General features: G+C 42.4%; 7 protein-coding genes across 9 annotated transcripts; 5 read left to right on the forward strand and 2 right to left on the reverse strand.

Annotated features, from left to right (window-relative positions):
* Nucleotides 1-749: 749 nt before the first annotated feature.
* Nucleotides 750-22207, forward strand: LOC112232403 (GON-4-like protein). The gene is made up of 28 exons (XM_024399414.2): nucleotides 750-861; nucleotides 1525-1808; nucleotides 1952-2053; nucleotides 2290-2495; nucleotides 2699-2773; nucleotides 5849-5899; nucleotides 5999-6049; nucleotides 6412-6507; nucleotides 6809-6925; nucleotides 7082-7279; nucleotides 7815-8013; nucleotides 9727-9828; nucleotides 9954-9994; nucleotides 10161-10279; nucleotides 10745-10955; nucleotides 13148-13234; nucleotides 13403-13580; nucleotides 13771-13921; nucleotides 14159-14309; nucleotides 16012-16128; nucleotides 16396-17634; nucleotides 17755-17839; nucleotides 18204-18385; nucleotides 19543-19740; nucleotides 19932-20075; nucleotides 20274-20602; nucleotides 20750-20852; nucleotides 21106-22207. Exons 2-28 carry the CDS (start codon nucleotides 1538-1540, stop codon nucleotides 21226-21228), a joined length of 4926 nt encoding a protein of 1641 aa, XP_024255182.1. The 5' UTR covers nucleotides 750-861; nucleotides 1525-1537; the 3' UTR covers nucleotides 21229-22207.
* A 231-nt stretch (nucleotides 22208-22438) lies between these two features.
* On the forward strand, nucleotides 22439-30609 carry LOC112232402 (protein disulfide-isomerase A3-like). The gene is made up of 13 exons (XM_024399411.1): nucleotides 22439-22722; nucleotides 23140-23218; nucleotides 24046-24163; nucleotides 24244-24351; nucleotides 24567-24696; nucleotides 24957-25070; nucleotides 25244-25369; nucleotides 25726-25908; nucleotides 27509-27617; nucleotides 27788-27916; nucleotides 28135-28214; nucleotides 28350-28407; nucleotides 28906-30609. The coding sequence occupies exons 1-13, from the start codon at nucleotides 22562-22564 to the stop codon at nucleotides 28993-28995; spliced, it is 1485 nt and encodes a 494-aa protein (XP_024255179.1). The 5' UTR covers nucleotides 22439-22561; the 3' UTR covers nucleotides 28996-30609.
* A 1325-nt stretch (nucleotides 30610-31934) lies between these two features.
* Nucleotides 31935-41275, forward strand: LOC112264730 (T-complex protein 1 subunit gamma). Its single transcript, XM_024441509.2, has 13 exons — nucleotides 31935-32064; nucleotides 32985-33046; nucleotides 33520-33570; nucleotides 33679-33741; nucleotides 33857-33953; nucleotides 35133-35250; nucleotides 36252-36438; nucleotides 36527-36809; nucleotides 36911-36992; nucleotides 37229-37409; nucleotides 37654-37899; nucleotides 38066-38197; nucleotides 40409-41275. Exons 1-13 carry the CDS (start codon nucleotides 32037-32039, stop codon nucleotides 40499-40501), a joined length of 1623 nt encoding a protein of 540 aa, XP_024297277.1. The 5' UTR covers nucleotides 31935-32036; the 3' UTR covers nucleotides 40502-41275.
* Nucleotides 41276-42660: 1385 nt separating this feature from the next.
* LOC112264732 (glycosylated lysosomal membrane protein) lies at nucleotides 42661-49544 on the forward strand. The gene is made up of 6 exons (XM_024441513.2): nucleotides 42661-42801; nucleotides 45739-46014; nucleotides 46352-46546; nucleotides 46820-47038; nucleotides 47239-47504; nucleotides 47725-49544. Exons 1-6 carry the CDS (start codon nucleotides 42694-42696, stop codon nucleotides 47921-47923), a joined length of 1263 nt encoding a protein of 420 aa, XP_024297281.1. The 5' UTR covers nucleotides 42661-42693; the 3' UTR covers nucleotides 47924-49544.
* On the reverse strand, nucleotides 49311-62017 carry LOC112232396 (CREB-regulated transcription coactivator 2). 2 transcript variants are annotated; one of them, XM_024399403.2, is made up of 14 exons: nucleotides 61747-62017; nucleotides 59189-59290; nucleotides 57355-57468; nucleotides 54757-54818; nucleotides 54608-54670; nucleotides 54421-54524; nucleotides 54198-54271; nucleotides 53987-54036; nucleotides 53678-53889; nucleotides 53129-53580; nucleotides 52015-52983; nucleotides 50867-50953; nucleotides 50553-50709; nucleotides 49311-50094 (listed from the first exon to the last, which is right to left on the reverse strand). In XM_024399403.2, the coding sequence occupies exons 1-14, from the start codon at nucleotides 61918-61920 to the stop codon at nucleotides 49913-49915; spliced, it is 2802 nt and encodes a 933-aa protein (XP_024255171.1). In that variant the 5' UTR covers nucleotides 61921-62017; the 3' UTR covers nucleotides 49311-49912. The 2 variants fall into 2 exon arrangements, with proteins under 2 accessions (XP_024255171.1, XP_024255170.1); XM_024399402.2 differs by having other exon boundaries at nucleotides 52015-53016.
* A 1138-nt stretch (nucleotides 62018-63155) lies between these two features.
* LOC112232399 (protein JTB-like) lies at nucleotides 63156-67430 on the forward strand. 2 transcript variants are annotated; one of them, XM_024399408.2, is made up of 6 exons: nucleotides 63156-63296; nucleotides 64376-64563; nucleotides 64652-64692; nucleotides 65050-65135; nucleotides 65630-65709; nucleotides 66033-67430. In XM_024399408.2, the coding sequence occupies exons 2-6, from the start codon at nucleotides 64466-64468 to the stop codon at nucleotides 66187-66189; spliced, it is 462 nt and encodes a 153-aa protein (XP_024255176.1). In that variant the 5' UTR covers nucleotides 63156-63296; nucleotides 64376-64465; the 3' UTR covers nucleotides 66190-67430. The 2 variants fall into 2 exon arrangements, with proteins under 2 accessions (XP_024255176.1, XP_024255175.1); XM_024399407.2 differs by having other exon boundaries at nucleotides 65633-65709.
* Nucleotides 67431-72616: 5186 nt separating this feature from the next.
* Nucleotides 72617-74443, reverse strand: LOC112232400 (cocaine- and amphetamine-regulated transcript protein-like). The gene is made up of 3 exons (XM_024399409.2): nucleotides 74080-74443; nucleotides 73136-73225; nucleotides 72617-72910 (listed from the first exon to the last, which is right to left on the reverse strand). The coding sequence occupies exons 1-3, from the start codon at nucleotides 74224-74226 to the stop codon at nucleotides 72803-72805; spliced, it is 345 nt and encodes a 114-aa protein (XP_024255177.1). The 5' UTR covers nucleotides 74227-74443; the 3' UTR covers nucleotides 72617-72802.
* Nucleotides 74444-104147: the final 29704 nt, after the last annotated feature.

Raw genomic sequence — 104147 nt, forward strand, 5'->3', positions numbered from 1 at the left:
TAGAGGCAAAAGTAAGAATCTCTGGATTAACCATCTAATATTAACTAAATGTAGTAATAAAAAAATTGGCAACATTTCTTTAAATGGACAATTCTGTGAACTGTCTTGTGCAAGTTTTAAATTGTCACAATACCTGTTAGCAAAGGTGTCAGCTAGAGATGACGTGCAGGAGCTTGCAGGGATTATGTCTACTTTGATGCTAATTAGCATTTTCGAATCTGAGAGTAAATAGAACCGAATAAATTTATAAAAGTCATCTTGTCCTGGAGAGATTTACATGGTTATCAAAACGTCACGCCAGGGTAAGCCTACACAAAACACTACCCTTATTTTGAGTGTTTATTAAATTTAGGGACCATTTCCCTTTTTGGGGGGTATAATGACACCACTGTGGGACTCTATTCCTTCTCAGTGTATGAGTCAAGAAAGTGCCTATATTCCTATATACGATATTACATATAGCAAGTCAATTATCTCACATCTCTGAAAATATTTGTAATGTTGTACTTCTTGTTGACGAAATTCATGCTAATGTTGGGTTTTCGAGCTAGCGCTCAATAGACTCCCATTCCCTCTTTGAAGGAGAGCTCTCCTTGTCACATAATCACCCAGAATAATAAACTCCCATTCCCTCTTTGAAGGAGAGCTCTCCTTGTCACATAATCACCCAGAATGCACCGCGCGGCCCATTGACGTCGCATGGGCAACGGACACAATGGGAGTTAATACGATTCGAAATTGAGTTTCCCATCTCCTCAAAAGTGTATCTGACAGGAATGAACTCAGTGTTGCACCCGGAAACATAATGTTAGTTGTAGTTTTCTGCGTTTACTGCTGATGGAGCTAGCGGTTTTGTGGCGGGTAAGATGAAGTGTTGTTTTGAAAACTCCTATTCATCAATTAATTTGAACATAGTAACGTTATTCGCCTTTTGGGAAATTTGTTTGTTTAAATGTTGTTCTGTTGAGAACAATTTCCAAGCTAGTATCAAAGGCAGTTTGTTAGCTACTTAGTTAGCTAGCTTAGGTTGCTAGCCGTCATACCATCACAACTGGCACTATGAGGATGCCATTGCCACTGATTGATGCCATGGCCAACACCACTCACTCAATGAGAGCTAACAGTTGTCAACTAAAGCTAACTGTATGCAAACGTGTTCATATACATACCACCTCTAGCTAGCTAACGTAAGTACTTTACAGAAGGAGCTGGGCAGATAAGTATTTACATTTAGCTTTGAGTGTTAGCTAATACTAGTAGGAGTAACGTTAGCTAACACTAGTGCCCATATGTGTACAAAACATAGTGTGCGTCTCATTTAAACCAATCTGAGCTGACAGGTAAAATCGAATTATCTGTACTTACAAGCTAGGATATTCTATTCTGCCATATGGCTTCCCCCCATCTTGTCAGACCAGTGCAGATCAAAGGGTCCAGAGGACACAAGGATGGGGAGATACTTGAGACTAGTTGTACATGCACACCATAAACTCTTTCCATGGTTGTTCTCAATCAATCTCACAGATGGTACTACACAATGAGTCTGGTCCGCAAACGCAAGTCCAGCTCTCTCAAAGGCGGCCCTGCCAAGTCTATTAGGACAGGGAAACTACAGTCTACTAGAACACCAGCATCCTACAATGCATCATCACCACTCAGAACAGAGGCCAGTGCCATCGGTACCATTTCCACAGAGGAGAGAGTCCCGGAGATCCATGGGACATCATCGCCATGGAGACGGTCTCCCAGGTTCAAGAGTCATGGCCTGATTGGCCAGGTTCCCAGCTCAGACCTTCTAGTTGCTGAGGGTAAGTAGAGGAAAGGGAGATGGGCAAAGGAGAGTAGTTCTCACTTCACATTTAGCTTTTAATGATACGTTTTATCTATGTTTTGTGCCTCCTACCTAAGCAATTGATATATAGGTAAATATGTGAGGCTCTTGGCTTTGCAGGATCTCCAGGTCAGGTAGAGAATGAAGAGGAGGCAGGCCAATGCAGCCCTGCACAGTGCCCCCCTCAGACAGAAGAGGAAACAGACCTGGTCATCACAATGGGTGAGGAGAACCTATATCTATTAACTGCCCGCCCTTAGCAACTAATACTGAAACAGTACTCACATCTTGTATACAACATGAACAAGATAAGGAACGGTGCACAAAATGACCTTGGAGCAGGACCTTATCCACAATCGATCCTGAAGTTATCTCAGCTAACCATTTTCCTTTTATAGTATGAGTAAAGCATACTGTAGGAGGGCAAGACTGATTGACTCTCTCTCCTTCTCTGTCAGATGACAGGCAGGGCGGGGGACACAAGGGCAGCAGGAAGAAGGGAGGGGTAAATAGGAAGAAGAGAGCTGCGGACGGAGAGGTGGGGGGCGGAGAGCAGGAAGGGGCCGGTCCAGAGCTGGAGATTGACAGGGAGCTGGACCGTGAACTAGAGAACAAGTCCAGACAACACAACTTGACCACGGCCAACGTCCGCAACATCATTCATGTGAGTGCAGAGAGGGACCACTCACTACGACCCTACCACTAACTCACTCATAGCTGCAACCTTGCCAATGTTACTTATGCAGCTAGTGTGGCCTGTGGAAATGTTGATTTCCTACAAAAACAATTTGCCTACAACCTCACATACTGACAGACAAATACAGACAGACTGATTGTAAGCCTTGTTTTTTGACCTTTGACCCACAGGAAGTGATCACCAATGAGCATGTGGTGGCTATGATGAAAGCCGCAATCAATGAGACGGAGGCCGTGCCTGTCTTTGTGAGTGTCAACCATTGCATTTCCATGTCCAAATGAAGACTTCTTCAGTTGGTTTCAGTTGAGAATTCAGTCTCTGTGTGCACTTAAATTTAACATCTCTTTTTTTTTTTTTTTTAATCAAATCAAATTTTATTTGTCACATACACATGGTTAGCAGATGTTAATGCGAGTGTAGCGAAATGCTTGTGCTTCTAGTTCCGACAATGCAGTAATAACCAACAAGTAATCTAACTAACAATTCCAAAACTACTGTCTTATACACAGTGTAAGGGGATAAAGAATATGTACATAAGGATATATAAATGAGTGATGGTACAGAGCAGCATAGGCAAGATACAGTAGATCGTATCGAGTACAGTATATACATATGAGATGAGTATGTAAACCAAGTGGCATAGTTAAAGTGGCTAGTGATACATGTATTACATAAGGATGCAGTCGATGAAATAGAGTACAGTATATACGTATGCATATGAGATGAATAATGTAGGGTAAGTAACATTATATAAGGTAGCATTGTTTAAAGTGGCTAGTGATATATTTACATCATTTCCCATCAATTCCCATTATTAAAGTGGCTGGAGTTGAGTCAGTGTCAGTGTGTTGGCAGCAGCCACTCAATGTTAGTGGTGGCTGTTTAACAGTCTGATGGCCTTGAGATAGAAGCTGTTTTTCAGTCTCTCGGTCCTTGCTTTGATGCACCTGTACTGACCTCGCCTTCTGGATGATAGCGGGGTGAACAGGCAGTGGCTCGGGTGGTTGATGTTCTTGATGATCTTTATGGCCTTCCTGTAACATCGGGTGGTGTAGGTGTCCTGGAGGGCAGGTAGTTTGCCCCCAGTGATGCGTTGTGCAGACCTCACTACCCTCTGGAGAGCCTTACGGTTGTGGGCGGAGCAGTTGCCGTACCAGGCGGTGATACATCCCGCCAGGATGCTCTCGATTGTGCATCTGTAGAAGTTTGTGAGTGCTTTTGGTGACAAGCCGAATTTCTTCAGCCTCCTGAGGTTGAAGAGGCGCTGCTGCGCCTTCTTCACGATGCTGTCTGTGTGAGTGGACCAATTCAGTTTGTCTATGATGTGTATGCCGAGGAACTTAAAACTTGCTACCCTCTCCACTACTGTTCCATCGATGTGGATAGGGGGGTGTTCCCTCTGCTGTTTCCTGAAGTCCACAATCATCTCCTTAGTTTTGTTGACGTTGAGTGTGAGGTTATTTTCCTAACACCACACTCCAACGGCCCTCACCTCCTCCCTGTAGGCCGTCTCGTCGTTGTTGGTAATCAAGCCTACCACTGTTGTGTCGTCCGCAAACTTGATGATTGAGTTGGAGGCGTGCGTGGCCACGCAGTCGTGGGTGAACAGGGAGTACAGGAGAGGGCTCAGAACGCACCCTTGTGGGGCCCCAGTGTTGAGGATCAGCGGGGTGGAGATGTTGCCTACCCTCACCACCTGGGGGCGGCCCGTCAGGAAGTCCAGTACCCTGTTGCACAGGGCGGGGTCGAGACCCAGGGTCTCGAGCTTGATGACGAGCTTGGAGGGTACTATGGTGTTGAATGCCGAGCTGTAGTTGATGAACAGCATTCTCACATAGGTATTCCTCTTGTCCAGATGGGCTAGGGCAGTGTGCAGTGTGGTTGAGATTGCATCGTCTGTGGACCTATTTGGGCGGTAAGCAAATTAGAGTGGGTCTAGGGTGTCAGGTAGGGTGGAGGTGATATGGTCCTTGACTAGTCTCTCAAAGCACTTCATGATGACGGAAGTGAGTGCTACGGGGCGGTAGTCGTTTAGCTCAGTTACCTTAGCTTTCTTGGGAACAGGAACAATGGTGGCCCTCTTGAAGCATGTGGGAACAGCAGACTGGTATAGGGATTGATTGAATATGTCCGTAAACACACCGGCCAGCTGGTCTGCGCATGCTCTGAGGGCGCGGCTGGGGATGCCGTCTGGGCCTGCAGCCTTGCGAGGGTTAACACGTTTAAATGTCTTACTCACCTCGGCTGCAGTAAAGGAGAGTCCGCATGTTTTCATTGCAGGCCGTGTCAGTGGCACTGTATTGTCCTCAAAGCGGGCAAAAAGTTATTTAGTCTGCCTGGGAGCAAGACATCCTGGTCCGTGACTGGGCTGGATTTCTTCTTGTAGTCCGTGATTGACTGTAGACCCTGCCACATGCCTCTTGTGTCTGAGCCGTTGAATTGAGATTCTACTTTGTCTCTGTACTGACGCTTAGCTTGTTTGATAGCCTTGCGGAGGGAATAGCTGCACTGTTTGTGTTCGGTCATGTTACCAGTCACCTTGCCCTGATTAAAAGCAGTGGTTCGCGCTTTCAGTTTCACGCGAATGCTGCCATCAATCCACGGTTTCTGGTTAGGGAATGTTTTAATCATTGCTATGGGAATGACATCTTCAACACACGTTCTAATGAACTCGCACACCAAATCAGCGTATTCGTCAATATTGTTATTTGACGCAATACGAAACATATCCCAGTCCACGTGATGGAAGCAGTCTTGGAGTGTGGAGTCAGCTTGGTCGGACCAGCGTTGGACAGACCTCAGCGTGGGAGCCTCTTGTTTTAGTTTCTGTCTGTAGGCAGGGATCAACAAAATGGAGTCGTGGTCAGCTTTTCCGAAAGGAGGGCGGGGCAGGGCCTTATATAGTCGCGGAAGTTAGAGTAACAATGATCCAAGGTTTTTCCACCCCTGGTTGCGCAATCGATATGCTGATAAAATTTAGGGAGTCTTGTTTTCAGATTAGCCTTGTTAAAATCCCCAGCTACAATGAATGCAGCCTCCGGATAAATGGATTCCAGTTTGCAAAGAGTCAAATAAAGTTCGTTCAGAGCCATCGATGTGTCTGCTTGGGGGGGGGGATATATACGGCTGTGATTATAATCGAAGAGAATTCTCTTGGTAGATAATGCGGTCTACATTTGATTGTGAGGAATTCCAAATCAGGTGAACAGAAGGATTTGAGTTCCTGTATGTTTCTTTCATCACACCATGTCTTGTTAGCCATAAGGCATACGCCCCCGCCCCTCTTCTTACCAGAAAGATGTTTCTCATCTACCTCTTAGGAACCCAAGATGACACGTTCCAAATTCAAGGAAGTGGTAGAAAAAGGAGTGGTGAGTTCACTGCCTCTAGTGTGTGCGTTTTAGCATATATTTAGATTTGCCATGTTATGCTATTGAGCCTCTTGAAATTCAATCTTTGTGTAATTTCAGGTAATTTCCACTTGGAACATCTCACCCATTAAAAAGGTCAATAAAGAGAAGGTAAGGGGATACCTAGTCAGTTGCACAACTGAATCCATTTAACCCAACACAATCAGAGAGGTGCGGGGTGCTGCCTTATTCGACATCCAGGTCATCGGCGCCTGGGGAGCAGTTGTTGTTGGTTAACTGCCTTGCTCAAGGGCGGAACGGCAGATCTTTCCACCTTGCCTTCTCAGGGATTCGAACCAGCAACCTTTCGTTTACTGGCCCAATGCTCTTAACCTCTAGGCGACCTGCCACCACCAATGAAAATCCATCAATCGTCCTGCTAATGCTGTTAAAGTTTAGTATCAAACACTTAATACCTGACTGGAAAGTATGGCACCGTACTAGAAAAGGCTGAAGTGCTTGTCCATTTTCAGGCCCCACAGTTTGTTGACATTCAACTAGCGGAGGAAGACTCCTCTGATGAAGAGTACTGCCCCGACGAAGAGGAGGAGGACGAGACAGCAGAAGATGTAAGAGATTCATAGGATTTGTCTGTGTCTTGTTGTGAGCTTGTTGCCTGAATTATTATTATTTTTTAAATCTTTAATGCATTGTAAGGCATTCATCATGCTTACGGAGTCATTGTTGTAGTTAAATAACCTATACAAAGTGGTTCCACTGTATCACCTTTAGAATGCCATAGATACATTATGATTGTATATTTCAGTTCTTTAAATAGAAAATGTGTTATTTCTTTCTATCTCTCTCTCTCATATATATATATATATATATATATATGTGTGACTGTATTGAACTTTGTGTGTGTTGTAGACATTTCAGGAGAGTGACATAGAGAGCATGGCCTCGTCTCCTAGAGGAATCAGAGGAGGCTTCCACAGGGGAATACACACACAGTGGGACGACGACAGGAGCGTCAGCCCCATGCAGGTGACACACTCTAAAATACAATTTTAAAGATTTCTTTATTTGTAAAAAGATTTTTCTTAGAAAAATCCAGAATATTGCCTTTTGTAAATAGCATAATATGCTCTTGTTATTCTATTCTTGTGAGATATGTTTATGGAACTCCTCCTTTCCTCTTAGGTCCAACGCAGCAGGTCCAGACACCTGACGGTGGAGGTAGTCCCCATGGGCCCTCCCCCTCCCCCCCAACCTTCCTCCTCCCATGGCCTCCAGGGTCCTTCTACCACCAGGACCCCTCCAGACTTCAGCTTCCTGGAGAAGCTCCATGCCGTCGAGGAGGAACTAGCCATCGGTCCAGTCTGCCTGGAGCCCTACCAGGTACCAGGGCGATTCCACGCCATGATAGGACGAAAATATTTGCGCTGTCTCAGATTGTTCGGGCAATTCTCACATAGAAACCTAATTGGGAGGAATGATATTTCACATGCTTTTTTTTGTTGGGAAAATCTTAATTTTAGGTTACTTTTTAGACCTATACTGTACATGCCTCCTGTAAAACCCTATGATTTGTGAACCGAACATGATACATACAAACTCTTGGTGTCATTATCCTCCTTATATTGTGCTCTAAAATGTCTAAAAAATGTCACATTCATTTATTCAGCATTTATAATTATTAATATCTCAAATACCCTAATTGATTTTGTTCATTGTAAGACATATTGCTGAGGACAATATACTCTATCACATTTACAGTGGGGGCTCTCTGCTAATACTGACGGTATGATTTGATCTGGTAACCTCCTGCTTTTGCTCTCCCAACCCTGTCCACCTCTCCATATTGTCTTTCCTATGTCTGTTCCTCCCTATTCCTCTCCCTCCACCACCCTCTGTCTCCCTCCCCCTATCACAGCCACCCATGGCGGACGGTCTGATGGCGTGTCGTACTCGTTCCAAGAGGCCCCTCCGGGACGTCCCCATGGGCCAGCTGGAGGCAGAGCTCTGTGCCCCCGACATCACGCCTGACATGTACGGGTGTGGCTCCGCCCCCGAGGACCTTGAGTGGACCCACTGGCTTCAGGGCATCATGACCTCTGACATGTACAACGATGGTGAGGGGGTGGAGCGTGTGTGCGCTGCTCAATTCCAAATCCACTCCAAGCAACTATTCTCGGCAGCTAGTGTAGATGGGACATTCTCACGAAGCTGTCAAAAAACAAAACCAATTCTCAAGTGTCATTTTTCACAAAATGTCCTCTTGAATCACTGCGATTAGGATCTGTACTTATCTATTTCATAATTTATTATAGTTTTTTTTATCATATGTGTTTTACCAACATTTTCACAAAATTCTCATTATCCTATAAGTTCAAAAATAACAAATCAATATTCCTAAGAATTTTTACATTGCTCCCCTAATGAGTTAAACATAACACTGAAAATAAAATTAGTATTTTTCCCAATTTGAGCTCTTCAGCCAGTTCTGTAATGAGAAGGACAAGTGGGGTAAAAGGGGTGTTTTGAAAATATAAACCTAATTCTGAAGACCCATAAGCAAATAAGTTAACTTATGGGGGCGGCAGGTAGCCTAGTGGTTAGAGCATTGGGCCAGTAACTGAAAGGTTGCTGGATCGAATCCCCAAGCGGACAAGGTTAAAACCCTGTCATTGTAAATAAGAATTTGTTCTTAGCTGACTTGCCTAATTAAATAAAGGTGAAATAAACTTTGGGAAACAATTACCCAGATGTGAAAGGACTGGATATAAGCACTATGACAATTCTATTCTATCTATAATCAAATCCAACTTTATTTATACAGCACATTTCAGACAGGAAAAAAACAAATGAAAATAAAAGCTGAAATATTTACAAACATAAAATATTGAACAAAAATATAAATGCAACTTGATTTTTACTGAGTTATAGTTCATAGAAGGAAATCAGTCAATTGGAATAAATAAATTAGGTCCTAATCTATGAATTTCACATGGCAGGGGTGGGTGGAGCCAGGTCCAGCCAATCAGAATGAGTTTCTTTTCCACAAAAAGGCTTTATTACAGACATACTCCTCAGCACCCGGATGTCGTCCTGGTCTGGCATGGTTACACGTGGCCTGCAGTTGTGAGGCCGGTTGGATGTACTGCCAAATTCTCTAAAATTATGTTGAAGCCGGTTTATGGTAGAGAAATTAACATTCAAATCTCTGGCAGCAGCTCTGTTTGACATACCCGCAGTCTCCCTCAACTTGTGTTGTATGACAAAACTGCACATTTTAATGGCCTTTTATTGTCCCTGGCACTTTAATCAGCTTCTTGATGTGCCACGCCTGTCAGGTGGATGGATTATCTTGGCAAAGGAAAAATGCTCACTAACAGGAATGTAAACAAATTTGTGCATTTGAGAGAAATATGTTTTTTGTGTGTATGGAACATTTCTGGGAGTTTTTTTTATTTCAGCTCATGAAACATTTGACCAATATATTTTTTTGTTCAGTAGTTGAATAGCCCTGTCATAGCTCAGTATATATCAGCGATGGGCAACAGTCCTCAGGGGCCTGATTGGTGACATACTTTTGCCCCTGCTAACACTCCTGATGCCAAGAATTAACTAATGCAATTAGTTTAATCAGTTGTGTTAGTTTAAAGGGCTGAGGGAAAATTGACACCAATCAGACGAACGAGGACTGGGCCCATCTCTGATCAACGAGGCCCATCTCTGATCTATATAATATATAGTGTTACTACTCTCTGACTTACTGACTCTTGCACACAAACTGTTGCACTCTGTTCCTCTTTCTCAAATGTCCATTCTCTTACTCTTTTCAGAGGAAGGCGACGATGATGACGACCCGGAGTATAACTTCCTGGCAGAGATCGACGAACCCGACGTTGAGGATTACCGTAACGACCGAGCCGTCCGCATCCCCAGTGAGTTACCATGGGGACCCTAGGGACGGAGCTGCCTAGCAGCCAAGAGATGGAGTCAACTCATCTAGGCTGTGACCATGTTGGGCGCTGACCCTCATCTCCCATTCTTCGTAATTATTTTTCAGAAAAGGAAGTGAACCAGTTGATGGAGGAGTTGTTTGAGACCGTAAGAGATTCTGTGTTGTGTTGTTTCGTTAGCCTCTTTCTTTACCCCTGTGTTTCTGTTGTGTGGTTGTCTATGTGTTTATGTTGTCTGTGTGGTTGTCTGTGTGTTTATGTTGTCTGTGTGGTTGTCTATGTGTGGTGTATTTATCTCTCTCTGTGTGTTCCAGTTCCAGGATGAGCTCACTGCTCAGGAGCAAGATGAGGAAGGACACGAGGAAGAGGAGGAGAGGGAGGAAGAGGCGCCTGCCCTGGGGAAGCCCGCCTTCAGTACCCCACCAGATATCCCGTTAGTATACCCGCACACTTGTGCACGTCATATACACACTGTTCTGCTGTTGTTTTTGTTACGGTGTCATCTTCACAAGTGTGCGACTCTGCTGCAGGAAGTTTTGGGGTCAATTGAATTCCATTTCTCAAATCAAATTTGTAATTGTGTAGACTAACAGTAAAATGCTTAGTTACGGGTCATTTTCTAACAATGCAGTGTTAAAGAAGCAACAAAAATGAAATAGTGACACAAGGAATAAATACACAGTGAATAACGAATTCATTCAAAATGTAATTCTGAATATTAATGTCAACCTCTAATCTCAACCTTCAACTCACCCACCAACCTTTATACCTTCAACTCACCCACCCAGTGACATTTTTTCAATCTCCAATCACAACCTTCATACCTCTGAGTGACAACGTTCAACCTTGTCTGATTTGACCGCTGTATAGCTGACCCAGTTTGACCTTTGATCTCTAGGTTGGGGGACCCCATGGCGGTGGTGACAGCAGGGCGCTACCGTACGGTGAAGGAGCAGCTGGCCGCCATCCGGCATCACCGGGCCCTGCTGGAGAGCCAGGGCCTTTTGGCCCCCAGGGCCCTTGTCACCAAGCCCCGTGAGCCCCCACCTCCATTCACCCCCACCCTCTCCCACTGCCAGAGACTCCAACTGCAGCAGCAAGTCCAGCAGGTCTGTGGTCTTTGTTTTGTGGTTAATTCCACAAATTCAATTCTATTTAAATTCCCTGTCCCTGTAAATTAATTTAATTAGATTCAAATTCCAGGTCAGTCTTTGAATTCAGAGATGATTCAATTCCTCTCAATTCCAATGTTGGGTAAATTCCAAGAATTCTATTTCCAATTAAATATTATCCCAAACAATTACACAAGTATGAATTAAATAGCCTCAGGCTTTCGGGCTGATTATGTCACTGTTTAGACAGCCTAGCTATACTATAAATATAGGAATACATGTTGAAATAATTGCAGTCAATTGTTTTATACTAAGTGCATAAATTCCATTAACTGGGAAATTTACAAATATTTAATTTCAATTCTAAATTCCAATTGAATTCAAATTCTCCACTTCATGAGTGAATTGAATTTCAAATTAAATTGGAATTGACCTGAACCCTTCTTTGTTACAGTTGAAGTCGGAAGTTTACATACACTTAGGTTGGAGTCATTAAAACTCGCTTTTTAACCACTCCACAAATTTCTTGTTCACAAACTATAGTTTTGGCAAGTCGGTTAGGACATCTACTTTGTGCATGACACGTGTAATTTTTCCAACAATTGTTTACAGACAGATTATTTCACTTATAATTCACTGTGTCACAATTCCAGTGGGTCAGAAGTTTACATACACTAAGTTGACTGTGCCTTTAAACAGCTTGGAAAATTCCAGAAAATTATGTCTTGGCTTTAGAAGCTTCTGATAGGCTAATTTACATAATTTGAGTCAATTGGAGGTGTACCTGTGCATGTATTTCAAGGCCTACCTTCAAACTCAGTGCCTCTCTGCTTGACATCATGAGAAAATCAAAAGAAATCAGCCAAGACTTCAGAAAAAAACATGTAGACCTCCACAAGTCTGGTTCATCCTTGGAAGCAATTTCCAAACACCTGAAGGTACCACGTTCATCTGTACAAACAACAGTATGCAAGTATAAACTTCATGGGACCACGCAGCCGTCATACCGCTCAGGAAGGAGACCCGTTCTGTCTCCTAGAGATGAGCGTACTTTGGTGAGAAAAGTGCAAATCAATCCCAGAATAACAGCAAAGGACCTTGTGAAGATGCTGGAGGAAACAGGTACAAAAGTATCTATATCCACAGTAAAACGAGTTCTATATCGACAATAACCTGAAAGGCCGCACAGCAAGGAAGAAGGCACTGCTCCAAAACCGCCATAAAAAAGCCAGACTACAGTTTGCAACTGTACATGGGGACAAAGATCATACTTTTTGGAGAAATGTCCTCTGGTCTGATGAAACAAAAATAGAACTGTTTGGCCATAATGACCATTTGTTATGTTTAGAGGAAAGGGGAGGCTTGCAAGCTGAAGAACACCATCCCAACTGTGAAGCACGGGGGTAGCAGCATCATGTTGTGGGGGTGCTTTGCTGCAGGAGGGACTGGTGCACTTCACAAAATAGATGGCTTCATGAGGATGGAAAATAATGTGGATATATTGAAGCAACATCTCAAGACTTCAGTCAGGAAGTTAAAGCTTGGTTGAAAATGGGTCTTCCAAATGGACAATGACCCCAAGCATACTTTCAAAGTTGTGGTAAAATGGCTTAAGGACAACAAAGTCAAGGTATTGGAGTGGCCATCACAAAGCCTTGATCTCAATCCTATAGAAAATTTGTGGGCAGAACAGAAAAGTGTGTGCGAGCAAGGAGGCCTAGAAACCTGACTCAGTTACACCAGCTCTGTCAGGAGGAATGGGCCAAAATTCACCAAACTTATTGTGGGAAGCTTGTGGAAGGCTACCCAAAACATTTGACCCAAGTTAAACAATTTTAAAGGCAATACACTCAATTAGTATTTGGTAGCATGTAAACTTCTGACCCACTGGGAATGTGATGAAAGAAATTAAAGCTGAAATAAATCATTCTCTCTACTATTATTCTGACATTTCACATTCTTAAAATAAAGTTGTGATCCTAACTGACCTAAAACGGGGAATTTTTACTAGGATTAAATGTCAGGAATTGGGAAAACTGAGTTTAAATGTATTTGGCTAAGGTGTAAACAACAACAAAAATATCTAAATCAACCTACGTAGTAAAATCCTGGTCAATCCTGGAATCACAATGAAGATAACCTTTGTTTGTTTCTTGATCAGTAATGACTGTATTTTCCTCTGTCTGCAGCACGTCCAGCTCTTAACCCAGGTCCAAATGTTGACCAGCCCGGTGGCTGCACTGCAGAGCGAAGCTGCCACCACCAAGCAGTTCCTGGTGAGAGAGAAACATACTGACAAACACACTTTCACTGGTGCCTTCAGCTGCACCAACTTATAAACATACTCTCATTCTCTCTCTGATACTCCCACCATATCTCCCTCCTTTTCATCTCTCTCAAAATATATATATAGTTAATGTACTCCTTCCCTACCTCTTTCTCAGATGGAGTTAAAGATGTTTGCCCAGCGTGGGGAGTTGACCCGGGGCCCAGTGGAGCCAGGGTTCACCAGTGTGTTCAACGCCTGTAACCTACAGGGGGCACTGTCACTGCTAGAGGAGCTCTCACTGTCCCCAATCCCTTACCAAGAAGCCCCTAACGAGCCACGAACACGCAGGAGAGGTAAGTGATCGCGAGAGCAATGGCGATAGTCAAATTGATGAGGTAAAGGTGACTTCTGACACACATATACTCTGTTTCATTACAACATACCCGTCTCAATTGAAAATATTTGGACTCACTTAGGATGTTGGGCCTAATTCATGTTTGTTTTAATCTTTCTCACACTAACTGGTTCGTTGTGTGTTACCAGTCCGGAAGCATCCGTCGATGCCCCCCCAGCTGGCATGGCTGTTTGCCACGCGGCCCGTGTTCCTGTACCCTGAGCTGCTGCCCCACGTCAGCCTGGACCCAGCCCTGCATTCTGCTCGCTCCGTCAGCATGTTCACCGCAGGAGAGGACTGGTAAGAATCACCTATTAAATATAATGACTAAACGTTATACCCGCCTAGAATGCCCATTTTACACTGTATATGCTCTGTTATATGCACACCGTCCTAAACCAATTTGTTTCCGTAGTCCGTAAACTTGGAATCTGAATGAAATTGATTTCTGTATGCTTTTTTGTGTTAACAACTCTCTGAGAAATAAACTAAGTCCGTAGGCTGAGTCTTTTGCTCTTTGCCATTTTGTTTTTCCAGCCTGATCGTCCTGGGCCTGAGGAACCTGGGGGAGACCCTCCAGCCCAAGGAGCTGCTGTGTCACTACCTGCTCCGTGCCAAGAAGGTCTCTCAGCTCCGTGACCACATTTTGGAGAAGTGTAAACCCACCCATGCCAACAACGTCATCAAGGTAGAACCTGGATCTACAAATTCTATACAGTATTACTAAAGTAAGTGTTAGTGGGACTATTTATTGTTTGGGGTAGTGCACACATTTTTCTAAATGACTTGTTTTTAGTTAGTTAGTTTGCTAGTTTCTTTAACTTGGACCTGTTCTATAGGCCAGGAGAGATTACAATCTACACTCTAGATTTCTTCACAAAGACATACAGTGGCAAGAAAAAGTATGTGAACCCTTTGGAATTACTTGGATTTCTGCATAAATTGGTCATAAAATTTGCAACAATAGACAAACACAGTCTGCTTAATCTAATAACACACAAACAATTATACTTTTTCATGTCTTTGTTGAACATACCATGTAAAAATTCACAGTGCAAGGTGGAAGAAGTATGTTGAACCCTTGGATTTAATAGTTAAATAAAAAATAACTGGTTGACCCTCCTTTGACAGTAATAACCCACTCCAGAAGGCATATTTTCTTCTGTTGAAGCCATTCTGTTGTTGATTTACTTCTGTGTTTTGTATCGTTGTCCTGTTGCATCACCCAACTTTGTTGAGCTTCAATTGGTGGACAGATAGCCTTACATTCTCCTGCAAAATGTCTTGATAAACTTGGGAATTCATTTTTCCGTCGATGATAGCAAGCTGTCCAGGCCCTGAGGCAGCAAATCAGCCCCCAACCATCTTTCTCCACCATATTTTACAGTTGGTTTTTATGTTGGTGTGCTGTGCCTTTTTTTCTCCACACATAGTGTTGTGTGTTCCTTCCAAACAACTCAACTTCAGTTTCATCTGTCCACAGAATATTTTGCCAGTAGCGCTGTGGAACATCCAGGTGCTCTTTTGCGAACTTCAGACGTGCAGCAATGTATTTTTTGGACAGCAGTGGCTTCTTCTGGGGTGTCCTCCAATGAACACCATTCTGGTTTAGTGTTTTACGTATCGTAGACTCGTCAACAGAGATGTTAGCATGTTCCAGAGATTTCTGTAAGTCGTTAGCTAACACTCTAGGATTCTTCTTAACCTCCTTGAGCATTCTGCGCTGTGCTCTTGCAGTCATCTTTTCAGGACAGCCACTCCTAGGGAGAGTAGCAACAGTGCTATCTCCATTTATAGACAATTTTTCTTACTGTGGACTGATGAACATCAAGGCTTTTAGAGATACTTTAGTAACCCTTTCCAGCTTAATGCAAGTCAACAATTCTTAGTCTTCTGAGATCTATTTTGTTCGAGGCATGGTTCACATCAGGCAATGCTTCTTGTGAATAGCAAACTCAAATGTTTAGTGTTTTTACAGGGCAGGACAGCTCTAACCAACATCTCCAATCTCGTCTCATTGATTGGACCACAGGTTAGTTGACTCCTGACTCCAATTTGCTTTTGGAGAAGTCATTAGCCTAGGGGTTCACATACTTTTCCCAACCTACACTGTGAATGTTTAAATGATGTATTCAATAGAGACAAAAAAATACAATCATTTGTGGGTTGGTAGCTTAAGCACACTGTGTTTGTCTATTGTTGTGATGAAGATCAGATCAAATTTGACGACCAATTTATGCAGAAATCCAGGTAATTCCAAAGGGTTGACATACTTTCTCTTGCCACTGCATCCACTAACATGAACTAATACTCAACTAAATGTTAGCGTTGACCATCAACAATGCGAACGAATGGGCCTCAAAAAGTGCCTCTCCCTACGTCTTTTTCAGGCCTACCGGCTCCAGAAGTTGGTTCAGCCCATGCCAGTGGCCTGTGAACGAGTGAACCCGGGTGACCTGCGCCCCTCAATGGAGAGAGAGGAGAGAGCCATGCCCGGATGGCTGGGGGTACCAACCAACACTTAGAATACTACTGCTTGATCCCAATCACAAATCCACACCTAGGATAGTTAGAAACTATATTGTTGGCTATCTAGCATTCCAATTTTCTTAGGGGAGCTTCTACCATATTGCAAACACTTATTGTCTGCTAACAATAAAGGTTGTTTCGGACTGAAAGTTTGTTTGTATCAGTTAAGATAAAGTCAACTTTGTTTGGATATTTGGATAACTAAATAGTTCATATTGATTTAAATACATGTTCTATTCCTACAGAGAAGTTTGCCTTATATCTACGAAGCAATCGAAGATCTCAACAGCTCGCCAGATACAGAAACCATGTCGGCCTGTCAATCAAAGAAAGCCCCACTCAACACGCTTCTCTTCAGTTCTTCCAGGACCTTGGACTACAGCTTCCCACCTGCGACTCGCTACCCGCCCCAACTCCCCGACAGCCTTTCATTCCAGCGCTGCGGCTTCAGGCGCTGTCACCCTCCACCAGACTGTGACCTCTCGCTGTCCCTTGCTGTATCGCACAGCGCCCCCCACAGTCTGAAAAGTGGAACTAGACGCTCAGAAAATAATTTGCAGACGGGTGCTGTGATTCAGCACGAACTGCAACCCATCCACCCTGCAACATCCAAACCTCCTCCTCTTCAGCATCCCACCAAGCCTCATCTGAAACATCCCCTCAGGCCTCAACCCAAACCTTCCCAGAAGCCCCTGCAAGTCATTCTCAATTTGCCTGCCCCAGTGGCTGCAGCTGTCCTTTGTCCCGCTCATTCCGCCAGGGTATTGGCCTCCCGATTGTCCCATTCCGCTCCATTGGCTGAAGACCAGGTTGCTGGGAAGTTCAGCACGTTCGCCAACCTCCGCAGGCTGCCCAGGCTGCTGCCAGCTCCTCCACCCAACAACAAGAACCCTCCACAAACAAACCTGAATACTGTGACCCCTAACAGTGGCGCAAACCTCTTTTGGTTTTCACATATGAATAGTAGAACCGCCTCCACTAGTACCGAAACCCAAACCTCTGTCTCTCCTACGAGTCCTATCGAACAATTCAAGGACAAATCCTCCAGGACCAGCCGTCGGGTGACGAAGGAACTCAAAAGCAGCCTGAAGAGTGAGGGTCAGCCCCAGCCTTCAGCCTCCCCGGAACCCCCTGCCCTGGACCAGGCTCTGATCCCTGACGACTATGTCACAGCTGTAATGGAGGAAGAGGGGAGAGATGAAGAGAAAGAGGACTGTGGCAGGGAAGAGGAGGATGGGGATGATTTTGGAATGACCCTCCTGGCCCTGTCTGAGTCCTCGGCCAGTCCCCCGGGGAGCGTTGACTGCATTGACCCCATGGAGGAGTCAGAGGAGGTGCAGGAGATAACGCTGACCCTATCACCTAGACCGTCGGGCATGGGGGACGGAGGGAGAGAGGGTGACGAGGGGATGGGAGATCAGGAGGTAGAGGAAGCGGTATCACCGGCCTCTGAGGTGTCCACGTTGTCCGTGCCAGAGCTGCAAGTGAGTGAGATCATGTGACACGTTGATATTACAACATATTAATAAATTGTATTTACCAAGTTCTTTACACGTATATCACACGCCTCATAGTTTTGGTTTGTGTGTTATCTTGCCTTTTAGGAGACAATGGAGAAACTGTCATGGCTGGCGTCGGGGGGGAGGTCAGAGGACTCGGAAGAAGGCGAACGATCAGGCACACCCTCAGGTTAGCGTCCCGCCAATCTTTAAAAACCACAACATGTAGGGGGACACACACAGTTTTTCCACTAGGGTCTTTTTCAGCAGCAGTGTCAAAGTTAGCAAGGGCGGCGGATGCACTCTTCCTGGGGCATATCTATAGGTCTCCATTATAAATATTATACATTTTTTGCAGTATAGGCCACACTTTGCAGAAGCAGCCGCTGCTAAATGTGTATAGGGGGGAACACTTCACATAGAATTGAATAGGTTTATGAAATATATCAATGCTATCAGATTTCTACAAAGTCCTAGGGGTCTGTTTGGAATTAGGGGGGAGTCTTTCTCTTCTCCCATCTAACCACACCAGCTGGATTTGATGTCCTTCCCAGGCTGCTGTAGTAACACCCCCAACCCTCCCAGCTCAATTCACGAGCAGCATCACACGGGAGAAGTTGGCAGCGAGGGCATGTCCAAAATCCCACCATTCCTCTGTGACTATGACGACGTACTCGACAGCGACCCCCTGAGGGAGAAGAAGGAAATGGCTTTCGCTCAGAATTATCTCAACAGGGTAAATAATAATTTATTTTATTTATAAAGCTCATTTCTCGCACCCAAAGTGCTTAAAAGGCTTTGGGCTACATTTTCTGTCTGATTAACACCCCTTAGCATTGAGCGAAGTTGGCCAAAATAACCATTTGAAATGGACTGGGGTAGCATTCAATCCGATATTACATCGGAATAAGGCAGCTTGCGATTGCATGCAGTGTATCACTTGCAATACGTTGTTGCACTATTTACAGTTATAGCCACCCTCTCATCAACATCATTTAGATTTCTGCCTAAATAGACATACCCAACTGTGATTATTTTTCCTGAGATGGCTGTTAACAACTGTTGCGTAGTTTCAGAAAGGTCTGGAACTCACCTTTCTGGTAAAAAAAAATAGAGTTATAAATTGCTGAGGTGTACTCACTTTGAGGACACAAGTTCAAGTACGTTGCACTAATATCAGATTTTTCATAATGATTTCTAAATATAGAAACAATCCAATTTTAAGCGACTTACTATAAGATTTCACCTTAGAACAGTGAATGATCCTACTTAGTGACAGTACTTATTGGCACAAGTTCATATAACTGACGAGAGACCTTTCTCCTAAACGTCCACTGAGCGGCGCAGAGACGCCATTCAAATGTGTGCAGATTTGTTACAACTGCAGCTTCGAGCAGGAATTAATTTCGGCCATCTGTGACCCAAGAGAAAGTGGTCTTGCTTAAATTCTATGAAATGTAGTCTTTTCCTGTTGAGAGCTGTCAATCTGACTGAGAATATCACAGTGAAATGAAACCTCAACTGTTGTATTCGCTAGACTGTCCCCTTTCATATACCATCTCCCAGGCTGGGCTCAGTCACTCAGAGGAAGAACAAATCGATTATTTGTCTGGATAGGCCAGAAAATCACTCCTTATGCAAATGTGGGGTCTAAAACCTGACACTTCAAGTCAGCGCCTCTGAAAGAGTGGTAGCACAGAGCAGACAGATGGGGGTTTCTGGCACTAGAAGGAACAGGACCTTACGACATTCACAGAGCACTTTGTACACCAGAATGTCAGTCGGAACCAGTCCAGAACTGCCCAAAATCTCCTATATAGGGACTTAACAGCTAAGACGTTAAGAAATCCTTAATCCTACTGCAAATATAACTCTCTTGCTCTTTATGACCAGGTGTGCCATGCCCTGCAGGAGGTGCCGGGGCGTGTGAAGGAGTTTCTGGAGGTACTCTATGAGTTTGAGCAGGACGGAGATGAGCACACCTCTGTGGAACTCTTCACCAGGCTAAAGCCTGTTCTGAATGAGTGGCCGGAGCTGCTCCGAGACTTTGCTGCCTTCCTCCATCTCGAACAAGCCCAGGAGTGTGGACTGGTATGTGCTGGCTTGGTCTTCTATTCACTTTGTAAATACACACTTAGAAACTTGTCGTGTGTGTGTGTGTGTGTGTGTGTGTGTGTGTGTGTGTGTGTGTAATTTCATCAAAACTAAAGCCCATTGGTCTGTTATCTGTGTGTGACAGACAGTGGTCAGTGTTAATATTCCTTCTCCTCCACCTGCCGTAGCTCGCAGAACAGCAGGCATTTGAGCGGAGCCGGCGCTTCCTGCGACAACTGGAGCTGAGTTTTGGGGAAACCTCCTCGCACTACTGCAAGATAGTGAGCGTCCTTCAAGGAGGCCCTACTCTCAGCCCTGCTGGCATCAAGGAGGTGTGCTGGGGGGTGCTACATTGATTTCACATGAGCAGCATGTTCTACTTTTTGTCTTGGAAAACGGCAATATAACATAATATCAAAGCTAGCGAAGCAGATGGGAGTGAAATATCATAGTGGAGGAGGGTCCATTTATTCATCAGATTCGAAAGGTAGTTTATTAGGACATTAGATGTCTCTTTCTCTATCTTTCAGATGAAAGCGCAGGTGGCCACCCTTCTCCAAGGTCACACCCACCTGCAGGGTGAGTTCTGGGGGTTTTTCAACACGCTCCACATACGGCCCTCGCTACAGTGTCAGACTGAGAACAGAGGCTGTGGTGATGTGACCAACACAAACTCCACTTCCCAGAGGTCATCAGCAGCAAATGCCAAGAGATGCCAAGGTCCTAAAACCCCAAAAGCCAAACGAGTAAGGGAGGATGAAGCGGACGAGGAGAAAGAAGGGGATCGCTCTAACCGCCCAGTCTGTGCCAAAAACATCTCGCTTACACCCAGTGGAGAGAAAGTCATCCTCTGGACCAGGTTAGAGCCATTTTTCTCCTGTTGTATGCTCGTTTAAGGTGTGTGGTGCAAAGTGTATTCTACCATTCTGGTGGATTGTCAAATAGATGCTTCGCAATAGAAATAATTGTATTAAATCTGGTTTCATTTATTGTTATGTTTTAACAGGGAGGCGGACCGTGCCATCTTGACTGCCTGTCAACAGAAGGGAGCTAATAAAAACACCTTTCAGGCTGTCTCCACCCAACTTGACAACAAGACAGCCAATGAGGTGAGCGAGAACCACACCCACTTCTATTTCTACCCCTTACCACTTCCCATAGCCCCACTATGGGGCTGAAAGAACAGGATAGAACCATAACCATGTTACTTCCTATTTAGATCTGTGAAGGGCCAGCAGCTAGACCAATGGGTACTAAAATGGAATTGGGTCTGTGTGTGATTTTAAGATGTTTCCTTTGAGGAGGTGGCCATTTGACCCTTTTATCCCTTTACTGTAACTTCCCTAAACATGTCTCCTCTAGGTTGGTGCCCGTTTCCAGGACCTCATGCACCTGTTCCGTTTCTCCACGCAACGGGTCTGCTCCGATGAGGACGTTAGTGACACAGAGCAGCCAACCAGCAGCAGAGAGCCAGAACTGGACTGAACCGGACCCAACACCAAGGCTGCGATCAGCAGGGGAAAATGTGGAACGTTCAAATGGACATATACTGAGCGTGGCCCAGGGGAGGAGTACTGTTATAACAGTCAGCTGGACTGACCTGGGAGCAGTCCAAGCTACAGAAAAGGAGGAGCACTTGATTTAACAATCTCTGAATACTTGGCTGGGACTGTATAAGAATCTCTGACTCAACACTGTAGGGGACTGCGAAGACATGTCTCCCTTTGATGGCACTATATGGGTCCACTAATGAGAGGATTTTTTACTATTATGTGCATGAGTGCCATGTGCAGGCCACATGAGGTTCCTGGTGCTATGAACCATGTAGGTGGGAGGAGGTGCAGCAAATGTGAAGTACAATTGTCTTGATTGTATAAAAAAGACAGATTGCAGAATGTGTTAGTTTGGTCGTGGCTCCACATAATATTTAGTTTGCTGTTGAGGGGATTTCAATGAAAACGGACACATATACAGTAGCACAATCATGTTGAAATGATCAGCTGAAATATATATGTAATATTTTGTTTAAGGGGAAAACAGGTAATTGATTTCCAACAACCAGGTCAGGCCCCATGCATAAGCGACATAGTCGGTCGCCTTGGGATCTCAACTTACTGTTACTTAAACTTACTGTTGAGTTAGAATAGTAGAATACACAAGGTGCAATTTCGAAATTTGGCTGTGCATCAGCAGTTTTTCTCATATCAGTTACTGACAGTCACTAAATTAGCTATGTCAGCTAACCATTTTTAGATTGGTAAATTAGTCTTGCCAGCCCATTCTTGCCTAGGGCAGCCCTTTTTCCAATTGTACAGTTTGCCATTGTGTTTTGTAATGAATCTACTGGTATTGAGTGGGTGGGCAATTGTGTATATTTGAATAAAATGTGCACATTTGTTTTACAGTGGTGCCTTCCAGTTTATTGTTGTGTTGAAATAAAACATGAATGTGATTCTTACTTATACTATTTGATGTCTGTAAATTGATGGCGTATATTTGGGACAGGTGCTCTTGTACTTGAACTGTATGAAGCCTGTCATTTGGTCATGTGTGATGATATGGACCTTGGTTGCACTATGATTGACATCAAAGTGGACCGATGTACTACTTACATCGCATCAATGTATGTACTCATCGACCAATGACAAGGTCAGTTTCCTTCATATTCCGTTTATGTCCCGCCTTTCAAGAGTCCATTCGTCTTTTTCCGGAAAGAGGAGCCGCAGGGTGACAGCGAGGGTCCTCTTTTTCCACAACATATGTGCTTTTGTTTCTGTATTTTATTTGATAATCCTGTTCACTTGAAGGATTTAGAAATATGGCTTCCTTTTTGTCGCTCATCTCTGCTTTCATGTTATCGGTTGTAATATTTTCTGGCGCGGTAGTCGCACGGGGTGATGTGCTAGAGCTAGGGGACGCGGATTTCGATTACCTGGCAGCGGAGCACGAGACGATGTTAGTGAAATTCTACGCTCCGTGGTGAGAAATGGAAACATTCCCTTATGTCTATATCCATAGTCATTTATAGACGTGCAATGTAATTTAAGGCAAATATGTAAGTACATTATCTACTCTAGGCAACTGTCCAAGACGTGTTCCGTTAGCCAGCTAACTATATTCTCTGTTTCAGCTGTCAAACTCAAGGCAAGTAGCTACTGTATCAACGCAAGCTAGCTAGTAGCATGTTGGCCGCTCTGAAAATATTATCAGCTATTGATATGTTTTCAAAATTGGCAATATTATGTCTTTATAACCCCAATTTGCTTATGAGTTTTACAGGTATAACACATTTATACCCATGCATAACTATGGTAACATTTGTATTGCCTGTCAGTTCATATTCAGTTCCTTGGATTATATCTCCAGTAATCTATTTTATCATTATTTGCTTCGCAGGTGTGGACATTGTAAGAAACTAGCCCCAGATTTTGAGACCGCAGCTAGTCGACTGAAAGGGACAGTACCACTTGCTAAGGTATGATAAAGCTACCACACCACTTTGTCAGAATAGTTACCAATTTATTTTATTTGCCAATTTGTGGTACAGTTGCTATTTATATAACCCAGGGACATTATATGAAAGGGGTTAATGTACTTTATATAGACCCCTTTCCAGTGCACGACACAGTGACGTCGACGTTCACGCACAGTGGCACCCTACTCTTGGCTGAAGTAAGAAAGGCATCGACGTATGCGCCCATGAAACATCCTGTATTTACGTTTTTATTACTTCTAAACAAAATCACTTTTCGGGGTTCTCATACGCTTACAATCATGTTTCGATTCTTGCTTGTAAAGTTGCTAAGTTTCTGTTTGGTTTTGATCTTTGCGAAATAACTTGGATGCAGCAGTTGTTTTGCTACATAGGCTGTAGCTAAAGCTAGCCAAAGAGCAATCTTTCTGGTTGAAGTGTTTAAAAAAAAAGTATAATGCAGTTTATTTGCGATGATGACACTATGATATTAAGCAGGACATTCACGCGAGCCTTAACATATAAATGTAATCCAAAAGTAGTGTGAAATGCACTCCAAAATAGAGCCTTTCCCCCAAAAAAGAACTCCAATGTGTTTTGCCACCAACTTGTGCATATCGCCCTCTGCACATCGCCCTCCTGCAGCAATGTTTGAAAACACAGATGGGTATATTGCCATTGGCATCTCCCTATCGTTTTCTTTCTCCCACTTTTTCTCACTCCTCCTTTGCTTTCTATAATTGTTTTACTCTGACTATCTATCCCTTTCTCTCTCTCTACCTCCCCATCCTCTGTATCTCTTCTGTCCATCTCACTCTCTCACCCCTCAGGTGGATTGCACAGCGAGCCCAGACACATGCGGGCGTTTCGGAGTAACAGGGTACCCCACGCTCAAGATATTCAGAAACGGAGAAGACTCCTCGTCCTATGACGGACCACGCTCAGCAGGTGTGTGTGTGATTTTTAAGCGTTATTTAAAGTACACTAATCACGTAGGCCTACTAATGCATTTGTCTGCATACAAACAGATGGGATTGTCCACTACATGAAGAAGCAAGCTGGGCCCAACTCGGTTACCCTGCGTAGCGAGGCAGATGTCGAGGCCTTTGTCAACCACTTTGATGCCAGTGTAGTGGGTACGTCATACTCTAGAAGAGTATAGTTACCTGTTTGTTCTTAACTGAATCTTTGGTTCCCTGAATCTGCACTTTTCACATTGGCCATCATTTAATTGATGTCCACTGCTCTGAAAAGCCTTGTGAGAGGTGAATGCAACATGGTGGAAGCTAACACTGGCAGTGTTGGAAAGGGCTAATGTACTTTCTCTCCATACTTATCTCTCTCCTCCCAGGTTTCTTCTCTGGGCCTGACAGTGCTCAGCTGGCAGAGTTTCTGAAGGCGGCCGGCGTCATGAGGGACCACTTCCGCTTCGCCCACACCATCAACATGACCCTGGGCCTCAAACACGGGGTGGACACTGAGTGAGTGAGTGAGTGAGTGAGTGGGAGGAAGGTGTAGAGAGATGGGGAGGGATAGGAAGAGAATGGGAAGAAGTGAGTGTGATAGAGAGTGAGATCAAGATAACCCTGTTGAGGTAAATCAGGTGTCTTTGTGCTGGGCTATAGCAAAATTGTGTACACCCAGGAATGGACTGAGAAACACTGCTCTAGTGTGACTGTACAAGGTGTGACCAACAGACTGATCAACTACCGTTTTATCGCTCTCCCCTGTGTCTCTCCAGGAGTGTTCTGCTGTTCAGGCCTCCAAGGCTGAGCGGTAAGTTTGAGGAGAGCGTGCTGCGCTTTACAGAGACCATCACCACCCACACACTGCGACGCTTCATCAGAGACAACATGTAAGACTACTGCTCCTGTCTGTCTACTCTAAATCCATCACCTGAATGTCTGTTACATTAGTATCTCTCTCTCTATCATATCACTCTCTCTTTTTCATATCCCCATCTCTCTTTCCCTCTCTACCTCTACTTGAGTGTCTAACATTATTGGTCTTCCTGTTTCCTTTTGTCAGTTTCGGAATGTGTCCCCATCTGACCAATGAGAACAGAGATAAGCTGAAGGGGCAGGACTTGTTGACTGCGTACTATGATTTGGACTACCTTCGGAACCCCAAAGGCTCCAACTATTGGAGGAACAGGTTGGTACACCTCCAATACCACAACACTTTAACACTTTAAACCACACTAATATTAGATGACCCACACTTAATAGCAACTTTCTCTTTTAGTTCAGTTCTGTTTTTAATTTGATACTGAATTCATAGTAGGTATGTTATTCTTGTATTGGTTACAATATGGGATGATATTGAGATACTATTATTACCTTACACGGTCATTGGGCAACGTAAAGTGTGACCAAGTAGTAATGTAGATATGTATTTTGATTTTATCCTACATACAGTACATATAATACCTGAATTCCAAATATTGTATACAAGGTGGTATATAAGTCTCTTATCATTATTATTAAATGTTGTTCATTTTCTCTTCTCAGAGTGATGAAGGTGGGTTATCAGTTTGCGTCCCAGGGCCTGAGTTTTGCCGTGGCCAATCGCAGGGACTTTGTGGATGAGCTAGAGGAGGAGTTTGGTCTGGGTGCGTCGAACGGAGGAGATCTGCCCTTCGTAACCATCAGAACACAACAGGGCTTCAAGTACACCATGAGGGAGGAGTTCACGTGAGTTACAGACATATACTCAGCAAAAAAAAGAAATGTCCCTTTTTCGGGACCCTGTCTTTCAAAGATAATTTGTAAAAATCCAAATAACTTCACAGATCTTCATTGTAAAGGGTTTAAACACTGTTTTCCATGCTTGTTCAATGAACCATAAACAGTTAATGAACATGCACCTGTGGAACGATCGTTAAGACAATAACAGCTTACAGACGGTAGGCAATTAAGGTCACAGTTATGAAAACTTAGGACACTAAAAAGGCCTTTCTACTGACTCTGAAAAACACCAAAAGAAAGATGCCCAGGGTCCCTGCTCACATGTGTGAACGTGCCTTGGGCATGCTGCAAGGAGGCAATAGGACTGCAGATGTGGCCAGGGCAATAAATTGCAATGTCCATACTGTGAGACGCCTAAGACAGCGCTACAGGGAGACAGGACGGACAGCAGATCATCCTCGCAGTGGCAGACCACGTGTACCAACACCTGCACAGGATCGGTACATCTGAATATCACACCTGCGGGACAGGTACAGGATGGCAACAACAACCGCTCGAGTTACACCAGGAACGCACTATCCCTCCATTAGTGCTCAGACTGTCCGCAATAGGCTGAGAGAGGCTGGACTGAGGGCTTGTAGACTTGTTGTAAGGCAGGTCCTTGCCAGACATCACCGGCAACAGCGTCACTTATGGGCACAAACCCACAGTTGCTGGACTAGACAGGACTGGCAAAAAGTGCTTTTCACTGACAAGTTGTGGTTTTGTCTCATCAGGAGTGATGGTCGGATTTGCGTTTATCGTAGAAGAAATTAGCGTTACACCGAGGCCTGTACTCTGGAACGGGATTGATTTGGAGGTGGAGGGTCCGTCATGGTCTGGGGCGGTGTGTCACAGCATCATCAGACTGAGCTTGTTGTCATTGCAGGCAATCTCAGTGCTGTGCGTTACAGGGAAGACATCCTCCTCCCTCATGTGGTACCCTTCCTGCAGGCTCATCCTGACATGACCATCCAGCATGACAATGCCACCAGCCATACTACTCGTTCTGTGCGTGATTTCCTGCAAGACAGGAATGTCAGTGTTCTGCCATGGCCAGCGAAGAGCCCGGATCTCAATCCCATTGAGCACGTCTGGGACCTGTTGGATCGGAGGGTGAGGGCTAGGGCCATTCCCCCCCAGAAATGTCCGGGAACTTGCAGGTGCCTTGGTGGAAGAGTGGGGTAACATCTCACAGCAAGAACTTGAAAATCTGGTGCAGTCCATGAGGAGGAGATGCACTGCAGTACTTAATGCAGCTGGTGGCCACACCAGATACTGACTGTTACTTTTGATTTTGACCCCCTCCCCCCATTGTTCAGGGACACATTATTCCATTTCTGTTAGTCACATATCTGTGGAACTTGTTCAGTTTATGTCTCAGTTGTTGAATCTTGTTATGTTTCTACAAATATTTACACATGTTAAGTTTGCTGAAAATAAACGCAGTTGACAGTGAGAGGACGTTTCTTTTTTTGCTGAGTTTAGTTGAGGTTCTAAGTCTAACCTTTAAGTTCCACCACGTACAACCCTACTAATTATGTTTGTTGTTGAACCTATATAACAGGAGAGATGGGAAGTCCCTGGAAAGATTCCTGGAGGATTACTTTGCTGGACGACTAAAACGTTACATCAAGTCGGAGCCCATCCCTGAGAAAAACAAGGGTCCCGTCAAGGTATGTTTGTTTGTCTATGTGAACGAGTGTCTGTATTTCTGTGTTATTATTCAATACTCAATCACAGTACATTTGTGTTTCTGATTTTGTTGTCGTGACAATTCACATTTTGTGTGTGTGTGTGTGTGTGTGTGTGTGTGTGTGTGTGTGTGTGCGCGCCCCACTCCCAGGTAGTGGTAGCAGAGTCATTTGAGGAGATTGTGAATGATCCTGAGAAGGACGTGCTGATTGAATTCTATGCCCCCTGGTGTGGTCACTGTAAGAGCCTGGAGCCCAAGTACAAGGAGTTGGCAGAACAGGTGAGAAAGACTACATACACAGACTCACCAATGCCACATTTTCAGTAATTTAAATCTAGAACAGAATATTTTATTTACTGCCACTGTTTACTATTATGGCTTTCCTCAAAACAATTGTATGCATTGAAAATTGTGATTTGTCACTAAACTAAGGAAAAGAGCTAAAGCCAAGTAAACCCTTTTGTTCTCATTGGTTATTTATCCTGTTTTCTTCTCAGCTCTACTCTGACCCTAATATTGTCATTGCCAAGATGGATGCTACAGCCAATGATGTTCCACAAGGCTTTGATGTGCAAGGGTGAGACATTACACTTTATCACCTGGTTATCCTTTCCCTTCTATCAGCTCTCACTTATCTTTCCATTCATTTTCACCCTGTCTCTGGTCATTCATTCATTGTGTTTCTCTCGCTCTCTCATGTGTTGTTCTGTAGGTTTCCCACCATCTACTTTGCTCGGGCAGACAAGAAGGACCAACCCAAACGATATGAGGTGAAATCTCCCTAAACTGTTATTTCCATTTTACATAAGCAGACACAAACTAGTCATATACCAGTGTTTCCCCTATATTCATTTAGCAGAGGTGTCCCACCACTCCCCAAAAATATTTTTAAAAGATTGATATATATATATATCATATTTGTTTTTATTTATTTATATATATAGAGAGATTTTTTTGCATCTATAGATATTTCTGCCGAAACATGCTTTTAAAGGGACAGTGCACGATTTTTTTTTTGTACTTTTTGTACTTACCGAGTCAAATAACTAATGGATACCATTTTTATGTCTGTGTGCAGTTTGAAGGAAGTTGCTAACTGGCGTTAGCGCAATGACTGAAAGCAATGGCTCACAAAACTACTTCACCCACTAGATTTGCCACCGCTGCTGAAAAAAATCCTAGGAGAAACACTGCATATACTGATGTATCAAAGATTGTATATGTCGGGTTACAAAGGGAGCTTAAAATGTTTTCCTCTGTAATTCCAGGGAGCCCGTGAAGTGAAGGACTTCATCAAGTACTTGAAGAGAGAAGCCTCGCACATCCCCGTTGTCAGCGGCGTGAGAGAAGACTTGTGAACAGAAGTTAGGTGATGGCAGGGTGTATGATGGGAAATGTAGCTTGAGACCCCTGGAATTGCGATTGTGGATACGCTGTTCCTGAAGAGTCACAACTTCTGCTGAGATTCTTTATTTCTGATGAAATAACACTCCAGAAACTCTAACCATACAGTTTTTTCCCCTTGAAACAACAGATTTGAATGAAATCCAAGTTACATGTTTGACTCTCCAGGAACAGAGCTTCTTGTAATTGATCAGGAGGAGGAATAGCATTTCTACAGAAGAAGAGAAACAATGAGTGAGGACTGAAGGCTTCTAATGTCAAGTGACCTGGAAGAGAGATGAGGCTGATTTTCTTGTCATAACACTGAACCAAACCTTCCCAATCTCCATTCGTATAAAGGCTAAATCAAAATGTACATCAACGGCATGAACTCACCAAGGATCAGTGTGTTGTAGGTTTGTCATGCATCAAATACTGTGAGATTAATATATGCTGTATAATGATACTGTAATAACATCTATTTCTATATAGATCTTGACTTATCGTCTCTCCTCTATCTCAGAACCATCCGTCTTCCTTACCATTATAAGCCGTACCATCCATTCCACCAATGATGCTTGCTTGTGTAAAATACTCTGAAATGGCTCCATATTTCCTAGTTCTAAAAAAAAAAGTTCAGACGGGTAAAAATACCCGCTGGTCTTTTTATATGTGCGCTTGAGCTACTGAGTTGGTGTCATTCCAGACAGCACCAACAACCAACCAACCACTTCACTCCTGATCTATCTGCCTCCTGACTGCATACAAAACCCAAAACATCCCAACCCATTCTCCTTTCTTTTTTTTTGTCCATGCCAATATCAAATGAACCATATTGGAAATACTGTAAAGGCAATATTCAGATTGGCAAAAATTACAAGTAGCCACCATGGTGTTCTTGAAAACAAATGTTTGCACCCTATGTTTTTGAATATTCAGGTTTATATTTATGTTTCTATCATTATATACCATTTTGCCAGGGATTTTTAGAGCAACTAACTTCTGAAAGGCCTATACGATGTTTGGATGTGGCTATGAAGGACAGGTGTGTGTGTGTGTGTGTGTGTGTGTGTGTGTAGTCATATTTATTGAATAGAGTATACAGGAAGCAACATACTTTGTACATAATGTGTGAAAACAAAGGATATTTGCTATCTTAATTGTCTCTTTTTGGACAGAGCCTTATAATTTATTGATGTACATGTTGCTAGAGTTTTGCACTCAGAGGACCCATTATCCTTACAGTATATTTATTTTTGATCTGCTAAGAAATTGAGATATGTCTTTGGCGTTTTCTCACTTAAACGATTCTGGTACCATTTTTTAAAAATCGGTCTTTGTTGTTTCTTTGACTTTCTTCTGGAAAACAGTCAGACAATAGTCTACTGTCGTACAACGTAGTAACACGTTACCATACTTACATCAGTGAATACATATTTTGTTTTCTGGACACAGTGCAGCGTTCCCCAACTGGCGAGCCCCCCCAAAAAAATATATATATATATATATTTAAACAAACATGTTTTTTTGTGTTGGACATACTCATTGTCGGACATACTCTGAACAAAAATATAAACTCGACATGTAAAGTGTTGGTCCCATGTTTCATGAGTTGAAATAAAAGATCCCCAAAATGTTCCATACGCACAAAAGCTTATTTTACTCAAATTTTGTATTTCTCATTTGCCAAGATAATCCATCCACATGACAGGTGTCATATTAAGAAGCTGATTAAACAGCATGATCATTACACAGGTACACCTTGTACTTTGGACAATAAAGGCAACTCTAAAATGTGCAGTTTTGTCACACAACGCAATGCCACTGATGTTGCAAGTTGAAGGAGCGTGCAATTGGAATGCTGACTGAAGGAATGTCCACCAGAGCTGTTGCCAGATAATGTTATGTTCATTTCTCTACAATAAGCCACCTCCAAAGTCGTTTTAGAACATTTGGCTTTCTGTCTAACTGGCCTCACAACCGCAGACCACGTGTATGGCGTTGTGTGGGCAAGTGGTTTGCTGATGTCAACATTGTGAACAAAGTGTCCCATGCTGGTGGTGTGATTATGGTATGGGCATGCATAATCTACAGACAACGAACACAATTGAATACAATTTCATTTTATCGATGGCAATTTGAATGCACAAAATACCATGACGAGATCCTGAGGCCCATTTTTTAAGGTATCTTTGACCAAAAGATGCATATCTGTATTCCAATTCATGTGAAATCCATAGATTAGTGCCTAGTGAATTTATTTCAGTTGACTGATTTCCTCATATGAACTATAACTCAGTAAAATCAATGAAATTGTTGCATGTTGCGTTTATATTTTTGTTCAGTATAAAAACTAATAACACTAGGAAATCAGCTCAAAGTGATTTTAATTTTAAGAAATCTGTTCCGAAGTGTTCCCACACATAATAGAGATACGTGATGGTATAGAAATGTAAGGAAGGTCTGAAATGATTGTTTTAGACAAATATATGTTTGGGCTTCTTGCGGTCAATTTGCAGTCTACAAATTATTTGTAATTATGTTCCGCTCCAGAAAAAATGACTTGCTTCAATTGGCCCAGCGTCGTCCGGTTTAGGCAGTCATTGTAAATAAGAATTTGTTCTTAACTGACTTGCCTAGTTAAATAAAGGTAAAATAAATACAACATAGTGGTTTGGTATTGTCATTATATCATTTTTTCCCCTTCAATAAAATAAGAAGGGAAACATCCTGTAATACAGGTATCCTTGAATTTCAGAAAAGGTCTAGCCAATATTGGATTACTGTATATGGAGTTGCTTGGTTTTGTACAGGGCAATGAATATATGGTACAGGGTGTGTCTCACAATCCTGTTGCGTTTACCCCGGTTCACCAACTGGTGGAAGTCACAGTACATTATGATTTGCTCGAAGGTTATTGGTTAACACACTGGAAGAAATCCGCCCCGCATCTGGATCTTCTTCCTCTTGTGCTTCCCAGAAGGTTCCAGGCCGTTGTCCCACACACACTGTCACGATGATGGGCCAACAGGTTCTCGTGCTGAGTAAGTTGATAGAAAAACCATAAGCAACGAGAAATGTAACATCTTAACTTTGATTTCGGTGGAAATGTGACGCATTTGGATGTTTTTGTCGTTTGTAATATCCTGACAAGCGGCCAGTACCGGCTACACAGGTAGCCAGCAACAAAGCATGTGCTTCTGCTTCCTTGCCGACCACTGACAGTGCTAGCTAGCGTTAGCAAGGTATTTAGCTAGTAGGCTAACCTGTTCTTTGTATGACTTTCTTGGCCGTAACGTTACAAAAACTTATCTGGCTGGTTACAGTACATTTTACACAACCGCTAACGTTAAGTGCTCAACTAAAATGTCTATTCTCAAGAATACAATTTGCAATGACGTTACACATTGACAATTTATTGCTAGCAAATTTTAGCTAGTTTGGTTGCTGTTGACATTGGGGCTAAAAACATGGGAGTCCTGCCCATCTTTTCGGCAACATTAGTGAAACTCAAAGTTTGACTCAAATCACTGCAATTTGAACCTGGTCGTCGGAGCTTCCAGGCATGTCAACATCAGACAGCTCCTGCATGTCAGTAACTAGCATGTCAGATGATTTAAGCCAACTTTGGTGCTGTATTTGTGTGTCGTTTAGTAACTATGTATCTGTTAGCTGCAAGGCATATTATTACAGTGTAAAATGTCAGCCTTCCAAAATACGAGATATCCATAATCCACACACGATACGCCTAGCTAGCTATTGTATGATGTAGGTAGGTAGCTAGTGAGCTACAGATGTGGGATCTTAATTTGTACATGGAAATCAAAAGGTGTAGAACAAACGTAGACTGGTTGGATCATAGAGGTAACTAGACTAATTGCTGTAATGATGTTTTGGTCTGCTGTGTTTTTGCAGCAATATTTTACACAATATAGTATTAACTCCGTTCTCATGTTCCCTACAGGCCAGAATATGAAGAGGGAGTCTGGACGGAAGGTTCAGACCGGAAATATCAGTGCAGCCAAGGTGAGGTCCCATTAGTTAGTGTCTTCCACTGTACTTGGTTGAATTAACATGGTTTCTAGCTATGTTATTTCAACATAATTGTATGTTTAATTGCTGACTATGGGGCCCAGTACTAGGGCTGGGATGATACCAGTATTGTGATAATTGCTAGCATGGGGGGGGGGGGCATGAAGCGGTCTAAACTTCTTTTGGAAAGCAGCCCTAATGTTGGAAACGAACATGTTGTCATCTAGAGTCACATTTATTTTCCAAGCTATAGCACACATTAATTTACATACAGTGGGTGTTTAAGGACCAAAGACAGTCTGCTTTTTCATTTTTGCCATGGAAAAAAATATTGCGATACTGGTATCTTCACATCCCTACCCATTACATTGCTTCTGTAGCTCAATTGATGAGGAATGTAGGATAGCTATGATTCATTGCTTGTTGACACTATATAGATAAACCTTTTTTGTGTTTGTGTGTTGTAGACGATCGCAGACGTCATCAGAACATGCCTGGGACCAAGGGCCATGATGAAAGTGAGCTATAGGTTTATTTTTATCCTCAGGTTTTTGTCACAGTTTTGCTTGAAACATACTTTATGGTAGCACTTGAATTGGGGAAACCATAACATGCTTTGTGTGTAGATGCTTTTGGACCCCATGGGTGGGATTGTGATGACCAACGATGGCAACGCTATCCTGAGAGAGGTGAGAAGAGCACACTTGCTATGATTCCCAATACGTCTACTTCCATACAGAAAATATCAATGTTCAGTGCCCCAGTGCAATACCCACCTCCTTCCCCCTGTCTCTGCTTCCACAGATCCAGGTCCAGCACCCGGCTGCCAAGTCCATGATTGAGATCAGCCGCACTCAGGACGAGGAGGTGGGAGACGGCACCACCTCTGTCATCATCCTGGGTGAGTCACCACATACCCAATACTGTGAATAAATACACTGCACCATCAGGTCTATTCTCATAGTAGTAGTACACTAGTAATCCAATCCAGCCTATTCTTCATGTATTACTCCTGTGTCTCAACCAGGCCAATAATTTAGTGGTTTTAGGGGCAAGGCCATTTTTAAAAAATGTTTTAAACATTTATTTAACTAGGCAAATCTGTTCAGAAAAAAAATTGTGTTTTAATATGCCGGTCTACACCGGCCAAACCCAGGTGATGTTGGGCCAATTGCAGACCTGCCAACATGCACGCATTTTGCGTACCAACTACGCAATTATCTGTCCACGTACGAGATCCGAGTTAAAAGTATGCAGAAATAAATAGGGCCTGATTGATATTATTTTTTTAAACATTTTAAAAATGTACATTTTAACTCTGCGTCCCATTAGTTGTGTTTTCCACGCAACCTGATAGACCGTTCCTGCTAATAGTATGTTGGAACATAAATAGCCTGCTGCCGTGTGCACATTGCTGCGCTTATAATGTGAAGAAATAATAGGTTATCAACATTTTAATATAGACATTCTGATCTGTTGCATCAGCCTCATTGCTTTTAAAATGTTGTTTTGATGTATGGGAGTAGTATTCATTTGGGGTCTTATCATCCCAGAGCATCTGTTTGGAATGTTTCTTTCTTCTACAGAACGACAAGCTGACCCATAGAATAGGTCAATTTATGTAATATGTGGGATAGTAGATTGACATAGGTTAGTGCTTTTGCTGTTTGTTACTCATCTTGTTAGCTGACAAAGTAAACATGGACAGATCTAACGTCTTCAATATGTGCCTCGGAATTCCGTAAGGATGCACGTGCCGTTGCATCCCCAATGTTTCTTACATCACTAGTAGTCTACTTCGGAGCTGCGATGCCTGTGAAAAGGACCTGATCACGTGACTGGCATTGACTAATAAGAATATAAATATCTGAGAGAGCCATGTGAGTGAGGGGTGCTTCGGAGCAGGGCGATTGGCATCTGGGAGAAGGGAATTTGTATTATTGTATTCAGCCCAAGGGCACAACAGCCACTGGCCGCAAGGCAGGGATTTTTTTTTTTTTTAGGGGGCGTTTCGGCCTCAGAAGGGGGCATCGACAGCCATGGCCGGGGAGACATCCATACATTTTGTGCATCTCTCTAGCGGGTGAGATGCTGTCCGTGTCAGAGCAGTTCTTGGAGCAGCAGATGCACCCGACGGTTGTCATCAGCGCCTACAGACATGCCCTGGATGATATGCTCAACCTGCTCAAAGATATCAGGTACTGTTCCAGCCTCTACTGCCCACCCCCACACACACACAACCTTTTAATCGTTAAGGGCTGAATTCTAACTTGACATCTGTTTAACTTCACTTCTTATGCAAATCTGTGATTGCCATTAATCTGTGATTTTATATGAAGTCTAGAGCTTTGGCCCAAATACTTTTTCTGGTCACTGCATGTTTCATGTCAAACGGTGATCCACTTTCAAAATGCAAGATATGTTTTAGACCTGCATTTTAAGGTGAAAGTCATTCATCTTAGCAGCCATTGTCATCTTACTTCTCTGGAGTCCAGAGCAAGCAGGTTACGGCCGAGTTGTATGTTGCAGGATCGGCTGGAAAGCATGGTCTGTCTGTAGCCTTTTTCTTCCTCAAAAATATTGTAACATATTCTGGTAAATGTATTACATCTTCATCCCATAAGTATTGAAGGCAGTGTGACGTTACAGCTATGTTATCTTTAGACAGATAGCCAGTTGCCACCCAAACTTGGCCTAGATCTGTCTGAAGTATGAAAATGATCAACGAATCGCCAGAAAGCCTATTCTGGCAAAGATGCGTCTGTAGCACATTGCTAAACTTTTTATTTATATAAACGTACGTTTTGCCAGCAAAAACGGGAGAAAATGAAACCAGTGTTTTCTGGTCATTAACCTGGATATGCATGCCCGCCTTTGCCTACCAAATGCTGATGCCTGGTCAAGAGTGAAGACACTTTTTGGTTCTGAGGCACAGATGAGATGTTTTTGAGACAGGCCTACAGTATTGTACCAAATTATTTTATTAGTAACCAGATCGAATAGGCAAATGTATAAATATACAATACAAATGGTATCTGTAGACTATTAAATTGTAGGGAAAATATGTATTTTTCCCATTCAGTTTTAACCCCCCCACAAAAACCTTCTCGTGACCCCCAGTTTGAGAACCACTGTTTTAGGTGGCAACCGCTTTCACACTCATAACATTTGTTTAACAACTCTCTTCTCCTCCTCCCAGCACCCCAGTGGATGTGAGTGACAGGGAGATGATGCTGAAGATCATCAACTCTGCCATCAACACCAAGGCTCTGAGCCGCTGGTCTGACATGGCCTGCAGCATTGCCCTGGACGCAGTCAAAACTGTGGAGATGGAGGAGAACGGACGCAAGGAGATCGACATAAAGAAGTACGCCAAAGTAGAAAAGGTAATGGTCAAAGTGTGTCTTTTTTAATGTTTGTTTTCCTGTGCAGTCCAAGTTCTGCTTCATCCTTTGTGTTAATGTGTTTGTCCAGGTTCCCGGTGGGATCATCGAGGACTCGTGCGTGCTCAGAGGTGTGATGGTAAACAAGGACGTGACCCACCCGCGCATGCGCAGAATGATCAAGGATCCCCGTATTGTGCTGTTGGACTGCTCCCTGGAGTACAAGAAGGGAGAGAGCCAGACTGATATTGAGATCACTCGTGAGGAGGACTTTGCCCGCATCCTGCAGATGGAGGAGGAGTACATCCAGCAGATCTGTGAAGACATCATCCGCCTCAAGCCAGACCTCATCTTCACAGAGAAGGGTGTCTCGGGTATCCCACGCTGCTTCAAAATGCATTGTTCTTGTTAAGGCCTATGTCTGATGCAACTGACTTTTTTTTTAACCTGAACTATATTTTTCCTCTCTCTTCAGACTTGGCTCAGCACTACCTAATGAAGGCTAACATCACGGCTATTCGCCGTGTAAGAAAGACTGACAACAACCGGATTGCCAGGTAAGCCAATTGAAAGCAATTTTTTACATTTGTTGGCGTTACATCAATTATCGGAGACAATTATCGCAAACAAAAAACATGTTTAAATTTCACCGTTTTGCTCTGTGTCATGTTACTATGTACATAGCAGCGACTGACCGAGCACTTTCATTGCGTATTGGTTTATTTCAGCTTCTTTAACGGGGTGTATGGTCTTCACAACTACTGCTCTAACCTATTTCCTTGTTACCCCTCAGGGCGTGTGGCGCACGCATTGCCAGCCGTACGGACGAGCTGCGCGAAGGGGATGTGGGCCTGGGGGCGGGCTTGTTTGAGATCAAGAAGATTGGAGACGAGTACTTTGCCTTCGTCACAGAGTGCAAAGACCCTAAAGCCTGCACCATCCTGCTGAGAGGAGCCAGCAAGGAAATCCTGGCGGTGAGAAACTGAGAATAAAGCTTTCAAAATAATATGCTCATTTTATTGTGCAACAATCACTAAGTGCTAAAAGAGAGGGATGATAATGTAAAGAATGACCTTAATGTCTCTGCTTCCCCCACTCCCCTCCTAGAACCTGTTTTTGTTCTTTGTAAGTCAGAAGTTATCAGCGCAAAGATGACTAAATTAGGTTTTTACTTGTATTCTGAAATCTCTCTTTCCCCCATTTGCGTCTCTCTCCCAGGAGGTGGAGCGTAACCTGCAGGATGCCATGCAGGTGACCCGCAATGTGCTGCTGGAGCCCAGCCTGCTGCCTGGCGGTGGCGCTGCCGAGATGGCTGTGTCCCAGCGGCTGATGGAGCTCTCCAAGGCCCTCACTGGTGTGGAGCAGTGGCCCTACCGTGCCCTGGCCCAGGCCCTGGAGGTCATCCCCCGCACCCTCATCCAGAACTGTGGCGCCTCCACCATCCGTGTGCTCACCTCCCTCAGGGTAAGAGAGCGACAGACTGAGAGAGTCAAAGGTAGAACCTCATACCATCTCGGAGGAAGACCGATGGGAGCGTGTGTGCGCAAGCGTGAGAGAGGGTGTGAAAGGGAGATGGAGGTTTTACTGTACATTATAGTGGCCTTTTCACTGAGATCCATCCCCATTCCAGGCCAAGCACACCCAGAAGGGCAGTGTGTCGTGGGGGGTGAATGGAGAGACTGGCACCCTGGCTGACATGACCTCCCTGGGCATCTGGGAGCCACTGGCCGTCAAGGCCCAGACCTATAAGACTGCAGTAGAGGTGAGACTTCCAACCACCTGCTCAATACAATGTTGAGGGCATTGATGCGCTACACAAGTGTTCATTAGTTACAGTGCCTTCAGAAAGTATTCACACCCCTTTACTTTTCCCACATTTTTTTACAGCCTAAATTTAAAATGGATTAAATTGAGATTTTGTCTCTGGCCTACACAAAATACCCTGTAATGTTAAAGTGGAATGCTTTTAGACATTTTTACAAATTAATTTAAAAAATGAAAAGCTGGAATGTCTTGAGGCAATAAGTATTCAACCCCTTTGTTATGGCAAGCCTAAATAAGTTCAGGAGTAAAACATTTTCTTAACAAGCGCCATAATAAGTTGCATGGCAATACTAGCATTTAACATGATTTTTGAATAACTACTTCATCTCTGTACCCCACACATAGAATTATCTGTAAGGTCCCTCAACTGAGTAATGAATTTCAAACAGATTCAACTACCAAGATGGGAGGTTTCCCAATGCCTCACAAAGGGCACCTGAAATCAAATGTTGGTTGCGTAAACATATTTTGCAGGTGCAGTGAAATGCTTGTTTCTAGCGCCAACAGTGCAGTAATAACTAACAAAACTATATATATGAAATATCAGAACGAGCAATGTCAGTCCGAAATAAATATATATTTATATGATGGTGTGTGTATAGACATTATGGACAGTATATGAATAGAAAAAGTGTGTACAGCAGTAGTTTTATAGGATGAGCCTTGACTAGAATACACCTATTGGTTGATGGGTATAAAATAAAAAGCAGACATTGAATATCCCTTTTGAGCATGGCGAAATTATTAATTACACTTTGGATGGTATATCAACACACCCAGTCACTACAAAGATACAGGTGTCCTTCCTACCTCAGTTGCCGTAGAGGAAGGAAACCGTTCAAGGATTTCAGAGGCCAATAGTGACTTTAAAACAGTTTGTGTTTAAAGGCTGTAATAGGAGAACTGAAGATGTATCAACATGCATTAAAAGTAAAACTGCAAAGAAATTAGTTTTATGTCCTAATACAAAGTGTTATGTTTGGGGCAAATCCAACACAACATGAGTACCACTCTTCATATTTTCAAGCATGGTGGTGGCTGCATCATGTTATGGGTATGCTTGTCATTGGTGAGGACTACAGTTTATTTTTATCCTAAAAAAAATAAGTAATAGAGCTAAGCACAGGCAGAATCCTGGTTGTCTGCTTTCCAACAAACACTGGGAGACAAATTCACCTTTCAGCAGGACAATAACTTAAACACAAGGCCAAATATAAACTGAGTGAACAAACAAAACACCTGCTCTTTCCGTGACATCGCTTTCACCTGGTCAGTCTATGATCCCTTATTGATGTATCTTGTTAAATTCACTTCAATTAGTGTAGGGGGAGGACACGTGTTAAAGATATTTTTAAGCCTTCAGAAAGATTGTATGTGTGCCGTTGAGGGGCAATGGGAAAGACAAAATATTTAAGTGCCTTTTCAACGGGGTATGGTAGTAGGTGCGAGGCGCATCGGTTTGTGTCAAACTGCAACACTGCTGGGTTTTTCACACTCAACAGTTTCCCATGTGTATCAAGAATGGTCCACCACCCAAAGGACATCCAGCCAACTTAACTCAACTGGGAAGCATCGTAGTCAACACAGGCCCACATCCCTGTGGAACGCTTTTGACACCTTGTAGAGTCCATTCCTCGATGAATTGAGGCTGTTTTGAGGGCAAAGGGGGGGGTGCCACTCGTGGTTATGAAGGTGTTCCTAATGTTTTTTTTACGCTGGAGTTGCTTACCAAGATGACATTGAATGTTTCTGAGGGGCCTAGTAACAGTTTTGACTTAAATTGGTGTAAAAATATATGGCTAGACTTGAAAATGGCTGTCTAGCAATGATCCAAAACCAACTTGAGGGAGCGTGAAGAATACAAAATAATGTTAAAAAGTGCAAATATTGTACAATCCAGGTGTGCAAAGCTCTTAGACTTACCCAGAAAGACTCACAGCTGTAATTGCTGCCAAATGTGATTCTAACATGTGTAAATGTGCTAAAATATCTAAACATGTTGTCATTATGGGGTGAGATTTTTAATCCATTTTGAATTTAGGTTGTAACAATGTGTAAGTCAGGGGGGTATGAATACTTTCTGAAGGCACTGTACATATTGTTTGGCTATGCAGTTCTACTCCCTTGGACTCCTTCTTTCTCTCTCCAGACAGCCATCTTGTTGCTGCGCATCGACGACATCGTCTCTGGACATAAGAAGAAGGGAGATGAGCAGACAGGAGGAGGACAGGGTGCCGAGTAGAGGGGTAGAAGGATTGGGAACAAAGAGGAGGAAGAGGGTAATGGAGGAATAGGCAGTCTGAGCTATTTCTTGTTGTTGCATTGTTGAAGGAACCTGCAAGTAAGCATTTTGTTGGATGGTGTATACCATGTGTATCCTGTACATATGATTAATAACTTAACAGCACTGTTTTATAAACCTCTCACTCAGATATGACATTTGTTATGGTCACTAAGCAGACTGGGATAGGGTTGTTGCATGCATTACATACTGTATGAATGTACTGGATTTGGTACCAAGGAACTCAAGTTTAGTTTGGTTTGTTTGTGTGTGGTGTGTTTGTGCAGTATTTATGTCAGTAAGTGTAAGATGTGACTGAATATGTTCTCCTGGGATCAAGGTTTACCTCTTAGTCTCACGAGGCATTTCTTTGTTTGGAAGAGCTCCTTTGTGACTTGAGTTGAATAACGGTTGCCAATGGATGGTGACCAAATCATGTGACGAAGTCATTTGAATGAACTACTAAAGCACTGTGATCCTATAGAAAAATAGACCTTGCAAATTATTTATAGCCTGCAATGTCTACCTCTGAAGGTCCTTTTTAAATGCTGCATTATATGGATTGGATCGTCTTGCATTTCAATGAGTGAGTGCTGTTTTTCTGCAAGAAATAGTTGGAGTTACGGTGTCTGGTTCTGAATCCTGTTACTCCACCAGACCATTTCCCTCCATTACCCTTTGCCTGGGGCTGTTACCTGTGATAGAATCAACCTCAATAAAAGTGGATACAAATGACACAGGCCTATGTTTGTTTCATTCACTTTGACGCCCATGATGTGTGTTTGATTATGATTCTCTCACCACTTTTGTTAACAATGTAGCTTAGCCTATGGTGAAATGTTTCATTAATTGCTAAGGTGGCATTACATTTGCTGCATCGTGAAATCCAGAGTACTTAAGTAAAAATACTTTAAAGTCCTACTTAAGTAGATTTGTTTGGGCTATATGTACTTTACTATTATTTTTTTTTGACAACATCGACTTCACTACATTCCTAAAGAATGTACTTTTTACTCCATACATATTCCCTGACACGCAAAAGCAAACTTGATTGAGTTGGAGGTGTGCGTGGCCACGCAGTCATGGGTAAACGGAGTACAGAAGGGGGCTGAGCATGCACCCTTTTGTGGGGTCCCTGTGTTGAGGATCAGCAAAGTGGAGGTATTGTTTCCTACCTTCAACACCTGGGGGCGGCCTGTCAGGAAGTCCAGGACCTAGTTGCACAGGGCGGAGTTCAGGCCCAGGGCCCCGAGCTAAATGATGAGCTTGGATTTCACTATGGTGTTGAATGCTGCGCAATAGTCAATGAACAGCATTCTTACATAGGTATCCCTCTTGTCCAGATGGGATAGGGCAGTGCGATGGCGATTGCATTGTCTGTGGATCTATTGGGGCGTTAAGCAAATTTAAGTAGGTCTAGGATGTCAGGTAAGGTAGAGGTGATATGATCCTTAACTAGCCTCCCAAAGCACTTCATGATGACGGATGTGAGTGCTACAGGGCGATAGTAATTTAGCTCAGTTGCCTTTGCTTTCTTGGGTACAGTAACAATGGTAGACATCTTGAAGCAAGTGGGGACAGCAGACTGGGATAGGGAGAGTCAGTAAACACTCCAGCCAGCTGGTCTGCGCATGCTCTGAGGATGCAGCTAGGGTTGTACGTCGGACACGGAGAAGGAGAGCCCGCAGTCCTTTGTAGCGGGCCTTGTCGGTGGCACTGTTTTATCCTCAAAGCGGCGAAGTTTAGCTTGTCGGGAAGCTAGACATCAGTGTCCACTTAACACAAATGCTTAATTTGTAAATTATGTCTTGAGTGTTGGAGTGTGCCCCTGGCTATCTGTAAAATAAATTAAAAAACGAGAATTGTGCCTATTGGTTTTCCTAATATAAGGAATTTGAAATTAAGTATATATACTTAAGTATATTTTAGCAATTACATTTACTTTTGATACTTAAGTATATTTAAAACCAAATACTTGTAGACTTTTGCTCAAGTATTTTACTGTGTGACTTTAACTTTTACCAGAGTATGACAATTGGGTACTTTTTCCACCACTGCTGAACTCGATACTGACGAGTCAGCTGAATACAAATCAGCTGATCAAATAAAGTACTAGGCACGTGATTCCTCCATGTGTATGCCGAAAAAGAAAGATGGCGGCGGAGATTTTGTACACAATCCACGTTTATGTCTTATTTTTGCTTTTCACGGTTCGGTTTTCTTCTAGTTTTATCCGCAATGGTGATAACTACCGTCGGAATGTAAGTTGGGTAGTACATTGTTGTTTACATTTCTGTTGTACAGTGATAAAGTGCTATAAAAGGTTGCTAACGTTAGCTAATCTTTTGCTGACCAGATAAAGTAGTAAAAACTTACTGTAACGCGTTAACGTTAGTTAGCTGACGCTTTGAGAATTTAGTTAGCAAGCTAACCAACGTTACTGCTAAATAGCTAGTTATACATTTTAGCTAGTTGGTGATTACTAACATTTTGGATATACGTGTTTGGGTTTGTATTTATAGCTCTAGCCATATTGTAATGATGACCAACAATCTATAAAACTGTAATTTACCAGTGGTGTGAAGTACTTAAGTAAAAATACTTTAATGTACTTAAGATGTTTTTGGGGGTATCTGTACTTTACTATTTAAATTGGACTACTTTTACTTCACTACATTCCTAAATAAAATGCTGTATTTTTTTACTCCTTACATTTTCCCTGACAACCCAAAAGTACTTGCTACATTTTGAATGCTTAGCAGGACAGAAATAGTCCAATTCATGCAATTATCAAGAGAACATGCCTGGTCATCCTTACTGCCTCTGATCTGGCGGACTCACTAAAGACAAATGCTTAGTTTGTCAATTGTGTGAGTGTTCCCCAGACTATCCGTAAATAAAATAAAAACAAGAAAATCGTGCCATCTGGTTTGTTTAATATAAGGAATTTGAAATTATTAATACTTTTACTTTTGATACTTTAAGTAGATTTAAAACCAAATACTTTTAGACTTTCACTGAAGTATTTTACTGGATGACTTTTACTTAAGTAATTTTTTATGAAGGTATCTTTACTTTTACTCAAGTATGACAATTGGGTACTTTTTCCACCACTATCATTTTACCCATTGTTGGACCCCAACCAACAATGCATACTGTAGCGACATGAGGCTACACAATCCCTTCTGGTTGAGGTGGGTGTGATTTTGAACTAGGGACATACGGAAAGTTGTCAGACCCCTTGACTTTTTTCACATTTTGTTACGTTACAGCCGTATTCTAAAATGTATTAGATTTTAATCCATCTACACACAGTATCCCATAATGACAAAGCAAAATGTATTTTGTTGTGTGTGCAAATTTATAAAAAAATAAGTATTCATGCATCCTGTTCGGTGCATCCTGTTTCCATTGATCATCTTTGAGATGTTTTGACAACTTGTGGTCAATTCAATTGATTGGACATGATTTGGAAAGGCGCACACCTGTCTATATAAGTTCCCACAGTTGACGGTGCATGTCGGAGCAAAAACCAAGCCATGAAGTCGAAGGAATTGTCCATAGAGCTCCGAGACAGGATTGTGTCAAGGCACAGATTTGTGGAAGGGTACCAAAACATTTCTGCAGCTTTGAAGGTCCCCAAGAACACAGTGGACTCCATCATTCTTAAATGGAGGAAGTGTGGAACCACCAAGACTTACTTGACCTGGCTGCCCAGGTGAACTGAGCGATCAGGGGACAAGGGCCTTAGTCAGGGAGGTGACCAAGAATCCGATGGTCACTCTGACAGCTCCAGAGTTCCTCTGTGGAGATGGGAGAACCTTCCAGAAGGACAACCATCTCTGCAGCTGTCCACCAATCAGGCCTTTATGGTAGAGTGGCCAGGTGGAAGTCACTCCTCAGTAAAAGGCACATAACAGTTTGGAGTTTGCCAAAAGGCACCTAAAGACTCTCAGACCATGAGAAACAAGATTCTCTAGTCTGATGAAACCTAGATTGAAGTCTTTGGCCTGAATGCCAAGAGTCACGTCTGGAGGAAACTTGGCACCATCCCTACAGTGAAACATCGTGGTGGCAGCATCATGCTGTGGGGATTTTTTTCAGTGACAGGGCAGGGACTGGGAGACTAGTCAGGATCCAGGGAAAGATGAACGGAGCAAAGTACAGAGATCCTTGAGGAAAACCTGCTCCAGAGCGCTCAGGACCTGACTGGGGTGAATGTTCACCTTTTCAACAGAACAATGACCCTAAGCACACAGATCAAGTCAACATAGGAGTGGCTTCGGGACAAGTCTCTGAATGTCCTTGAGTGGCCCAGCCAGAGCAGGAGCTTGAACCCGATCAAACATATCTGGAGACACCTGAAAATGGCTGTGCAGCGATGCTCCCCATCCAACCTGACAGAGCTTGAGAGGATCTGCAGAGATGAATGGGAGAAACTCCCCAAATGCCAAGCTTGTAGCGTCATACCCAAGAAGACTCGAGACTGTAATCGCTGCCAGAGGTGCTTCAACAAAGTAGTAAAGAGTCTGAATGCTTATGTAAATGTGATATGTGCAAAAATGTCTAAACCTGCTTTTGCTTTTTCATTATCAGGTATTGTGTGTAGATTGAGAGAAATTTGGAAAAAGTCAAGGAGTCTGAATACTTGCCGACAGTTTGGGTTTTGCATTTTTCGTAATTTTTTTAATTTAATTGAACCTTTATTTAATTAGGCAAGTCAGTTAAGAACAAATTCTTATTTACAAGGATGGCCTAGGAAGAGTGGGTTAACTGCCTTGTTCAGGGGAGAACGACAGATTTTTACCTTGTCAGCTCAGGGATACTTTAGCAACCTTTCGGTTACTGGCCCAACGCTCTAAAAACGAGGGTACCTGCCGTCCCAGTTGCTGAGATAGCTAAATCAAATGGTGCTGAAACAAATATAAACCAAACACTACTCTGTGCTGGCAATCCAGCCATGTCAAATATGAATAAATATCGATTGTTCCTAATCTCATTTGAGACCTGTTTTCTTACCAAGTCAGGAGCAATCAATATGTTTTTAGTGTTGTTGGCCTGAGCAGGACTCTGTGCAAATCTGTTATTGATTCATGAATCACCTCGGTTTACAATTTCAGTTTGCTTGTATGATTCTCACCTGTGTCGCTATAGAAAAATGAGAAAACATACTCTCTGTTTTACTTACCTCTTCCCAGGTATCCCTGGAGCTGAACCCTGGTCTGAACTCCTTGCTGACACCGCTGCCCCCTGGTGTTGGCTTGCTCCATGTGCGGGCGGTCGGCAAAAACAACACACTGCATTACCTCCTCTGCAGCCAGGGGGCGCCCGCGTTACTACTGGTGCACACAAGCTCCATTTCATCCAAGGTGGAGGTAGACTGGCCTGCCTTCCTCATGCAAAATACCACAGGCAGCCTGAAAGTGACTCCAGAGAGCAGTGTTCTGTACAGCAACGCACTTGTCTTTACCAGGGTGAGTCACAAGTAGTTCTAAATGGATGGTCATCGTTTTCATAAGTGTCAGTTGAGGTGATATTCTGGTGGCTGATATAGGTCACATGACTGTATTTCATCCAAATACATAAAGATGAGGTGCTAGGTTTTGAACCATAATCCAGGTTACCTAAAGTAATAATTTGCATGGTCAAATTCTAGCTCTAGACATTTCTTGTAGATCATAAATGTTTGGATGGTTGTTAGCAATATGGCAATAGCTCTAACAAACACCTGGGTTTTAAAAACAGGTTGATTTCAGACTGGGCAGCCATACGTAACTCCTTCACTAAACCAACTAATTTGTCTGTCATCAGCTGTGGGAGTATGACGATGTCAACGACACAGCTGACCCTGAGCACCTACCCCCCTCCAGCTTTTTCCAGCCCTACGAGCTGCAGAATTTCACCTGGGGCGACCTGAACAAGACATTGGACCCCACAGGCCACACCGCCCTGCTTTGTGGAAGAGACGCCAGCGAGAGCTTCAGCAATGGCTCGCTCTGTCTGAAGGTAGGTGGAACTGGATCATCTAAAGCCTGCATGATGAAATTAGACATTTCATCATGAGAGATTCAGACTGTTGTCTGGATCCACTCAACAGATAGCATGGGACATGGTCTCATCTCTACATTACACCACTTTTAAAGTTCTGAAAATGTCTGACAAACTTTGATTTTATGATTTTAAACTTACTGAAGTGAAGTGAGTACTACTGATCAGGCAGATTGTACATTTTATTGCATGTTAGCTAGCCTGTATTCAACCATTATTTTCCTAACATAGTTCTCAGCCTTTGATGTTGAGGGGCGTGACCAAGGCTGGCCCAGTCTCCTCCACAATGCTAACTCCTCCCAGCTGAGGGTGGGGCTGGACGGCGTGGCCCCGAGGTCCAATCGCTCCCGCTTTTCCATAGAGCTACAGGCCGTGGGAGACACCCAGCCCATGAGCAGAGTGGACATGCTCCAGTCAATAGATGACGAATACACACCCTCCATATTCAAGGTAATGTTTGTGTGTGTGTTTATAGACATGCAGTTATACTGTAGTAAATGTTACTGAGTAACAGAGTGTTTAGATGTTTATATTTCAACATTTTGTGTGGTTGATCATTTATGGTTGATTCACTGTTCTAAACCTTCTCTCTGTAGACTGTCACTAAAGCTGTCAGATTCTACAGTGATCTTGTCTTTCCTCTCCCTTAGGTATCTCAGTGGGTGTCCTCTCCAGTCAACTCCACCTCCCCTGTTCTTGGCTACGCCCAATGGAAGCCCGTGGCCTACCGCAGGCCGTCGCCTGTCTTTGAGGATGCCACTCCCTGCCGGCACTCAGCGCCTGTCCCTGTAGCCCAGCTTCCCCCCTCCGGCTTGGTGCGGGCTTATTTTGGAGGGGAGCACCAGACCACCGGGCTCAACATGACCTTCAGTATCACTGGAGACCCATTCTACAACACCACCAACTACCTTAGCTGGTAGGTAACTGTTTATATCCTATTGGTTCATATGTTGCATTTTAGCAAATTGAAATGAATTATACAGTAAATTGCAGTTTATAGCCCCACTGTTAACCAATCATCTCACACCACCACCAACTACCTGAAATTATAATGAAATTGTCATCACTGATGATATTCTTCCTTCTCTTGCTTTTTCTCTGTCTTATTGCCTAACCTTTTCTTCTTCTTAATTCAGGACTGTGTTGGTGGGACTGGGCTCTCCTCCTGTGGACTTGTTTTCTCCCCTGGTTCTGGTCATCATGGTGGTGGGGCTGGGCACTCCAATGCTGATCATCCTGCTGGGTGGGGTGTGTGTGTGTGTCCGCAAGAACAGGCCCCAAACGCAGGGTTACGAGCCAATCCATGCCAAGCCAGGATATGTGTCCCACCTTTAACCATTTTCTAGCCAATGAATAGAGACACCTCTGGGCACAGTTTTTCAAAAGTTATCTATCTGAATTTACCCTATCGGATACGATTAAATGCATAGAGAAAGTGTCCGGCGGGTGTCAATCTTTTTTTAAATGAGGTGCACTGATACATGTGGAATACACCACTTGCACGGAGCTCTGTCTAATACGGCCATCCATTGTTGGCACAATCAACCAATAAGTCTTTGACAGAAACTCATTTCTAACCACTGGCATAATTTGGGAATGGGCTGAATCATCCTGTGGACGAGAGCCAATTAATGAGTGCGTTTATTTGTGCTTGTGAATGCCAAAGGCTCCCATCTCAACCCTAACATTCCATGTGAGCATTTTTATAGTGCGAATTGTGAAAAGGCTTCTTACTGTAGTTGTACTTTATTATAATAATTTTTTTAAACTCATGATTAAATACACACTTTCAGTTCTGTGTAAAACAGTATATTATCTTATCATTGTTGCTCAACAAACAGTACACGATGACATGTTACACTGAAGCTGTCTGTTTGGCACTGCCAAGATAGGATATACTGACCTGACATGGGTCCTACACTGTCTAATGATCGACTCACGCACATATAAATATCTGACGACATTAGAAGAGTCAGAAGGGAGCAGGGTTTTTTTTTTTTCTCAAACACTGATCTGAGGTCAGTTTTTATTGTAATGGTTTAATAATTGGTGAAGATAAGCTAATCCTGGATCTGCACCTGAAGGAGACTCACACCTGGAGCAGTGAGAGGAAAATAAATCTCAGGGAAGAACCTTATAGAAGGTTTGTTGCTTTCTTTCCCAACCCCCTGGATGTTAGTTATTCTTTGGGGAAATGGGAAGCATAGTTTGGGTCCATGTCCTCTTCAAAGTAAACTGAAATGTGATCATTCTAAAATATGTTTTAGGCTTGTTTTAAATTCTTGATTAATGTTTATTTGAGCCTCAATGTGTCAGCTAAATTAAGTTAGAAATCGGTATGGGATTAGAAAATGTTTTGTATGATCTTGTAATTAATGTTACTTTGACACCCAGTGTTGATTGTTGCCACACAAAAGAAAATGGTCAAACTTCTCCTTTGGAATGAATTTAAAACATGCTTCATAATCAGGTTGTAATCACAGAGTAAATTACCTTGTGGAGTTTTTACCTGTGTTTTTCAATTAGGCAACAATATGTTACCTTAATTTCAGAGCTAAACGCAAAATGTAATGCAAAAACGCCAGTACCTGAAATATTATGCAATCTAATACACGGGTCATGTTCATTTTTATTTTGAGGAGACTTTTAAATTAACAATGGTAATGTATTGTCTCAATCCATACAATTGTCTTTTTTTTTTAAGAAGAAATGGATAGGCAAGTTATTTACTGCTCATTTATTTTCTTTGTTAAACAATGTCTGGTACAGAAATGTCAACATGTTTTAAAGAAGCAACAAGGACCTCTAAATATAACTGGTTTCTTGGCCACATTTTATATACACAATATTGTTTTAGATTATATATATTTTTTCCATCTCTACAAGAGATGGGAAAAGGCAGGCTGTTAGAATGTACATAATTGTATTACAAAATATATTTTTTCTTTACAAACTACACATCTGTTTTCATTATTCAACTACATTAACACTAAGACGCAGATGATGCCAGCTCTTGGCTGCATTTTTCCATTGCAGGCAAGCATTAAATTACAACTAAGAAAAAGTGCAGGCAGCTAACCAGTCATGTGAGGCAGTCAATGTCCAGTGACATGCTTTTCAAATCCCATGACAATGGGACCTGTCCAATCACATGAGGATGCTGTAAGAAATACCATGTCCAATCAAATTATGTCCAGCAGTGAGAGATCCTGAAACGCATAGTTGGCTGTAGTTTATCTACAACTGACATTGCTGCCATCAGAGGATACCAAGAACGCCATCTTAGTTGAAAATAGTGTTCCTGGATGCATCCAATTCCCCAGGTCACCTAAGTAGGTTAGAGCAGTGTCCTTTCACAGAGTCCTCGACCATGTCTCCATCTGCCAGCTTGTTAAGCTCCTCCAGGTCTAGGGGATCGATCTGAAGGGGGTTATCCAGGGCAAAGGGGTCTGCATCAAATCCCAGCATGGGCAGAACTCCAGAGAAATCCTCAAAAGCTGGTTTGTCTATTAAGTGGGAAACAAAGATAAAGTGGATAAGAGAGAAAGATTATGACTGGGATTAAATCCCGAATGCGGGTTACAGGCATTGTGGCTTTTAAAGGTAATGCTCCCGTACGCGGAGTTCCCATTCACGGTAAATACTGCACATGTCGGCTCAATCGGAAATTGCCTTTAAAAGCCGCAATGCCTGTAACCCGCAATCTGATTTAATCCCGCCCAAAGTTTTAAAATAGACAAGATAAGCTTTATAAAAGTTTAAAATCACGGTGGCAATTAAAAAAAAAAAAAAAGTTTATGATTCAATTGCCAGGTCCAACATTTCAGGAAATGGACTTGTAACTGTCTGGATGAAACAATACCCTGTGTAAATTGAAAATAAGGTAACACTTCCCCCAAATGTTAACTATTTAACTGCAGCAAGCGATTAAAAAGTATAAGAGGGGGGAAGGAGTGGGTCCTACCTGTCATAAGGATGTTATGACAGTCCACACTGCTTTGGTTCTGGCAGTGGACGGACATCTGAGGTACTTGGATCCCACAGTAAACCCCTCCATCTTTCCCAACCACAGATTGAGGCCCAGAATCTCCCCAGAGAGGCTCCTTACTGAGTTGTCCCAGCTGGGCAGAGTTGTGGACAACCAACAAAGATTAGAGACCGTTAGATTAAAAGTATGGACACTGAATGAATCGACAGGTAAAATAGAGTTGTCCTTTCAATAGATTAAAGATTAAATTAAGATTAAAAGATTATTTACAGTTTTAGGTCTTAGGTTACCTGCTGGGAAAGCGCCTGAGTCTGGCTGGGTGTGAGGTGTAGGCCCATGTAGGACTCATTCTGGAAATGATCCAGTATGGAAGAGTCCTAAGAAAGCAGAAAGGGGGCGAGTGAATCATTAATAAGGCTGCACATTGAAATTGCAATATTGACATGTGCAATACCTATATCGCAAGAGATCGATATCGCATGCAATACATCCGTTTTGATAGTTGACTTGTTTTTTCTATCTTGCGGCTGCTTCCCTCACACAACAAGCCCGCACCCTGTCACTCTAGCAGCACAGTTCCCCAGTTAGATTCGCTATACAGATTTGAGCCAGTTTGCTAGAGTAGGAGAATAATCCTGCAGCAACAGGACATTTGAATTATTATGTGGATTATAATTAATGGACATGTTTGTAGGGGTTGATACATTTATGGTAAGGGAAAATCAAGTCTGAAATTTCAAAGTGGAAATTACAAACTTCAAATGCCTTTTTAAACCTAAAATACAATACAAGTTTTACAGGTACGTTCTCCTGCAACAGGGTTATCAAATTAAGATCCTACATCTAAGTTTGCCTGCAGTTATGTTAGGTCAAATGCATTCAACTGATTGTTCCAAACAAGAACGATGCTGTTTTCCACTTTTCTTCTACATTCTATTCCAACAGTTCACCAAAGTGTTTTGATCTATATCGCACATCAAACCGCAAAATTTGATACATTTTTTTTGCCCATATTGTGTGGCCCTACATTACCATCCCTTACTGATAGACCAAACATCAAATAGCCTCTTACTGATCCTAAACATAGCCTAAACTGACCATAAACAATGCCTAAACTGACCCTAAACATAGCCTAAACTGACCCTAAACATAGCCTAAACTGACCCTAAACATAGCCTAAACTGACCCTAAACATAGCCTAAACTGACCCTAAACATAGCCTAAACTGACCCTAAACATAGCCTAAACTGACCCTAAACATAACCTAAACTGACCCTAAACATAGCCTAAACTGACCCTAAACATAGCCTAAACTGACCCTAAACATAGCCTACATCACAGACAAAACAAAGAGGCTGATAAAAGTGCAAAATGTACACGGACACAAAGTCAAAATAAACAAACTCAAACTAGTGAAAACAGATGGGGTTATTCTCACATTGTAGAGGTCCGGACTGTTGTCCATGAAGGAGTTCATCTGTGAGGAGAGTTTGGTCGACTGAATCTGGTCCTTCTGACCTTGCACCTTTTGATGTGCCCAGCTCCTTCCCTGGACTTGGGTCTGATGCTTACGAGTCATCTGCATCGTTGGTACTTTTTGTGGGTTTGACATGTTCTGCCCACTCAAGTTGAGGCTCTGAGATGGCGGGTATGCACACTGGAGATGCCACTGATGTTGCTGCTGTTGCTGCTGCTGGTTGCCATTTTGCCACTGCTGCTGTTGGTATGGTTGAAACTGCTGGAGCTGCTGTTGCTGCTGTAGCACCTCATCTTGTCGAAGTGCTCGGTGTTGCTGAGGTTGTCTTTGGCATGCTTGTTGTTGATACTGTTGCTGATGTGGGTTCTGCTGGTGTGGGTGTTGCGGGTGCAGCTGGTATTGTTGCCTTTGCTTCTCTTGCTGTTGCTGTGGGAGGTTTTGGTACACTTGTTTCTGTTGTTGCTGGTGCTCTTGTTGTCGTTGATGCTGTTCCTTTTGTAATTGATGTAAGTGTTGTTGCTGTAAGTTCTCACACTGGTTTGACCCACTTTGACGTTGCTGTTTTGTGTCCAGGTCCTGACCTTCTGTCTGGACATGCTGGATCTGGCATTGATATACTTGATTTGGGTGTTGGTACTGTTGTTGATGGTGATATTCCACTCGTTGGAGATTGTGTGTCTGTGGGAGCTGTTGCTGTGGGTGTTGTTGAGGATGTTGTTGTTGCTGCTGCTGCTGATGTACACCTCGTTGTTGTAGATCCCTGGATTTCTCGTGGGGTGGTGGCGTTTTATGCGGTTCCTGCCTGGGTTGCTGCTGCCCCTCTGTCAGAGAATGCTGCCGCTGTGGCAGGCCTCTATGCATGAGCTGCTGAGCTGCTGGAGTACCCTCGTGTTGAGGTTGGCAGTGACGATACCCTGGTGGTCTTGATTCCTGTGGTAATTGGTTGGTGTTCAGGAGAACTCCCTTGGAATTTAAATAAGAGCAATACATCAAACTGTCTTAATATGGAATTATATGAAATAATCGTATTAACGAAAACAATGATGTCACTTAAATTCCAGTTTTCTGGAGATACCTGAGTTATAGAAGATAACTTTGGAGACCCAACCGGTGAAAACTGTTTAGATTGGAGCCAGCGAGACTCTCCACCAGTGGGAACGACCAGTGGGCTGAGGGGAGTCCGCCTCCTTGACGGCGGCACCTGCGTCTGGCTCGCTGGATGTGGGGAGCAGGATAGCGAAGAGGAGGAGCAAGAGCGGGATCCACCAATCCCACTGCTGTAGCTACAGTGGCTAGTTGTGGATTGCAGGGATAGGCCGCTTAGGGAAGAACTGCTGAGGAAGGACTGGAGGGATTGGTTGCTAGGGGATGACTGCAGGGAAGTGTTGCTGAGTGAGAAGTTCAAGGAGGTGGAGCTCAGAGAGCTGGAAAGGGAGTGGCTGCTGAGAGAGGATTGGATATTGGGGATGCTGTGGGAGGACTGGAGCAATGGGTTACTGTATGAGCCTTGGAGAGACAACGACAAACCTGAGAATACAGAATAAATGGACACCATCATCACCATGTGAACATACCTCAACTGGCACAGACATACAGTAAGAACTTAGCACACAGACAAACACACCTGGCAAGGGAAATTCATGGTCCCTGGCTCCAAGGTGAGAGGGAGTTCCAGGTAGGTGGCCAGTGCTGCAGGCTGTGGGTTTGTCTGGGTCTACACCTACTGGCTGTGGGGAGGGGAGGTGCAGGCTGGAGAGGTCGGGCAAGGAGCCACTCACATTGAGAGCGGACGGGACGTTGAGAGCACTGAACTGCTGATCTGGCGAGGACAGGATGCTGGGGAAAACCACAAGAGGGAAAGATGGGAGGTTCAGCTAGGGCCCAGGGGTTGACTTTCCTTTTGACCATATTCATTTGGTAAAACGGAACTTACTTTACACCAGGGAATTTACGTGATTTGATTCCAGTGGGAAGTGCAGGACACTAGGATGAGAAACAATTAGCAAGGAAACATCAGCTACATCAATGGGGAAAATAGTCACGCATCTGCTAGACTCAATAGAGAAATATCGCACCCGTTCGTTCGCATAGGAAATATGAAGCATTGTGGATGGTTACATTGGCAGGAAAAAGGAGAATAATACCTTCTTGGTATTTCTTAATGGTTTTCCCTCTTCTAGGACATTCTCCTCAATCGGAGGCACTGGATATGGAAAGACTGAGTTGACAAAGAGGAAACCATCAAATTGGATTAACGCATGGCATAGAAAATAAAGGCATTCGCTATAATTAACTAAGGACTAACGCAAGAACACCGAACACAATGCTATGACTATTTCAATATGACCGGAAGCATTGTGGACTTACCACCACGTCTGTTCCGTGAGGTTAAAGCCTGCTGGTTGGGGCTCAAATGGTCCCCTGTGTGGGTGTTCCTCACACTGGTGTGCAGGGCCGAGTCTGAGTTAGTTCTGGGGAGGAGAGCACACATCTTAGAGGGGAAAGCAAAGAGCGTAGAAGAACAGCAGAGAGACACCATGGATACATTGCTCACCTATTAAGTGCTGTGATGGGAAGGTGCATCTGTTGGCTTTTGTCCACTGTGCTTGACCAGTTCCTTTTCGTGTGACAGAATCAGAGTCAAAATATGTATTAAGATATTTATTACGATGTGAACTAAATATATCAGTTTGGATCCGTTACCTTCTCCAGCTGGGCTCGGGTGGTGGAGACAGATGAACTGAGCGGTAGGGAGAGTTGTCAGTCTGTGACGGAGTGTTAAGGCTACACACAGTGTCCTTAGAAAAACCTAGGCATAGACCTACTGTTGGCAAACAATGGTACGAAAAGTTGACAGGGCATTGTCTGCACTGTGCACTGTGCGGTATGCATGATTAATCCCCTCCATCGGTTTCTTAAGTGGGTCAACTTTTAACCTCTTAGAAAAAAAGGTGCTATCTAGAACCGAAAAGGGTTCTTTCAGCTGTCCCCATAGGAGAACCCTTTGAATAACCCTTTTTGGTTCCAGGTGGAACCCTTTTGGTTCCAGGTGGAACCATTTCCACAGAGAGTTCTACATGGAACCCAAAAAGGGTTCTACCTACAACCCAAAAGGGTTCTACCTGGAACCAAAATGGGGAGAGCCGAAGAACAGTAGTGTGGCATTTGACCCCAGCCCGCTTTTACACACAATAGATCTTGCAATAGGCAGGAAGTAGTCTACCGTGGATTTAAGGCAATAGTTCACCCCTTTATTGCAATATATTTATTGCTTTACATCCACTTTTATGGTCGTCCTCCAGTGCTTGACTTGGGCAGGAGCTCACCGGAGCTGAGTACTGGCACCACCATTTTACTACAGTTTTTTTTTTTTTACCTTTATTTAACTAGGCAAGTCAGTTAAGAACAAATTCTTATTTTCAATGACGGCCTAGGAACAGTGGGTTAACTGCCTGTTCAGGGGCAGAATGACAGATTTGTACCTTGTCAGCTTGGGGGTTTGAACTTGCATCCTTCCGGTTACTAGTCCAACGCTCTAACCACTAGGATACGCTGCCGCCCCTGTTTGAGCTCCTGTTCCTCTTCTAGAATATTATCTCAAAAGTATTGTGGAGCTCCTGCATCTAAATGTAAACAGTGCTGGCACCCAAAATGAGCACAGGCCCCTATTTTAGTCCATGTCAAGCAAGCACTGTCGTCCTCCATGCACTTCAGATATCTGGAGTGCATGGAGGACGAGCATCATTTCTGTGTGCTTACTTTACTAGAGTAGCAAATGGCTAACGTTAGCATTGGCCATTAGAAAACCTTGCCCTAATAGCTTCTGTTTGTGCTTTAGCCAACTATGAATCACAGCCAGTCCTATGTTAGTGTTCATCAATCTTTTATTAGTCAAGATCACTTTCTAAGTCAAAATGCAAGCCGAGATCTACCGCTCAGATTTAAAAAATAAATAAAAAATGAAAAAATAAATAAAAACATGACTTAAAAAACATAAGCCTATACAACATTAACCCATTGAAAACAGTTATGTAGCAATGAGGTTTGTGCAGTAGGCTATAGGCCCAATACCTTATCACTGCATATTGGTGACGCTTGAATTGCCCTGCCAATGTTGTCCTTCTCGGACCCTTTTGAAGTTATATTTAAAATAAATGGTAGATAAGGTATATGATCACACTGGTAATATATCACTTAATGTATTACTTGTGAAAAACATTTTTTTTACTGGACTGAAGGCCTGCATCTGATGCTCAGTCTGAGGGGAGGTATTGGTATTTGGTATTTAATTAGGATCCCCATTAGCTGTTGCAAAAGCAGCAGCTACTCTTCCTGGGATCCACACAAAACATGAAACATAATACAGAATGACACAATACAGAACATCATTAGACAAGAACAGCTCAAGGACAGAACTACATACATTTGTATAAAGGCACACGTAGCCTACATATCGATGCATACACACAAACTATCTAGGTCAAATAGGGGACTCACCGTCCCTTCTCTCTCCCTCCGCTGAGAAAAGGGACACAGTCCTCCAGCTGATGGCGAAACTTAAGTCGAACTGCATTACTTCTGCCTCGTGCACCAATTCATGTTGTTAGTCCTATGACCAGAGAAAGTGAAATATTCTTCGATATTAAAAAAGACACAAGCCGCAAATAATAACGCAGTTTTATCGAAACAAACATTTTATGGCTTATTAAACTTTTGAACAAAGTGTTTACAGTGCTGAATAACAACTTAAACATGAACTTACTCATGAAAACAGCAGCTCTTTGCTATATTCATTGAGTCTCTCTCTAGTCATGGTATTAAAAGCTTTGAAATTTCACATGATCAACTTCGCTGTGCGTTTGAGGCTTCTTTTTACAGTCTATGGCACGAGGAAACTTTTGGGACACAGTGATCTGAGCTATCTGATTGGCCTATAGGTGCACTTGATTTGCTATCTACTATGCAGGCTGGGCCTGCCGGGTAGGTGGAGTTCTACCTTCCATAGATATGAAATGGTTCAAAATGGGAACACCTTGCCTTCCTGGCGCTAGGGCTGCTGAATCAAGTGCACCTACCGTCAACAGCACGAAACAAATATGAAAATAGGAACGCAAGGCTTTATCGTTGTTTTTTTAATGAAATGTTTGGTGATTGACTAGGACTGGCTGGACCGGTTGGTGACCACTGTCCTATGGGATCAACTAAGCAATACAGACATTGTTACACTAGCAGTGAGCTCACTTCACTTTGTCACTTTAAGTGACCCGTCACTGCCTGCCCTTGACTGAGCATAAAGGATACATGTCTCCTGTTTGGCCTGACTGGGAAACTGAGCCGCCCCTCTCCTTGTGTCCGCTCTGCCATTGGGTGAAGTCTTATGGGGCAGCCATTGTCTGGACTACAGGGGAGCTGAACCTAACAGTCAGACAGATCAAGGGTTCATTTGACTTTCAGTAGCCTACAGTTGAAGTCGGAAGTTTACATACACTTAGGTTAGAGTCATTAAAACTCATTTTTCAACCACTCCACAAATTTCGTGTTAACAAACTATAGTTTTGGCAAGTCGGTTAGGACATCTACTTTGTGCATGACACAAGTAATTTGTCCATCAATTGTTTATGCAGACAGATTATTTCACTTATAATTCACTGTATCACAATTCCAGTGGGTCAGAAGTTTATATACATTAAGTTGACTGTGCCTTTAAACAGCTAGGAAAATTCCAGAAAATTATGTCATGAATTTAAAAGCTTCTGATAGGCTAATTGACATAATTTGAGTCAATTGGAGGTGTACCTGTGGATCTATTTCAAGGCCTACCTTCAAACTCAATGCCTCTCGGCTTGACAACATGGGGAAATCAAAAGAAATCAGCCAAGACCTCAGAAAAACAATTGTAGACCTCCACAAGTCTGGTTCATCCTTGGGAGCAATTCCCAAACACCTGAAGGTACCACGTTCATCTGTACAAACAATAGTACACAAGTATAAACACAATGTCTCCTAGAGATGAACGTACTTTGGTGCGGAAAGTGCAAATCAATCCCAGAACAACAGCAAAGGACCTTGTGAAGATGCTGGAGGAAACAAGTGCAAAAGTATCTATATCCACAGTAAAAACGAGTCCTATATCGACATAACCTGAAAGGCCACTCAACAAGTAAGAAGGCACTGCTCCAAAACCGCCATAAAAAAGCCAGGCTACGGTTTGCAACTGCACATGGCGACAAAGATGGTACTTTTTTGAGAAATGTCCTCTGGTCTGATGAAACAAAAAAAGAACTGTTTGGCCATAATGACCATTGCTATGTTTGGAGGAAAAAGGGGGAGGCTTGCAAGCAGAAGAACACCATCCCAACCGTGAAGTACGGGGGTGGCAGCATCATGTTGTGGGGGTGCTTTGCTGCAGGAGGGACTGGTGCACTTCACAAAATAGATGGCATCATGAGAAAGGAAAATTATGTCGATATATTGAAGCAACATCTCAAGACATCAGTTAAAGCTTGATCCCAAATGGGTCTTCCAAATGGACAATGACCCCAAGCATGCTTCCAAAGTTGTGGCAAAATGGCTTAAGGACAACAAAGTCAAGGTAATGGAGTGGCCATCACAAAGCCCTGACCTCCATCCTATAGAAAATTTGTGGGCAGAACTGAAAAAGCGTGTGCGAGGTTTGAGGCCTACAAACCTGACTCAGTTACACCCAACTTATTGCGGGAAGCTTGTGGAAGGCGACCCAAAAAGTTTGACCCAAGTTATACAATTTAAAGGCAATGCTGCTAAATACTAATTGGGTGTATGTAAACTTCTGACCCACTGGGAATGTGATGAAATAAATAAAAGCTGAAATAAATCATTCTCTCTACTATTATTCTGACATTTCACAGTCTTAAAATAAAGTGGTGATCCTAACTGACCTAAGACAGATCATTTTTACTAGGATTAAATGTCAGGAATTGTGAAAAACTGAGTTTAAATGTATTTGGCTAAGGTGTATGTAAACTTCCCGACTTCAACTGTACATCATATAACCATTGCTATAGCCTACATGTACGTAAATAGGCTAATAAATAGACAAATGGTTGTAAATAGTAAGTCATGTAGTTAAAAGTCATATGTTAGTAATAACTCTCACCTGTCCATCTGAGGTGCTTCTCCCAATCTGGTTGACATTGGGAAGGGAGCCTCCGTAATAGGTGCCAAAGCTTCTGGCCTGCCGCGCTCTCTGGACCTGAATCTGAGACCCGGAAAGAGTTGGGCGATTAAAGGAGGAGTGAATAAAGACAACAACTAGTTTCATTTGGTTAATTACCAGAAAAAGCTAATGGCATTTACAGTCAATGTTATAATAGTCTCACTTGTATAATGGAATTACTGGTAATTGTAAAACTGAGACAAAGTATATTCCGTATATAGTGACACTATAAGAGTGAGTCAAGGTTACTGTTGGCTCAGTCTTGGAAAGAATACCCCCTAACTGCCAACCCTTGGCATGAACTTGGAAATCAGATACTGCAGGAGAAATACCCTGGCATACTTCAAAAGCCAATGTGTAATAAACCATAAGTGTAGCTGACTACCGTCTCCTATTTCTATTTTAAGGATAGTGTTGCATGGTGGTTAGGTAACATGTTGAATTAGGGTATTAATGATATGTAAAGTGTAGGCTATGCAAGAGGTCAAAGATCTACATTAAAACAAGTGCCATGAAGTCTAGGCTCCTCCATTTCAAGCCAGAGCAGTGGGCTGCAACTCATTGCACCTGACACCCAGCCTGGTCTCATTGACTAAACGTAACATAGTAAATGTAAATCCAGGACACTCAAATTTGTATGATATGTTTTTCCATTTGGTATGGTTACATAAGACAGATGGTTACTTAAGGAAAAAACAAAACTTGGGTGGAACCCGAATATCTAGCAACCCAAAGCTTACGTGTTTTAATCTCATCACGGACAACTTTAGCATTTGAGCTAATTAGCAACTTTTCAGCTACTTACTTACTTTTATCCAAAAACTTTCCTTATCCCAGGATACTTCAACTGGTGACTATCCAAAAAGAATAAAGAAAAAGGAGCATTCAGTTGCTGTGTAAATCTGATACATTTTTTGATGGGACAAACAAACAATAGGCTTACATTTTTGCATGAATTGCTTACGCTTTCGGCATGGTTCACCTTCATCGGCCACTCTGATGAAGGCAATTCATGCCAAAACGTAGGCCTATTGTTTGTTTGTCCCGTCAATAAATTGATCCGGTTTATGCAGCAACAGAGTGCTCTTTATTCTCCCATAGGGTAAGGGATGTTTTTTGCATTTTCAAGTCCTTCAGTCAAGCACCTGATCCCCCCTTTTTCGTTTAAGCTGTGCTGAAGCGCATTTGGGTATACCTTTTTACCATTGTTATTTTTAGCTACTTTGCAACTACTTAGCATGTTAGCTAACCCTTCCCCTGGCGTTAACCTTAACCCTTTTAGCTAACACTAATCTTAACCCTTTTATCTAACCCTAACTCCCTTTTATCTAACCCTAACCCCTAGCCTAGCTAATGTTAGCCAGCTAGCTAACGTTTGCCACCTAGCCTGAATTCGTAACATATCATACGTTTCCCAAATTCGTAACATATTGTAGGTTTTGCAAATTCATAACATATTGTACGTTTTGCAAATTCGTAACATATCATACCAACTGTAATTTGTATCATGTCATACGAAATAGGTGATGGACATCCACAAATTAATACATTCTCATACGAAACGTAACATATCATACTAAATGGAGTGTCCCGGATTTACATACAGAATAATACAAAATAGGATTCTGCATTGTGTTCACAACATTGAAGATTTTTTGTGCAATGTAGCCCAGCTATAACATGGACAGTGCGCTCTATAACGCAGAATAGGGGAACGCAAACTTGCGCACTTTACACATACGTCTACCATGTTTCAAACATATATTTATTACACCCCCGGCAAAAAGCTGGAGTCAAATTCACAGAAGGCAATTAGATTCCAAAACGATAACATAAAGTATCATATTATCCACTACTTAACACACTCACTGAACTCTAAGGTTGTAGCACTCCAACTGTGTACTTGGACAATGACACACACTCCCATAGAAATAGAATAGTATTTATATTTAATATTGACACAACAACAAATCAGCACACTCCTAGCCTAATAGACACCCCCATGAATAGCAACGTGAGGACATAGCCCATAACTCTTAACATATTTACATTGTTCAAATCTACTATGCAGGCTACCCCAAGATTGCAATTTGTAATTCTTGCCTTGGAGGTTGTGGGAAGCCTGCACTCCATGCAGCTCTATGGCAAATCAACAGGTGTTATAAGCATGCAATAAATGTGGTATAAGTATATATAAAGCATATATTATGTTTAAAGATTACAGTTAGAGTGTTTTGAAGTTAAATTATATCGACACTTTGGATTAAACTGAGATTTGTCAACCAGGGTATAGAATATTTGCGGTGATAGTCTCTATATTGCAAAATCGAGCGCGCTGCTTAATATGGCCTGGAATTTATTGCGTCTCTGAAAAGTAAAAACAAAGTCCTCTGACTGTCTGGTGGTCAACATCACTGACGTTTGATTTTTTTTTCACGGCTTTGTGGTTACTCAAGTTTTATCAACACAAAGCGCGTAGGCCTGTACTCTTGACTCACCCTGGTGGAAGTGATGTCCATCATAACCTCCTGGAAGGCTGCGGTGTCCTCAGCTTGCCGCTGGGTGAGGAGTGCTATCTTCTCGCTAAACTTTCGCGGATTGCAGGACCCAGAACTAGAGCCTGGCCCCTGGCCTACCCCGCAGCCGCCGTTGCCTGTACCTGCCATAAACATAATGGATCACAATTAGTGTACAATTAACTTGACACAAGCCCCCAGAGAACAAGTTGCAAGCCGAGAAGGACGACTTTATTCACGTCATTTCGAAGCGCTTTGTGGGATATGTTGTTCTTTAATAGAAGCGCGAGGGGTGTAAACCACAAAATTAAACTACAAAACCCATGCTTAGTTTTTTCATCACAGACAAAAACAACTTTGTGGATATGGGATATGTGGTTTTGAGTGTTGTGTCCCATGACATTGTGACGACGTTGTAATTACATTGTTGTTACGTAGTGCCTGTTTATAGTTTCTTACAGGTTAACTATGGCTAATTTATTATATATTTATATATCAACCACACCATAGAACAATTGTCCTTTTTTATCACTTAGTCCTCTCTTTTGTGAGTTTATTTCCAAATCATTGGCCACAACCAACCTGGTATAATTGTATTATAGAATCTAGTATATACCATTGTTTCTACCATTATAGTTATATATTATATCTACCATTATAGTATCTACCATTGTTTATGAATAGACACCGCCATGGTCTACCAGTATATAACATTATTGGAGACACAGTGGACCTGTATCTCCAATAATCTGCTGTACCTGCTTATGTATCACCCTTACAAAAAAAGATGGCAGTTTTGAAACTTCAGTTAAAAGTGCAGTAACTGCTGTCAACTGTGGTATGTTGGACGCAGTAATTTCAGAATAACTGCAGTTGAACAGCAGTTATGCTGCACTGTAACTGCAGACACACTGCAAAATTAATGCAGTAAAAAAAACGGTTATTTTGGAAGCAGTATTTGAAGCATACTGCAGTTACACTGCACTCTCAATACAGTTATACTACAGTGTACTGCAGTTATACTGCACCCCGACAGCAATCTTTTTTTTTCATAAGGGCAGGTATTGGGGACGTGCATTGGCTACGGTCAACTGGAAATGAAGTAGGCCTACATTTGATCTGACATGATCAAATATCAAGTTAGATACTACAGAGCAATATTATACATAAGGCCAATGTATGCCCAAAAGATACATTTGAATGAAAGTGTAATAGAGTAGAGTTGGTCATCATCTGGGCAGACCGGGCCCCTAGACATTTCAGTTATCCAACATCATTTGTCATATAAATTGTTTTCCAGTTCTTTCACTAGCAGCAGACCTAGACACAGGTTATTAAAGGCCTGCTTTCAAGACGAGTGCTAGGGGGCGCTGTCGGTACTGGGAACGGGTGCAACGCATTTGATGACGTGTGTATTCATCAGCGTTTACAACATGACTCAAAATGGCTGTGCTCTTCTCCACTGGACGGCTACTCCGGAACTGAAAGAAAAAGCAACCTAATCACACCAACAATTTGTTCGACATCTTAAGGTTTGTTTTTCAACGAATAATATCGTAATCTTAGGGTACATTTTTATGTTAAATTCTTTCCGCATGTGTATGAGAAGGGCTTTTGGTGAGTTATGCTGGCTAGCTATCTTCTCACTATATAACGTTGTTACTAGCTAACGTAGAGTTAGTTGTTAACCTAGCAAGACTATTTGGAACAAAATAGCCTGCTACTAATCATCTTGTTTGGTATGTCATGTAGCTAACTTGTTGGTTAGTTAGTGCCTAAACGAAGTTATGATAGTGCTACTAGCTAGCTATTATATAATTATTACTTTCACGTTGTCAAAAAAAAAGTTAACCCAGTTTACTATTGACGTTACCTAGCTAACAGTTAGCTAGCTTCGTGATGCATACATTGGCCAGGCGTGGTTTTTACGTTCAATTCTTTCAGCATTTGTATAAGGGCTTTTGGTGAGTGTGCTAGTATGCCATCTTCTCACTATATAACTGATAATAGTTAATTAACTTAGCTAGCGTTGTAACTGTTTCCAGCTGTTAGCCAGCTAACGTTAGTTGGCCACAACTGCACTCCCTAAAAGCGACCCGCGTTATTTGCTTTGCTCACAACGTTAAGGAGCTGCCTAATATCGCTATTGGAAAGATGAGATCAAGGTTGAAGTCCAGTTGACTGTTTAAATGTTTACTGCATTGTCTCATTCACTGGTGAGTTCAGAGATAAATTGCTGGATAAACCACACCTGGCTAATGTATTCATCATGAAGTCGGTTACAGCTGTTTAGCAGCAGACCTTCCCCACAGAAGTAACGTTAGGTGTCCACAGTCGACCTACGCTGTTTCTGTTGGGGGGGGGCTCGTTTTAAATGACTGGAAGACAGGGGTCTGAGGTCCAGCTCTAGACACAGTTGAACTTGAACCAGCATGCTTCAATTGGACATGTAATGAGATTAAAAGTGGCAACTAGATAAGCTTCTTTGACCTTTAAACAGTGTCTTAGTGGTTGCTAATTATAAGAGGGATAAAGAGGTGTTTAGTTGTTGAACATGAGTATCGCCCTTGCCCATTGTTTGTCTCTTAGTGGTCATTTGATTGTGTGACAGGTATCAGCCATTTTGGACCATAGAGGATAATTCCACTATGACAAGCTTCCAGCCTTGGTTGTAATTGTGGCACACATCTCACACACCTGCATGGGGAGGATGGAGAGCGATTGCAGAATCCCCATGTTGTGCTTGAGGCCCAGAGTCCTGGCTTTGCATGCACTCTTTTGGGGTTTGGTGTCTCTCAGGTGAGTATACTGGTGTTGTACTTCTTGCTGATAATGCTTTATGCTCTGCATTGCTTCAGAACTTAACTGTCATTACTGTCTCTTTCAGAGTGTTTGGTGCAGCTCTGCTGAGTGAGGAGAAGACCACAGGTACTATACTTTTATCTGTATTTAAGAATGAGTTGGAGAACTTGAGTACAGGATTGATGTGGTGCTGCAAACACAAATGAGAGTGCTCATACATTTTTAGTATAGCAAGTTAGCAACATGTTTCAAGGAGAAGCACATGTTTGTGCGTGGGGCTGATATGTGCATCTACTATTTGCAACATATATCAATGTTCCAGTAGAAGCTCCAGTTTGCTTGACTCCTGTCAGGATAGGAAAATGTGTGCCTCTGTTCGTGTCATTAAGCATAATTTCTGTCATTAAGCACAATTTCTGTCAAAACTATTCTCAGCCCTTTTCAGATACTGATTCAAGGCTTTTTGTTTTGCTTGTCTTCTAGTGGCCAGGCCGGTAACCACCCCCTGTTGGCAGATGGAGGAGTTTGTGGTTGCGGTGGAATGCTCCCAGTGCAACGCTTTCCAGTCGGTGAGATCTCTCTCTTTGTCCATCTCCCTCCCCACATTTCTGCTGACTTTTCCTTTCATCCTCCAATAGTTCTCTGCTTAATAGTTTATTGTTGGGTGATGTGAATGTATGCCGTTAATGTAGTCATGGTTTATGCCACCTCACAGTCCAAATGGTTGCTTATGACAGTGGATTTCAAGCTGCAACAAGGCCTTTTAACTGTTAGCTATAGAGAAACTTCGATACTCGTATCTGATTTTAAAGTGGACAGGTTTTGAGATAGCTCAGTGAAAGAGAACACTGGTATTGTTTTCTGGTTTAGGATGCTTCCCAGCCAAAATAGAACCCTCTCCCCAACTTTTCTGTTGGACTTGTAAATTCGGTGTAAACCCATTAAATTGCCTTGCACCTTCCACCAACACATTACTGTAATTAAAACATTGTTTTGTGTTTGTTGATGCATCATTTGGCAGTTGGTAGACTAGGCACCCTTAACCATCCTGTCCTCACTCTAGAAGTCATGGGCAGCATGTACTCAGACGGGATACGTGGAGAGGATCAACTGCACCAAGTCTAATAAAGACGAGTACAAGAGGTGAGTCCCTACAGCTGCTATTGACATTTCTTTGTGATCGTTGCTGTGATGCCGAGCGATCTCTTGATTTTGACAGGTTGGATCCAGATCTTGTGTGAATTGGATGTAATTAATCTGCGTAAACAGTTGACTAATAATAAAAAGTACGCTATGAAGCACTTTTTCATCATAGATTACAGGAGACAAACTCAAATGTTTAGACTACTACACAGACTGATTTAAGTTTGAATGAAGATTTATTTATGATTTTTACATATCAGAAATACTATTCAGTCAAGCTAATATTTCCATAATGAAGACGCTTGTTTCCCTCCTACACATAGCTGCCGCTCTACCCTGATGGAGGAACACCTTTTCTGGAAGTTTGAGGGAGCCATGTTGGGCCTTACCATACTGTTCGCCCTCGTAGTGGTCGCTAGGCAACGTTCGCTGGACCGGCTTGCCTCCGAGAAAGTCCGCAGGCAGATCGAGTCCATCTAGCACAGTACACCAGAGTGAAGAGACTAATAGACCTCAACATAGTCGCTCAGCTAATTTCAAACTCTTAAGAATGAACAGAGCCACCGAATTTCAACAGCATGGAGGTCTGGAGAACGGTATATCTGACAATGGGCCAGGCTTACTGGAAAACGGTTTCTAAATTTTGTTATTGAAGAAATGAAAATGAAATCAAGATTGAGAATGAAACTCCAGCCCTAATTATAACCCGCCAAAGGACAAATGATGAACAGTGTCTGGCGTTTTGTCAATGGAATTATTATCCCTAAAGGGAATGGCTCTTCTGAGCAGTGAACTTGCGGTACTTTGATCTAGACAAAGTCTGTGAAATTGATGAACGTTGGGAACTGGCTGCATTCTAAGTAGAAGACAATTGATGGATTCGTTCAAGCCACATACATAGTTCTTTAATTACGTTTGAATTTATTTATTTTTTGCCTGTATACAGAATTGTCTGACAAATGCCAAACAAGTTTCTGGCACATGTTTCTGTTCTCTGAGAGAACCAAGAATATAATATAGTGTCAAATGCCCTGTCTCACTTGGAAACATGGACTAATAACTAGGTCTGTGACTCGAATGGATCAAAAATCAGTCTTATGGGGGCATAAATAAGAGTTTGTTCTTAACTAACTTGCCTAGTTAAATAAAGGTTACATTAAAAAAAATAGGGGATGGGTTTGCATAGTGTTACCGTGTACTGGAGTATGAGTGTCATGCTGGTTTCATATTTCCAAGTTTCAGTATTGGTGTTCTACTGAAAGTCTACAATCACTATGTTGTGAAATCTTGTGTGTTTGGAGATTCCATTGCAGACATGGTTCTAAATGCAAACACTAACATTTGACTACTAGTGTTTTTGATAGGCTATAGAGTTTCCAATATACACGACACACATTCATTTTAAGAACTGTTGGATTTCCACTGATTGACTCTTTTTTTAATGTTGGTTGGTCTCTGAGCTTAGTGATTGCCAAGATTTTCCAGATTTGTTCAAAGTAATGATTATCATATTTTTACATTTCAACTGTAAATAATGTATTTTTAGGAAAGGTGTAAGATGTTTTCAAACCTCAGCAGCTGACAGATTACAACATAAATGGGGGGGGAAATCTGGGAAAATCTGGGTTTTTGTTGTAATTAAGTCCACTTTTCAGGGATATAATCGACAACACAACTTGGCCTACAGTATTCGTATCAATACACTTTGATGTACCAGGAAAGCATTCATTGTATTTTTCACTTGAAAATGTGCAGTTTTGTTATCATTACAGTTGGAGGGAGACAAAACAGCACAACTGACATGGGCAATCTAGATTGAGCTCCACAGACTCTTTTGATGCTCTTGGACAGCAGAAAATGTGGCCATGTTGAGCTCCATCTTTGACAGAACAGTACTTGCCCATGTTGGAATTGCACTAAAAGAGAAAAGTAAATGACAAAGTTGATTTTGTTTGTGAGCGATTGCAATAACCAAACAAGGGCACTGAAGTTGGTGTAGGTTTCCGAGTAACCACTAGATGTTGCTCTAGTACCACGGAATCAAACTGAAGGCAACTAGAGAAACTTGGAGCCCTACTCAAAGCTGGTAGGCCTAACTGGGATATCCCAGGAACCTGGTTAAAGGTTTTGATTGGGCCCTTGGTTTATAAAATACAAAAATGAGGAAAGGAGACAGGGTTAGGCTACTGAAAACAAGTTGTCCAACTGCATATTTAAAAAAAAATACAAAACAGCTCAACAAAAAAACAGCTCTGTGAAGCATATAAGATAGGCCTAAGCCTGTGGTTAGTTACAGACCATAATGTACAATAATTGTGATTCGCTTTCTGCGTAACGTTGACATACTCCAGGAATTTCTCAAAACTAAGGAAGACCATTCCCTCTGAAGCTGTCCCCTATCTTGGATCTAGAATAGAAGAGTGAAAATGACAGCTATATTGGGGCCGAGACCATAATAAAAATCATCATATTCTTACCATTAAACAATTATACTAGACAATTGATTCGTAGCATTAAGTTATTCTCTTAGCCTTATCAAATGACTATGCTGTTTGAATCATAGCCAGGATACCTAACCTAATTTACCAGTTTATGCTCGTGTGAGTCATGCGTTTCCAACGACAGGACGTCTGGTAATCTTGCCTCTACTCCAACAGACAAAGTGCACAACACAGCAGAAACGATACACTGATGAATTTCACGTTAATTTCCACAGTGGTCAGACAGTTGCGCTGCTGATCTGTACATGCCACATCTGTACATTATTTTTTTAATGTAAATAATCAATCAAATTTAACACGGGATAAACTGTGTTCCAAAACTGGAGGAAAGCAAATTTTTAATTGTACCTTTATTTAACTAGGCAAGTCAGTTAAGAACAAATTCTTATTTTCAATGACGGCCTAGGAACAGTGGGTTAACTGCCTGTTCAGGGGCAGAACGACAGATTTGTACCTTGTCAGCTCGGGGATTTGAACTTGCAACCTTTCGGTTACTAGTCCAACACTCTAACCACTAGGCTACCCTGCCGCCCCAGAGTGGAGCGTGCTTTCAGGTCACGCGCTTCCACCACAACAGTACACTTCACTCGACCCTCGTTCTGAACGGGGCTACTTCTTCATTACACAAAGGAAAAACATCAACCAATTTCTAAAGACTGTTGACATCCGTTGCATGCGATATGAACTGCAAGCAACTGCCTTAGAATTCTAGATTCCCATTGAAAAGAGAGTGACCTCAAAAAAAAAATACTGGATGGTTTGTCCTCTGGGTTTTGCCTGCCAAATAAGTTCTGTTATACTCACATCATTCAAACAGTTTTAGAAACTTAGAATGTTTTCTATCCAAATCTACTAATAATATGCATATCCTAGCTTCTGGGCCTGAGTAGCAGGCAGTTTACTTTGGGCACGCTTTTCATCTGGACGTGAAAATACTGCCCCCTAGCCTAGAGAAGTTAACGGATTTAATGATCACATCAGGTGCAATGACACTTTGACAGGTTGACACAGGCTGTAGGCCTTGGCGTTTAGCTCAAATGAACCAAACATGGTTTATATCCACAAGACAGGACAAACATTGCCTATTAGCTAATCACACAATGTCATTTTTGTTAATCTACAGTGAATTAAAGTGTTCCCACCCCTTGACATTTTCCACATGTTACATTTAGATTGTCACTGGCCTACACACAATACCCCATAATGTGAAAGTGGAATTGTTTTTTGAAATGTTTACAAATGAATGAAATATGAAATGGCTTGAGTCAATAAGTAATCAACCCTTTTATTATGGCAAGCCTAAATAAATTCAGGAGTAAAAATTACTTAACAAGTCACAATTTGCATGGAATCACTGTGTGCAATAAATAGTGTATCATTTTTATCACTATCCACTCATTTCTGGGTAACAACCTTACTAGCTAGGTTTCCATCCAGTTGGTGACATTTTCATGCCAATAGTCAAAATAATCTGCATAAAAACAATATGCTCATTTTCCCACCGTGTTTTTCCATCTAATTTACTTGTTGCGGATAAAAGCATGATGAGGTAGTGGACATAAAAATAACTTTTGCGTTAAATTCCCACATTTTAAATGGCTTTCCATCACATTTTAAACTCTACTGTTGGTTTTGGCACAAACATTTTGCGTTATATAGTATATGTGCCCTCCATGGTCTTGGCACGTGCGCTCAATCCAACAGCTTGCAGATATAGCCTACTACATGATGAGATTATTATGGACAAAAGCACTAGAATATTTTTATTTGTCAAATGGCAGTCAAGCATCTATCCTCCATTTAGATTGGGAGTGGCAGTGAACAACAATCTTCAAGTCTTTCTGCAGATGTTCAACTGTGAAGCAAGTTCTCATCAAGGATTTCCTTTTATTTGACTCCATTCATTGTTCCCTCTATACTTACCAGTCTGCCAGACCTTTCCGCTGAAGAGCATCCACCTAGCATGATGCTGCCACCACCATGCTTCACATAGGGATGGTGTTAGACGGGTAATGAGCTGTGCCTGGTTTCTCCAGACATATAAATTTGCATTCAGGCCAAAGAGTTACATTTTTGTATCATTAGACCCCAGAATCTTTTGGCCTCATGCTCTGAGCCTTTCACATCTTTTTGTAAACTCCAGAAGTGCTGTCATGTGCCTTTTTCTCAAGTGTGGCTTCTATCTGGCTACTCTCCCATGAAGCCCTGATTGGTGAAGTGCTGTAGAAACTGAAGTCCTTCTGGCAGGTTCTGCAGTCTCAGCCAAGGAACTCAGTTCTTTGGGTTCTTTGTCACCTCCCTGACCAAGGTCCTTCTTTCCCGGTTGCTCAGTTTGGTCAGACGGCCAGTTCTAAGCAGAGTCTGGGTACTTTAATATTTTTTCAATTTCCCAATGTGGAGACCACTGTGCGCTTGGAAACTTTCAACAATCTACAAATTGTTTTTATACCGTTCCCCAGATACTGTATATGCCTCATCACAATTATATCTTGGAGCTCTACAGATAGTAAATTAGACTTCATGGTATAGTCTCTGCTCTGACATGCAATGTTAGCTTTCGGACCATATATATATATATATATATACACAGGTGTGTTCATTTCTAAATGTCCAAACAATTTAATTGGTCACAGATGGACTCCAATCAAGTTGTAGTGGCATCTCAAGGATGATAAATGGAAACAGGATGCACCTGGGCTCAATTTGGAGTGTCATACTAGTGTAAATGAGATATATCTGTATTTAATTTTCAATACATTTGCAAAAATGTCAAACATGTTTTCTTTTTGTCATTATGGGGCATTGTGTGTAGATAGGTGAGATGAAAAACTGTCACACCCTGATCTGTTTCACCTGTCTTGTGCTTGTCTCCACCCCCCACCAGGTGTCTCCCATTTTCCACACTATCCCCTGTGTATTTACAACTGCGTTTTCTGTTTGTCTGTTGCCAGTTCGCCTTGTTAGGTCTTACCAGCGTTTTTCCTGTTCTCAAGTATTTGTTATCTAGTCTTCCCGGTTCTGTCATTTCTGCCTGTCCTAACCCTGAGCCTGCCTTCCGTCCTGTACCTGTCTGACTCTGATCTGGTTTACAAACCTCTGCCTGCCCTGGACCTGCCTTTTGCCTGCCCCTTTGTTATAATAAATGTTCTGAGAATCGAACTATCCGCCTCTCGTGTCTGCATCTGGATCATATACTGAGTCATGATAAAAACATCTATTTAATCAATTTTGAATTCAGGCTGTAACACACAAAATGGGATTAAGGCAAGGGCTATGAATACTTTCTGAAGGCACTATTTTATTTTCATAAAAAGATTTGAAGGATACATGGTTTCTGTGATTGTTTTGAATTAAAATGGTCAAAAATAACTTCTTAGAAATAAGCTATTTCTCTAGAAAGAATTTGGCCAGAGTGGTCTGAGAGTGGAGGGGAAACTGAAAACTAGCTGTTATTGGTAGAGAGGTTTGGAACTCTCTTTCTTATTGGTCTATCCACTAATTTACCACCTGGTGATGTCACCAGGTAGGCCAAAACGCCATCCCACCAAAACAGGCTGATATTTCAGTTGGTCTTTTCCAACAGCTCTTACACTTAAAGGGCATTATCATAATTTTAACAATTTCACAGTATTATTCCAACCTTATAGTGTGGAAGTAGATATATATAATACATGAGAATCAAATTTTTGAAGACACCTGGCTTTTAATATCTGAAATCTGCTGGTTGAAAAGGCCATAGGTCATCTTCATATCTCACGCATTATTACATTATTTTCATATTATCTCAGCCAAAAGGTCAGACAGGTTGATATAAACTATTGGTGATAGAAATGTGCATCATATAAATGTTTGTATATACACTGGCCCATTAACCAATGACTGAGACAGACTCCAAATCCATCTGGTATTAAAGATCAACACTTGTCCATCCAGGTCAACTCAATTCTTGAGAGGTTGATTCATATTTGATTGTAATGTCTTATGATGGTAGCACAATTAGTCATAGGCCTAGTCATTATGGAGTGAAGACATCTGCAGCAAGACAGCCGTGAATGCATCTCTCGGGCAAGATTAAGGCCTAGGATCTATTGCAACAATGTAAAATTACTTCCAAATGTGCAGTTATCACCTTGGTCTTTTATCCATGAACTAAAATGTGTTCAAAATTCCGACCTAAATAAATGTAGGCCTAATAAAAATAGCATTTTAGACAGTATTTCTGATGGATGAAACTTAATCCAATGTTTCAATTGTCAATGTCATTATAAGCAACCCATTTGGAGTTTAACCAAAACGGATTAAAATGTAGGTGTAGGGCTACAAATGCAATAGGAAAATAGTAAGTGAACTGTTTTTTCAATGGGTCATCAAAAGGCTAGTACTCTACAATGCAAGAGGACACGTGGAGCTTAAGAAGACGTTTTAATAAACAAAGAAATACATTTACTTATACTTCGAGAAGACAAATGACCTCAAGACAGTCATACATGCAGACTGACATTTACATTGGTAAGGGCATGCGTGCATGGGAGTATCACACGCCTGGGTCTCGGAAACGTTGTGCGTCTGAGGGTATGGGTATGTGACCGGGGTCAGTAACAACGCAGGAAAAATGTGTTGCACGCGGTGCCTCGCAGACAATCACAAAGCCTTCCAATGCGCGGCCCGTGCTTCATAGCGCACCGTTCTCCAACATCACACTGTATATATGAGAGAAGAGAGAAATTCCCTAAATTCATTAGGTCCTACATGCACATTTCTGTTCCCAAATCAAAGCATCTTCAATGTAACAGACAACATCTCACAGCACCATAGGCTATGCTGGCTCTCCAAATAGATGGCTCTGGTACAACCTGTTGCGTTTTGGAAATAAGAGATATGAGGTAGATGTGAAAGAACGAAGGTTCTTGACTTAATTTACTTACCCTTGGAATGAGACTTGCTTTTTTCTCCACTGATAGACCTATCCTGTCGTTTTGCTGTACCCCTTCCAGAAGCCTCTCGAGCGCATTAGCCTGAAAAAAAGTCCCCAATAAAGATTATTAGAACCATCTTCATTATCAGACTAAATAAATATTGCATGTCATCGATTTTTCGACATTAGCTTGAAGTTGGGACGATAGAATCGGCTACTTTACATTGGGAAAGAATGGGCACAAATGTATCATGTAGATCTGCGATTCTCAACTGGTGGGTCATGACCCACATTTGGGTCGAGTGAAGTTATGAATGGGCCATTGGTGTCTGAGTAAAACAACTTTTTTATTTTTTTATTTTATGAAAAAATACTATAGTCTGAAGTTAAAGGACTAGAATTCAAGTGTGTAGAAATTATAATTAACGTAATTTTTAAAATAATATATTCTCAGAAAATAATTCTTAAATCACAGTATTGTCAATATAGAGCAGCACTATTTTGGTTGATTTTGTGGTCTCAAACCAGCGAGTTTCCTAACATTCTTCATCAAGAATATGGGCCAAATTTTATTATTGACAATGAAAGAGGTAATATCAATATAATATATATTTTTTTTAAAGTTTTCCAGGATGTATTTTGCCGATGCTTTTTCGTTATGCGAATATTGGGCCACGATTGAGACAACCTGGTTCAATGTGGGTAACTAGGCAAAACCAGTTGAGAACCACTGATGTAGATAACATATAGCCTACATAGCTCATTTGAATAAGTAAGGTAAAAGTAGACTATCCTCCATCTCTATCAAAGAATAGTCACACATCAGTTGATGGTAAATAATAGATCAATAGATCAAACTTGAACAAGTCCTGGATTGGTTTGAATCGAAACAAAATGCTTTATCCTAAAATCCTCAAAAAGGACAAAACCAAGTGAATTAGTAAAGTGACTTACCAAATCTCTGGTGACATATCCCAGTGGAAATTGTTCCTCTTGTGAAGAGAGTCTGTTGTCATCTGACATCTGCCCCTGGCAAACAACACTGAAGACAGACAGACAGACGCCCAGGTAGAAGAGTGCGCGAACCCTGATGCTGTCCATGGTGCTCAAAATCTTGCGCTTGAACTGAGAGAATGCGAAACAAGTCGAATTTCAGCTAATTTCTCTTGGCAACGATCCGTGTCTTTGGTATTATTCTCTCCCTTTCTATTTCACAGCTCAGGTCCTCACTCTTTCTTCTCGTGGGTACTGCACTTGCTTCTGTTGTTGCTTGGAAACTTTTGATGGCTATTTATACAGAACCAACCCCGTGCCGCTTCCGTTTCGCTCAAACGTCACACCGTCGTCTCCTCAGACTTTTTTTTGTTGCATGGATTGGGTGAGATGGATATCTCGGTCAATGATATTAAACATTCACGCGACACCAAGGAATTCATCGACCAGGGTGAAACTTTAGGGGCCTATCCATATATTACCATGATGTTTATATTGTGCCTCCAAAGTTGCAGCCTGGCCTCAGATTAGACGTAACATAGTACATGTAAATCTGTGACACTCAAATTAGTATGATATGTTACTTTGTTATAGTTACATAAGACAGAAGGTTACTTATGCTAAAACTAAAAGAGGGAGGTTGGTCGGGGAGGATGGACGCCATATAACGCAAACGTCTAGAAACCCAAAGGTTGTGTGTTCAAATCCCATCACAGACAACTTTAGCATTTTAGCTAATTAGCAACTTTGCAACTACCTAGCATGTTAGCCAACCCTTTCCCCTAACTCCTAACCTTAACCCCTAACCTTAACCTCTAACCCTAGCCTAGCTGATGTTAGCCACCTAGCTAAAGTTAGCCACAACAAATTGGAATTCATAACATATCATACGTATTGCACTTTTTTTTAACATATTGTACGAATTGCAATTCGTAACATATCATACGGAAATGTAACATATCATACTAAATGGAGGGAGACAGATTTATATTTACTTTGTTACATCTATCCCTGAGTCCAGGTTGAAAGGTGTCATGTTACCATATTGCTATGGTGCTACATCAAATAAGAGAAGTCAACATTCTGTATAATGCTTTATGATTGATGTTGTTCTCATTTCTTCAATACGCAACAATCCGAAGGAGGGAAACTACAACATGCCTTGTTCAAATGCATATCAAGCACAACTTACTTTGCAATTGTTTCATTTTGGTGAATTACGTTAATTAATTTATGGATCACTTGGACATAAAGTGCCTTCTGATACCGTCACGAATAGGACAAGATTATGTAATGTAGCCTAATGTGAGATTACTGATCATCTCATTGTCAGTCAAAAATGACCTACACTACACCACAGTTCCCCGGCGCCGAAGATGTGGACGTTGATTATGGCAGCCCCCCCCTGATTCAGAAGGGTTGGGTAAAAAGTGGAAGACACATTTCAGTTGAATGCATTCAGTTGTACAATTGACTAGGTATCCCCCTTTTCCCTTTCCCCACAGTCACCTTTACTATTGGCTTAACTGGTGTGATTAAATCAAATGCCGTATTGCTCTTCAATATCTAGGCCCAAATGGGTTTATGGATGTTTCTCAATGTTGTGTGAATGACTCTGCCTACAGTGCCGAAAGTACCTAAGCAAATGGTACATATGTAATTTGCTGGGATACTTCATGCATGCCCCCCTTGCTAGAGGATGACATCACTCTAGGCTTTGAGGCTTGAATTATTGCCTCTGTGGAATTTCCTCTCTTTAATGTTATTCTAGTGTGATTGAATCCAATAAGTATCTGCTAGTGTGTAAGGGCAATCAAGTCTACGGTTAGAGAATAGGTCCACCATAAATGTCAAATGACTCAATCTATGGTATCCAGCAGATATATCCTAGGCCTAGGTAACATCTGAGCAATTTCTGGTCCGTAAACAACTTGCCTACAGTCAATACTGATTTTTTTCCTTCGTCAATGTAAATCTGGAAGGAAGAGCACCGGTGTCAGGTGCACAGCTTGTTTCAGAGAATGAGGGCAAGTTGTGCGTTTCTCAAATTTAGTAAGGCGCGTTGGGATTGGACTCCCGAGGAGCGTTAAACGGGACCAAGCATGCACTGGCCTCTCTTCGCATCAGGACTTTGATGAGTCAGAAAGCAGCTTGCGCTTCGTGGACCTCAAAGTGCATGGAGCCTCAGGCCTCTATGGTGCGCACCACGTGGGTCTTGATACATCCTATATTAGACCTAGAAGTTATAAAGACATCTACAGACTCGTCCTCACTGTTCGCCTCCAGGTCTTTGTCAAAAGTAGCATATTATCCTTTCTTGGTTCATATAGACAAGAAAAATACAATCATTTGTGTGTTATTAGTTTAAGCACACTATGTTTGTCTATTGTTGTGACAGATGGAGATCAGATCAAATCTGATGACCAATTTATGCAGAAATCCAGGTAATTTCAAAGGGTTCACATACTTTTTCTTGCCACTGTAGTTCAACAGCTGTCATCACTGTCGTCTCATTATAATTCACTGCAGAAGGTTTAGCTCAAGGATCCCTCTCCATCACCAAGGCGTAATTAAGTTCCTACTTTCCTGACACTCCCCAGCCACAGACAAGTGGAGGTGGAAACTGAACTGCAGTGTTGAGCCATGATGGACGTCCATTGGGAAAGTGGCTACAGGTGATATGCAATTAGCACTTGCTGAGTAGAAAGGCACATGTTGTTGTGCAAGTGATGTGGACTTTCACATTTGGTCCCCTTCGGGCTGTTGCTATCCATTGTTGACTAATTGACAGGTCAAGTAAAGTTGTAAGTAATGAAAGGATTCAGTCATTCCAAAGTGAACCGCTTGGCCTCATCACAGTGGTTCTTGATGTGGTAATTTGGGATTATATTGGGTATTTGGATGTGGGGGAGTTTAAGAGGGGTGAGGGTAAGAGGGGTGAGGGTAAGGGTTGAGCCAGAGTTGAAAAAAAGACTCATAATTAGGGCTAGGGTTGAGCCAGAGTTTGGACCAAGGGGCCAGGGATCCAGTCTAGGAGCACGTTTTTGACTGCTCCTACAGTCTTGCTTCGGTACTGCAGCTTAACTGACGCCGGGCCCAGAAAGACAATCTCCGTAGATGACTACATAGAGAAGTCAGATTTGAAAATCTATAATAAGACACTTCAGTCATCACATTTGTGCACAAAACATCCATTGAATTATTCTAATAATTGTCGCTGAGGCTGACAGAATGACTTTAAAACAATAATGATGATTAAAATATACCATTTCGCTATCAACATTGAAACAAAGTCAAATAACCAACGTGTAATCGAATCTAAAATTCTGCATTTCAAACACCCAATATACACTGAATGTACAAAACATTAAGAACACCTCACCAATATTGAGTTGCCCTCAGAACAGCCTCAATTCGTCATGCAAGGTGTTGAAAGCTTTCCACATGGATGCTGGCCCATGTTGGCAGTCTGTGAGTTCATTCTGACCTCTCTATCACAATTCCTAACTCCATCTCTCCTTCCCCTGAATGTGGAATGGCCAGGGCCTTGCTGGCCAGTTCAAACCAGTTTCTAATAATGATTCCCAGGTAAATTCTTGGTCCACCCTTACTACCGCTCATTATAATACTATAGGAATGGACAGTTGGTCTTTAGCCTGCAGTGCATCCTCGTGTATAGGGAATAGACAGGGATCCGCTCCCCCAGCATTTTATTGATTATTGAATGACTTACAATTGTACTGACTAGATGACTCACTCTCCCTCGTTTTTTTGGAGTGACCCATCTTACAAATGAACTACTCAATTTCAGTGATGCAGTCCTGTCAAAATGCAATACTGGAAGAAAAAAAAACATGCCACACAGCAATTGGCTGAAGTATTTGAAGTAATTGGCTGAACTATTTGGAAGATATTACTGAAAATGTTTGCAGTCATTTAGGCAAAGAGCAGAAAGTAGATTGTTCACCAAGACCATAGTGTAAATTAAAACTTGGCAACATATATTGGTCGATTTTGATTGTTTACATGTCTGTGTGTGCACATATGTGTGAGTGTGAGCCCTTGACAGACAGCCCTGCATTATTCAGAGGTGTGGGGTCTGCCATGTCCCCCCCCGTCTACAAGATGTCAGGTCATTTTTCATTCCCTCACCTGATTATCCCAATAACCTTGTGAAACACACTCACAGAGGAACAAACACTCTGAAATATGTAAAGGCAGTGCGTCACCGGCACCGTGCGAAGCCTCCCAAGGACCTCTCACATAGGAAGGAGTTGCACTCTGGACTGGGTTCCATGAAGTACTAACTGACCCAACAAGTCTGCAATTGTCCGCCAAAGACTTATGAGTTTTACTACACTTCACTTGGGATGGGATGATATCACTCTGAATCTTATAGTATTCTATTGTAAACAAGCCTATATTTACGTGTGCTTAGTGGGTGGGATTTATTACCCAACTCAAAGACGGTCTCTTTTAACAAGCCTGGGTTTATTGATTAAAGTCATTGTATCAGCAGGTGGCCATGAGTCAGACATTTTACACCTGCATTCAGGTGTGCCACAGGGATCAATTCTAGGCACTTATTATTCATTATAAACAACATTCGGAAATACTCATTCCATTGTTTACTGTAGTGGCAGTAGTTATTTTGGAAGTGTACAGTGGGCAGTATCGATGATTATAAACATTTTGTTGACAGTCCTCCTTGTACTGTTATTGTAAATGCTAGGTATTGTTTTGTCTGGCCAGAACTTGCCTCAGGAATGATCTTGGTCTGGGAGCTGTGAATAGAGACAAAAGTATATCAGAGGGACATCTCCATGTCTCTGTTGGTTCACTCGCATGTACTGTTTTAGCCGAGAGTATTCAATGTTGATGGAGCCTGACTTAAGGCAGTTGGACAACTACAATGAATTTCTTCACAATATCAGCCAGTAACTAATGATAGTAACTTAAACGATTTTCTTTTGAGTAGAGATGCATTCTAAAAATGTCATGGAAATGGAGGAACATAGTCCTGTACTGTAGTTTGAATGCCATGGCATACGAATGTTAATTTATGCTCTGCCATGTCATGTTGCCGTTTCCAATGTGTGTGTGTGGGAGGTTTTCTGCTGAAAGTGGATCGATAATGACATGATTAGCATGTGTGAAAATAAAGGGGGAAGGTTCTACATCTGTTGTGGGCTAGCATCTCTACCATAGGTGTCTACCGTAAGCAAAGACGTCTAGATGTTCTACTATAGACAAAGACTAATTTATCTCCAAAGAACAGCCCGCTCTGTACCTATTTTGTTTTCGTTTTTTTAGTACGTGCTCAATTGTTCTAGGGAATACGACAATTCATTCAAGCCAATGAAAAGGACCAACAGATTATGTTACACTATTGTTTCTCAAATAGGAAATGAATGAGGTTGCTGGTTTCAAGACGAGCCCCTTGTTACATTGGTGTCAAAAGTGGAATTGCAGACCGCAGATAAGACAACCAAATATTTGTATGAGAGACTTGAGATGAGTGAGACAATGTGAGGGGACAGTTGGGGTCCAGTGTTCTGCCCTACAATTAGGTTTGGGCAAGCATGACTGCAATACATTTCTCTGTAAACCCAGAGGTCTTGCTTGGTTTTCTTCTTAATGGGGACATGGTGTAGCTCCAGATGAATGATATAATAGAGCTTATATTGAGTTATTTGCACAATGCTTTGTCACGATGTTCAGATTTCAGAGGAATCCAGCTGAAAAGAGCTGATTAATAAAGGCTTCCGGCTGACCCGTCGTATCTCGCCTCCACATCAACGAGCCGGCCAGGTACATCTCTGCTGACCTTACCGTGCGTTTGTTTTTAAATGCCTTCTGACACCTCTATTCTCTCTCTGACACCGCTATTCTCTCTCTGACCTATTGACACTGACGCTGCTTCTCCAGTCCAGTGCGGGCGTCATGAATATTATGCTCTCCCAAATGAAAGTATCTGACGCATGATTTTCGAAGCAGCGGGACAGTTTCAATACCCATTTCCCCATTTGTTTTGTTTCTTAATTATCTGATCAAATGAGTAGCAGCAGTGTAAAAACAAGGGGGGGGGGTCAATGTAAGTAGTCTGGGTGGCCATTTGATGAATTGTTCAGCAGTCTTATGGCTTGGGGGTAGAAGCTGGCGTGGCAGCAACTAGCTATGTACTATAGTACAGTATATAGAAAGATAGATGTTATGACAGTGAGTTGATGCACCGTAGTGGCTGTTTGTACAACCTACCATCAGGCAAAGAGATGATTTAAATAGCTTCTCAGGTTTGACTAATTAGACCATGTTGACTGACTAGTTCCATAGACGTCATGGTGAATGTGCCCTGAAAACAAGCGCTACAACCACATTTAGGTGTTTGTCTTGGAAATAGTCCCCCCAAAAAATGGCGTGTTTCTGAATACTGAAGAGTCAATGTCTGCCCTGGAGGCGTCTTTTAGTGTATAACAGAATTCAGATGGGGCAACTTTATTCCACAATAAATAAGATGGGCAAAACCTTGTGTTAGTGTGAGACTGCTACAAATTCATAAGATTAGTAATTTCTTTATGGCACAGTAGCACAGTGTGTTCCCCTGGCTTGAAAGTTCAGGTCAGACAACAGGCAGCATGCAAAGTGAAGATTAAAAAGCCAAGCTGGGGAAATGATTATAATTGCTGCCTGAATCTAGGTCAATTTCTAAGTGACCAATGTCAGGCATTCTCTCCGGTGTGACTTTTCATGTCCATTTTGGCAGACAGTTGCTCGGGCCACTGACTGTTTTTAGCCGGTCAAAGGTGATGCTCTTCTTTAGACATACAGTACCAGTCAAACGTTTGGACACGCCTACTCGTTCGAGGGTTTTTCTTTATTTTTTACATTGTAGAATAATAGTGAATACATTAAAACTATGAAATAACACATTTGTAATCATGTAGTAACCAAAAAAGGGATAAACAAATCAAAATATATTCTTCAAAGTCGCCACCCTTTGCCTTGATGACAGCTTTGCACACTCTTGGCATTCTCTCAACCAGCTTTACCTGGAATGCTTTTCCAACAGTCTTGAAGGAATTCCCACATATGCTGAGGACTTGTTGCCTGCTTTTCCTTCAATCTGCGATCCAACTCATCCCAAACCATCTCAATTGGGTTGAGGTCGGGTGATTATGGAGGCCAGGTCATCTGATACAGCACTACACTCACTCTCCTTGGTTAACTAGCCCTTACACAGCCTGGAGGTGTGTTTTGGGTCATTGTCCCGTTGAAAAACAAAAGATAGTCCCACTAAGCACAAACCAGATGGGATGGCGTAACACTGCAGAATGCTGTGGTAGCCATGCTGGTTGAGTGTGCCTTGAATTCGAAATAAATCCCTGACAGTGCCTCTAGCAAAGCACCATCACACCTCCTCCTCCATGCTTCACGGTGGTAACCACACATGCAGAGATCATCCATTCACCTACTCTGCGTCTCACAAAGAAACAGTGGTTGAATACAAAAGAATACAGTATATCCATATGAGATGAGTAAACATTATTTAAATATTATTAAAGTGTCTAGTGTTCCGTTGTTAAAGTGGCCAGGGATTCCAAGTCTATGTACATAGGGCAGCAGTCTCTAAGGTGCAGGGTTGCGTAACCGGGTGGAAGCCGGCAAGAGATCGCTGTTTAACAGTCTGATGGCCTTGAGATAGAAGCTGTTTTTCAGTCTCTCGGTCCCAGCTTTGATGCACCTGTACTGACCTCGACCTTCTGTATGACAGCAGTGTGAACAGGCCATGGCTTGGGTGGTTAATGTCCTTGATGATCTTTTTGGCCTTCCTGTGACATTGGGTGCTGTAGGTGTCCTGGAGGGCAGGTAGTTTTCCCACAGTGATGCGTTGGGCAGACCGCACCACCCTCTGGAGAGCCCTACAGTTGCGGGCGATGTAGTTGAGACTTAGAGACTGCTGCCCTATGTAGCAGTCTCTAAGTAGCAGGATGCTCTCAATTGTACACCTGTAAACGTTTGTGAGGGTTTTAGGGGCCAAGCCACATTTCCTCAGCCTCCTGAGTTTGAAGAGGAGCTGTTGCACCTTCTTCACCACACTGTCTGTGTGGGTGGACCATTTCAGATCGTCAGTGATGTGTACGCCAAGGAACTTGAAGCTTTCACCTTCTCCACTGCGGTCCCATCCCTCTGCTGAAGTCCACGATCATCTCCTTTGTTTTGTTGACGTTGAGTGAGAGGTTATTTTCCCTGGTCCAGTTATTTTCCCGGGCCCTCACCTCCTCCCTGTAGGCTGCCTACTACTGTTGTGTCATCTACAAACTGGATGATTAGGTTGGAGGCGTGTGTACAGGAGGGGGCTAAGCGCGTACCCTTGTGGGGTTCCCTGTGTTGAGGATCAGCAAAGTGTTTTCTACCTTCATCACCTGGGGGTGGCCCGTCAGGAAGTCCAGGACCCAGTTACACAGTGCGGGGGACAGACCCAGGGCCCAGGGCTTAATGATGAGCTTGGAGGGTACTTTGGTGTTGAATGCTGAGCTATAGTCAATGAACAGCATTCTTACATAGGTATTCCTCTTGTCCAGTTGGGATTGGGCAGTGTGCAGTGCAATGGCAATTGCATTGTCTGTGCATCTGTTGTGGCAGTAAGAACATTTAAGTGGGTCTAGGATGTCAGGTAAGGTAGAGGTGATATGATCCTTAGCTAGCCTCCCAAAGCACTTCATGATGACAAAAGTGAGTGCTACAGTGCACTAGTCATTTAGTTCAGTTACCTTTGCTTTCTTGGGTACAGGAACAATGGCGGACATCTTGAAGCAAGTGGAATCAGAAGCCTGGGATAGGGAGAGATTGAATATGTCTGTAAACACTCCAGACAGCTGGTCTGCGCATGCTCTGAGGACGTGACAAGGGATGCCATCTGGGCCGGCAGCCTTTCGAGGGTTAACATGCTTAAATGTCTTACTCATGTCGGCCACAGAGAAGTAGAGCCCACAGTTCTTGGTAGCGGGCCGCGTCGGTGGCACTTTTTGTCCTCAATGCGGGTGAAGAAGGTGTTTAGCTTGTCAGGAAGTAAGACGTCAGTGTCCGAGACGTGGCTGGCTTTCCCTTTGTAATGTGTGATTGTCTGTAGTCCCTGCCACATTTGTCTCATGTCTGAGCCATTGAATTGCGACTCCACTTTGTCTCTGTACTGATGTTTTGCCTGTATGATTGCCATATGGAGGGAATAACTACACTGTTTGTATTGGGCCATATTTCCAGTCACCTTGCCATGGTTAAATGCGGTGATTTGCACTTTCAGTTTTGCTGAAATTATGAACTATCCTCTGCAGCTGTGGCAGTCCTCATGAGAGCCAGTTTCATCATACCGCTTGATGGTTTTTGGGACTGCACTGAAGAAACGTTCAAAGTTCTTAAAATTTTCCGTATTGACTGACCTTCATGTCTTAAAGTAATGATGGACTGTCGTTTCTTTTAGCTTGTTTGAGCTGTCCTTCACATAATATGAACCTGGTCTTTCAACAAATAGGGCTATCTTCTGTATACCACCCCTACCATGTCACAACACAACTGATTGGCTCAAACGCATTAAGAGGGAAAGAAATTCCACAAATGACCTTTTAACAAGGCACACCCTTTAATTTATATGTTTTTCAGGTGACTACCTCATGAAAGCTGGTTGAGAGAATGTCAAGAGTGTGCAAAGACGTCATCAAGGCAAAGGGAGGCGACTGAAGAATCTCGATTATAAAATATATTTTGATTTGTTTAACACTTTTTTTTTGTTACTACATGATTCAATGTGTTTTTTCATAGTTTTGATGTCTTCACTATTATTCTACAATGTAGAAAATAGTACAAATAAAGAAAAACCCTTGAATGAGTAGGTGTGTCCAAACTTTTGACCTGTAGTCCAAACTTTTGACCTTCTACCCTGCAAAGCCTGACCAAGTCTCCCTCCCCTCAGACACCATTTATGGTGCAATAGTTTGGTGGAATAGTCAAGGGAAGAAATGTAACATGATTGCACAAACTGATATTCATAAAAACAAAGTCAAGATAAACAATTATTTGCCACTTTTCTTCAATAAAGCTGTCATGAGTGGAGTGCACAAGTGTACCCAGGTGCTGAAATTTGCTGAATGTATCAGTTGAGAAATTCACAAATGCTTCCCTTAACAAATACATGAAACCCGGGTGGATTACTCAATGTAGGAAGTCAGAATTTAACACATCTTTGTGGAATTTCACAGAGTTTAATCCTTTGAATACACAAAAATGCATTATATAATGTGAAAATGAATAGGTCCATCAGACACATAACAATCGTTAAAAAGGAGAACAAATGTATTCAAAAATATTCATTATGAAATATAAACAATATGTATAAATGCATACACTACATTGACAAAACCATTAACCAGTTGACATGATTAACCCTGTGTGCATTTGAGGAGTCGGTATGACCGCTTCTGTAGAGTTCATTTATTCACTGTCTATAAAACACTTATAAAACACTTGTAAGAATGATAGAAAACACAACATGGTAATAAGAGTGTGCTGCAGAGGGTCACCGGCCCCTTATGAGGGGGTGACTGGTGATGCAGAAGTGCCATTTTCTAAGGAAAGTGCCTGTGTGTGTGGTCAACAGCATGGCTCAGATTAGGATGCTGTGCCATGTTTGTGTGTGATGCTTCTTACGTCCTAAACACAGACAAACCAGGGTAAATGCGCCACACACGGGAAGTAGTGAATCTCGGAATGAACACGTGTAAAACGGAACATCAGATATATGTGCTCATGGTATCGAGATTCACAATCTTTTCAAACTGGGTCTTTTGGGAGCTTCTCATTAACAGAATGACATATTTTCTCAACACAAAGCCACGTGAATCAAAGTAGTTCCAAAACAGAAGAAAAATACGATTGAACATCCTGATGGGCAAAGCGCGTAACAGGTTGCTACGGTATTGTAGATATTTCCAATCTGTTTCTTACTTTTCGAGCAACACTTTAATATCCTCTCACTAACCTGGCCTCCTTTCTCTTCTAAGACCTGCTGCCCTTTAATACATTGTCGTTGGGCATTTCTTTCTATCAGCTTCATATTGCCTGTACCAACTTCACAGATCAGCTACCTCCCTGAATGATGCAAAACCATATGAATATTGTGCGGTGGTAGCGTTTGCTACATAAGCAGTGTTGCATGCGTCTTAACACATAAAAACAACAGGATGTGAAGTGGTTTATCCTGTGTAGTGGTTTTCGTCTCTTGACTGCTATAGAATACTACGGGTGATGTGTTGCAGTGACATGTCCAGTGGGAGCAAAGGTTTGAGTCCCCGGTTTGGGCTTCAGGTCCTGAGGGGGGCGCAGTCATAGACTGAGGGGTTCTTTTACATACGAATGTTTGAGTTCACAGTATTTAGGTGAAATGTCCCCCAGAGTCACTGCTGTCCTTTCACGCTCTTGCCTTCATGCTTCGATCCATGGATATCTGAAATGTTCGAGGAAAAACAGTCATGTTTTTCCGCCAAATAAGAATGATCTCATCGCCCTATACACGATGTAATGCACATAGGTTGAGAAAGAGGCATGCTACTAATGGCGTCCACTTCATAATCAACACGTAGGTTGCAAATAGCTCTGTAGCAATCAGACATATTCACCACATTTAGTGTGCAGAAAGCACCATCAACTTTATCAAAATATCACTACATCTACCTACCATGTTATTATTATTATAACTGTAGAACACACTTATTAGAACCTTTCACACTTAAATCTGTAGTATGCACTATTATGCATTAGTGTCCTTGACCAGCCAATGTGTATACATACTGTATGTTCAAGTTTGTATTCAGTACATGTATTTTAGCGTGGGTCTGACCCACCTCCTAAGTGTGTGTCCTATAACGTCATTGGTCCCGACCCGCTCATAGGAGTTGGCCCAGGTGGTGCACGGTTAAGCCCACGGCCAGCAGCAAACAAGGACGAGCGGTCCTGGAGCCCTGGACAAACCAATACACAACACCAATGTAAGTCATTCTCAACCGTAACAAGATAAAATAGTCCTGCCAAGGATAAAAACAGAAGATAACCGTGCAAGAGAGTTATAAACTGAGGAGTGGCAAGGTGACCAGACGAGAACTGAGTGAGATGCAACCACTGCCACCAATGTCCACCAGTGCCATTAACAGCTGAATGTTCAGCTGAAAGGTTTGACCTAATGTGGGAGAGATGTATGGTTCAAGTCTGTCTTATAAATGCAGTATGTTTTTGTTGTGCCAGAAGACAATAATAACAGTTGCCTTTAACATTCATACAGTTATGTGAATGTGTTTGCATGTATGTATATACATAACACTTTACTATGTATACAATACACTGAGTACACCAAACATTAGGAACACCTTCCTAATATTGAGTTGTACCCCTTCCCCGTTTTCCCCTCAGAACAGCCTCAATTCATCGGGGCATGGTCTCTGCAAGGTGTCGAAAGCGTTCCACAGGGATTCTGGCTAATGTTGACTCCAATGCAGGTGTTCTTAATGTTTCGTATACTCAGTGTCTATATTCTGTGTATTGCAGTCTGCATCTTCAGTGCTAACTCTATATGAATGTGCAACGCTCAAATGATTTAATCACACACCCACTAAAGAATGGCGCTGGATTGTTACTTAACCTTAGTGTTATATATACTAGACAATTCTTGGAAAGGTCCTGTATGAGCCTTGAGCAAGGTGGCCATCCCACACTCTCTTTATTCTTGCACAGACACGGAAAGAGTTTCTATCTAAACATGAATTCCAATCATACTAGTGTTTGTTTAAATGTCAAGACTAAAACCCCCTAGAGTTTACATTAAGAGATACCACAAACGTTTATGTGTAAGTTATTACAGCTGGTCACGCACATTCACGCGCACTTATAACATCAATAAGATGCGATCACTTTATTGGTCAATTGCACACGGGATCCAACCAAAATACGACTTCCGCTTATAACCCAACCCCTCCGAAAGACACACATACACGTACATATACAGGTTTTAGACAGGCTGTACTACCACACTGGGTGCCTCCCCTTTCAGAGGGGTTGGGTTATAAGCGGAAGTCAAATTCTGGTTGGACCCCGTGTGCAATTGACCAATAAAGTGATCACATCTTATTGATGTTATAAGTGCGCGTGAATGTGAGTGACCAGCTGTAATAACTTACACATAAACGTTTGTGGTATCTCTTAATGTAAACTCTAGGGAGTTTTAGTATTTTTATCACTATTATTATTGGAATTTATGTTTGTATGAATGGTAAAGGAATACAAGAGGACCAACATAAAATAGTGACAAAGTAGTAACACACACACACACACACACACACACTGGCTGTTGGGGATTGATATTGCTTTTTGGCAGAAGGTCCTCCTGCTTTCTCATGGTTGGGAGGCTTTGGACAAATCCCAGGGTGTTTGTTGATAAGGGTTTCCTGGACTTGAGTTTACAGATATAAAGCGGATGGGGCTTTCAGACAGACCCGTATCGATAATAGGATCCGCCTGTTGAGATCTTGATTAAGCCACTGAAATGGGCTGAATTTGTACTTCTAAAATAAGTACCCTCAAAGCAATTTGTATCAGATGTCATCATTAAGTTGTATTGTCTTTCTGGGGAAAGTATGCCTGTCTGAGGACTTAACATGTTCAATAATCAAGTACAGTTATCCGTTTGGTAAAGCTATCCACTCATTTTGAAATAGGACTAGGTTAACTCAACAAAAGTGGGTTGCCATAGTTTGTTCTTGCTGTCAGTTAAGATTTGATGTAGAAATGCTGTTTATTTGAAATGAACAAAAACAAAGTACTGTGGTGGAAATAGCAGGAGAAGCGGCTCCAAAAATTGCTGTGATTCTTAGTAAATGTATTGTTCCGAATGAACCCATCAAATCTCCCCAGTGCTGGTTTGCCCCTGGGTAATCCACACACCCACGTAAAACACAAGTAATCATCCTCGTAACGTCCGCAGGCATGGAACAGGTCAGTGTGACATTAGTGTTCTCAGGGCAGAGGTATGTGGTTTTGGTTTAAGCCTCCATCTTAAAAGATATATGACTCAAAGGTCAACCATTTCATTTGGGAGATAAAAAAGGGAGTCTAATCAGACACAAGCGACTACAGCAATATGATGGGATACCTGCGCCATGACTATGCTGCTGTCTGTGGTCGACATAGTGGTCGAGAAGGTTGTGTCTTCCTCTTCCTCCATATCTTCTCCCTCATCATCCTCCTCTTCACTCCCACTTAGAAACTTGTCCAGGTCCTCAGTACTAGTGTTACCTAGTGAACAACATTTTATTTGTGAGGTAACTTTCCAGTACTTACTGTATTTCAAAAAAATTAAACACAAACACAAAGAAGCAGATTAAAGATGTTTTGTTGTTGTAATTATGTTGCCCCCAACGGGGATAAACACATCGGTCAAAATGTATAAAAGTAAATGTTTTAACATACTGAAAAATGTGTATTCAAAGGTGGCATTGTAGTCGTAGTCCGGTGTCGGCGTTGTGTCACTGTAGTCATCATATTCATTTTGGCCTGTAGGGAAGGAGCAGAAACAGAAGGTTATGTCAATGCAGTGAGTCAAGAACAGATTGTGTTTGGGTCTAAAAAAAAATAAAAAAAATAAAAAGATTTAACGAAAATCAAGGTCAAAGATGAGAGGGGGAAAGCTGACCTACAATGTTTTATTTCCCATGTGCTGACTGGCACACGGCTAGCGTCAGCATTGCTTAAAGGGATAGTCCACTCAAAATGCAAAGTTTATCAGATATTTCCAGACCTAAAAAGTGGTCTAATGTTAAGACGAGTCCCAAGCTATCGGTTGTATAGATACAGCTACAGTGGGGAGAACAAGTATTTGATACACTGCCGATTTTGCAGGTTTTCCTACTTACAAAGCATGTAGAGGTCTGTAATTTTTATCATAGGTACACTTCAACTATGAGAGATGGAATCTAAAACAACAATCCAGAGAATCACATTGTATGATTTTTAAGTAATTCATTTGCATTTTATTGCATGACATGAGCATTTGATACATCATAAAAGCAGAACATAATAAACAGAAACCTTTATTTGCAATTACAGAGATCAGACGTTTCCTGTAGTTTTTTCTTAAAGAAAAACTAATAGATCGGTGAGAGCCGGAATTCTTACTGGTTGGTAGGTGATCAAATACTTATGTCATGCAATAAAATGCAAATTAATTACTTAAAAATCATACAATGTGATTTTCTGGATTTTTGTTTTAGATTCCGCCTCTCACAGTTGAAGTGTACCTATGCTAAAAATTACAAACCACTACATGCTTTGTAAGTAGGAAAACCTGCAATGTCAGCAGTGTATCAAATACTTGTTCTCTCCACTGTATATGCCTCAATTCCAAAAGAATGAGAAAGATAGGCGCCAAATAAAATCTGTAAATTAGACAGGGCTTATCTTATATTCATTATATTGTATATATACAACCGATAGCTTGGGACTTCAGAGGTCTGAAAATGTCTCGCAAACAGTGATTTTAGAGTAAATGATCCCAAATGGACAGTAAAAAAAGGGGGGGAAATAGATCATGGTGCCAATCCTAAATCTCAGTTAAACCTTTAAAATGGGTTAATCCATCTCGCCCTCTGTCTAAATTCCCTGAGCTCTTTAATCGTCAAGCATTATTAAAGTGTTTTTAATCAGTATTTACAGTCACCCCATTAACACTACTAAAATTATGTGATGAACCTTTATATTTTGAATAATCTAATGCCATTTGGTCAGTAAAGATTCAGCAGAGGCTGTTGAACGTTAATGACAGCCGTAATAATTTACGACGATTCGTGTATGTAGAATCCAGCACTAAACAAAACTGATCGACTCAAAAACAGAAGCTGACTCAAGGGAAATCATGCTTAGTTTTGTCACACAAGCAGTGTGGTGAGGGGGGAGCTTAGCATGGGATCCATGAATCGTGCCTGGCCAATAGACGTTTCTGTGAAGGAAATTTCTCTCTCTCACGATATGTCCTAAATATACCGGGTGTTGAATGCCATCTCTAATTGTATGTCGCTCTGGATAAGAGCATCTGCTAAATTACTCAAATGTACGTACATGTAAAAATCTGTGCATTTTTTACAGTTAAAAGCAGTGGTTTCACAAAATGTTCTGTCAGCTGTTGCTCAAACTTAATTTAGAACAGCTTATCGGGTAAGGCAATATTTGAGGCAAACTCAGGTTATTAAGGTGGGTCAGGTAAATAAATAAGGAAGCGACAACAAAAGCCACAGCAAAGCTGGTTCTATCAGTCAGTCATGATTGTGGACACGTGGCAAAAGGGTTACAGGAAGTCAGCTTTTATCTGGACAGCACTGATGTCACTCAAGGAAATAATGTACTACCCCAATATAAGTATTGACATAATTGTTTTGTTAGAATATCCGTCTGTCATTCATTTCACTGCATCCCCAAATGTTGTGTTGAAACAGTTACGAATCGGTCTCGCTCAGTTGAGAGTATTTTGTATGATTAGTTTACCTTTGTAGGTCTGACGAAGATTGTAAGGCCGAAACATTGTAATTAAATAAGTGACACTTTGAAACACTTTTCTTTACTGCACCAACATTTTTCACCAGCGATCTGTCCACCTCAAAGTTACTGGGACCCCTAACTTCCTCAAGCACTCAAGCATTCAAGCTGCAGGACTTCCATCCAGTCACCTGGACATCAGGGAAAGACGATGGCAGCCAGAGGACATCTCGTCATCAAACGGTTAGGAAGGTCACACATCACTTAGGCCATGCGAACCAGGGCTAGAGTTCAGGAAAAGAAGACATGATTGGCTGCTTCTAAAAATAAAATTTTAAAAACTCCAGGCTGTCCCGCATGAGAGATATGGGAGACCTCAGGACAGGGGCCACCCTACCCGCCAACGCTGTGGTGGTTCTGGGACTATTAGAACTCACAGAAGCTCTGGACCCTCCTCTGGTGTTTCGGAAGTTCTGAAGAACAGACGATGGGAACTGAACTGACCCCCCCCACTTCCTTGTCCCCAAAAAATGTCTATCTAAATAGGGATCCACCAGTTGCACGTGATTCATTTATACAGCTGTATTCGTTTCACTGTGAGTCGAGTGCATTTCACGAGGACACAATATATACTGTATCTGCCTGCCTCTGTGCTTGAACTGGGACTCCCTGCTATGAAGTTTACATCAACTTTTTTTCCAGATGTGTTCAATTGCTCTCAACATCAGTGAGACTTATCATGATCATCATGGGTCATTTTCTTTCTGTGCTAATTTCCCTCCTCGTTCCAGTTTCCCACATGCAACCACTGCCCCAAACATCCTCCTGCTTCAATTTGTCTACTTGAGCCGACCCCAATAAATCATGCACCAGTCCCGCTCCCGGATCATCTGTTTCTGGTGAAGTCATAACGACTGCCTTGAAGTAGAAGAGATAGCCTACATTACAATGACTGATGGGGAGGGTCAGTGTAAAACGATAAGATACACGTGGGAAATGTTATTACCAAAGAAATAGTATCAGATGGGCTTTGATACTAGCTTCTCTTTTTGAAACTTAAAAAAAAAGAAAGTTGAACCCAGAGATGAACCATACTCCTTAGCTTGTGGCAGGCTGCCATCGTGACTTCAGATATACAATCCCATCCTCTTTAAACACGCCACGACTCCACTGGCAGCGGAGTGCTACGCGGAGCTAAACATCAATGCACTAGTATCATTGGCATTGTGTGGACCACTTAAGAAAACCGTTGAATCTCGGGTCAAGGCTAACTACGTTGAAGTTCACATGCATCATTAATGAGGCAATGTGTGGCCTCCTGTCCTCTATATTCAATCCCTCCACAATGCTTGTGAGTCACAGTCTCCTCTCAGGACCGAGATTTATGCTACCTCTATGAAAGTCAATGAACAAGTGTTGAAAACCCCTCCCATACACAACCGTGAGTGACACAACCCTTTAAATAGTGAGTATAAGTGGATCTGTGCTTCATCTGAGAAGACAGGCTGCTTGTTTTTAACCATGCCCTCCAGTTTAGGAAGACGAGGTCCCATTGTGGTCACTGTATGTGTTGTACAGGGAAATAACTGTGGGAAGAGAATCTCACTCCCGCCGCTTTGCATGCTGCAGGTTCAGCTGATTCACCTAGTGGGCTCTGATACCAAACTAGATACAAGTTCAGAATACCCACCACATCACATGCTAAGCCCGTAGGGGAAAATATATTAGCAAACAGACAGTAAGGTCTGGAAGGACCGTTTTCACACACCCTATTATTAAAGGAGTGGTCCTTTCATGTCTCCCTCCAACAGGGAACATTAAGGAAGTCACTCAAAATGTTGCCTCGCATGAAACACTGGGAGCCAACAAAACAATTAAGAAAAAAAGTAGGGCATTTTCTCTGTACATCCATGGATGGGCCAGTCACACTTCATGTAGGCTATGGGATGGTAGACACAATGCACACAACACTTAATACTTCCTCCAAGCTAGTTAACCACTGTATTTAGTATCGACATTATAATTAAATTACAATGGACTAGTGAGTTTCCATGAAACTGCTGCCTGTGTTAGCTGCCGAGTGTTGTGCTAGCTAGCGAATATGCTAATGTTAGCTAGCTAGCTAAACATTTGGCTTTGGCCTTGCACTGGCATTATGGGATTATGGAGGGTGAATTTAATTGTTTCTTCATCATCTTGCTAGGTAGTTATCCAGCTGTGGCCATCTAGCTAGTACCAACAAGGGGTTTCTACAAAATAGCAACATTAGCGCAGATAGCTTGGAATCTAGACCATAAGCAATATGCATGGATATGCATTGCCAAACAACGCTACTGCCACCTTCTGGTTTGGAGTATTTTAATAAGGCTGAGTGACTGACGACTTCCAAGGTCTTTGCTGTGTGAACACAAAAGAGATTGACTGCCGACACTCCCCTTACAAAAAAAAAAGATTGCAGTATTGAAACTGCAGTAAAAGTACAGTAACTGCAGTCGACTGGTATTTTGGACGCAGTAATTGCAGAATAACTGCAGTGTACTGCACTCTGACTGCAATCTTTTTCCGTAGGGGTCTGTTCAGAGGTGCTAAATACTGTCAGCAGGCAAACATTTGACAGTCCTACCAGTGTGTCTGAAATTTTAATTAGGCATCAGCTTAAAGACGTCCTCCATCAATGTTTTTAATCGCAAGTATAAATACAGTACAGCACGCACACTAAAGCGTAAAGATTTTTTGGGGACAAAGTAGTGGGTTTTAGACACGACTTCAAACTTCAAGGAGTAGGGCATTCACTGAGTTGGACTGATGGGGAGACGTGATGTCATCAGCCTCCCCCTTGCTTAAGGAACACACTATCTACCAAGAGAGTTCTCATCTGTATTATTCGTAGCCGTCTATTTACCACCACAAAGCGAAGCTGGCACTAAGACCGCTCTCAACCAACTCTATAAGGCCATAAGAAACGAAGAAATGCTCACCCAGAAGCGGCGCTCCTAGTGGCCGGGGACTTTAATGCAGGCAAACTTAAATCAGTTTGACCAAATTTTTACCAGCAGGTCACATATACAACCAGAAAAAAAAATCCTAGACCACCTTTACTCCACACACAGAGATGCATACAAAGCTCTCCCCCACCCTCCATTTGGCAAATCTGACCACAATTCTATCCTCCTGATTCCTGCTTACAAGCAAAAACTAAAGCAGGAAGTACTAGTGACTCGCTCAATACGGAAGTGGTCAGATGACGCGGATGCTACACTACAGGACTGTTTTGCTAGCACAGACTGGAATATGTTCCGGGATTCATCCAACGGCATTGAGGAATACACCACATCAGTCATCGGCTTCATCAGTAAGTACATTGATGAAGTCGTCCCCACAGTGACTGTACATACATATCCCAAACAGAAGCCATTGTGCGAGGCAAGCAACACTGAAGCATGCACAAGAGCACCAGCTGTACTGGATGACTGTGTGATAACACTCTTGGTAGCTGATGTGAACAAAACCTTTAAACAGGTCAACATTCACAAAGCCACTGGGCCAGACGGATTACCAGGACGTATACTCAAAACATGCCTGGACCAACTGTCAAGTGTCTTCACTGACATTTTCAACCTCTCCCTGACCGAGTCTGTAATACCTACATGTTTCAAGCAGACCACCATAGTCCCTGTGCCCAAGGAAGTGAAGGCAACCTGCCTAAATGATTACGGCCCAGTGGCACTGATGTCGGTAGCCATGAAGTGCTTTGAAAGGCTGGTCAACTGCATCCTCCCGGACACCCTAGACCCACTCCAATTCACATACCGCCCCAACAGATCCACAGATAACACAATCTCAATTGCACTCCACACCGCCCTTTCCCACCTGGACAAAAGGGACACCTATGTGAGAATGCTGTTCATCGACTACAGCTCAGCGTTCAACACCATAGTGCCCACGTAGCTCATCACTAAGCTAAGGACTCTGGGACTAAACACCTCCCTCTGCAACTGGATCCTGGACTTCCTGACGGGCCGCCCCCAGGTGGTAAGAGTAAAGTGTTAATTGCAGTGAAAAGTAGCCTGGTGTAGGACTTTAACACCCCATACAGCTTCGTTAGGCTTTTAGGCCTTCATTTCAACCTCTATGTGTCATTCCCACCAAGGTTTGCAAGATGATCAAATTTCCTAAATCTGGCAGGTGGCCAATGTCAAGGAACATTTATTCTAAGGAGCCTGAAAACAGCCTGAACATTGCAAAGCACGGGGAAAAGATTCTCACCAACAACATTTGAGACTGGCAAAAAGGGTTAGCGTGACACATGGCATTTTTCCCTCATTCGGCTCTAATCTAATCTTTTATGATTAATATAAAAGAAAAAAATCCCTGTCGGTACAATCTGTCACACCCCCACAAGAGGAAGTTGCCAAGCCTCATGAAAACACCATGCCATGTTAAGCCTCCAACCATAATGAAATGGGGAAAAACAATGAAACACTGTGTGCTGAGATTTCAAAACAAAACGGCAACCGTCAAGTAACACATGCCATTCATCATCATTAAGATGAGTAGCATCCGGTCATGTCAGAAGATGCAACATGTTTTTCATCCAGACTTGAACCCACAACTGCTATCCGTTTGGGCCGAGCGTTTGACAGGGACTTGCAGACATATCCTGAGAACAATTAAACTTCCCACTCACTGACTAAAAGCCAGCTCAGCCCACGGTGGGACATTGGTGTGAGGGGGAGTGGAGGAAGATGCTGGGATAGCGTGCTCACTTTACAAACATGTCTACACATAACAGCTGTGCTGGGAAGTGCAGTGGGATTACATCGCCGGCTGATTGTTCTGCCCCCAGGGTTCTCTTGTGCTTCAGAGAGGAGCCTTGTTCCGCGCAACGTTAATTGTTACGCTCGGCTAGATTCACTGGCTTGTGTGTTTTCAGACTTTTCACAGACTTTTAAGCATTTTACCTGAGTAGCCCTCTGATAAAATATTTTGATGGAAATGAACTAGATTTGTAAATCTGATAGTCGGCAATACCTCATCCCGCTATTACCCTGTAACTCCAATTGTACAAGTCTGGCAATAACTTCAGGTTAAAAAACAAACAGTTGAAATGATCTTGCAGCAAGTTCCCAGTCTCTTAAAATGCACCTACATACACAATCCACTGGGCAAAGACATCAATTCAACTTCTATTCCACATGGGTTCAATGTCATTTCATTGAAATGACATGGAAACAACATTGATTCAACCAGTGTGTGACCAGTGGGAAAGCTCTTACACCTGCCCCCCTCAGTACTCATTCAAGCTATGTTCTAGATCACCCAATAATACTCTAACACACGGTAACACACATGCCTGTCTCTATCAGAGCTCAATGCAAACAGATACACATGCCACAGGTTCTCAATTCTTACATTCTGTTTTGTTCATGTTACTCAATCTCCGCAAAGACAACCATACTACGCACCCACAAACAAAAACACTGCCTAATGCAGTACTCACCCCAGCAGAGAGGTAGCAACAACAGCACTCCAGTCAAGCAGACCAAGAGAAAGCGGTAGTGGGTCAGCCTGTGCATGTTGCTCTAGACAGAGAGAGTGAGTGATCAGACTCCAAACTGGGCTCTGAATGAATGTGGTGTGTGAGTGTGTGTGATAGGGGAGGGAGTGGGGGGTGGGGGAAGAGGGAAGAGGGAAAGGAAGGAGGCGGTAGTAGGGGGGAGCTCTCCTTTGCCTCAATGTGCCAAGGGGTGTAAACCAAACATACTCAACAATTGTCAGTGGCACACAAAGTGGCTGTGGTCTGGATTAGGGTGAGGTAAAATGATTCCGGATCTATCGTGACTTTTTAACACTGATGGGTTGAGGCCAGGATTACAGAGAATTAATCAGATTTTGAGTCAGCACAACTTTTTACAAACTGTAGTTGGGGTTAGGGATTATATTTGGATGACCTGATTCTGGGTTATAAAACTTTAGGTTATAAAGGACATGGAGTTGTGGTCAATTGTCAATTGTCAAGTCAGTGGGTCCACTAAACGAACAACATGTTCAGTTAAACAGATTCCAATACAAAAGGCACTGAAACGGATCTGCCTTTCACAATTAGTGGAGAGTTTAGGAATAATATTCAGTGTTTCATATCATTTACACAATACATGAATATACATTCTAACATGATCATTAGATAACATAGTATAACGACGCGTATCCAGTCATCCATATTTTACATGTGTTTAAATTGTGCCTATAAAAAAAGCCATTGTTGTTTGGACATCTTGCTGTGAGCCGGCCAGTTAAGACACAAGCAACTACCCTCTCCCTATTGTATCTGTAGTAGAGGAAATGCTCTTTACCAAATGCCAGATGTTTTGGAGTTTTACATAGGAGAGGTGGGGGTTTCGACTGCCCCCCCATCCTCTCTAGTCAGCAGGGGGGGGTCGCGGAGTAAGGTATATTTAAGTGTGCCCCATGAGGAAGAGAAGGGGGTTGGGTAGGTGTAGGAGGGGTGGGTATGCCTAAATCCTGCCCCCTCCATCCCATGGCTCTCTCAGCTCTCCTGATGATTGTGTCTTGGCTGTGTTCCCCTGTCAGCTCTATGACTCAGTGAGAGTTGGCCTGGTTTCTGTTGTTGCTGTAAAGCACCTCCGGCTGTGAGCAGGACCGTGGGATCATGTAGGTGACTGGCTACGGTAGTGTATACGTGAGCCATCACGTTCGCCTCCTACAAGCAGCTCTTGTTTCTCGCCGCCAGTGAGCGTCAGGGTCTGACTGGTGTCCGAGACCAACCCATCTGCTTGCATCACATCACAGTAAACTAAGAGGCCCCACAAACTGCAAGGGATGAAAGCTCATATCATTTGCATGGGTACGAGAGCAAGGACACTGTCGTGCATAGGGGAGTGTACGGGCGATGACCTAGAGTACACCCACCCAGAGCCAAGTCAAACTTTCCTCACGAGATCAGCCTCGGCTCCCGACAGGGGTTGAGTTCCAAAGAACATCTCGGGGTCAGAGTTTGGTTCGGTCTTAAACTCTTTTCTTGCTCCCTCTCTCCTTGAGGCCTGTTTTATTTCCCCATGTGAACAAATGCCCAAACCCCAAGGGTCTCGTCGGTTTCCCTGTTTCCCTGGCAAGGGCGAGTGCAGCAGCCTGGAAAAATATTTACAGAACTGTCCTATTTGTTATTTTTTTACACAGAGAACCGCTGGTCAAGGGATGTGAATGGTCCACTGCCAGGGGCAGATGGTACGAATGGAATACGCACAAATGCACCCTTCTCCAAGTCTCCAGTTCCAGGACTGCAGGGTGACCGGGGGATGTCTGGGAAACCAGCCCCGAGAGCAAGAGTGACATCCCTGACCTCAGCATTAACAACGTGGCGGGGAAGGGCATGTAAACAATTCACGCTGCTGACACCCTGACGGAGAGATATGGGACAGGAGTGGGGGGGGGGAAGGGTTTTGAAAATAGTCATGGACAGGGGGATTGGCAGGGACGCTCAACGTGCCCCAGGCTGGCTGTAAGGCAGTGTTCAATGAAGTGGACAAAACTTGGTTCGAGGCCATGTCCTGGGACTGGTTTTGTGGTTGTCACTGTGTCGGCTTTGCAGGCTGACATACATATTCCAAAGAATCTCATTTAATCCACACGGCTTGTCAGCATCCTGCAAGAATGTGCTCCTTTAGAGCAAGTGTAACCTAGCCCAGTTTTAAGTGCTATCTACCAATGAAGTACAAATATGAAAGGCAGATGAGAGGACCCCTGGAGGACAGGGAATGGTAGTTTAATGAAGTGTTTGGGTAGCAGGTGATAGACAGGTCTGAGGTGTTATTTCCTTTCTAGGGCTTCCTTGGCGGCCCTATCTATTATATGAGTTGATGGATGGTCCTGTTGGACATTCGTTGAACGTTCGACAATATGATCCGAGTTCTTAGAGACTTGGATGATATTCACTCTTAAAATTCATTATCCACACAACACTCAAGCCCCCATTCATTATTATCCCAACTTCCTACTGCCATAAAGTCCAAACACCCTGTGTAACTATAAATACCAGAGCTCTCTCTCTGAAGACTGAGTCAGCTTTTGTTCTCTCCCACAGAAAAACGTGTGTGGGTGTGAGGGAAATCTACAAGATTTTTTTTTCTTTCCGTGGGAGCATCCAGAAGATAATTCTCTGGGCTCCAGGGGGCCCCTGGGGGTGGGGTTGTGATGGATCTGTTGTGCTTGCAGAAGGTCCAACCCAGCGGGAGAACACATTTGTGAATGTTTACCATTGGACATTTGCATGGAATCTGGGCACGGTTCCAGCAACTGTTTTCCATACGTGCACTCCCTCTCCATCATGGCTTCTCAATCATCTCCTCGTATAAAATCTTCCCAATGCTCATTATCTACATGAAAGATCAGTGAGCCTGTAATACACCCACGGTGGCCCATCTAATAGCCAAGGCTTTCTCAAATGAGACTAAAAGGGTTTTTGATACTTGAGAATAATGTTACTGTTGATATCTGAGAGGGAACCTATACTGAGCACTAGGCTTATATTTTCAAGCAAACACATGAATTAGAAAGTCTGTACTGCAGTGTTAAACATGCGCAGATTTGCCATTTTTGTTCAAAATTAGGGACAGACGTTTGGCTACTACCATAAAGAGGAAGTCACAACTATCCGCCTCTTTTCTTAGAGCCCTGAATCAAATCTAGCCACAGATAATAGTGCCTGTTTGCCATCCTCAAGACATCCTCTGAAACTAAAGCTGATGGATGGGGACTTACACCAGTGATAAGAATAGCCATCAGACTCATGATCTAGGAGATCCAGGGAAGCATAAACACAAAAGGAGAGAAGACAATGACAGGATTCAATGGTGGTAAACTGGAACTACCATTCACTTTAATTCTTTGTGACTTATACAGATGGGTTCGTTTTAAACAAGTATATGTAGAAGGGGAATGCAACTCCCTTCACTGGAGGACTCAGCACGTAACCGAACAGAAACCCAGTAAAAAAATACAAAAAACTCTAAAATGTATTGTTCAGCCCATCCCGACCCAACCCTATCCCCAACATCTGATGTGGGTGGAAGAAAAAACTTGGAAACTATTTCCAAATGTTGAGGCAATGTGGTTCAGTCATTACCGTGGCAGGATTACATTGGCAGACGGTCTGATTCAACAAATCTCTAATCATTGTGTGGATAAAGATCAATTTCTGCAGTATATATTTTTTTTGTTGTTGTTGAATTTTACCCCATTTTCTCCCCAATTTCCATGGACCTCCCGGTCGCGGCCGGCTGCGACAGAGCCTGGGTGCGAACCCAGAGTCTCTGGTGGCACAGCTAGCACTGCGATGCAGTGCCGTAGACCACTGCGCCACCCGGGAGAAATTGCTACAGTATTTTAATAGAATAATTAGGTGGGATAAAAATCTGATTCAAATGGAATTTGATAGGAGGTTTTGCCTGTGGGTATGTTAGGCTCTGAAATGTCTGTTCCCATTACTGCCCACAGAGGCAAAGGACTGAGGATATGAAGTGAAAGAAGAGTGGGGAACTGGGAGTTGGATGAGATCCCAGACTCAGGCACCTGCAAGGCTTCCCGTTCCCACAAATGCTGGTCAGGAAATGTGTTGCAGTGTAAACTGTCAAGCACAAGGATTAATTATTTGAAATGTAGACTGTGGCGTTTTTTTTTTCAAAAGAAGTTAAACATTGTCATGGTAAAGAAAATATTTAATGCATCATGAATGGGCTTAACTGAGAAGAAAGTGACGCTTGAGTTCTCGACCTATTATGCCATTACAGGAGACTAAAGCATATTTTGAGTAGGAAGAGTGTTGGGGAAGCTAGTCTGAAAATATAGTTTACCAAGCTACCAATTACTTCACACTGGAGGAAGTTAAGATACACTAAAGCCACCTTTAAAAAATATATCGGTTTACTGAACTAAAGTTACTTTGAATTACTTTGTGAAAAAAAACGTACTTTGTGGAAAGATTATCATATGTAAATCTGAAATGTCATAGATGACAAATTGCAAGACAGATCACTTTGAGGTCATATGCAATTTTGCCTATTAAACACTCATTTTCAAATGAGATTTAGGCAGGTGTGATGGAGAAAAATAAAGTAAATTGCCTATTTTACCCATATTTTATTTTATTTTGAAAAAGTAGTTTGTAGTTCCAGTAGTTAGCTACACCTCTACATGGCCCCCCAAAAAACGAATTGGCTACTGAAAACACTACCTAGATTTGAATTTAGGTCAACTATGAACCACCAAGCTACTGCAAAATGTCGTTACATTACTAGTTGAGCTACATATAGTTCACTACTCCCCAAACACCGAGTAGGACGTCATGAAAGTCCCTACAGTATATTGGTAGGAGGTACATAACGATATTATTGATGGCTTCTCTGGGAAGAAAGGAGTATCCTGTACATAGCAACCTGCAATGTACAGCATCCATTACAGGAAATAAATAGTCATTTTCCCCACAATAGAGGACAACTTGGAATCATGAATGTACAACTGTATTTACAATAAACTAAAGGAAGTGTGAAACTAATTGACCAGATGTTTGTCTGACCAAGAGTTTAAGAGTGAGACTCTTAAGTCCTTGGTCTGACGTGTTGAGGATGTGTATAAAATCCCCCAGCTGTGAAAATGACTCAATAGTCCCTCTGGGCTTATTGTGATTTCAAACAAGCTACTTATTCTTAGGAATTAATACATTAGCTGCTCTCATTACAAATAAATCCACTACAGCTTTTAACGCCTTTTATGTTGATCAGACAAGGGGAATGTGCATATACTGTGAAGGGTTTCCTGATGAACCACTGGCTGATGGTTTTACGTGCACATGACATTGAGCTGCCTAAATATAGTCATAGGGTCCCCTGGCAGAAGTTGTTGAGAACTAACAGGCATACAGATCCCACATACAGATCCCACATGAATGGAATTGGAACTGGGATGAACTATACAAATACAGTGGGGCAAAAAAGTATTTAGTCAGCCACCAATTGTGCAAGTTCTCCCACTTAAAAAGATGAGAGAGGCCTGTAATTTTCATCATAGGTACACTTCAACTATGACAGACAAAATGACAACAAAAAAATCCAGAAAATCACATTGTAGGATTTTTCGTGAATTTATTTGCAAATTATGGTGGAAAATAAGTACTTTTTTGCCCCACTGTATATTAGTGTCATTTAATTGGATAGCCCCCTAGGGACAATGGTAAGAATCCACAAAATGTTGAAGTTGAGAATGGTGTTTTGCGGGTACGGTTCAATGAAGCTGCCAGTTGAGGACTTGTGAGGTGTCTGTTTCTCAAACTAGACACTCTAATGTACATGTCCTCTTGTTCAGTTGTGCACCGGGGCCTCCCACTCCTCTTGCTATTTAGGTTAGAGCCAGTTTGCGGTGTTCTGTGAAGGGAGTAGTACACAGCTTTGTACGAGATCTTCAGTTTCTTGGCAATGTCTTGTATGGAATAGCCTTCATTTCTCAGAACAAGAATAGACTGCCGAGTTTCAGAAGAAAGGCCAGAAAACTCAACTAGTCTAAAGAAGGACAGTTTTATTGCTTCTTTAATCTGCACAACCGTTTTCAGCTATGCTAACATAATTGCAAAAGGGGTTTCTAGTGATAAATTAGCCTTTTAAAATGATAAACTAGGATTAGCTAACACAATGTGCCATTGGAACACAGGAGTGATGGTTGCTGATAATGGGCCTCTGTATGCCTATGTAGATATTCCATAAAAAATCTGCCGGTTCCAGCTACAATAGTCATTTACAACATTAACCATGTCTACACTGTATTTCGTATCAATTTGATGTTATTTTAATGGACAAAACATTTGCTTTCTTTCAAAAACAAGGACATTTCTATGTGACCCCAAACGTTTGAACGGTAGTGTAAGTATTCAGACCCTTTGCGATGAGACTCGAAATTGAGCTCAGGTGCATCCTGTTTCCATTGATCATCCTTGAGATGTTTCTACAACTTGATTGGAGTCCACCTGTGGTAAATTTAATTGATTGGACATCATTTGAAAAGGCACACACCTGTCTATATAAAGGTCCCACAGTTGACAGCGCATGTCAGAACAAAAACCAAGCCATGAGGTCGAAGGAATTGTCTGTTGAGCTTTGTTGGATTGTGGATTGTGTGCAGCATTGAAGGTCCCCAAGAACAGTGGCCTCCATCATTCTTAAATGGAAGAAGTTTGGAACCACCAAGACTCTTCCTAGAGCTGGCCGTCCGGCCAAACTGGGAAATTGGGGGAGAAGGGCCTTGATCAGGGAGGTGACTAGGAATGCAATGGTCACTCTGACAGAGCTCCAGCGTTCCTCTGTGGAGATGGGAGAACCTTCCAGAAGGACAACCATCTCTGCAACTCTCCACCAATCAGGCCTTTATGGTAGAGTGACCTGACCGAAGCCACTCCTCAGTAAAAAGGCACATGACAGCCTGCTTGGAGTTTGCCAAAAGGCACCTAAAGACTCGCAGACCATGAGAAACAAGATTCTCTGATCTGATGAAACCAAGATTGAACTCTTTGGCCTGAATGCCAAGAGTCACGTCTGGAGGAAACCTGGCACCATCCCCAAGGTGAAGCATGGTGGTGGCAGCATCATACTGTGGGGATGTTTTTCAGGGACTGGGAGACTAGTCAGGATCGAGGCAAAGATGAACTGAGCAAAGTACAGAGAGATCCTTGATGAAAACCTGCTCCAGAGCGCTCAGAACTTCAGACTGGAGCGAAGGTTCACCTTCCAACAGGACAACGACCCTAAGCACACAGCCAAGACAACGCAGAGTGGCTTCGGGACAAGTCTCTGAATGTCCTTGAGTGGCCCAGCCAGAGCAATGGACTTGAACTCGATCTAACATCTCTGGAGAGACCTGGAAATAGCTGTGCAGCGACACTCCCCATCCAAACTGACAAAGCTTGAGAGGATCTGCAGAGAAGAATGGGAGAAACTCCCCAAATACAGGTGTGCCAAGCTTGTAGCGTCATACCCAAGAAGACTCTAGGCTGTAATCGCTGCCAAAGGTGCTTAAACATAGCACTGAGTAAAGGGTCTGAATACTTATGTAAATGTATTATTTCAGTTTTTTAGCAAATATGTCTAAAAACCTGTTTTTGCTTTGTCATTATGGGGTATTGTATGTAGATTGATGAGGAAAAAAACTATTTATTCAATTTTAGAATGAGGCAGTAACGTAACAACATGTGGAAAAAGTCAAGGGGTCTGAATACTTTCCGAAGGCACTGTATATTCTGCAGAGGTCCCACTGTCCGCAAACCTAGTTAGTTTACATGATATTTGGATAGGTAATGACATTGTAAACTCTGATTTTGTTATAACTGCTTGGACAAGGTCTAGAGACACAATTCTATTCCTGTGCAGTTTTAACAACGTTTCAGTACTGATTTGATTAAATGC

The sequence above is a fragment of the Oncorhynchus tshawytscha genome, linkage group LG13 (assembly GCF_018296145.1).
Source record: "Oncorhynchus tshawytscha isolate Ot180627B linkage group LG13, Otsh_v2.0, whole genome shotgun sequence".
Taxonomy (NCBI): Eukaryota; Metazoa; Chordata; class Actinopteri; order Salmoniformes; family Salmonidae; genus Oncorhynchus; species Oncorhynchus tshawytscha.

What these genes read in the sequence shown, in the direction of transcription:
- LOC112232403 (XM_024399414.2), top strand. Translation starts at nt 1,538, where the DNA reads ATGAGTCTGGTCCGCAAACGCAAGTCCAGCTCTCTCAAAGGCGGCCCT. An exon ending in CGGAGGCCGTGCCTGTCTTT is followed by an intron (nt 2,774 to 5,848) that starts GTGAGTGTCAAC and finishes TCTACCTCTTAG; the next exon opens with GAACCCAAGATGACACGTTC. An exon ending in CTCTGACATGTACAACGATG is followed by an intron (nt 8,014 to 9,726) that starts GTGAGGGGGTGG and finishes TACTCTTTTCAG; the next exon opens with AGGAAGGCGACGATGATGAC.
- LOC112232402 (XM_024399411.1), top strand. Translation starts at nt 22,562, where the DNA reads ATGGCTTCCTTTTTGTCGCTCATCTCTGCTTTCATGTTATCGGTTGTA. An exon ending in ACCATGAGGGAGGAGTTCAC is followed by an intron (nt 25,909 to 27,508) that starts GTGAGTTACAGA and finishes CCTATATAACAG; the next exon opens with GAGAGATGGGAAGTCCCTGG. An exon ending in ACCAACCCAAACGATATGAG is followed by an intron (nt 28,408 to 28,905) that starts GTGAAATCTCCC and finishes CTGTAATTCCAG; the next exon opens with GGAGCCCGTGAAGTGAAGGA.
- LOC112264730 (XM_024441509.2), top strand. Translation starts at nt 32,037, where the DNA reads ATGATGGGCCAACAGGTTCTCGTGCTGA. An exon ending in GACCAAGGGCCATGATGAAA is followed by an intron (nt 33,571 to 33,678) that starts GTGAGCTATAGG and finishes CTTTGTGTGTAG; the next exon opens with ATGCTTTTGGACCCCATGGG. An exon ending in AGTACGCCAAAGTAGAAAAG is followed by an intron (nt 36,439 to 36,526) that starts GTAATGGTCAAA and finishes GTGTTTGTCCAG; the next exon opens with GTTCCCGGTGGGATCATCGA.
- LOC112264732 (XM_024441513.2), top strand. Translation starts at nt 42,694, where the DNA reads ATGGCGGCGGAGATTTTGTACACAATCCACGTTTATGTCTTATTTTTG. An exon ending in ACGCACTTGTCTTTACCAGG is followed by an intron (nt 46,015 to 46,351) that starts GTGAGTCACAAG and finishes GTCTGTCATCAG; the next exon opens with CTGTGGGAGTATGACGATGT. An exon ending in ATGGCTCGCTCTGTCTGAAG is followed by an intron (nt 46,547 to 46,819) that starts GTAGGTGGAACT and finishes TTCCTAACATAG; the next exon opens with TTCTCAGCCTTTGATGTTGA.
- LOC112232396 (XM_024399402.2), bottom strand. Translation starts at nt 61,920, where the DNA reads ATGTTTATGGCAGGTACAGGCAACGGCGGCTGCGGGGTAGGCCAGGGG. An exon ending in GAAGCACCTCAGATGGACAG is followed by an intron (nt 57,469 to 59,188) that starts GTGAGAGTTATT and finishes TCTGACTGTTAG; the next exon opens with GTTCAGCTCCCCTGTAGTCC. An exon ending in CGTAAATTCCCTGGTGTAAA is followed by an intron (nt 53,890 to 53,986) that starts GTAAGTTCCGTT and finishes GGTTTTCCCCAG; the next exon opens with CATCCTGTCCTCGCCAGATC.
- LOC112232399 (XM_024399408.2), top strand. Translation starts at nt 64,466, where the DNA reads ATGGGGAGGATGGAGAGCGATTGCAGAATCCCCATGTTGTGCTTGAGG. An exon ending in TGGGGTTTGGTGTCTCTCAG is followed by an intron (nt 64,564 to 64,651) that starts GTGAGTATACTG and finishes TGTCTCTTTCAG; the next exon opens with AGTGTTTGGTGCAGCTCTGC. An exon ending in AATAAAGACGAGTACAAGAG is followed by an intron (nt 65,710 to 66,032) that starts GTGAGTCCCTAC and finishes TCCTACACATAG; the next exon opens with CTGCCGCTCTACCCTGATGG.
- LOC112232400 (XM_024399409.2), bottom strand. Translation starts at nt 74,226, where the DNA reads ATGGACAGCATCAGGGTTCGCGCACTCTTCTACCTGGGCGTCTGTCTG. An exon ending in GATATGTCACCAGAGATTTG is followed by an intron (nt 73,226 to 74,079) that starts GTAAGTCACTTT and finishes ACTTTTTTTCAG; the next exon opens with GCTAATGCGCTCGAGAGGCT. An exon ending in AAGCAAGTCTCATTCCAAGG is followed by an intron (nt 72,911 to 73,135) that starts GTAAGTAAATTA and finishes TCATATATACAG; the next exon opens with TGTGATGTTGGAGAACGGTG.